Source organism: Pecten maximus, chromosome 2 (genome assembly GCF_902652985.1).
Source record: "Pecten maximus chromosome 2, xPecMax1.1, whole genome shotgun sequence".
Lineage (NCBI taxonomy): Eukaryota > Metazoa > Mollusca > Bivalvia > Pectinida > Pectinidae > Pecten > Pecten maximus.
Window position 1 is genome coordinate 49,292,908 of NC_047016.1, and position 144,179 is coordinate 49,437,086.

Genomic DNA, 144,179 nt, shown 5'->3' on the forward strand with positions numbered 1-144,179 from the left:
GCATCGGACAAAAGGGAATTAAAATCTAATATTTCAACACTAGCGCTTTTACATGCAAGTTTAACAACGCTTTTGTCGCAGCCTGTTCGACCGTTACAGATGTAAAGGTCATTACATTTACAAAAATCTATTAACCTATTACCTGAATTATTCTTTTTATCATCACAGTTTGATCTATATTTAAGAAAGGTAAAATAATTAAAAACATCAATATCCTTAGTGTCATTCAGAATTTCAGCTGAAAAGTCATAATTATTTTCTATTTCACGTGCATCAATAAAATCATTTGTATTTGAAATTCGTGCAGTAAAATCACCTAGGATACACACATAATTACAATTATTCGAAAAATGTAAATACTCACTTTCAAGTTCTGAATATGGGTCACCTATATGATACTTTGAATTTTCAGGTGGTATGTAGACTATACAGCAAATCTTCATCACAATTACAAACATTACCATTTATCTTAAACCAACTTACATACTTACTATCACTTTCTATAGTATTGATATAGTTTGCCATGCTACATGTAAAGGTAAGCGTTATTCCACCAGCCTTGACTTTTCTTATTTCAAAACGGTTTTCATGTAAATTACAAAACCAGGTAAGTTAATAACATCTAAATCATCAGTTTTTGTTTCACATAGACATGATATATCAAAATTATTTACAAAATCAAGAAAGTCTGGGTATTGCATTCTTCTCAATATACCACCTACATTTAAAACTAATATGTTTATGTCATGAACTTTACAAGAGTACACACGTGAGTCGGTATTGTCATTACTGACAAAAGAACGTGTACATGTGCGGCCATCTCGGGCTTGCCCTCCGGCGATTCCTATTGTGAACTCGAGTGTTCGCGTCTACATTTTCTGGCTTGTTTACTTCGATGTATTCGATGTTTGAATTGGGGTCACGGGGTTCACATATAACTGCCCATCAATAAATAATTTGTCTCTCAGTAAAACTGCTTTCTTCCCATCTATTTTTGCTCGTTTTTGGACCGGATACAGCCTCTTTCTGATGTCGATGTCTTCAATTTCCTTTGGATATTGTTCATTTATTCCAAATTGGGTTCCCTTAAATTTCACTGCATTGTTTTTCACATTTGACTATAATGGACGAACTTAGTTACTGATTGCCAAACTGTTTCAGAAATAGTGTAATCATCATATTTTGCTTCGATATTTGAATGATCAACATCTTGGCATACATATATGTACTTACTGAATCTTGACTTGTAACAAATTGAATCGTTGAATACTTTTGAATAATGTTTTCTGTAATTTTGTTAAATTTTGTGTGATATTGATTTAATTTGTGCTTGTTTTCAGATTTAGTGTAATTGTTTAATTTACATTCTTTTAAGTTATTTCAGTAAATTCAGCCTTGTATCATTTTTCATTGATAGTGTAAATATATATTTAATTATCAACATTTCAATTAGCATTTATTATAAATTGGCATAATAACGGAATCTTAAATTCATACTTTTTTTTTTACTGTAAAGCAATTGTATATTAGTTAGACTATATTTTTTTCATATTGATTAACTTTGTATGTTTTTTTTTGTATTTGTATAGATAATTAAGCTATCGTAGAATTGTTGTAATATTCTTTAAAAGTTGTATCTGTTTCAGGTTTAATTAGTAGTAATGTTTTTTGTTAATATTTTATCTATATCCACTACCTAAGATAATTAATTATAATAGGCCCTCGGCGAACTAATCAGCGACCGAGGGGATCGTTTTCACAGCATAACGATATTTATTGTTATTTATATCCACTAATATTTGTGTAACTGTTCCATGTTCTATGTCTATATGTGATCGTTTGTAATTTACCTGTGTCTCGATAAAGGGGACAGAATGTCTTGAAAATTCGACAATTTACTTGTCTGTACTGTCGTAATTACTACTTGACCAATATCTATTTCTAGTAATACGCATCTAACATTTGTTTGTTAGGATCAAGTACCTATATTGGATTATACCGTCGTTATATCTTATATATTGTGTATATTATTCTAAATTTGATAATGCCATTATTAATGGTCAAATATATAGTTAGGCATAGTGCCTTGAACATTGTATTTCTTATTTATTATATATATATATATATTGATATAATATTTCATTATCAATAGTAAAATAATCTGTATGATAGTGCTTTGAATTTAGAAAACCATATCTGATTGATACATGTATACCTACATGTAGCCGAGTTGACACCGTTTTTACCTGAGTTGGTATTCCATATTGAAACAGACTATAACATAACTTCAAAGAACTTCCCAAAGAAACTCATTCCTTTGCCTTAGCCAGTGGAAATCTGATCATGATCCTTAGGTAGGTGTTGGATTGGAGGCGAGGCATTGGGATAGATACAAGATACAAGAGTATTTACTTGCCGTCGCATACAATGAACGAAGACCATTTACACTGTAGTGCTATTATTGCGACATACAAGTTAAACATAAATAAAACCGCACACAGGCAGACAAATTATATAAATACAGTAAACAGAACACATATTGGTTTGTAGACCAAAACGTGCACATTTTATTCTTAGTTATGTATACCTGAACGTTTTACTTCACCTGAGCACCTGTATAAACAATGGGATGATGCGTAACCGACAGCCGGAAACTAACAAGAGGCCCATTGGGCCTGTATCGCTCACCTGGCTCTACAGCAACTTTGAAGTTGATTGAGGTCATTTCTAAAGATACTATGTTGATTACCTCTTTATTCAAATATCATTGTAAGCTAGTTTTATTCATATTGAAAATTTTCTAGTCCTTCATTCCAGCATTCTATTGGCCTAATATCAGGTCTTGGAGGCTCTTGGCTATCGCAAAATTATTGTTTATAGATTTAAGCTGATTTCACCCCTGTGACCTTGAATGTAGGTCAAGGTCATTTATTTGAACAAAATTGGTAGCCCTTCACGCCAGCATGCTACAGGCCCAATATCAAGTCCCTGGGCCTCTTGGTTATTGAGAAGAAGTCGTTTGAAGATTATAGCCTATTTGACCCATGTGACCTTGAATGAAGGTCAAGGTCATTTATTTGAACAAGCTTTGTAGCCCTTCACCCCAGCATGCTACAGGCCAAATATCAAGTCCCTGGGCCTCTTGGTTATTGAGAAGAGGTCGTTTGAAGAATATAGCCTATTTGACCCATGTGACCTTGAATGAAGGTCAAGGTCATTTATTTGAACAAACTTTGTAGCCCTTCACCCCAGCATGCTACAGGCCCAATATCAAGTCCCTGGGCGTCTTGGTTATTGAGAAGAAGTCGTTTGAAGATTATAGCCTATTTGACCCATGTGACCTTAAATGAAGGTCAAGGTCATTTATTTGAACAAACTTTGTAGCCCTTCACACCAGCATGCTACAGGCCCAATATCAAGTCCCTGGGCCTCTTGGTTATTGAGAAGAAGTCGTTTGAAGATTATAGCCTATTTGACCCATGTGACCTTAAATGAAGGTCAAAGTCATTTATTTGAACAAACTTTGTAGCCCTTCACCCCAGCATGCTACGGGCCCAATATCAAGTCCCTGGGCAACTTGGTTATTGAGAAGAAGTCGTTCGAAGATTATAGCCTATTTGACCCATGTGACCTTGAATGAAGGTCAAGGTCATTTATTTGAACAAACTTTGTAGCCCTTCACCCCAGCATGCTACGGGCCCAATATCAAGTCCCTGGGCAACTTGGTTATTGAGAAGAAGTCGTTCGAAGATTATAGCCTATTTGACCCATGTGACCTTGAATGAAGGTCAAGGTCATTTATTTGAACAAACTTTGTAGCCCTTCACCCCAGCATGCTACGGGCCCAATATCAAGTCCCTGGGCAACTTGGTTATTGAGAAGAAGTCGTTCGAAGATTATAGCCTATTTGACCCATGTGACCTTGAATGAAGGTCAAGGTCATTTATTTGAACAAACTTTGTAGCCCTTCACCCCAGCATGCTACAGGCCCAATATCAAGTCCCTGGGCCTCTTGGTTATTGAGAAGAAGTTGTTTGAATGAAAAAGTTGACGCCGGACGGCCGGACGGACGGACGACGGACGCCGCACCACGGCATAAGCTCACTTGCCCTTCGGGCAGGTGAGCTAACAATAGGCTCTGGTAACACCGTTACGGCTGATCGGTCAACTCGGTCAATCAGACGAGGTTGGTGAATTAAAAGAGATATTTAGGCTATACATTTATATTAAAATATTTCCATCTCTCTCTTCTTCAGCTTAGTAAACTCGGACTGCAAATGAAATAGCATACGCAGTGAAAAAAGGCTCAGCGGATTAATAAGCGCGGACATCGGTAACATAATTATTATGTCTATTTGTGACGTTACCGGAACGTCAACTAGACGGCGCCATTTTGAAAGGACTGATCAACGCAATTTTAGCCTTTTCTCCTGTTAATCGATGATCCCTGCATAAAAAGATAACGTCAAGTGAGTTTTTGTGTCAAAAACTAAACTGAATATTGCGGAAATGGGGGCATATTTAACTTCTCCACGAGGTAAGCTAACAACAAATTGCTGAAGCGTACAGTTCTTAGAGAACATTTGACCACGTCACTACTAAATCTGTGTCAATACAGGTTTTGCTTGACAACCAAAGTTAGGTGAGACGGAAATTTTGATTGTGAATATATCAATTAATCAAAGTACTGAAGGAGGCGTTGGTCAGATGTAAAAGGTGATATTTGATATATTGTCACTTAAGTCGAAATAATCCACACTTAAGTAGCAATAACACAATAGTAAAAAAACAACCCAACTTTTATATGTGATCTGTGATAAGAAACTTTACATAAGTATTTTTTCGTAATGTATCCTGAAACGGCCTTCCATATTCGACATCCCACAGATTGTTGCTTGTAGTTTCAACAGATTTAAAGGTCAATATTCGAAAATATCCGAATGATTATACATGTATCCATAACAAATAAGATTATTGACAAAAAAAAAAAAAAACACGTTTGATTTTTTTTCAGTTTCTGGAGACCAATAAGGAGATTGATGATTATTTTAAGGGATTTGTTCGTGACATGAATATCAACATTTTTACTCAATTCTAAAGCAAAAGATTTATTTTGAAAGTTATGAGGAATATTGATATTTGAGATAATTCTTATGTTATATAGATTTTATATCGATTGCAAATAGATATATTGATCATATTACATGAAAACAACAAAAAGTTGTATTAATGGGGTAAAAAAAGCCAGGTATACATTTTGTTAATCTACAATTACTTTGTATTGTTTAAATATGTAATACAAACATTTAACAGCTTTGTGCATATCACATAAAAAATATTTGAAAAGGTTGAATAGCTGAATATCATATACATGTAAATATGACAAAGTGGTTCAATAATAATTTTGTATTTTCATATATATTCCGAGTGCGATTAGCTACTGCAGTACATCTTATTATAAAAATCCAGATTCTGTATATTGTCTCTGTCGGGGAAGGTGCAATACAAATTACCACCACGACCAACAGATATGCCCGTTTTCTTAGTTTTAAAACATAAGCGATTGGATGGATTCCAGTATGCCATCACGCACTGATCCATCGATTTGAAACACATGTGATAGGGACTTCAGTTATCGCTAGATATTGTGATTTTGTGATCTGACAAGGCTTGAATAACTTATCGTAAACAGTTTCGACCTAAATTAACGTTTTGGTAAATGTCATTCAGTGTTTGGTACCGGCAGGTTGCGTTGGGTGTTGCTGGATCGCGTTTTGTGTTGTTTGATCCCGTTTGGTATTGTTGGATCGTGTTTGGTACAATAATGTTGGATCACGTTTGGTAATGTTGGATCACGTTTGGTAATGTTGGATCACTTTTGGTGTTGGTGGATTGTGTTTGGTAATGTTACACTCTACTGGATTGTGATAGGCCGGAACTTTTGCCGATTTATAGTGCTACCTCACTGAAGCATACTGCCGAAGACACCCAGCAGGACACCCCACCCGGTCACATTATACTGACAACGGGCGAAACAGTAACACGAACATACCGCAGCCTCCCAAAACACACATACTTTAAATGACCTTAGCTGTTAATAGGACGTTAAACAAAACAAGAGGCCCAGGGGCCTTAACGGTCATCTGACTCTAAATTAAAACCCTTATATTATTGTAGTATGCATTCTCTGTAGCAAGTATATAGTGGCACTGTTGGTCATGGTGGCCATCTTGGATTTCTGACCGACCCAATAAATAATAACACTTGGTCTGGACCATCTAAGGATAATTTCTGGTAAGTTACAGCTGAATCCCACCGGTGGAATTTGAGAAGAAGTTTGAAATAGGTGTTGTTCAGGAAAACCATGATTGCGTAATCATGTTACAAAATGGCCGCCATTGCTGCCATGTCAAAGTTTTTACAAGGCCGAAAAATTAACAACACTTTGTTGGCCCTCCTTCCTTAACATCCTCACCAATTTCCACCTCAATGGCACCAGTGGAACTGGAGAAGAAGTTTAAATGTGTTTTTCAAGATGGCGGCTATGGAGGCCATCTTGGATTTCCGACCGACCCGAAAAATAACAACACTTGGTCGGGATCATATCAGAATCATTACAGGCAAGTTTCAGCTCAATAGCATTGGTGAATTTTGAGAAGAAGTTTAAATAGAAAATCATAATTTTGAATACCGGGTATATATTACACAAGTACTATATTACTATCGATTGATTAAAGCACAATGAAAGTGAAATATACATATATTCTAATATAACAAAGCGTAAACATTTTACAAGATAAAGACTAATATAGATTAGTGTGAATTAAAAGAGATATTTAGGCTATACATTTATATTAAAATATTTACATCTCTCCCTTCTTCAGCTTAGTAAACTCGGACTGCAAATGAAATAGCATATATACGCAGTGAAAAAAGGCTCAGCGGATTAATAAGCGCGGACATCGGTAACATAATTATTATGTCTATTTCACAGGGGGCTAACTCAATGAAAATGGAATTTACCATACATATTTCGTATTTACTGGATGGACTGGTCAATATACTTAACGACCATATGATTTTTTTCCGAAAAATCGAGATTTAAAAGATTATTAAAAAATCGAGGTAATTACTAATAAAACATCTCTGTTTTATTAGTAATTACCTCGATTTTTTAATAATCTTTTAAATCTCGATTTTTCGGAAAAAAATCATATGGTCGTTAAGTATATTGACCAGTCCATCCAGTAAATACGAAATATGTATGGTAAATTCCATTTTCATTGAGTTAGCCCCCTGTGGTCTATTTGTGACGTTACCGGAACGTCAACTAGACGGCGCCATTTTGAAAGGATTGATCAACGCAATTTTAGCCTTTTCTCCTGTTAATCGATGATCCCTGCATAAAAAGATAACGTCAAGTGAGTTTTTGTGTCAAAAACTAAACTGAATATTGCGGAAATGGGGGCATCTTTAACTTCTCCACGAGGTAAGCTAACAACAAATTGCTGAAGCGTACAGTTCTTAGAGAACATTTGACCACGTCACAACTAAATCTGTGTCAATACAGGTTTTGCTTGACAACCAAAGTTATGTGAGACGGAAATTTGGATTGTGAATATATCAATTAATCAAAGTACTGAAGGGGGCGTTGGTCAGATGTAAAAGGTGATATTTGATATATTGTCACTTAAGTCGAAATAATCCACACTTAAGTAGCAATAACACAATAGTAAAAAAACAACCCAACTTTTATATGAGATCTGTGATAAGAAACTTTACATAAGTATTTTTTCGTAATTTATCCTGAAACGGCCTTCCATATTCGACATCCCACAGATTGTTGCTTGTAGTTTCAACAGATTTAAAGGTCAATATTCGAAAATATCCTAATGATTATACATGTACATGTATCCATAACAAATAAGATTATTGACAAAAAAAAAAAAAAAACACGTTTGATTTTTTTTCAGTGTCTGGAGACCAATAAGGAGATTGATGATTATTTTAAGGGATTTGTTCGTGACATGAATATCAACATTTTTACTCAATTCTAAAGCAAAAGATTTATTTTGAAAGTTATGAGGAATATTGATATTTGAGATAATTCTTATGTTATATAGATTTTATATCGATTGCAAATAGATATATTGATCATATTACATGAAAACAACAAAAAGTTGTATTAATGGGGTAAAAAAAGCCAGGTATACATTTTGTTAATCTACAATTACTTTGTATTGTTTAAATATGTAATACAAACATTTAACAGCTTTGTGTATATCACATAAAAAATATTTGAAAAGGTTGAATAGCTGAATATCATATACATGTAAATATGACAAAGTGGTTCAATAATAATTTTGTATTTTCATATATATTCCGAGTGCGATTAGCTACTGCAGTAAATATTATTATAAAAATCCAGATTCTGTATATTGTCTCTGTCGGGGAAGGTACAGTACAAATTACCACCACGACCAACAGATATGCCCGTTTTCTTAGTTTTAAAACATAAGCGATTGGATGGATTTCAGTATGCCATCACGCACTGATCCATCGATTTGAAACACATGTGATAGGACTTCAGTTATCGCTAGATATTGTGATTTTGTGATCTGACAAGGCTTGAATAACTTATCGTAAACAGTTTCGACCTAAATTAACGTTTTGGTAAATGTCATTCAGTGTTTGGTACCGGCAGGTTGCGTTGGGTGTTGCTGGATCGCGTTTTGTGTTGTTTGATCCCGTTTGGTATTGTTGGATCGTGTTTGGTACAATAATGTTGGATCACGTTTGGTAATGTTGGATCACTTTTGGTGTTGGTGGATTGTGTTTGGTAATGTTACACTCTACTGGATTGTGATAGTCCGGAACTTTTGCCGATTTATAGTGCTACCTCACTGAAGCATACTGCCGAAGACACCCAGCAGGACACCCCACCCGGTCACATTATACTGACAACGGGCGAAACAGTAACACGAACATACCGCAGCCTCCCAAAACACACATACTTTAAATGACCTTAGCTGTTAATAGGACGTTAAACAAAATAAACCAAACCAAACTACTGGATTGTATTAAAGCCCCATACTCCCAAAGTAACATTCATAAATGTTTACATTTTGACCTCTTTACAGTTTTCAGACTAAATATATACCAAATTATTGCGAACCAAAAACTGGAGAAAAACGTGTATTTAGTGGAATTCCCAAAAGTAATAACTTGGTCCGTGGACCAAGTTTCTATTCAAATTAGTCCCACAATCCAATGGGCAGGTTATCAGTCAACACAAAATGGCGGAACTAAATCGAGATATTGTCAAGTGAGAAAAGAGAAGTCTGAATGAAAGTCCTGCATGCTCCCATTCCACAAAGGAGGATACTTGTTGTTCAGCTTCTAACAGTGGGTACAATTGATCCTTTTCTCATGCTTTGACCTGTAAGGCAACTGCAGTTCATTAATTTTATGTACTGCTTTATACATACATAATTAAGCTGTCAAAATATTTTCGTTATTTTATCAGCTCTTGCAGACAGAATTTCAAATACATGTCAAAAAAGTGAATTAAAAAAAATAATACTAATAACAGAATAGAAATATATACCTTCATACAAAAAATTAGGACCATAACATATTATCTTGGCACCGACAATCTGGAAAATAGCATCTTTAAATGGTCGGCAAAAACTAATACAACATGTAGCAAATGAATTGTTAACACACAGACAAAATTGTACAGACAATGGACAAAAAGCAGTTTGAACAACTTAACATCTGTTGATAATTAGATAAAAAACTAAAACAGCAAAAAGTTTTGTTATAGTTTAATGAGACTTTCATACAAATGTAACTACAGATGTAATGTAGTACAATACTTTGAATTGGCATAGAATAACTTCATAGTCTATGTGTAATGTAAGATTATCCTTGTAAATAAAATGTTAGGTGAAATTGTTCCCCATCATTAAACGTTGTCCTCTGTATTCAGTTAATAGTACAGTGGAAGTCTGTTAAATTTAACACATTCGGTCAGGCTATCATTCCCCCATCGTAAACCTTCGTCATCTCTTTGTGGTGGAGGAGAGATGATTATTAGCTGGTACACCGAGATGATGATTGGTAAGAAAGTCAGTCTCCGTCATCCTGCCGAGTGTACGATACACGTCGCCAACTCCAACACTGTCAGCATACCTGACAATAAAGACACAATATCAACTCAATCACAAATTGTAGCCTGTTGCTTTGCTCACTTTACAAAATTGCATCTGTACTATACTTTTGATTTTTAATACATGTACTTGAGTGTTTTATTCAGTATAACATCTTACCTTCCCAAATCAACGTCCATAGAATACTCCAGTGTTTTATTCAGTATAACATCTTACCTTCCAACATAAACGTCCATAGAATACTCCAGTGTTTTATTCAGTATAACATCTTACCTTCCCACATAAACGTCCATAGAATACTCCAGTGTTTTATTCAGTATAACATCTTACCTTCCCACATAAACGTCCATAGAATACTCCAGTGTTTTATTCAGTATAACATCTTACCTTCACACATCAACGTCCATAGAATACTCCAGTGTTTTATTCAGTATAACATCTTACCTTCCCAAATCAAAGTCCATAGAATACTCCAGTGTTTTATTCAGTATAACATCTTACCTTCACACATCAACGTCCATAGACTACTCCAGTGTTTTATTCAGTATAACATCTTACCTTCCCACATCAAAGTCCATAGAATACTCCAGTGTTTTATTCAGTATAACATCTTACCTTCCCACATCAAAGTCCATAGAATACTCCAGTGTTTTATTCAGTATAACATCTTACCTTCCCTCATCAACGTCCATAGAATACTCCAGTGTTTTATTCAGTAAAACATCTTACCTTCCCATATTAACTTTCATAGAATATGTTTCTCTCAATATGTCACTCATAAAGGTCTTCATGGCCTGAAACAGGACAAAGGAAATCTACATACCAAAGTTGTGAAGGATTCATGCTGTAGATTTTGAGAAAACCAGTTTTTGTATTTATTTGTTTTAGTAAGCTTGAACATTTATCCTATCAAGTCCTAAAAAACTCTGTTCTAGTGACATGTGGTAATCCGAAAAAAAAACCCCGAGCTTTTCTAAATTGAACATAAATTGAAAAATATTTATAACATTCCCCAACTGTCAAAGTTCAAGATGGCCACCTGTTGACAACTTTGCTTTCCTGATCAGACTCAAATTGAACATGCAAACCCAGCCACAAAAGGGGAAATTAAATATATCAAATTTGAGTAACATGCCATCTGGAAATGATATAAAAATAAATCATTAAAGATATAACTGATATTAAAGATTGTTGGGTAATTTTGCTGCCCTGTAGACTAATATACTTTATACTTACCGAGTATACCATATCTTCTGCTACTGACCCATGTATCTCTTGGTCAATCTCGGACGGCTGAAATCTCACCCCGATCTGTATAAATATACCATATCTCAGTTAAATAAATCTCATATTGTATGAATTATTTAAAGAAAACCATGTATCTATACTTATCGAAAATCGCGTATCTTTATAGGGAACAACCAACCAATTGAAAAAATAGATTTTTTGAAACATCCCCTGTGTATAGAAAGTTGAGCCAAGGATAAAATGTCTGGTAGCCACTGATTGGCCAGTATATTATGAAGTATTAAGAAAATAGATATGTAGTCTGATAGGTAACTATCTATAAGAAATGTTGATATAAATTTCGTAAGTTCGTTTTTTTCCCCAAAAGTTCAGGTAATAATAATTAACAGGTAAACATTTCAGATTTTTGAAAATTTTTACTGCGAAATTCATCCATTTTCAAAATGGCTACCATGGAGAAAATTTGAGCTGAAGGACCTAACTTTTTTTTTTGATTATGTGTTATATGAGACCTTGAACAAGCATGTGTCTTTGGTATTTAACACACACAAAATTCTAATAAATAATCCAGTTTATTTACTGCAGGATGACATAATCAGATAAAACAAGCATGCTGGGTATTGCTAAAGCAAAGCATGTCCCCTACCTGCCCCCTCTAAAAATAGTAACAGTGACCTTGACCTTGATCTGAAGGTACTCATTCTGAAGTTACATACCAACCTTCATCAACATATCTTGAAGCACAGCTGAGAAGTGCAGAAAACTGAATGGACGGACTGACAGACGGATGGGAAGGAAACCTATAGTCCCCCGGTTTCACCGGTGGAACCAAAAGCTGAGACGTTATACAGCATTTATAAATCTAATGTATTTATATACTGTTTGTGAATGTTTGCAATGCTTAACAAAATCAAAGCTATGGATTTGCTTTTGGACAAAAGCAAGAGAAAAATTGACACAACAGAACAGCCAGTCATGACATGTGCTGTAACTTCCCATAGTTCTTAGGTTGTCAATTTCAAATAGAAAAAAAAAGAAAAAAAAATTATTAAAAAAGGAAATTAAAAAAAAAAGCAAAAGGCCACCACAATTTGAGGATTCATTTTGTATATATCTCTCTTTGGGGTACAGATAAAAGAAATCCTGCTGAAGTGACTGCATTTATAGCCAATAGATGGTGTACAAAAATTAGCCTTTCTGTCTCCATCAAACATAAAATATCATTAAAGTTGATGAAAATTATTTCAATGAATTTATAATGACATTTTAAAGGGGTTTTATTCAAACCATTCTCTTCTGATGGAACAAAAGTAAAGTCAGCAAACCCTCACAAATGTCACCTCTTCTTTAAAGAGTTGTCAACACCTTTGACCTCTAACCTTGACCGATGACCACAAATCTCTAAGCATGAGTAGACCATGCTGGTGCAATGTTATGGTATGACCATGAACTAAATCTGTCAAGGAGTCCTTCAGTTATATCTTGTACACAAACTTCGCAGATGCATCCACGGATGTACAGACACAGACAAACCAATTAATATATACCACTTTCTTAAGTTAGTAGGGTATAATTAAGATATTTTTTAACTATCTTGGACAGTTGCCAATTTTTTCTGCATCACTGACATCAACCAATGAGATATTTTCTGTACTGAGCAGGACTTTAATGTATCTTGCATCTCCTGACAACCATGTTGTCACCATGGCTCTTAATGTCAAGCATATTTACTTTTGTGGACAGGTCCTGGACGAAGCGAGCCTGTCGTGACGGAGGCAGCACAACGGGATCACAATACACCAGCTCTTTAATCACTTCTGTCTTTACTTTCACTTTGGGAGGTTCTGAAATGATCCAGCAAGTACAAATCATCAACTGGAGGAGTGGATTCAATCCTAATTTTCAATCCATATTTGTGGAATATCTATTAAATGAACAGCTGATACCTGTAATAGTTTCCCATGAGATGTTACAAAGCTCAGAATCTGACTTGAGAAAAACTTCTGGAAGGACCTTGTATTTAATACAGGCTTACTATACATTAAACAAAATATTTCAAATCATATTGATGTGGATATAGAGGCATCAATGCATCATTTTACTCCAAGCATCTTTCATTTTAGGAAGTGTATTTTCATAAATATACTTAAGATATTGTAACATAATTGACTGTTAATATTGACAAAAACATATTAAAGATAAACCAACATATCAATTTCCACCTTAACGATAATTCATTCTAACACTACAGCTAAAATAGAAGTTTGATTCACCTACCAACGGAGATGATATCAACGTCCTTCTCGTCTGAAACATTGGCACTAATCGCAGCATTCATATCCTGTATGTGGGACAAGATGACGTCAGAGTCTGTTGCTGAAGTGTATCGTTTACCAAGCATACTGGAGTCTGCACTGAGTTCCACCGGGGACGGATGTAGTGTTTTCTCTGTAACGATACAGGTATATGATTCACTTTACATTCTTTACCATAACCATACTGTCCTAATACTCCTATATCATTTCAGTACTAATTCTAAACAGTATCTATACTTCAGTTCTAATTCTATACTGAAAATATACTTCAGTACTAATTATATACTGTATCTATACTTCAGTACTAATTCAATACTGTATCTATACTTCAGTTTTGTTTCTACACTGTATCTATACTTCAGTACTAATTCTATACTGCATCTATACGTCAGTACTAATTCAATACTGTATCTATAATTCAGTACTAATTATATACTGTATCTATAACTCAGTACTAATTCTATACTGTATCTATACTTCAGTACTAATTCTACACTGTATATATACTTCAGTACTAATTCTATACTGCATCTATACTTCAGTACCAATGCTACACTGTATCTATACTTCAGTACTAATTCTATACTGCATCTATAATTCAGTACTAATTCTATACTGTATCTATACTTCAGTACTAATTCTATACTGCATCTATACTTCAGTACTAATTCTATACTGCATCTATACGTCAGTACTAATTCTATACTGTATCTATAATTCAGTACTAATTCTATACTGCATCTATACTTCAGTTTTATTTCTACACTGTATCTATACTTCAGTACTAATTCTATACTGCATCTATACTTCAGTACTAATTCTATACTGTATCTATACTTCAGTTCTAATTCTTTGCAGTATCTATACTTCAGTACTAATTCTACAATGTATCTATACTTCAGTACCAATGCTACACTGTATCTATACTTCAGTACTAATTCTATACTGCATCTATAATTCAGTACTAATTCTATACTGTATCTATACTTCAGTACTAATTCTATACTGCATCTATACTTCAGTACTAATTCTATACTGCATCTATACGTCAGTATTAATTCTATACTGTATCTATAATTCAGTACTAATTCTATACTGCATCTATACTTCAGTTTTATTTCTACACTGTATCTATACTTCAGTACTAATTCTATACTGCATCTATACTTCAGTACTAATTCTATACTGTATCTATACTTCAGTTCTAATTCTTTGCAGTATCTATACTTCAGTACTAATTCTACAATGTATCTATACTTCAGTACCAATGCTACACTGTATCTATACTTCAGTACTAATTCTATACTGCATCTATAATTCAGTACTAATTCTATACTGTATCTATACTTCAGTACTAATTCTATACTGCATCTATACTTCAGTACTAATTCTATACTGCATCTATACGTCAGTACTAATTCTATACTGTATCTATAATTCAGTACTAATTCTATACTGCATCTATAATTCAGTACTAATTCTACACTGTATCTATACTTCAGTACTAATTATATACTGCATCTATACTTCAGTACTAATTCTATACTGTATCTATACTTCAGTACTAATTCTATACAGTATCTATACTTCAGTATTAATTCTATACTCCATATATACTTCAGTAGTAATTCTACACTGCATCTATACTTCAGTACTAATTCTACACTGTATCTATAATTCAGTACTAATTCTATACTGTATCTATACTTCAGTACTAATTATATGCTGTATCTATACTTCAGTACTAATTATATACTGTATCTATACTTCAGTACTAATTATATACTGCATCTGTACTTCAGTACTAATTTTACACTGTATCTATATTTCAGTACTAATTATATGCTGTATCTATACTTCAGTACTAATTCTATACTGTTATACAGTATCTATACTTCAGTACTAATTCTATACTGTATCTATACTTCAGTACTAATTCTGTACAGTATCTATACTTCAGTACTAATTCTGTACAGTATCTATACTTCAGTACTAATTCTGTACAGTATCTATACTTCAGTACCAATTCTATACTGCATCTATACTTCAGTACTTATTCTATACTGCATCTATACTTCAGTACTAATTCTACACTGTATCTATAATTCAGTACTAATTCAACACTGTATCTATACTTCAGGACTAATTCTATACTCCATCTATACTTCAGTATTAATTCTGTACTGAATCTATACTTCAGTTTTAATTCTACACTGAATCTATACTTCAGTACTTATTCTACACTGAATCTATACTTCAGGACTAATTCTACACTGTATCTATACTTCAGGACTAATTCTATACTGTATCTATACTTCAGTATTAATTCTATACTCCATATATACTTCAGTAGTAATTCTACACTGCATCTATACTTCAGTACTAATTCTATACTGTATCTATACTTCAGTATTAATTCTATACTGAATCTATACTTCAGTACCAATTCTATACTGTATCTATACTTCAGTACTAATTCTATAATGTATCTATACTTCAGTACTAATTCTATACTGTATCTATACTTCGGTACTAATTCTACACTGTATACTTCAGTATTAATTCTATACTGTATCTATACTTCAGTACTAATTCTACACTGTATAGTTCAGTATTAATTCTATACTGTATCTATACTTCAGTATTAATTCTATACTGTATCTATACTTCAGTACTAATTCTTTACTGTATCTATACTTCAGTACTAATTCTAAACTGAATCTATACTTCAGTACTACCTCCATACTGTAATTACTCATTTCATACACAGTAAATGTAAATATTCTAAGATTTTAATGATAACTAAAATTTCAACATGCCGTTAGTAACATACAGCAGTATATATACTGTATCTCATCTGTTTCTTTGCTGAAGTACTGGGACCTGACCAGTTACCATGAAAAACAAATGTCTGTTAATAAAATAAAATGAAAACATACTTATTTTTCTTTATGATTGTATTGACAATTGTCGTTTGTACTAAAATTTAGACTATATATTGTTAGAGTTCAATCGCAACAAGCAACAGGATTTGAGGGTTCTTGGATATTTATTTGGTCTACCGGTTTCGCCCATACAATGGGCTTCTTCAGGACAAAGTTGTAGGCTATTACTACCCCTAAAGTACTAAAAATGTGGGACCATATGTATTGTTATCTATGACATCATTAACAAAGGTAGAAATTGTGACAGCATTAACAATAGTCAGTATTGTGACGTCATCATAATGGATAGTATTATGACGTCATAATTGAATTAAAGATTGATAACTCTATTCTAACAAGAGAGATATAGCTATAAAAGGTTATAAGTGATTGATGTTGACTTGCAAGTCATAAATAATTACTAGTCAGGTAATTAACAAAAGCTATATATATATAATATTATTAAAAATGAATGCTATAAAATATCAAAGTAGATTTAGGCTAAGGTACAATTGTTAGATGTACTATGAAGAATCAACCCAGGATGGCAGGGATCCATGCCACATGGGAAGTTATTTTAGGCCATATTAAGAGAGGACCTTTCCTTCAACAGGCCTTGGACTGAGAAAACATTGAACTTAATAGCAAGATATTTAAGCAATTGTGGCGTTCGCTCTTTTCCCGAAGAAAATTTAGACTAGTGTTAGATTAAACTCATGGATATGATTTTGTGAAATATGCAGAAAAGCAGTTGTGTAATGATAATTCATGGACACTGGTCAGTTGTGGTCAGTTAGTGTGTCCATACCTAGGAAGTGTGGACTGTACACGTGGTGTCTACACCAGACCATGATCTGTTTCGTCGTCCAGAGTGACTCCCCTTTGAAAGATGTTTCACCATTGAGATTCTTCAACAAAAACTTCCTGGCAAATGACGCTCTCTGCCACTGAAATGTCAGAATATACACCAGATTGTAAAGACATTTTGACTCTGTACAACAGAAGAGAATCACTTGTTAGGACATGGTTGTTTTACGCCCCAATTCCTGCAATGATGGAAATGGAGCTCTCAAAAACTTAGTTCAAGTCCAAAACATGTTTAAACAATGACTGGAGAGCAATGATGTTGACCAAAAAACACAAACAAGTATCTGTTTACTATCAATAAGTTACTATTATTTAAACCCTGCAAATGTTTCCCCCAATTTTATTATGGATAGAAAGAAAGACAGACAGATGATGATGAAGTTTAACATTTATAACAAATTTGTGGCAGAGGCTCATCTGCAAATCTTTCAATTTTTACTTTATTTTTGGTCACATGTATTTCAGTCTAGTCAAAAAGATCTATTCCAAACAAAAGATGACAACATTTTCATCAATTTCTGCCTTTTCCCTTTTCAATGCTGATATTCAGTAATGCATAAAACCAAATCTCGATTATTTGTTGATTAACATACATACAGCTTAGCCTTTGGTATAAATTCAGAATTCGAAATACTGATTTTGTAAAAATAACAGAATTTCTTTTACACTAAAGTTTTGGTTTAATTTATGATACATATGTTTGTAGGAATTACTTACCTATTCTTAGCGATAAACAAAATATTTATCTATAAAATTATCCTTTCACTAATTTTGAGTTAAATATGATAAAAATTCAAATATTCCATACAAATACATTTCTGTACCAATATGAATATACAGGTACACAAGTGTTTAAATTACATTCTGATCTATATATATATCAGAGTTACCTCCCTTCCGTTTACTCCGCGATAGCCTTACAGTCAATTGGGGGCTGAGAATGGTCTAATTATTGCAAAAATAAATCAATTTAACTTAAGATCCTTAACTCACAATGATTAAACTGCTAAATCACGATTGGAAGCTGGGATAGATACATAAGTCAATTAAACTCAAGATCCTTCACCCACAATAATTAAACTGTTAAATCAAGTCGTGTTGGGAAGCTGGGATACAGACGCGGACAGGAGACAAAATACCTACCTCCGAAGCTCTACGTTTACCGACATTCCAAGACAGCCACTCGTCTAGGGATCTCGCACAGTATGGATGGAGACTGCGATCTGAAAGTAACTCACAGACATTAAATCTTCAAATAAATATTACTATTTTAATTTAAAATATAACATAATTTTCTAATTTTTTTTTTTTGAGAAAACAAAGTACACTTTTTGAGAAATGTTAACATTTATAGATATATATCCTAATGAATACATGCGACATTTGTATTGGCAATCTAAATACATGTAGATAATTATTTGGGAATTAACATGAAACTGAAAATCTGTTTAAAGTGTGATTTTATAATGGGAAAATTTGATTCTAACATATATATACCTGCCATAACCTGACAAGGCCCATTTATAATGATAGAGCAAATTAGCTAAGAAATGCCATTTCCAAATCAAGTTCAGGCATGGCCAGAATCTGATTAGTGTATACCATTAGAAACTTTTGTCTGCTAATTTTTGCAATAATTTGTGTCCACAGAAGTTTAATCACAACAGCCACAAAGCTGTACAGAAAAAAATTCCTAAACAATGACGGCTTGGTTTATTTATATGGTTTGAAATAACGTACCAACGTTCTCACAAATCACCGGATGCCTCCTCACCGCTGCTTTCACCAAGGACAACAAGTCATGGAAACCTGTCACACTACAAAACAAACACTTATTACAGAGTCGTACACAAGTTATCATTATATAGTCTTACACAAGTTATCATTACAGAGTCGTACACAAGTTATCATTACAGAGTCGTACACAAGTTATCATTACAGAGTCGTACACAAGTTATCATTACAGAGTCGTACACAAGTTCTCATTACAGAGTCTTACACAAGTTATCATTACAGAGTCGTACACAAGTTATCATTACAGAGTCTTACACAAGTTATCATTACAGAGTCGTACACAAGTTATCATTACAGAGTCTTACACAAGTTATCATTACAGAGTCTTACTCAAGTTATCATTACAGAGTCGTACACAAGTTATCATTATAGAGTCTTACTCAAGTTCTCATTACAGAGTCTTACACAAGTTATCATTACAGAGTCGTACACAAGTTATCATTACAGAGTCTTACACAAGTTATCATTACAGAGTCGTACACAAGTTATCATTACAGAGTCTTACTCAAGTTATCATTACAGAGTCGTACACAAGTTATCATTACAGAGTCTTACTCAAGTTCTCATTACAGAGTCGTATACAAGTTATCATTACAGAGTCTTACTCAAGTTATCATTACAGAGTCTTACACAAGTTCTCATTACAGAGTCTTACACAAGTTATCATAAGAGAGTCGTACACAAGTTATCATTACAGAGTCTTACTCAAGTTCTCATTACAGAGTCGTACACAAGTTCTCATTACAGAGTCGTACATATGTTCTCATTACAGAGTCGTACACAAGTTATCATTACAGAGTCGTACACAAGTTATCATTACAGAGTCGTACACAAGTTCTCATTACAGAGTCTTACACAAGTTATCATTACAGAGTCGTACACAAGTTATCATTACAGAGTCGTACACAAGTTATCATTACAGAGTCTTACACAAGTTATCATTACAGAGTCTTACTCAAGTTATCATTACAGAGTCGTACACAAGTTATCATTATAGAGTCTTACTCAAGTTCTCATTACAGAGTCTTACACAAGTTATCATTACAGAGTCGTACACAAGTTATCATTACAGAGTCTTACACAAGTTATCATTACAGAGTCGTACACAAGTTATCATTACAGAGTCTTACTCAAGTTATCATTACAGAGTCGTACACAAGTTATCATTACAGAGTCTTACTCAAGTTCTCATTACAGAGTCGTACACAAGTTATCATTACAGAGTCGTATACAAGTTATCATTACAGAGTCTTACTCAAGTTATCATTACAGAGTCTTACACAAGTTCTCATTACAGAGTCTTACACAAGTTATCATAAGAGAGTCGTACACAAGTTATCATTACAGAGTCGTACACAAGTTATCATTACAGAGTCTTACACAAGTTATCATAAGAGAGTTGTACACAAGTTATCATTACAGAGTCTTACACAAGTTATCATTACAGAGTCTTACTCAAGTTATCATTACAGAGTCTTACTCAAGTTCTCATTACAGAGTCGTACACAAGTTATCATTACAGAGTCGTACACAAGTTATCATTACAGAGTCTTACTCAAGTTATCATTACAGAGTCTTACACAAGTTCTCATTACAGAGTCGTACACAAGTTCTCATTACAGAGTCTTACATAAGTTCTCATTACAGAGTCTTACTCAAGTTCTCATTACAGAGTCGTACACAAGTTCTCATTACAGAGTCGTACATATGTTCTCATTACAGAGTCGTACACAAGTTATCATTACAGAGTCGTACACAAGTTATCATTACAGAGTCGTACACAAGTTATCATTACAGAGTCTTACACAAGTTCTCATTACAGAGTCTTACTCAAGTTCTCATTACAGAGTCGTACACAAGTTCTCATTACAGAGTCGTACATATGTTCTCATTACAGAGTCGTACACAAGTTATCATTACAGAGTCGTACACAAGTTATCATTACAGAGTCGTACACAAGTTATCATTACAGAGTCTTACACAAGTTATCATTACAGAGTCTTACTCAAGTTATCATTACAGAGTCTTACACAAGTTATCATTACAGAGTCGTACACAAGTTATCATTACAGAGTCGTACACAAGTCATCATTATAGAGTCGTACACAAGTTCTCATTACAGAGTCGTACACAAGTTCACATTACAGAGTCGTACACAAGTTCACATTACAGAGTCTTACACAAGTTATCATTACAGAGTCGTACACAAGTTATCATTACAGAGTCTTACTCAAGTTATCATTACAGAGTCGTACACAAGTTATCATTACAGAGTCGTACACAAGTTATCATTACAGAGTCGTACACAAGTTATCATTACAAAGTCGTATACAAGTTATCATTACAAAGTCGTATACAAGTTATCATTACAGAGTCGTACACAAGTTATCATTACAGAGTCTTACACAAGTTATCATAAGAGAGTCGTACACAAGTTATCATTACAGAGTCGTACACAAGTTATCATAAGAGAGTCGTACACAAGTTATCATTACAGAGTCGTACACAAGTTCTCATTACAGAGTCTTACACAAGTTATCATTACAGAGTCTTACTCAAGTTATCATTACAGAGTCTTACTCAAGTTCTCATTACAGAGTCGTACACAAGTTATCATTACAGAGTCTTACTCAAGTTATCATTACAGAGTCTTACTCAAGTTATCATTACAGAGTCGTACACAAGTCATCATTACAGAGTCGTACACAAGTTCTCATTACAGAGTCTTACACAAGTTCTCATTACAGAGTCTTACTCAAGTTCTCATTACAGAGTCGTACACAAGTTATCATTACAGAGTCGTACACAAGTTATCATTACAGAGTCGTACACAAGTTATCATTACAGAGTCTTACACAAGTTCTCATTACAGAGTCTTACTCAAGTTCTCATTACAGATTCGTACACAAGTTCTCATTACAGAGTCGTACATATGTTCTCATTACAGAGTCGTACACAAGTTATCATTACAGAGTCGTACACAAGTTATCATTACAGAGTCGTACACAAGTTATCATTACAGAGTCTTACACAAGTTATCATCACAGAGTCTTACTCAAGTTATCATTACAGAGTCTTACACAAGTTATCATTACAGAGTCGTACACAAGTTATCATTACAGAGTCGTACACAAGTCATCATTATAGAGTCGTACACAAGTTCTTATTACAGAGTCTTACACAAGTTCTCATTACAGAGTCTTACACAAGTTATTATTACAGAGTCGTACACAAGTTATCATTACAGAGTCTTACACAAGTTCTCATTACAGAGTTGTACACAAGTTCTTATTACAGAGTCGTACACAAGTTCTTATTACAGAGTCGTACACAAGTTCTTATTACAGAGTCTTACACAAGTTCTTATTACAGAGTCGTACACAAGTTATCATTACAGGGTCTTGCATTTTCAAATACATTTATACATTTCATTCAAGTTTTACTTATGACCTTGCAAGGAAAAAACCACTTTAGCATCACATAGTATCAAAATAGAAAAACGTTACCTGATGGGCAGGACTTCAGCTGGTTTGAACGGTGCGGTCTCATAACATTTCTTCTTTTTTGCATTAATTATTTTCTTCTGTTGACTCGAGGACTTATCGTCACTTATGAAGTATTTGTTTTTCACTTTTCCATCAAGCCAGGGTGATGTATCAGTGACAGTCGCTTGGTGACTCTCATCTCTGACGGGATTGAGCTCCGGGACGTGTATCAAAAGTTTCTGACTCCCGATAGTGGCCATCATGGTTTTACATTGACTACCTTGAATGAAATCAGATGTCTTTCCTGAGCCACTGTTAATCATATTTTTGACCTCTTGATCCATTGATGAGGTCAAGGTCATTAAAGGTCGCTGACTGCTGGAGGTCGTTTGGCATGGTGTCACTGTTGAAATGACCCTGGAGGTTTCTCCGGAGAGCAGAGATGTTTTCCCACCTATACCTGACTCTATAGACTGTCCATTTAACAATGTCACCATTGCTTTACTGTCAGAATTTGGTAAAACATTTTTCACCTTTGATGCTGTTGACAAACTGTGTGTTGACTTGGAGAAGTTGTTCAATGTCAGCATGGTTTTACCAGTAAGTAAACTTTGAGTCTCAACCCTCTTTGTAACGGTCTCCACTTTACTTGTCTCAGTAGTTCTTTCTTTTTTATTTCCCGTTCCGTAGGAAGGTACTACTGTAGTCTGTAACAGGGTCCCCGCTGAATTTGATGTGGATATTAGAGACTGTGACCCTTGACCACTGGTCAGAGCCTTTCCTTGACCCTGTAGTAATGTGGTCATTTTCTGTGGCGTATTTGGGGGAGATTTTCCTTGATATCCTTCTACGGTCCCTTTGCTAATGATCTTTAATCCATGAGGTGTGACCTTGAGATGACCTGAGGTTGATATTGACCCCTGACCTTGTTGACCCTGAGACAATACCTTCGTAGTGCAAATTTCTGATATTTGTTCTTTCGCTGTCCTTGTTTCAGCATTAGAAGCAATGTCTGATAATTTAGGTTGTAATTTTGACGGCTTATTCGCAATTTGTGAAAACGAGGTTCCGTCTTTCTTTTCTGGGGAGGCATTTGGCGTAGAGTATTTATGATCTCGTTTTGGCTCGGCGAACAGATCTTTCACCACTTTAGATGATGTCTGGGTGGGGTCTACAACGTCTGATTTCACGTGGAACACAGTACTGGGTTTCTTGAGATCAAAAGCACACATTACACCTTGCGGCCCTTGGGAACTTCCGGTCACTAACCGCAGCTTCTGAGATTCTGATTGGTTGGAGGCATTTTGTTGTGTCACCTGTGCAGATGATTGTGCTTCCACCTTTATCAATAGTGATGAGGGTAGAGAATTGCTTTTACTTGATACTGTTGAAATTCCTGATAGTGATGAACTTTTATGTTCTGCTTTCTCCAACTGTGAAGTATGAGGTAAAAGAGATTTCTGTGGAAGGGAAGTAACTCTGGTCTCACCTGTCGGAAGACCTGGAGAAGCATTGGAAATAATAGGCATGGCAGTCGAAGAGGTATTATGTGTTGATGTTTTGGTGGCAGTCGTAGAAACCTGTTTGAGTAGATGGTGTGGCACAAGGAAGATGTTCCCTGAGTTATCTTTGCACCGCACATACAAGGTCTGAGGAGGCGTGGGTAGATTGATAGGGTTGACAGATAGCGACTCATTTGTCGAAGCTCCACCCAGCTTGGCAGCAGGTGCCGATATCTGGGCTGGAGGTCCAGTGCTGTCTGTCTGACTCGAAGTGACTATATGGAAAGCTGGTGTCTTAGTTCCAGATGCAGAGCTAGCCACAATTATATTGGTAGGTGCTGTGGAAACACCTGGTGTCGCTGTTCTACCAGCTGGTTTCACTGCGGCACTCTCTGCAACACAGGGAGCTGCTGTTCCACTGAGTGAACCCAACCCTTGTAGCACAAATGAAGAAGGGCTTTGAGTTCCTGCCAGTCGGTTACCTGTCTGTATCAAAGACGGAGAAGAAACGGACGAGGAGGTAGTTTTAACTGTAGTGTTGACCGACTTAGCATCAGAAATTTTCTTCAGCAACGATTTCCCTGTCTGTGTTTTTGTCTCTGTTGGTTTCTGCACACCTGTTATTGACCCAAAACCACCCAACACTACCTGTACTCCTGAGGTGCCGGACAACAGCAGAGTAGAACCAGTCCGTGATGGAGAGGCTTGGGGTGTGATGACGCCGGCCTGTGGCAGTGTACTTACGGGTGCCTTTCCATCCAGGGAATTCACCAACAGATTTCCAACAACTAAACTAGTGGACAATGTGTTTGTAGGATTCATGATGGGTAATCCTTTTACATTATTTATACATTTGATTTGGGATGGTCCACCAACAGGTTTCTGTAACACAGGACTTCCTGAGGATCCATTAGCACTTTTCATGAAACAGTTCTCCTTATTTGACAGACGTGCAACACCTGTCCCATTGTCAACATTTCCCTGAGGTTTATTTTGTGACAGAGTTATCTCCCCTTGTGGAAGTTTTTGGTCAGCTGTATTTCCCTTTTTTGGTGTCGTGTGTTCCTTTATCGTAAAATTTATATCTAATCCTTCCTGCTTGACATCTACATTTTCACCGGTTTCACCGTTCAGAGTTGACACAGACACCTGCTTGGAAGTTTCTTTTTTAATCCCTGATTTACATTGCTTTGTTCTTTCTGGTATGAAGTCTCGCTCCAGCTCAACATCAACAACCTGTGAAATATAAAAAACACTAGTGATGTGAATCAGTTTCATATTATAATCAATTATGAACTACATGTTCAATTATAATCAGTTTTATCGGTTAATATACAAGGAAATTCTATGCATGATGACAGCTTGAGAAAACGCAGTCTGTTCTATAGAACAAAATTTAATGTGCTGAATTAAATTATTTCTTTAAGTGCAGATCCCTGTATGACAAGCCTTGAGTCCTCCCAATGGGTAGATATTTTACTGGAATAACCCTAAAGCCCGAAGTCCTTCCATTGGGTAGATATTTTACTGGAATAACCCTAAAGCCTGGAGCCCCCCCATTGGGTAGATATTTTACTGGAATAACCCTAAAGCCTGAAGTCGTCCCATTGGGTAGATATTTTACAGGAATAACCCTAAAGCCTGGAGTCATCCCATTGGGTAGATATTTTACTGGAATAACCCTAAAGCCTGGAGTCCACCCATTGGGTAGATATTTTACTGGAATAACCCTATAGCCTGGAGTCCCCCCATTGGGTAGATATTTTACTGGAATAACCCTTTAGCCTGGAGCCCCCCCATTGGGTAGATATTTTACTGGAATAACCCTAAAGCCTGAAGTCGTCCCATTGGGTAGATATTTTATTGGAATAACCCTAAAGCCTGGAGTCATCCCATTGGGTAGATATTTTACTGGAATAACCCTAAAGCCTGGAGTCCACCCATTGGGTAGATATTTTATAGGAACATCACAAGAATATCCTAAACGTAATAGAAGCCTTTCTAGTGTTTCTGTGAGTTCCTGTATAAACCAGCTTATTTGAAGAATTTTACTTATATATCCGAGATAGAAAAGGGTCCTCAATCCTCAGGAAAGAATATCTATATATTATATTGTCACCTCTTCTTGACAAAAAAAAAAAACAAACAAACAAAAAACAAACAAACAAGAAAATAAAACAAAAATCTATAAAATGTTATTCTACTCTCTAATTATGAACTAATTTCTAAGGTTTTATTGATAGGTAAGGTTTACAATGAGGGAAGATTGGTAAGTATGTTGATAAATTGGCTTTTCACTCTTGGCATCAAATACATTATATAATTTAATTGGAATCTTTTTAAAACAAATTTTCATTACTTTTAATCCTCAGCCAATCACTACAACACATTAGTATTTTTTTGAAAATGATATTGTCATTGTATTTTTCTTAAAATGTTCAAATATTTCTGAAATTAATATCTAGTTCTTACCGTCTCAGCTCCAAGAGTCTGCAGGCCAGTATAAGTTCGGTCAAGCTGCATGAAATAAAACAATATACAATCACTTAGTGCATGTTTGGTGTGTCATGGTTTGGACAGAATTTTATACCAAAATTCAAACACTTTTCCAGCACTTTTTCTCAATTTTTCAGGTAAATTTTGGCTCAAACTTGCAGGTACGTATAATTATAATTGGGATCATTTTTTTTTTACAGATTTTTCAGGTAAATCTAATTTATTTGCTCAAAGTTGCAGGTAATTGGGGTCATTATTTTTTTATACAGCAGAACATTGCCGTTAACATTTCAGTACTTTTTATCTCAACTAACTGTTGTCTTGTGTCCCAGAACTTAAAGTGGAAATCTGCTAGCTTCAATCAAATAAATGACATGTTCAACATGATTAACTGTAATTTTATTTTATGTAAATAATTTTCTTGTGATGAATATTCGTTTTAAACAATCTGAGAACAGCAAATATTTTTCCAATACATTTCAAGTACACGTAAGCAAATTCAAACACCATTTCAGCACTGACCCCAAATTCCAGAACTTTTCATCATCTGTACGAACCATGTGTTTCTACGGATATTTTGATGGGAAAGTTTCTTGAAATAGTGTATTTTTGTTAATATGGCTATTTATACATGTATCTGACCATCCCAAACAAGATATTCTTCAGGTAGTAAAATTTTAAAACCATTAAAAACAGTAAATCAGAGTTTTTTCCTTTAAAGCAAGGCTTTGGATGGCTAGTTAATGTTAATAACTTGAACTTTTATTTGATCAAATTGACATGACAATAAAATAATTTCAATATTTTCATAAAACAAGAGGCCCATGGGGCCTGTATCGCTCACCTGGTTGGATTAGACCAAATGTCAAAATAATGTTCATATTCAATTTGTTTATTTGTAAATCTCGAACAATGCTATATATGGTTATAGTGTGGGAATCCGAACTGCTTTAAAGATTAATGAAGTCCAGACTCTCTAAGGTCTGAAAGACCTCAAGAATTGTTTTTAGAACATGCATTCATCACTTTATAACTAGTAGCGATTTAAAGGAATTAACTCTATTTCCCCTATTGGGCCCCGCCCCTTTGGGGTCAGAGTCACCATTTATTCAAAATCTGTTTCCCTTCCCCGAAGGATGTTTCTGACCAAATTGCGTTCAAATCCATTCATAACTTTATGACAAGTAGCGATTCAAAGGAATAACCTCTATTTCCCCTATTGGGCCCTGCCCCTTTAGGGTCAGAGTCACCATTTATCCAAAATCTGTTCCCCTTCCCCCAAGGATGTTTCTGACCAAATTGGGTTCAAATCCATTCATAACTTAATAACTAGTAGCGAGTTAAAGGAATTACCTCTATTTCCCCTATTGGGCCCCGCCCCTTTGGCCCCTCTGGGGTCAGTACATTTATGCAAAATCTGTTCCCCTTCCCCCAAAGATGTTTCTGACCAAATTGGGTTCAAATCCATTCATAACTTTATGACTAGTAGCGATTTAAAGGAATTGCCTCCATTTCTCCTATTGGGCCCCGCCCTTTTGGCCCCTTTGGGGTCAGAGCCACCATTTATGCAAAATCTGTTTCCCTTCCCCCAAGGATGTTTCTGACCAAATTGGGTTCAAATCCATTCATGACTTTATGACTAGTAGCAATTAAAAGGAATTACCTCTATTTCCCCTATTGGGCCCCGCCCCTTTGGCCCCTTTGGGGTCAGAGCCACCATTTACGCAAAATCTGTACCCCTTCCCCAAAGGATGTTTCTGACCAAATTGGGTTCAAATCCATTCATAATTTTATGACGAGTAGCGATTTAAAGGAATTACCTCTATTTCCCCTACTGGGCCCCGCCCCTTTGGCCCCTCGGGGGTTAGAGTTACCATTTATGCAAAATCTGTTCCTCTTCTGCCAAGGATGTTTCTGGCCAAATTTGGTCAAAATCCAATAAGTACTTTTTGACTAGTAGCGATTTGAACCAAATGTTGACGGACGATGGACGCTGCGCCATGACATAAGCTCACCGGACATTCGGTCCAGGTGAGCTAAAAACTCATGGCAATCATCTTCTTTAAACATCTTGGAATTTCTATCTTTCAATGTCAATTTTTGAACTTCATTAAAATTCAGTGAATGTCATCAAATGCAATAGCTGATAATGCTAGATAGAAAAACATTTTTACAACATGGGCCTTTTTGGCCTTGACCTTCCATGTTATATGACCTTGAACTATTGTGGGCTATCTTACCTTGAGCTGGTGGATGATGTCAAGGCGTTTGTTTCTTGGATCCTTGAAATGCAGTTGAACTCTAACAGGAAATTCCCCCCAGCCTCTCCTTGTCAAATGGAATGGAGGGTTACTAAAAAAAAAAAAAAAAAAAAAAAATTATATACAATTGCTACAGGGTATCCCCAATCTGTCCTTGTCAAGTGAAATGGAAAATAACAGCAAAAACTTTTATTGTGCCAGGCAAATTTTTCAAGTCTCTCAATGTTAAATACTGTTTTTTTCCTAAAATTAAAATAAGCCTAGCTAGGGGATCAACAAACAAACAACCAAACAAAACAGGAGTTGGCTTTATTGCAGGACACTTATATCACTTCCGCCCGCATTGTTACTGCCAGATTTGCAATTAACATTGGTGGGCTTATTCCCAGATTTAGGCTTATTTAATGTCAGTACCATTTGTAATATTTTTTTTTTTCCGTAGGAGATGTTGCAGCAGTTACCGATTAACTATTAATCTATGTTCTTGAGAGAAGAGTTTATTTACTGTATTTTTGTACATATGGCCAACATACTAAAATGATAGTGATACAATTGTACTTAAGTTGTCAGAACAGCTACACGCAGAATTAGGATGCGAGTTCAATTTTTCCTTCCATCGTTTCATCGCCAGATGCCTAAAAAAATCAGGATTATGGCCCGGCCCCCGTTTCATCAATCATCTTTGACTGAAATTTTCCTTGGAAAGCATTATATAGATTTAGGAAAAAAAATCTTAGTTAAATTAAGTATTTTATTTAATGCTTCCTATGAAAAATATAAGGTTAAATAATTCCCTAAGATAACGAATATTGATAAAATGGGCGCCAGGACGAATCTTTAATTTGTTCATCACCATCCTAGACTGATGTACCTGACTTCAACAAGGTCGTTCGGCCTGTAGCTGGGGTGCAGCAAAAACCAGACTTTCTTGACGAAGTGGTCAATGTGGGGTTCATCCTTAGGCCCTCGGACATACACCATCCATTTGTGCGTCGGCTGGTCATTCTCCTCGCGCCGGTCCACCGGTATGTACTTTGACACATTGCCAACAATGATTCTTTTCTTCACTTGAGCCCTTATGGATCGACTACTGGCCGCGACAGAATCGCTAGTGTCCATTGCCACATCCTTGACACCTTCCAATTCCTGAAAAAGGATTTATCATTGGAGTTTTACGGACATCATATACAATGCTTATAACCAAAATGGTTACTGAATAGCTGTTAAATGTCATGGGGTTAATATTTCGCATTTGTCGAAGTCGGCAATAGTTTTCAGGTATTCAATTTCATGAAACATCACCTTGTAATAGTAAACACAGTAGTAAACACTTACATTTGTTTGCCCATGTAAATATTCGCTGGGTATTTATTTTGGTGTTATATCAAATCTCCAGCAATAGAGAGAAAACAAATCTCCCACAAATATTACCAATAATACAGTATATATTTGGCTTCAAAAAACAAAACTAGTGACCAACATTATCATTTTCCTTACGTACTTATTAACAGATCTTAGTGACGAACTACATTGTCAATTTTTGAGTTATTTATCATAATTGAAATATTTTTTTCACCGAAGTCTTAACAACCAAAAACATTCAATTTGTGTGTAGAATGGATACACCTGCTTCTGTTTATATTCTATCAGAAAATACATGAAACTGGCACATTGTTAACTCAGGTGGGTTACCTCCCCTTACAGTTAGTATTCTATCATGACCAACGTTTATCTCCAACATTACGACAACATCATGATCATGGAAAACGTTTAGTTACCTCCTCCTTGCTTAGATAGGATGATGACAGGAGAGTTGAACAAACATTCTCCAGGACAGGCGTCTCGACTCCAGGCTCAGTCTTAATGTCGGCAGTATCTGTCAGAGTGGAGTAACCCTTTGGAGTCTTGCCTAGATGTTGTTTCACAGCTGGGTGAATAGAGGGCACCTGTTCTGGATCGGATGTTTTACCCTAAAACATCAGTATATAGTCTACAAGCAGTTTTCATAACTCCAATTAATGCAAGATTCAGGGCTCAAAGTGGCACCTATTGGCCATGGCGCCTTAAATTCACCATTGGTGACCAGTTATTGACCTATGAGGCACATGCATGGCCACTAAAAAAATTGTGCACATTTGCGATTTAGTTCATCTTTCAAATGTTGCAGTAAATGCTAAAATGATGTTCACAATCAAAAAGTTACAGAGGGATGTAAAGAATTAAAAATTTTGTTGTTGTTTTTTCTTTCTTAAGTCTAAGACAACTAGGCCAGGCAACTAACTTTTCCAATTGGCGCCTAGATTTTATGACTGGGTAGACAAATAGGCCACCTGGTAAAAATATTCACTTTGAGTCCTGAAGATTTCTTGTGCATTTAATTGTACATGTCATTGTCCATATCTGGAATTCAATAAGGAACAATCTAGATTAAACTCAATCGTGTTTTATGAGAAACGATGAAAAACTTATTAGTTGTGTAAAAAATTTTGAAGCAACAGATGGGTTTCTGCATAGCTGCTGATTAAAACTAATTGTTTTGATGTCCCCTTACCTGCCATGGTTTGGTCTGACCCGCAGAACCGTAGTAATTTGCAACGATGCAAGCTCTTAATCTGTCCATGATAAGCCTGGTTTGGTTTAACCTCTGTGAAAATACGTAATCAGGTCAAGTAAAACATAGCAGCCATGTAGAATTATACCGTAAAGCCTGATTTATATACAGTAAAACCTCAATATCTTATGGTCCCAGATTAACATACAGTAAAACTTCAATATATTATGGCCCCCGATTTATACACAGTAAAACCTGAATATATTATGGCCCCTGATTTATACACAGTAAAACCTCAATATCTTATCACCCCAGATTTACATACAGTAAAACCTCAATATATTATGGCCCCTGATTTATACACAGTAAAACCTCAATATATTATGGCCCCTGATTTATACACAGTAAAACCTCAATATATTATGGCCCCTGATTTATATACAGTAAAACCTCAATATCTTATGGCCCCTGATTTATATACAGTAAAACCTCAATATGTTATGGCCCCTGATTTATATACAATAAAACCTCAATATCTTATGGTCCTTGATTTATATGGAGTAAAACCTCAATATCTTATGGTCCCTGATTTATATGGAGTAAAACCTCAATATCTTATGGCCCTGATTTATATACAGTAAAACCTCAATATATTATGGCCCCTGATTTATATACAGTAAAACCTCAATATCTTATGGCCCCTGATTTATATACAGTAAAACCTCAATATCTTATGGCCCTGATTTATATACAGTAAAACCTCAATATATTATGGCCCCTGATTTATATGGAGTAAAACCTCAATATCTTATGGCCCCAGATTTATACACAGTAAAACCTCAATATATTATGGCCCCTGATTTATATACAGTAAAACCTCAATATCTTATGGCCCCTGATTTATATACAGTAAAACCTCAATATCTTATGGCCCTGATTTATATACAGTAAAACCTCAATATATTATGACCCCTGATTTATATACAACTAACAAGAGGCCCATTGGCCTTAACGATCATCTGACTAAAAGCTTAAGACTTAACAGTAGAGAAAATGATAACTTCTATACTCATATCACCTTCAGTAAAATCTCACTAAGAATGAGTTTTCAATTACAAAAGTTTAAGTTAGTAATGGGTAATATGACTACTTATCAGTTAAGCCATCGATCAAAATCATTTAAAGCCATGCAAATTTGAGACAATTTCGCTATTTTTGTCCCTATTTTTGTGCCTCCTCTTTGTCCCTACGGGTGAATTGAACCTTAATTATTTCAGAAGTCATTGCCCCTTTTTCAATTTCGTTGAAAGAGCTAATTAAGTAATTTCTCCTTGAGATACCAGCTCTCTGTCCTCAGGTGTCAAACAAGCTTGATTTAAATAAATCATGATTGCCCTTCCCCAGTGATGTTTCTGGCCAATTTGGTTGTAATCCACCCAGGCATTAAGGAGGAGTAGTGTTTTAAAGCACCATACCTCTGTCTCTGGGCATCAATTCAACTACATTTATATGAATTATGATTGTCCCTCCTCCCCTCCGATGTTTCTGACAAAATTTGGTTGTAATCCACTAAGCCATTAAGGAGGAGTAGTGTTTCAAAGCAAACTTTTCTGAAAGTTTCTCTTTTGGGCCCTGCCTCTCTGTGTCCAAGGGTTCGAACCAGCTACCTTTATATAAATTTGCTTTGGCGTTAAGTCAGAAGAGTATCATTCTGAAAGTAATAGTTTACGCAGACCACACAAGAGAGTGAACAACGATGGACAAAGCACAGCAGCTATAGGTCATACTTGATCCTTTGGCTATATTCAGTAGACTCAAAAACGTCAAACGAAATTCAGGTGAACTGTAGAACAATGACATAGAATTTATTGGAATTCTTGCTAAAAAAAAAAAAAATATGTGTGGGCTTTATATTACTTATATACTTATAAATACAGTAGATATTGCAACAAGTCTTCATGCATATCATCTTACAATCAACATGTTACTGAATCCATTTGTAACAGGAGAGGAGAAAATGTAGTGGCCTGACCGGGGTTTCGAACCCGGGACCTCTGAACACTAGCCGGATGCTCTACCAATTGAGCTACCCAGTCACTGATGATCGACCCAGTCCAGGCCCGCTATACACCTCCCTTCTTTTTTCCAAGTCTTCGCCCTCGAAGACACACGAGACCCTTTTACCACCACCGTGGGTGTTTTGGTTGGGCGCCAATTTTGTAACAGGAGAGGAGAAAATGTAGCGGCCAGACCGGGGTTCGAACCCGGGATCTCCGAACACTAGCCGGATGCTCTACCAATTGAGCTACCTGGTCACCGATTATCGACCCAGTCCAGTCCCGCTACACATTTATTAGAAGGTTGCAGGTAAAAGTCAGGTAGCATGTTTTTACTTTACCTGATCAATTAAATCAATCTCCATCTCTCTGCTGTGTATTTCACCGGCAAATTCTTTCTTTATGATATCCTCTATCTTCAGACGAGTGGCAACTTTTGCTAAAAAAATATACAAACTTTAAAAATGTATTTTCAAAATATGTAAAAATAAAACAAGAGCGAATAAACAGCACATCTACGTATCAAAGTTATTTTTAGGCTTATGTGAAACATTCAATTCAAATCATGAAACATTATACAATAATAGCCTTTTGATAAGGTTGATATATGGTTTCACTGACCTGAAAAAAAATGACCGATTAATATGCGAGTATTAGTTGTATCAATTTAAACCTCCTTTTTTGAGAAGATTCACTATACAGTGATAAATTCTCAGCTAGCTAGGCCAGCTGGTACTAGTACTTGAGTTCATGATTTTGAGGCTTGGAGGCTGGAGATGGCTCCAGTCAAAAAACTGTTTTTCCCCAGACTCCCTAATCTGCTAATCATTTGTATTCCTGTGTCATACGTATGACAAAACTACCTATTCTCACTTCAAACTCATTTTTCTAACAAATCTGTCGGTTTTAAATAGCTGAACTGTTGATGAAACTACACCAGGATTTTTGAAATATTAAATTTCAGTTACCACTAAATTTTAGTATTTACCATCTTGTTCTAAAACTCGCTGTCTTTTATTTTGCTGTTCCGTTACATCTTGGTAGTCTGGGTCCACTTCGATCCTAGACCTCTTGGCAGCCATTTTGATATCACATGATGCTACAATGAAGTAAACAGACCATAAGTTTACTGTTTCAGTCACATATACTATAAATCACTTACATTTTATGTGGGATTTATTTTTGCGTTTATATGTGAGGAGAGTCAATCACGAATTCAAATACTTTGCGATTATTTGTACGAAAATAACACTTTAGGATGGCAACCAATCTATTGATTACCGATAAAGGAATCTTGCAGAGTCTGTGGCTCTGTAGCCCATCATTCACAAATTAAGTGACTTCTAGATCAGCCTTCGCCAAATCATTTATTTACAATTTATGTCTGAAGAGGTAAGCTCGCGAAATAAAGTATTCGCAAAATCTAAGTGATTTACAGTATGTACTTTGAGCTAAAGCCTAAAGGAAATAATATCGTCCCAATGCAGTGTTAATACATCAAAGAACTTTAGGAGGTTTTAGGTTCTTTCCATCTGTGCTATTTTGATATTCACAGGCGTCATGGTTATGAGTTACTTCTGGAATATTCAAGGACAAGTCTATGTGACGCTAGTCAGACACTAGCTGCTTTCTACTGACTCAGCTAGGAAGTATATATCACGCTGATCAGATACTATCAGGCTCCTAACAACTTGGCTAAGAGTCGAGTCGACCTAGTCAGATACTGCCAAGTTCCTACTAATTTGGCTAGGGAGTATATATCACGCGGCGCCTGTCAAATACCGGATCAGTACATGCTTTCTACTGATCAGATACTATCAGGCTCCTAACAACTTGGCTAAGAGTAGAGTCGACATTGTCAGATACTGCCAAGTTCCTACTAACTTGGCTAGGAAGAATGTTTCTTTAAACGAAAGTAGGTCAATCCTTAATCAGTAGAGTATCTCTACAGACTATATACTTAGCCAAAGGGCCTGGGTTCAATAGCTACATGAGTGGAGACAATGCGGCATTAAACAATACAATAATAATATGAATGACCTATGTCACATTTTATAAGCTCAATAGCTCAAGGGCGAGTGCACCTAAAACTGGTGTGTGCACCCTAAATTTTCCTGGACTGCCCCATATAAACCCCATTATAAATAAGGTACAAAATTCTGAAAATGATACACTAGCTAGTCCCATATCTCATTGGCAATGTTGGAACACTTTTAGCAAGCCTTGATTTTTAGCAAGCTATATTTGTAACAAAAGAGGAGAAATGTAACGAACAGACGGTCCCAGAACCCAGGACTTCTGAACTCTAAATGGACGCTCTAGTCAGTTGAGCTACCTGGCCACCAGTGTCCAGCTCAGTCCAAATCTACATCCAAAGTCCTTCAACAAAGTCTTTTTCTCCTTGAAGACACATATGAGAGCCTATACTACATGTGCGAGTATTATTGAGGGCAAAATTTAACCAGATAGGAAAAATGGAAAAAACTAGACTGGGACTTGAACCCAGGACCTCTGGACAGATGCTCTTATAATTTGAGCTATCTGGCGACCAGTATTCAGTCCAATCCAGTTCTGCTACACAATGAGCATTAGCAAGGAAATATATGCTAAAAACCATTTGGATGTTCCAGCGAGCTTTTCCATCAGCTTAGATCAAATTATATATCATGTATTTTGTATTGAACACATTCAACAGCAGCTCCACATGTATGTTACTATGAAAGCACAAGCACCATTGCAAATTCAAAGATATGACTTATGGAACGCGGATTCATCACCAAATCAACTCGAAAAGGTACCTGATCATTTGAATTAATGTTAAAACTGTTGTTTCATGTAATCAATTATTTGAAAGCTAACAAAACACACACAGAAAATAGACACACGTACAGCCCCTGGTCATGCATGGAATAGATTCAATGCTTCGCCCAGGATATCATGTCATTTGCATTTATAACAGAAAAATAACGGTTTGACAATCGTAAAATAAAGCATGTGCAATGAGTGGTTCTATAATACATTATTCCACTTCCAATCGAAACAAGCATGAATACATACGGACACCCTCTCAGTAATGAATTTCCCGGGTTTTCGAAATGCTACAGTCGCAATCTATCCGAACGATTTCCATTCTTTGACGGATATTTTGTGGCAATTAACATTTCTAAACAGAAATAACACCTAATGGATTTCAAAAGAACATTTACAGATACCCTCCCGTGTGGCTTGCTGCAGCGGCTGCAATAAACAAAATCAGTTTTTCTCACATTATTGCATGGGCGCAGCCATATTGTCACCGACCTAGTTCATTCGGAACTCCTTGGATTTTATTCATAAACCATTCATCCCGCTACTGGAGCACTGTGATTGGCTGGATAATTAAATTCCTCGACAAGACCACGTCTTTTCACTTTTTCCTTTTCAACTTAGATCATAACATTAGATTAAAAAAGAGAATTTAACAACTTAGATCTTCTATTTATCAATATTTGAATAGCATAACTAATTGATTCATTTACTAGGATTTTACGATACTAGAATCTATATAAAACATAGTTTTTGGTTACTTTTTTGATTTCTAAAATCAGGCACTTTAGAAATTGACTCGTATCTTTCACTTACATAAGACTCAACAGATAATGCACTAGGCCTATATGTCTTAAAATGTATTAAATAACGCTCATTTACTTCATTTTTCTACATCGACCAATACAGGTACACTATCAATACATGTATATCAGTGTTTATTCCACGTGTATCGGTATTGGAAGTTGTAAAAAGAACAAAGAAAGAGCACATAGTATTTACGTTATTTCATTTTTGTTTGCTATGTTTTTTTAATGAGAAGGAAGATTATATTTATTCTTCAAAAATGTTCCTATCATAATTTATCACTGCAAGATAGTTTATATAATTTCATTCCTGATATTTATTTATTTATTTATTTATTCATCTATTTTTGCAAATAAATCAAATGCCTCCCAAATAAAATCATTACTTGCAGGTAAAGTTTCTCTTCTAAAAACTATAGGAGTATTCCTTTAACACTACACATTTATAGATAATAATTTATATTCTCATCCTTATTTCGACATGTTTTAATTTGAATTCCCCCCAAAATGTCTAGATTTTGAGAAAATTAGCATGGAAAGGCATAATAATTTTTTTGCAACAAGGAAAATGTTTAATACACTTATTCACAACAAACATATCTTTTACGAGTTCAGGTTCACCCATCTGGAGTCAAAATTGAGGCCACCATACCCACCAGGTATCAAAATTGAGGCCACCACACCCACCCGGGGTCAAAATTGAGGCCACCATACTCACCTGGTATCAAAATTGAGGCCACCATTATCTCTTGTGAGGGTTTAGGTTTCATCCAACTAGGGTCAAAGTTGTGACTAATGTTGCTAAACTGTAAACAGATTTTCGATATCCTTGCTCCACCGCCTTCACGAATGCTCAGAGTTTCGGAACTCCATACACTTACTATAACGCCCATAATCCTTTGGGGAACTTCTTGTTGAATCTCCTGGGGTCAAAATTGAGGTCACGAGCTGCTAGTCTGCTACTCTCAAAAGATGTTTGACATCCTCACTCTACTTACTTCATTAATAATATCTGATTATCCTAAAACGTGATACATTTACTCAAAACTATTATCTCTTGAATAGATTTGCATTTCAATCTCCTGGGATCCAAATTGAGGTCACTCTTACTATAAATAGATTTTCATCGCTCTCATCCTACCGATCTAGTTAATTATCATATATATGTAAACAGTTCTGGTACTTCAAACTCTTACTTACAACTATTATCTCTTGCTGTGATATTAAGTAGTGTTTTTCTGAGCATTCTTACCATCGTCCCTACATATTGGTCTATGTTGAATAGCGATGGGTTCGCATTGTTTAAGATACAAATGTAGCTTGTTTAGTTTATGATTCGGCCAATCATATTACGAAGAAAGAAAAATCAGTTTGTAAATATTTCATTTCAACTGAGTTAAAGTTTGGTTCTTTAATTACGCAATTAGTTAATTAGGTAAATGGTCATCAATTGACTATTAGTAAAAGGTCTGGCCGAAGGCGTGAACTCTGACAATAAAAAAAAAGGAAAAATTTAATCGGCCGACCCCTCTTAGGAATTGACAAAGCTGAAAAACCTCATTTCGTTTTTATTTTAATCTTGAATCAACTATGAATCTGAAACGGGTTACGCAAAGATGCCCTTTACAAGCTGTCTAAAGGAATATACCCATGGGGATGTCGATGTACCGGTGGAAGGAAATTCAGGTTGAACAACCCTAACAGGTATGAATGTACTGGTATATAGAAATAAAAATCCTCTGAGACGAAATCGATACCCTTAGGAAACTATCAATATTTAATAGCTGAAAGTGCGATGTTTCCAGCTGAAACGCATTGAGGGAAGTTTGGTGTGACGATCAACAGACCGGAACGTTTAAGTCTTTGGAGAATAAATCTAAAAAAAAATGCTTATTAGTTTCAAGTTCTGAAATATCAAAGGTAACATAAACTACGTGTAATGCAATGCGTGACTTAGTCTTTGGATCAGCTGCTTAGGAGAAATGACGTCCACCGTATATGGGATATCTACTAGCATAATGATTGCCAGAAAATTGGGTATGATAGCAGTGCTTATGCTTCTACTGTCACGTAAGTAGACCATTTCTTCCAGGTTTTCATTTTCTTTTTGTTTGATTTGTTTACCATTTTTGTATTTTATTTGTTTTAATTCTAAATTGGCTAAATAATTTTTTTCACCACATTCCCCTTGCTTAGGATTGCTGATATTGAATTTGACCAAAGTTGATATTTAAGTACAGTACATTTTTTTGTATATAAGTTAATTTTTTTTCTTTTCTTTTTACTGGATATGTGTTTTTAAAATGAAGTAAGCAATATGCCGAACATCTCGATAATTGTCTTACAAGCAAAACTAATAAATCATTGATGAAAATTTCGTATGTATACAGGCATACATTAAACTTGATATTCTAACCGAAATTAGTATTTGCATAACGACACTGTTTCCTTGAATAGTTTGCTACAATACATATCGAAACAATATTTTGTTCAATTTTCCCTTTTTTTTATTTGCTAATGTTGATCACTAGAGTGCACAAATGCACACAGTAGACTAGTCTGTATTTTCTGAATGTGTTGTCAGTCCAAACAGATCATTCTACGGTAGACTATTTCTAAATTTAAATCCTTTTTGATAGATGCTACCGCTCGACTGTTATAGATCGTACATTTTGTAAGCAAGATATTCTTATTAATAAAACAAAATTATTAAAGAATATTGTATACATTAAAATAAATAAAAGAAATAGATAAATAAATAAATAATCAAATAAATAAAATTGATCATTAAATAAATGAATACATTTAAAATACAGATAAAAGGTAAAATTAACCGATTTTATCAAGAATCATTAAGACATAACAGAATAAGAACATTCTCTCTCGTGTGCTTGTCACCAATTAAGTTTATACAAGTGTCACATACAATTACACTATCCTTAATGATTACAAATCGACAATGTAATATTTACTGACACAAAATCAATAGAGGCACGGGATTTAAATTAATCAAATCTTGATGAAGCAGACTACGTTTTTCCTTTCCGAAATATCTAGTCCGATCATCCTTGTACAATGACCATTGCAAGAATCGTGGTGTAGATTTTGCTCTCATCTGTTTCCACTTTTATAAATAAAAGACATGATGATAATGACAAAAAAAAACCCGCTAAAATTGTGTTCTTCCACCAACAGGATAAATATATTGCATGTCGCAGACGTAGTTCCTCATACGTTGTTTCGATTTTTTTCACAGAATGAAACACATAGGTTATTTGTGCAGTTTCAGAAACCATGCAGTAACATCGCGGTAGGTCAATATTCTCATTGGAAACCGATATTGTGGCGGGTTCGTTATCAAATGCGAGTCTAAAATCAGTTATCAGCTTATGGATAACCTTACAACTAAGATGTATGATTAGCGTGATGATTTCAATTTCCCAATTGTAAACTTTCCATTTCTAGATAGTAACATTCCCACTTTCCCTACTTACGGTGTTCACTTGTCCCAGTTGACTCGATACCCAAAGTCTTATCACCAGCATCCTGCTTTCCTTGTCAGATGTCAACTACTGAAGGAACCATAACAACATATGGTTTCAAGAGGTGCAGATTGATGAAGATGAATGGAAAGTTAAATGGTTGACGTCATGCTCTCACCCAGAAATATTCTATTTACTTGTGTTATATGAAGTCAGATGCTCAGTGCCTATTGATGTGCCTAGAAGGCCTGTTGCTTCCGCCCTGGCTCTTATTTTGAGAATGTGACTTATCCCGGATTTGTCCTAGAGTTGCATTCTCTTCTTTGTACTGTAGGGTCTTCATGTATATATTTTGTGTTTATATTTTTTCTCCGTTTTATAGATTTTAAGTTAGAATAACAGTACAGTTATGTCAATGTTCTCTTTTGAATTTGCGAAACCTGTTTTAAAGATACTGACATGCATGTGTAAGTCATGATTAGTTTTCAATTAGTAAAAGAAATATACATACATGTATGTGGCATTTTACACTGCTTAGACAGTGTGAAGGCAGGCATAATTGTTCCGCGTGGTGCACCGTTAATTTTATCACTTTCATGGCCAAATACAGCAGACAAACCCAGTAGCTTTCCTGAGTCCATATAGAATAACTATTTTCTAAAACACTTTCCAGATTAACGTTACATGTATCTTTGAAATCCAGTGGTTTCACGTTATTTTTAAATAGACAGCGACTGAAAACATCCCTTGGAATTTGGATGACCGAACTGCTACTAATACCAATGATGTTCTATTCTCTTTTTTAGGTGTTGTCGATATGAAGGTTTTGGAGAGACAATACATACAAAGGGCTGACCTAATGCGTCATTTTGTAACAAAAGTTCCTTGGATATTAGACCACTCTTTGGGCATTTTAGAATGCGTGAGCACGTGCAGCAAACATACTGGTTGTGTATTTGTGGCTTTCAATAATAAATCACTCGAATGTCACGTGTTCAGGGAGGACAATAGCACATGGTCCACTGAAGAAAGAATTGGTCATGGATGGCTGTATTACGAAGAGGATTATATGAATATCCCATTTATTTTCGGAGGTGTAGGTAAGTTTTCGGTAGTTTGAATTCCCTTTTCTTGTTAGTAGCCTTCCAGTCTACCACGTCACATGTCATAGTTGATTCTATTATTCAACTCTTTCGTGTATTATGATTAATGTTGAAATTATGATATTTTACATAATTATATATATAAAGTATGAAAGTTATTTTTTACCAGAGCATTTTCTATCTATGCTTATAGCATACATGTAGCAGGTATTTTCCTTGACAAGATGTAGAATATTAGTTTATATTTTTGTGTTACTCTGCGTTGAAAATACTCTAGCTTCGTCGAGTTTATTCAATACTAGTTTGCTTACTTGGTTTTAATGTAATAAGATAAATAGCAGGTGAAAATGTTAATAATAGCAAAAGGCTTCCGAAGTAGATGCTGGGCCAAAGGATCTCGCTAAAGGTACATCTGAGAAATAATTACATTAAATGTTTTATTCTTGTCTTCGTCAACTTACATCAATCTCCACAATAACAGAATAAACACGTTTGAAATAAATCGTAGTTTTAATTTGAAACAAATAAAACGAGAAAATACTCGCCCAGGTGTTCCGGAAGAGTAAACATCTACTTCATCGACGAAATCTGCCATCCAAATCTAGGTCAAATACGGGTGATTTTATGTTATTTCAAGGATATACAAATAGTAATCTACTAATTTCTTAATCTAATTATATCAAGACCTCAATACCATCTTAAGTTCATTCATGTCCACATTTTTTCTATCTCCTTCTTGCTGCGGTTCTCTTTATTAGGCGTCCAATTAATTTGTTACAGTGAAACCTGACTTTACCGACACTGGGACTGTGTCAATGTGTCAGATATGACAGTGTATCGGTTAAGACAGTGTCGGCAATGACAGTGAGTGGAGCATGTCGTGGTTATGTTGAATATGGTGAGATGTTACAGGATGTCGTTAAAGTCAGGGGTCGATAAAGTGAGGTGTCAGTAAAGTCAGTGTCGGTAATGCGAGTAGAGTTTGTCGTCGTTCTGTTGGATATGGTCAGATGCTACAGTATGTCGTTAAAGTGAGGTGTCAGTAAAGTCAGTGTCGGTAATGTGAGTAGAGTTTGTCGTGGTTCTGTTGGATATGATCAGATGTTACAGGATGTCGTTAAAGTCAGGGGTCAGTAAAGTCAGGGGTCAATAAAGTCAGGTTTCACTGTATTTTTCTGATATTTGAAGTGATACTCAGCTTTCTGTCTGTTGTACAATCGTCCTAGATATCTTATAACGCTAGTGTGGTGGATGGCAGTATAAATCTTTAACTAAACAATATCATGAATGTGAAGAATAATTTATCAATGCAGAATATTTTCATTTCATTGAATGAAATCTTATAAAATGTTATGGAAAAATACACCGGATCAACCAAACTCTTACATATACAGATACAAAATTGAGAATGAAAATAGAAAAAACCGAAAATCGTCATTTCGTGGTATCAATATTGGCCATAACTTTTCAAGATACACAAGCGACCTTGTGAAGTTATGGCCAATATTGATACTACGAAATAGCCTTTATGTACTAGAAAGACGGTAGACGGTTTGACTGTGGCATCATGAAAAACATGACTAAAAATCAAGTGAACGAAAAGATGTAGAAAAGATTAACATTCAATTCTAACGATTCAATGAAACTTATTATCAGGGGTAAGTATATTTAGATGTTCGGGGATATATACATGTACGAATTGACAAGTATCCAAAAGAATGATCAGTCAATGTTATACCTGGTCCCAGAGTACAATTCATCATTCTATTGATTTCAGACATTAAACTTTGAGGTCTGCTGACTTTTTATTAACTGTATATAACTTGTGTATCTTTAATGGCAGATAGATATGAACTTCTTTTAAATTAAAGATATCGACATCTCGGGAGAGGCTCTAGGGGAAAGTTTCATTATTCCCAAACAGCTGCCGTCGGCATCGGCCTGGAGAACGTTTGTTTACAAAAAAGTTGATCAAGCGGAACTCTTGAACTCTAAAAGAAGAGTTATAATACATATAAAAAATTAGATATTCGGTGCCCTTTGCTTAAAAGCTATTTTATTGGCATGAAGAGTACTAGGAATCGAAAACGCCATATTGACTTATTCCTATTTCAGGAAGCTATGACTATTGGTAAGCTTTTGATTTACCAGCTGTTCTTCTGATATTTCATATGTTATATCTACATTTCAGAAGACAAGTCTTTATTTACATGTACCTTAATTATATGCTTCTGTTGTTGCGAAATCGATATTGCGCTAGCCATTTACATAGACTTGTTAATGTTTATCATTTTATGCTGTAAACACAATTTTGAAAGATAAAGTTCGAGCTTAATTCGGAGATTTCTGCTTACAGCGTCATAAGCGGAAATTGATACCAAAACTGTTCGTCTTAGGGAAGTTTTACTGTATATTAAAAGGAAAACATTTCAGATTACTAAATGTACTGTTGTGATTGTTTTTTTAATGTAAATAATTAATTTTCCATTGTTTGTACGCAGAATGCGGCTTTCTGATTGGTTAAGATTTTTTTTTCATTTAAGCATTGATGTCATTTTTTTTTAGTTTCATCGGGGTATGAAACAAATTTTGTTTGCAAACTGTATGAATCCGCGTAGCGGATTCTTACAGAAGTTTGAAACAAAATTTGTTTCATACCCCGATGAAACTAAAAAAAATTGACATCAACGCTTATAATTAATTTTTGAAAATGATTTTCTAATTTAAAACATGTTTTATGTACAATTTTACTGGTTTTAAATGGGATTCTTTTTCTCAAATCAATACGCAACGTAAATTGTCGTATTGTGACGTCACATTTTTCGCGCCATTCTCGGAATTTCTTTCATAGAAGAATGAAAAGAATTTTTCGACCAATCACATTTGAGTATTTACCATGAAAACAAAGAAAAAATGATTATAAATACATAAAAAAAATCCGAGAATGGCGCGAAAAATGTGACGTCACAATACGATAATTGACGTTGCGTATTGATTTGAGAAAAAGAATCCCATATAAAAATGACATCAATGCTTAATTATATTGTGTATTTCCTGCAGTTTGTGATACGGATGGATACGTGACGATGGAAAACCATTGTTTTAAGGTCCACGAAGATAATAAAACGTTCGATGACGCAAAAGCTACATGTGTCATTGAAGGAGGGAGAATGGCCGTCCTTGATGACCTGGATACGTTTCTAGCCTTAAACGACTACATCAGAGCAAATCGTAAGTTTGCTTATAAAAGTAGTACTCTTGTTCAAATAGCATTGCGATCCCTATACACAATTAATGTGACACGTGTAAGTTTGTATGTCATTGTCAACCCATTTTTAAAAACGTACATACGATATATTTAATAAATCATCTTTTCAGTTGTATAAGCAACATACAAGAGGAAATATGTAAAACATTATCGGTAAGAGTAAACCAAAAGACGTAATCACATCACTGTCCCGTACCGGTAAGGGAATGATCTTTTTAAGGGTGGCGAACTAAGAGTATCGCTGAAGGTAAACTTATACACTATTAAGTTACCAACACTTATTCATCATTAAACGGTTACCCTAACAAGTCTTACGCAGAAATATTTGAAATTTATATTAAGGCGTTTTTCTGGTGCTGTTTAATACATAAACTGAATCCTTCGCAAAGTTTGGCGAATTGTTCAATTCGTCATTTCGGCATCGATTTGTCGTGAATTTTGTTTTTTGTTTTTGCTCAAATCTAAACCGTCTAGTGATTATCTTTATACTTACGAGCTGGGCCCAGTTGTTCAAAAGGTGATTAGGCTAATCACATTTTAACAACATTTTTCAAATCCTGATATAATAATTTCTGGTCGAACTAGCTTGACAAAAATTCTGTAATTCTTAATTCTCTTCCAACTGGCATAATTTGAAGATGATATACTCACGGGTTTTCCAACAAATGGGAAATAAATTCTCACTAATCAAGTGATTAAGCTAATCACCTTTTGAACAACTTCCCAAAATTTGTAGCAGCTTTGACAGAAAATGTTAGTTCCAGAAAGTGATTATTTTGGTTTCAAATTGATCTAAAATAATGATCGGACACTTAATTTAGATTCATTTTCATGGGAAAAAGAAGGCATTCCTGATGCAGGTATTATTTGAGACCAATCTGTAACCAGTACGGATCACTTCTTGGACTTTAGAACCAATTCATAACATTATGTGTCTATGCTAAAAATTTGTGAAGACCAGTCTGTAACGTAAACACAATTGTTTACCTTCGTTTTTCGAAAGATTATAGGGCTGTGATCATAATGCTTTTCAAAGTCACTCAAGTTCAAGTTCTTTATTCCTTGAGCCTTACGGCTCATCGGTTCAACAAATATATACATGTACAGAAATGATACAATACAAAACCACACACTCGCATACACACACACAACCGGACTAACACATACATTGTACAACAGGTAGAGTGTAGAAGGACATTTTTTATACTAATAAAAAATCTGTTCTTTGTTTATTACTGTATTTAATATATTTTGCTAAATTTGAAAGATCTTTTTTGTTAACTGTTTCTAGAAGTTGAATAAATTTGTACATACTAGGTTTATTATAATAATATTTCTTAATAAAACGTTTTCTTAGGTCTAAATGAAATTCACATTTAATAATAAAATGAAATTCATCTTCAATGTCTCCACTATTACAATAGGAACAAATTCTTTGATTTCTTTCTAAGTTATTAAATCTACCAATTTCAATATTTAATTTATGTGATGACAATCTAATTCTAGCTATTTCTTTTAAATTAGAAGTACCTATTGGTTTTGATAAATATGGCTGTAAGTAGAACTTTTCACTAATAAACTTGTACAGTGAACACTTGGAAGATGAATTGATTTTTTCTTTACATTCTTGTATAAATATATCACATAGTCTACATTTAACAATATTCATAATATAATCAGCTGTATAAATATCCCCATTTTGCCATATATACCCAACACCCATTCTATACAGTTCTTTTTTTACTTCATTCAACCATTCATTCCCGTTTTCTAACATATCTTGATAACAAGCATTTAACACACAGTTATCGGTTTGTTTTAATTTCAACCAATTTTTAAAAATTCTAAATTTTCTCACTATTACAAAAGGTAATTTCCCTAATTCTTGGTAAATCATACAATTAGAAGTACTTTTCTTAACCCCCAATAATCTTTTTAAAAACTGTAAGTGGATTTTCTCTATATCCGGTACTTTATGAAAACCCCAAATTTCAGCCCCAAAGTTAAATATACTACCGACGTATGTATCAAAAACATGTAGTTGGGTTTCAACGTTAAACAAATTTTTCTTTGATACTCCAGAAATTGAAAATAATGCTTTTCTTCCTTGTTCAGCTGTTTTTTGTTGAGTTTTCTTAAATTTACCATTAAAATTCATTTGTATCCCCAGATAATTAAATTCATCTACGGTTTCTAATACACATCCGCCATATGACCACTTTTCTTCTTTTCTTAATTTACCACCGTTTCGGAAAACCATTACTTTAGTTTTGGTAGTGTTTACAGTAAGGTTCCATTTCTTTGTGTAAAGTAATAAAGTATCTAACATTTTTTGCAGTCCCTCGGGAGTTTCTGCCAGTAAAACCATATCATCAGCATACATAATTAAAAACAAGTTAATAGTATATAACTCAATAGATGGACATCCTTCTGTTAGGAAATTCATTTCACAGTCGTTGACATACATGGAAAACAATAATGGTGACATTATTTCACCTTGGAATAACCCATTTTGACATTTTAAAAAAAATGGACATATTATTATTATATTTGACACATTTCACATTTTTATAAAGTGCTCTTATAATATTCAACATTTTCCCTTCAACACCTTCTTTAATAAGTTTGTACCACAAATTTTGTCTATTTATAAAATCAAAAGCTTTCTTGTAATCAATGAAACAGCAATATAGTCTTTTCCTTTTTTTGTTAAATTTTACTTATTAAGGTTTGTAAAACAAAAATGGCGTCTACAGTAGATAAGTTTTTCTTAAAGCCAAACTGAGCGTAACTTAATTTAGAATAATCACTATCAAATTTCATTAGGCGCTCATTTAAGATTGATGTAAAAATTTTACCTAAACAACTAACTAGTGTGATGCCCCTGTAATTATTGGTATCATTTTTATCACCTTTCTTGAAGATAGGTATAATATTGCCTAATGACCATGATGAAGGATAAAAACCAGATTTAAAGATATTATTGAACAATTTGACTAAGCAAGGCAAAAGTACCTCTTTTCCTTTAATAAAATACTCATTTAATAGTAAGTCTGGTCCACAAGCCTTAGAATTATTCAAGTTTCTGATAGCTTTAAGAACTTCACTATCAGATATCTGATTATCTAATTCATGAAACATATTATTTGGTACATTTATGTCATAATCATTTAAAAAATCATTGACCATTGGATTATCCACAGGTTCTGTTGTTGATAATTCACTAAAATAATTGTAAAAATCTTGTTCGTTAAGATTACCATGAACAATATTTTTCTTTTTCCTGAATTTACTGTAAAAAGCTTTAGGATTACTTTTCCTCAGAAAATCCATCATATTTCCCTGTTGAGCTAGACAGCCTTTCTGACAATGCAGATAAGCACTTGGCTGTTTTGATAATTCAATATGAGCAAATCAAAACACACGGCCAATTAAGCCTCGATGCCGAGTTAAATAGACCGCCAAACTTTGAGAATGAGTCACAGTTCTTTATGAACTTCAATGGCAGATAAACGCTGTTTTATAAATTCCAAGTATTTCCGAGTTATACTCAATGCTACTCACGGTCTATGTGTACTCAAGAATAAATGTTTCTTCTTTGACATCACTGGTCCGCCATCTTGAAAAGACCATTCCCTAACGGATACAGGATAGAGGTGTTATGAGCGTATGTACATTTCATTTTAAGAAAGTGAATTGTAATCAACATCAATAACTGGCATACCAGCGGATACCTTACTTCTGATCCCACGCTCGTGTTGCATATTATGCAGTTTCTTGGGCGAATTTTGAAATGTAGTACTATAAGTAATTCACGCATGTTTTAGATGCAGAGATGGTTGGGTACCTGCTGGGTCTCACGGATAGGGTTGTGGAAGGAGAGTGGCGTTGGGAAGATGGGAACTTGTTTGGAGATGTTCCTGAGTTTAACCGAAACCAACCCAACGATAACGATAGAAGATACAACGGCCTGGGGGCAAACTGCGGCTATGCATCAGTAGTGTGGCACAACCTACACAAAGCAGTCGACAAGTTATATGATGACAACTGTGAGCATCCGGCCACCTTTGTCTGTGAGAGGGTGACCGTCTAGTAAGGTCACGAGTCATGAAATGTAAACGTTTGTTTTTTTTAAAAACTAAAGGATGTTGAGAATTGTGCCACGGACAACCTTTAAAATTTGATCGTTGATTCAATTAACTGGAGTTAAGGATGTATCAAAGACTACGTCGATTGGTGTCCTTTTTGTGCCAATTTGTTTTTTGACCCATTGTAATCAGCGTTTCGACGTATTATATTACTATATTAAACAATTCATTTAAATTTCGTCGTCTTTTCACCTTAAATCAGGATTCAAATTCAACAAAAGTAAATGTATGGGCATAGTCAACGAAAATGCATTACATGTTTTCGCACCTTCATTCTGTCTTTTTGTAATAACTGTAATTGTCTGAACGTTTATTAGTCAATATTTAATATTTTTATTGTGCTATTACACTGTACGGTTCTATAGTGAATTTTCCCGTTAAGCCACTGCTTTCTGTACATTCAACATTCAAGGGTTTGTTTCCAATATCACGATTGTACATGTACTTATATTATATCGCCTGCTGAAAAAAAAAAAACAACAGATAGGGTAACGAACGATGTTTCGTGGTCAACATCATGATATCGTAGGGACGAATTCTTTTTCCTAGTAATGCATAAAGTTTGATGTTAGTTGGCATGTCTGGCGGTTCTATGGTCACACGGTTATGATTGTGATAAGGTATGATATACGGTTAAAATTACAATAGCTATGATAAAAGACATCTAATTTCGTTCAGTGAACTTAACTCAAACGCCCTGTCGAAAGTACATAACTAAGCGAAGTAGTTATAAAGATAAATACATGTAACACTGTTATATCAAGAATATCAATCATTACTATCATTATGAAACTGGAAATTAGTGAACATAAAATGATGTTAAATTTCGTTTTCCACAGAAAAAAAAAAGAAAAAAAAAGAATGAATATATTGTTGGAACACCGCCTTTTCGAAGTAATAGGAAGAGAAACCTAAACGAAAAGATGATGTAGAAAAAGGCTGTTTTTGTTTTTGACTTTATAGTCTCTCTTAAAGGTAGGAATGTACGATTTGAGCGAACTATTCAAATTGCAAATAAAGAAATAATTCGAACTGAAGTTTCCGGAATATTGATTGATATCGGGCTATAATGAATTCATCGCTGATTTCTGCTTTCCTGACGCCAGCACTTTCCAGATAAAAAACTGTTTTGACTGGGGGAATTAAAATGATAATCACGTTGCAATCAACGTAATTAAAAACATCTTGTACTTTAATGACAGTAGCGTGGCAAATCCGCTCCGAGAGGACAGCTATTGTGTCAGACACAATATCCAATTCCTATCTTGATTATGACAGTAATCCTCTATGAAACACAAAATAAAAACATAATGAAAAGAAACATCGACCACGATTTTTATGGAAAATTTATAAGGTTTCATATTTATAGAATGATCATATAAGCAATCGACTTTCTTATACAGATATACTGCCTCATCAATATAACCGTTTACAATATTAATGAATTTAACGTTCCAATTGTTTTGATAACATTATTGCAGATAATACCGCAAAAGTATGTCAGTCAGATTGTCAGATATACCTTTTACTTATTTTTGTTGTTAACATTTTCTATTATATATATATTTTCATATACAGTCAAATCACTTTCACAAGTTTGGAAAATCAAGAGAAAACTAGTAACTTATTCTACATATATGTATATTAATCTATCTTCTCTTGGGAAAACTATTTGTACCGTTAAATAGAAAACAAGAACAGTTACAAAGTAATAAATATATACATACATTGTATATAGTATGTATTATATAATGATATCAATCCTAATCGATCCGCAAAGCACCGAAAATTTAATTCTGAATCGTTTGGACGAAATAATCAGAAATTGATTTAAGCCATATGAAGAAGAAGAAGAAGAAGATCTCGTATTCATAAAGAATTTTAAATTTGACGTAGTTAATCATCTGGTTTATGAAGATAATATTCACGTGCTGTCAGTGTCTGTATTGTTTTGTAACGGTTATTGATACATCAATAACAATCTACCAGTATAATATATATATACAAAATGTATACACATACCTTAACCTGCTACCTAATAAATATGAAAACGGCGGTGAAAATTATTAATACATTTTTACGTGTATCAATATCATGTATATTCTATATACACAGAATAATTAATGTTAGCTGTTGATTTCGAGATATCCATTGCATATATTTACGTCATTTACGTAAGATGAATTTAATTTATTCATAATCGACGCTGGAACAGCTATTTTGACGTTGGAGTGTCACCGTTTCCATGGGCACAATTCTGACGTCATCAATACGCGCTCCTGATGTCTTTCATAGTTGTTTAAAGTACATTACTTTTTTGTTTATATCGTGTTTTTCCAAGAAAACTTTTTTTTCCTTTTCCATCGAAAAATGATTAATTGAAGATTTGTCACTAAATTGTCACGATTAATGATCCTAAGAAAAACAAGTGTATAGCTAAGGTCGATGAAATAAATATTTCATAAAACAGTTATTTGAAAATGGATAAGTTGACACTTATTTGCTTGTTGTTTGATACCTTTATTCACTGTAGGTGTAGCATAATCATACAAGTTACATAGGACTAGATTGATTATTTACAGAGGCTGAAGTGTATCTACTGTAAAAGTACTGAGGGATAACTTATGTCACAATAAACATATTGGGTAGAAAGAAAATAGAAAACAACAAAATTAACACCAATCAAACCCTCTTTTCCCACCCCTACACCCAATAATAGATAGATAGATATATACATAAATAAATAATAAGAAAACGAACATTGAAATGTTAGTCATCACGACTGTTGCAACGTTAAGATTTTACTAGTTTTAATATTTTGACTTGATCCTAAATTCCTAATTTATGTCTATTTATGTAATATCGCCCCCAGTTTTCTCTGTAAAAATACATATAATGAGTTGTAGCCGAAAACTAATGTAAGCGTTTGTATGGAAATATTTTCGTTGGTGCAGTGGAAGCACACTCGCCTTTCACCAAGATGGCCGGGGTTCAGTTAGGATGATCGATATAAGTTGATATAGATTATATATATAATTATTTTACAGCTGTTGTGGAATAAAAAATACATTCGCTTCATAAATGTGTAAAGATTTCAACGATCTATCTTTATTTTTTTGTTTGTCATTTGTGTCAGGAAACTGAGTGTCTTGGTGTCATAAAGCTGTACATGTCTTTGTCTTCATTGTCCTCGCATTTGTTGGAGACATCGTCCCCCATATACACATATTCTTCATCTGTTTCCGTGATAGTGTCTCGCTGTTTGGCCAGCGATCCCCCCATATCTAGATACGACCTTTTACTATCTTCACCATCGATGTCTTCCACTTTATAGTCAAAAGTCGGGTGTGCGTATATGTCATCAGTAGTTGCGTTCTCCCCTTCAGCGTCATCAGTTTGGTCGGACTTATGCTCTATTTCGTCATAGCTGTGATGATCCTCTTGGTGATCAGGTTTGTTGATGAATGATGAGTCATATGATTGGTTGCAGACAGCTTGACCAATACTCAAAGTTTGGAAACACCAAATTTTTCTACAAGGGATGAAAATTGACCACTGTCAGCACGGTATATACCTCAATATATATTCACTTTTTGCATACATTATACCGAATGCATACAAATATGAGGACATTTGAAAAAATAAGCAAAAAGAACAAAACGCAGAAATTGTTTTCAGTATTTAGATATCTACAGTTTACAGTTACAGTCTTTATACCGAATTATTACTATAATCTTATTAACATAATATCTTACATAGATTCATTAAGCATTTATCGCGATAATTCAGTTGATGAAGATTACAAGATTTCACATCTAAGAGATGAGAATGTATATATGTTAGAATTACCTTCTCCGCAGGTACAGGATACCAACCAATGCACAGGCAGTAAGGACAGGACCTATCACGATCGCTACAACAGCACCTTCAACATCAAACAGAATAATTTGATGACATACACGTTTAATAATCTAGGCAAGTGCATCATCACAATGTACTAAGTCTAACTTCCATTCGGAACTCCGCAAATGTGAATTACACCAGTGTGTTAAGCAAAAAGAGGCTTTCCGATTGGACTAGCTGGTGCCTGCCATCTATGACAAGTGAGCTGCGAATGTAAAAGTTCAAAGAGGTCGCTTTTTAAGGGCGATTTGTAACTTGACGTAGACCAGAACGACAATGGTGATCAATTATCATATATAAGTGGAGTCTTGCACACAATTACATAATACAACTTTATGCAAGAGGGATAAATAACCCTGCATCACATATCTGATTTATGACTGGGTGCTAGAAATGTCGAGATGACTCAAATCTAGACATTTTGTATTGATGTTTATCAGATCATTAGAAAATAGAGCTAAGAGGTAAAGCAATATATATATTGATCCCCAATTCCATGTTTTAACAAAATTTATTACGAACTTAATCAACAGAATCAATCCACTGTAAAAACAGACATCTGCATGCATATACAGTCTAGCAACTATGTTAAAATATGCTGTACAGTATCAGGTTCAATTTCTGTATAGACATTTTCTTGTAAAAAAGTCAAATATCGATTGGTATTAAACATACATTTTTTAATACCTGTGCATTGACATTTACTGTATTTTAGTTATAACATGAAAAAGAGATATTCTTAAAGATGCTTCTTTAACCAAACAACTTACTTCAACTAAAAAAATACAAACAAATGTATGGGAAATGTCGCAAAATGGTTCCAATTGGGACAACCACGAAATATTAGACTGTTTAAATCTAACAAATATTACATTACCTGGATAATAAATCAAAGCTAACATTCACAGCTCATATTCACATCTAGACTTCCATTTAATATATAATACTAGATACTTTATGTAGACTTATAATATATACTTTTATCATTGAAATACTCACCCGTAATGCATCAAAATGGATGATTGTTAACTTAAATGATACTCGGCTTCTTTCCGGCCGACAAGGTCGATACACAACTTCTATTTATCTATAGTGCATTTCATAATTGACTATTTTCGAAGATTTAATTAGTATCATATTTTGTGTATTGACAAAGGAGTAATTTACTGTTATCAATAATTTACTTTACAATTTCTATTGATATTATGTTATTGATCAGATATGTCAACATAGTAGCACGAATGCTATTCATTTGTACCTAAGGATGAACAGATCCTGCTGTTAAGGCTTCTTTGATAGGCTTGATAAGGAGAATATTATACTTCATTGAAAATCGTTGACGCATTCATAACCTTACACATATATACATGATTATATATAATTACACAGGAAAATATATTTGTATACCATTCTATCAGTGATAACGACGAAAATATGATCTGCACCAAGCATGAATCCACTGACACGTGACCCACATTATGTCACGCAGAATATCTTTCATACTAAACACACGTGTATCCTGGTTTAAGATTCAGTTGCACAGAATTGATGCAAAATTTATGCTTATAATGAATAATTTAGACATATTCGTTAGAGGGTGACTCTGGCTGTGATGTTTTCCGGTCACGCTCAACATCCGATGAGAGGCAACTTTAGGCACTACAACTTTGCAATGGATTTATTTATATTACAATAGGAAAAAAAAATTAACTAGTTTTAAAGTGCATAGCAAGCTTCGTATTCCAGCTTAATGAAGCGATACAAATAAAAAAAATCATTTGATATAAACATGATAAACCTACAGGCTTAATTCAATGTCAGACATTCTGACTCAGCCAAGCACAAAGATTACAATACGTCTTTGAACAGTCAACATTTCGCTCCGATATCCAATTAGTATTTGATTGTTGGGTCATTGCTAATTTTCTTTCTGACATGTTGGATGCTCGTTGATATGAAAGACTCTTCCGTTGTTACAGAATAAAACACTGGTAGTTGTTTTGAGGATGTGACACCAAGATTTGACCTAGCTTGGCATAGTGGGTGTAATCGACGAAGCTGTAGATGCGCTCCCTTTTGAAACGCCTTTGTTTTTCCTTTTTGTACTTTATAAAATCTATTTTTAGTTAATATCTTGTTTTATGGATGTTGAAGTGGAATTACTGTTTTGTCAATACATCGATATGGCTCCCTATGTCGCATCTTTAAACGTGAATTGGTAAACCAGTAACGCGTCACCATTAATTTTTCAAAACTAGTTTTTCTAAATTTTGATGAATATTATATCATGTTAAAATAAAATCATCTCACCTTCACTGATCGGCGAATCCTTATTTACTGCAGATTTGATTGGGGTTCTTGAGGAATTGACTGTTTCCTCTGTCTGTTAGAAATTAATAAGACACATGTATAGCATATTTTATATATAATTATATTTAGATGAAATGTAGCTGAATTAGTGTTGCTTATAACATCAGTAATATAAAATAGTAAATATTGGAAAAGTGGTTGTAACCCCGGTTACTAGTGGATTTAAAATCTTTATTAGAATGGATTTACATCTTAGGAAACCGTGTCGATAACAAAATGGTATTGTTGAACGCACAAGAAACAGAAGAAACTGTACAATAGATTCAAAAGGAAGAGTATTAGAAAATTTAAATGGCGAATAAAAACTGCATCATACGGCCGTGTCGTCCTTCTAGGGCTAGCGATACTAGGGACCAAAAGTGAGGAAATCAAGACGGGAAGGCAGATAAATAGGAAACGGGCCTTAACATACCTCAACTTCATATTCTAATCAATGTAATATATGTTTGTAAATTAGATAATTTGGAAAAGAAAATATCATACTTGTGTACGTTCCGAACTGGTAACACTTTCATAAGATTTGAACGTATACTCACTGAATTTATAAGGCTAAGTTGTGTGGAAATGGATATTCTGTTAAAAAGGGTTGTTCCCGTGGTGTCAACAGTTGATATCGTGTCCGTTTCTTTATACAACAACAAAATACAAAATATGTTCTGTCGAAAAAACTGATTTTGTCATTGGCTAGGAGGAAATTACAAAATCTATTAATGATAAATATTCAAAATGCATACTAATATTAATATCTCAGACATATTAAATGATTTCAACATTATTTTGTTCATTGAATTAAATTTTACCTGGATGTTGATAAATAAATAAATAAATAAATAAATAAATAAATAAAAAAAAAATAAAGCAACGAAGTGCTAATTTCTACACTAAGACGTTTGCTCAGTATGATGTTCAACATGCCCTATGCTTGTGAGTAAACATGTTGGATGATTTTATTGAAATCAATTTAATGAAAATTTACATAGCGCATGTTTGCAAGTTTCACTTTATACATCACTCTGCCTACTCTCTCGGTATTTACTTACCATAGTCATTAAGTTTACATATGTAGGGTCGTAGTTCAGTCTCACACCCGACCGAGTTACGTAAGGGAGTCGTTTCGTTATGGGTAGTTGTTTCAATGTGAAGCAGTGAACATCCGACGATATGTACATTTGGCAAATCGGAGCCTAGAAAATAAAACCTGTATCTATATCATATTCAAAATCGACATTACCCCCCCCCCCCCCCCCCCCCCCCCCCTAAACAATATGCTTTTTTCAGGAATGACGTCAGAGTGACATTTCGACATACGATCAACTGTTTGACGTATGATCAACTGTTTTTGGTGAAATCAATATGTTGTGTATTTTACAAATTATATGAGATTTATCTTTGCAATAAATTTGAGATTTCAAATACGGATATGAAGCAATAAGGATACATGTACTTATTTCAAAATATATATCTGGATAGCTGAACATATTAGGATTTGAAGAAATGAACGTGCTTTTTGTATCCATAAGGCTTTCAGGAAATATACTTATTTTACAATATACTAATATATAACTATATATATATATAAATGAAGAACTAGGCATGCCTATGATTTTAAATTACGGATATCATTACATTTATGTAAACATGTACAGAACAATGCAAATATCGAATTTCTGTCTTAAGATTGCATTCATTTTCCTATGATTTCTGTATCTAACATGTTAGCTAAGAATCGCATAGCAAGTGAAGGTAAAGAAAACTATGGAATTAACTGATGGCCTCAAAAACATTTTTCAATTTGTAAAACATTTTGCCCCTGGCATCATTGCTGAGTTCTGGCATGACAAAAGAGTTGTGCGACGGTCATTCAATACATTCTGCCCCTATCAACGTAATTTTCAGCCCTAGGTTATCATAATTGAAAAAATAACAATATACCTCAATTGATTCATGACAGAACTTTCAGTTTAAGGTACATTTTATTCGGGTAAACATCTGGAATCGTGCAAACAAAAGATTATATAAAAACAATTATTTAGTATTTATTCATATGATTTATTGAATAGCCTTAGTGAGTAGAATTTGTATATGATGTATTGGTTTTTCCTAGTTAGAAAGAGTTTTTTTATTTGATGAATTACCTAGTAAGACGTTTTCTAAAGACGTATTGAATGGTTATAATGAGCAGAGTTGTATCATGTATGATTTATTGAATAGTCATAGTAAGCAGAGTTTTTATATGTGTTTTATTGATTTATTGACCCTAGTGAGAAGAATTTTGTTCAATACTTGGTCATATACCCTATCACTTATTTCATATTTTATACTCTATTACCGTTTAAGTGTTTAATAGTATACGTCACCTTGGTGTTGTGCCACACCCCGGAACTGTCCTGTCCAAAATTTCTTCCAGCCGTAATGATGCATTGACCAGCATATCCCCGCCACGTTGGTAACTAGGTAAGACCCATATGTCGATACACATGACTTCAATGACGAACTCCAGTCGGAGGTGTTACGTAGTTGATCGCCGTTACTACCTGTCCAAAAAAAAAAAAAAAAAAAATTCTCCGAGTTATTTTTTATTTCTTTAGGTTATAAGCTATTTATGTTTCCCGACCGTCATATGACTTCGGATTTAAGCTTCTTGTTTTTTTTTTCCGGTCTCCCAACCATGATGTTCATGTACGAAAGAGAGCTCGGTAATGTATCAAACATGAATATCGCTCTTCTATAAAATTCGAAAGTTCTCAAAGACCTAAGTTCTATAGATCGTTTACGGGGATGGAAATGAGGACAGCTAATTTGGACAATTAAAGAATCTTTATATTTCAAACAAACAAACAAACATCTAATAGAAAGAAACAGACACTATATAAGCAATGAACAGTGGTTTCAATGTTGTTATTGTCGATATGGCAGCAAGATGTATGGTGGGCAAATGGCATGGGAACCCGTTAGGTTAGGGTTTCCCATGCTACATTTGCCCACCATACATCTTGCTGCCATATCGACTATAACAACATTAAAACCACTGTTCAATACTTATATTTACATTGTATTACCATTTCCGTCAACTTTGAAATGACAATGACAATGACAATATTTTATTCTCATAAACATATAAAGTGTAGAGAATTATATACATACAAAATTTGTACAGGACATATGATATAATACATCGATACATTTGTTAAGCAAGAGATTATCTTAAATATTGTTGAGTCGTATACTTATTTCTTTAATTAATTTCACAAGTGATTTCAATTCATCGTCTACTACAAAATTAAAAAGTGTATTAAATTTGAATGTACTTGGTCTTTCATAATAGTATCTAGATATATTTTTTTTCTGTTTAATGCTATTTGATGATCGCTACAATTAAATAGATAATGGAATTCGTCTCCTATTTCATTCAGGTTACACAGACTACAGATTCTATTTTCTCTTGGGATGTTATTCCATCTTCCGTATTCAAAGAACTGAACCAATAAAAAACAACCGCCTTTTTAATGTCACATGACCCACTGGGTGTTATAGCCTGAGGCACTGTGTGTTATAGGCGTATGGTGGCAACTGCCTCTTAGCATTGTGTCAATTGGGAAATGCGGATCAAATGTAAATATATACTTGTAATATATCAAAGCAAGCTGATTTTTATATGGATATCATTGTTAGGATCGTATACTTACAAACACCATGGAAAGACGCAGTGCAGTTCGATCCATGTAAAGTCATGCCGTGTTCGCCATTACACAAGCCTGCTATACAGTGGTCTGAAAAAGCTGTCGTGTCCTGACCGAACGTCACTGTAAGAATATCATATTTATTGTATTATGAGAATAATCTTTTCTTCAAAATAATCTAGATTTTTATATGTATCAGCGTAGGACAATCATCTATAATGATTAAAAACACGCGAGACGAGTTCGATCTTCAAGGTTTGAATTTCCTCTTTCTTGATATTAACACGAATGAACTTGCTTTCCCGAGTTGGCATGTCACAGTGGGTGCGATACAGCTACGCCCTCACGGACAAGTGAATATATTATCATTCTCGAAATCAGATTATATGCTGTAGTTCATTTCTACTCTAGTTATAAATGCAATGGAATTTCCCATTTCTTTTCAATACTTTGGAAGCAGTTTGGAGAGACTTGGAAAATACTATTTCTACTATTTTCGTCATCTCTATATATCATTGTACCATTGCAACACATACCAGATTAAACAAAGAAAGCATGCTTAGACAAATAATTCTTGATGGATATGGGCTTGTTATCATTATCCCGAAAATATTTTTGAGAACATTTGTAGGATTCTACCTTTGTTTACATGACAGATTTCGGTGTATATATCTTTCACCAAATTCTCCCAAATCAAAAAAAGCATATTTAAAAATGGTTTCGCTTGAAGAAATATCTGGATATACTTAATATTCATTGATAAACACAAGAAAAGGTTACCTGTGACTCTCGTTATTCAAAATGAAAATATCATTGCATAATATTGAGGAAACTATAAGATACTTCTCAATGCATATGAGTGCACCTCTGGTGTAAAGACTCCAGTTGTTTAGTGTAATACTGCCACATGGCTCGGACAAATGGGACCCATCACATGTAAAGTTACATCCAGCGTTAGGTGTCCTGAGGATTACGTCACTAGATCCAACGCATGCGCATCGCTTACCCTGAATGCAAAATAATATAAATTGTCTTGACTACGGGATAATGCAGAATGACCGTAAAATACTAAATATATAGCTCTATATTTTAAAACAATGTTTTAACTGGTTTACACAGGATTTTTACACGAGTGTCTTCAAAAACAATTCTTGAATAATAATAAACATTATACTCAATACATGCCATTGTTTTAACGTTTTTCCAAATTTTCTTGATTTAGAAAAGAAAAAAAAAAAAATAAATAAACAAATAGAAACAAGAAAATGTCTTTAAAAAAAAGATAAACGGCATAGTTTTAATGCTGGTGGTTATAATGTAAAACTGCTGGTGAAATAAATTAACGAACTAGTGCGTTTCAGCACGGATAAAAAAATGATAAAAATTATATCAGTTTGAATCATTTTTGGTGATAATAAATCAGGAATATAATTGTATTAATTTGTCATTTGAAAAGATACATCCACCTATTCAGCTTGCATTCAATCTTAACTTTGTTTCGATTTTAACTGCATATATGCATTTTGCATTTACCGCTACATTGACCAATCACATACATCATCTTGACCAGTAACGCCCCTGTCGCGTCATATCCGGGGCCAAAATAATATTATACGGCTATGCCGAAAAAGAAAGAAAGAATAAAATAAAATCTTTTATATATTGGCATTCCATGACTTACCTGTAAAGCAAAATATTTATTGTTGTATCTATTACAGTGGATTGCACAAGCGGCTGCCGACGTGTTGGCTAGGAACACCAAAGACCTGTTAGGATCTGGATGTGGGTAATATTTGTGACATCCTGTAACACCAAACCAAGTACAGAGGTGGACAGGTAAAAATAATATAGGTATCTCAGTTATTGATTAAAGAGGTATATACCAATACCTTGATATTTCTGTTTAAATAATCTGAAGCTGGAAATCATAAAAGTACGCTGAAATAAATAGCATATTTAAAAAAAAAAATTATGAATCAAATGATAGATATGAACATAATGCATTAATAAAACTATGCCATACAACTGTTTTGTCTTTCTAGAACTCTTCCATTACGTCATACGGGGGGGGGGGGGGGGGGGGGTAAATCTTAAACGTATATACTCTTATAAAAATGTCAATTCATTCACAAAACGCACATGTAAAAATGTACAAGGAAATATATACATAATAATTAAGAAATTTTGGATTAAAAAAAAATCAGATAAGTGATCTTATTTGTGTGATATGGAATACAAGCGTATGAAGGTAACACTCAGAACTGTCTGGTTAATTAGTTAAACCTCAAACATAAAACATGTAATCGTACACTTACCGACAAATTTAATCCAAGATGAGAGCAATCGGAATGTACCAGTCCAAATACTGATATTTACTGGAGAGTTCCAATTCTGTATAACGCTTTTGAGATCGTCCCCATATGTCACCAGTCTGCCATTTCTGCTATGGCAAGAAGAGTATGCATTTCGCAGAGAAGAAGGCGTTCCTATGTATTTATACGTAGACTTTACACCCGAGACTGCAATGAAAGGAAACCATTTTCTTTTTTTAAGAATGTGGATGTGGCGCAGTGGTATAAGTTGCAAGTTCAATATGTATATCCGGCTAGGCGTTAAGGTGCCGTAGATCGTGATTTTGGGTAATATAATTGTCTTCCGTAGACTCGCACAACTTCATATCTCAGCTATGTTTCATTAATAGTGCCTCCATCGTCTCTATCATTCATTTGAAGTCCAAATATATTTCAATAATTTAGACAACCCCCTGTCACCATTTACACTTATTCATTTAATTATTAATATATTTTGTTATTTATTTGATTTTGTAGAAACTTTAAACTACATACCATATTCCGTATGGAGTAAACCTTTTTGATACTTATTTTAAATAGATGGCATGATACTTATGCGTCACATGTGTTTGATACAAATCAGTACAATTTTCATCTTGACACCTTTTATCTATACATTTCTTTAATTTGCCTTAATGTGATATCAGTGTTTGTATATATGCTGCTCTAATTTTACGTGTTGTAAATATTGTACATGAAAATGTCGACCACTTGGAAGAAGAGTCTTGTGACTCAAAGTGTCATCGACCCTAAATAAAGTCTTTTATCATTATATTATTATCTACCTCATGGCTAAAAGATGATAGTAGATGATGAGTACAAGAAAAAGAATAGGATTAAAATCCAGTTAAATTCAATTTTCTCAAACAAATACAAACATATTTCACATATTTCAAATAGGGCAAAGGGAGGTAACACTATATCATTTTGTGTCAGCTTTGCTAGTGACCTGGACTTTGACCTATTTCGCGATCATGTAACTTTGCAGATAAACCTCAGAACAGCCCCTCTTTGTATATCCAATTTTTAATGTTTCAAGATAAAAACTCAGAAACCAACTTATTACGCGGTTTTCATCATTATGAAGAAATAAATTCATATTTATTACAATGAAAATCGAATTCATCACTGAAACTGAAATACATGTTTAATGTATAGGAGAACGTAACACAATATTGACTGTTTAAATGTTTTGTTGTAATAAATATCATATCAGGATTGTGGAAATGGCTTACATAGGCTTTGCCTGATATCAAGTTCAAGTTCTTCAAGTTCTTTATTAACTTCGAGTCTTTCCGACTCGTCAGTATCATACACATGCATTATTATATGCATTTACATAACATTGACAATATAAAAAAAAAAAAAAAATACTTGTAAGATTTGGTTTGGTTTGTTTTTGTTTAACGTCCTATTAACAGCCAGGGTCATTTAAGGACGTGCCAGGTTTTGGAGGTGGAGGAAAGCCGAAGTACCCGGAGAAAAACCACCGGCCTACAGGTCAGTACCTGGCAACTGCCCCACGTAGGTTTCGAACTCGCAACCAAGAGGTGGAGGGACTAGTGATAAAGTGCCGGGACACCTTAACCACTCGGCCACCGCGGTCCTTTTGTAAGAGACAATATACTCGGAGAGAATAATTAAGTTAATGAAATATCAGACCATTTCCTTCTAACGCAATAAATTTTGTTGAAATGGAATCTTTGCCATTTAATTATTTAGGAAATAGCGCAATTTGAATTGTTGTCTACAAAGCGGTGCACTTTTGAACGAATAAATGTCAAATCAAATCGATCCTATACTTATATATTTCCTTTGATATACCGAATCCCCTAAAACGTTTGTTTTTTTATCGGATTTGTAATAACATTATAAATAGATTGACAGCCATTTTGACGCTATGACGTCGTCAATGTCACATGATAATGTATTGTTTAAGAAATCACGCGCCAATGTGTGGCAGGTTTATTTATTTCAGAACCATAGCGACACATATAAATGTCAACCTTTTACGCATATCTTGTATAGTATATCACTGAATTTGGTTGACGAATATATAAATAAATAGTTTATAGTGCTCACATACAGACAATAGAATCATACGTTACCCAGCAGAATGATACTCATAAGAATCCTGAACTTCATGTCTGAAATGTTGTCCTATGACAGAAATTACCACATCAAAACGCGAACAATGGAAAGGCTAGGACAGCAGTGATACACTATTGTTATCACCAATGCTATTGTTATCACCAAATACTTTTATCTCTTTGTTTATCAGGATAAATATACAATTGTCGTTTATACTCGTCAATTGTGATGTGGACGGTTCGCTCAGCACATTAATAATCAATAATTTGTGTATAAATTTCTAAAGCTTAAATGGATGAAAAATAAAATGAAGTCAACGGAACTTCGTAACAGTGAACGTGTTTAGTTTGTTTTTGTTTTGTTACACGTCCTATCAATAGCTATGGTCATTTAAAGACAGCCTCCTCTGTGTCCGAGATGCATGTATGAGGTGTATGGGTGTTTATTTAGGAAGGCTGATGTATGTTTATGTTCGTCTCCTTGTGATAGCACGGAACTGCTGCTGACTTTATAGTGTTACCTCACTGAAGCATACTGCCGAAAACACCCAGCAGGACACCCCACCCGGTCACATTATACAAACAACGGGCAAACCAGTCGTCCCAATCCCAAAATGCTTCAAGCTGAGCTGGGGGGTTAGAGCAGATACAATCCTTAAATGTTTAGGTTTTAAAATATAAACTAACCTTGACAGCGCTTCCAAAACGAATCATCCCTATGGGTTAAATTTTTTTATTTTCTTTTAAGAATCATATTTCTTCGTCTCAATGATTTAGACTAAGACTTATTTAATGTTAATATTGCCTAATTGTTAACCATGCTGTCTAGAAAGTGTCATAAGATAATTAAATACGATGCGGAACAGGAAGGTTCTTTAAAGCTACAACCGAATATCATAAAGCTATGTTTGTTAAGATTAATTAGTTTCATACAAACTAAAAAGTGGCTTATAATAAATGAATGCTATTCCGATTCGATAGTATCTTAGAAAAATTGAATATCTTTTGACAAAACAGTATCTTAAGATAAATAAATGTCTTTGGGCCAGACGGTATCTTAAGATAAATAAATGTCTTTTGACAAAACAGTACCTTAAGATAAATAAATGCCTTTGAACCAGACGGTATCTTAAGATAAATAAATGTCTTTTGACAAAACAGTACCTTAAGATAAATAAATATCTTTGGACCAGACAGTATATTAAGATAAATAAATGTCCTTTGACCAGACGGTATCTTAAGATAAATAAATGTCTTTTGACAAAACAGTATCTTAAGATAGATAAATGTCTTTGGATCAGGCAGTATCTTAAGATAAATAAAGTCTTTGGGCCAGACAGTATTTGCAGATAAATAAATGTCTTTGGACTAGACAGTGTCTTAAGATAAGTAAATGTCTTTTGATCAGACAGTATTTTTTAAGATAAATAAAGGTTTTTTGGAGCAGACAGTATTTTTAGATAAATAAAGGTCTTAGACCAGACAGTATCTTAAGATAAATAAAATTCTTTGGACCAGACAGTATTTTGAGATAAATAAATGTCTTTAGACCAGACAGTATTTTGAGATAAATAAATGTTTTTGGACCAGACAGTATTTTTAGAAAATAAGATACTGTCTGGTCCAAAGACATTTAAGATGTATTAATGTCTTTGGACCAGACAGTATCTTAAGATGAATTAATGTCTTTTGACCAGACATTATTTTGGAGATAAATAAATGTCTTTGGACCAGACAGTATCTTAAGATGTATTAATGTCTTTGGACCAGACAGTATTTTTAGAAAAATAAATGTCTTTGGACCAGACAGTATCTTAAGATGTATTAATGTCTTTGGACCAGACAGTATCTTTAGATGAATAAATGTCCTTGGACCCGACAGTATTTTAAGATAATGATTGTTTTAAGACTAGGCACGTTCTTAAAACTTTGTATGAATGAATGCTTTAACAATAATGTATCTGTTGGTCTCGTCGTTCTCATTCTATACCGGACCAAATTAACATATCATTATGATGAATATTTAATAAAATTGAAAAACATGATAGAGGCTATACGAGAAGAATTAACGAACATCCTTTGCAATGAAGATATAAAAAAAAATAGTAACAGGATACTTTTTCACATTACACCACATTGAACTATAAATAGTAACAGTGTACTTTTCACATTACACCACATTGAACTATAAATAGTAACAGTGTACTTTTCACATTACACCACATTAAACTATAAATAGTAACAGTGTACTTTCCACATTGCACCACACTGATCTATAAATAGTAACAGAATACTTTCCGCATTACACCACACTGAACTATAAATAGTAACAGAATACTTTCCACATAACACCACACTGACCTATAAATAGTAACAGAATACTTTCCACATTACACCACACTGACCTATAAATAGTAACAGAATACTTTCCACATTACACCACACTGAACTATAAACAGTAACAGAATACTTTCAACATAACACCACACTGAACTATAAATAGTAACAGAATACTTTCCACATTACACCACACTGAACTATAAATAGTAACAGAATACTTTCCACATTACACCACACTGACTTATAAATAGTAACAGTGTACATTCCGCATTACACCACACTGACTTATAAATAGTAAAAGGATACTTTCCACATTACACCACACTGAACTATAAATAGTAACAGAATACTTTCCACATCACACCCCATTGACCTATAAATAGTAACAGGATACTTTCCGCATTACACCCCATTGACTTATAAATAGTAACAGAATACTTTCCGCATTACACCACACTGAACTATAAAAATAGTAACAGGGTACTTTCCACATCACACCCCATTGACCTATAAATAGTAACAGGATACTTTCCACATTACACCCCATTGACCTATAAATAGTAACATGATACTTTCCACATTACACCACACTGAACTATAAATAGTAACAGAATACTTTCCACATTACACCACACTGAACTATAAATAGTAACATGATACTTTCCACATTACACCCCATTGACCTATAAATAGTAACAGGGCACTTTCCACATTACACCACACTGACTTATAAATAGTAACAGGATACTTTCCACATTCCACCACACTGAACTATAAATAGTAACTGGTTACTTTCCACATTCCACTACACTGAACTATAAATAGTAACAGGGTACTTTCCACATTACACCCCATTGACCTATAAATAGTAACAGGACACTTTCCACATTACACCACACTGAACTATAAATAGTAACAGGGTACTTTCCACATTCCACCACACTGACTTATAAATAGTAACAGAATACTTTCCACATTACACCGCACTGAACTATAAATAGTAACAGGATACTTTCCACATTCCACCACACTGAACTATAAATAGTAACAGGATACTTTCCGCATTACACCCCATTGACTTATAAATAGTAACAGAATACTTTCCGCATTACACCACACTGAAGTATAAAAATTGTAACAGGATACTTTCCACATTACACCACACTGAACTATAAATAGTAACAGGTCACTTTCCACATTCCACCACACTGAACTATAAATAGTAACAGGGTACTTTCCACATTACACCCCATTGACCTATAAATAGTAACAGGACACTTTCCACATTACACCACACTGAACTATAAATAGTAACAGGGTACTTTCCACATTCCATCACACTGACTTATAAATAGTAACAGAATACTTTCCACATTACACCGCACTGAACTATAAATAGTAACAGGATACTTTCCACATTCCACCACACTGAACTATAAATAGTAACAGGATACTTTGCGCATTACACCCCATTGACTTATAAATAGTAACAGAATACTTTCTGCATTACACCACACTGAAGTATAAAAATTGTAACAGGGTACTTTCCACATTACACCCCATTGACCTATAAATAGTAACAGGGCACTTTCCACTTTACACCACACTGACTTATAAATAGTAACAGGATACTTTCCACATTCCACCACACTGAACTATAAATAGTAACTGGTTACTTTCCACATTCCACCACACTGAACTATAAATAGTAACAGGGTACTTTCCACATTACACCCCATTGACCTATAAATAGTAACAGGACACTTTCCACATTACACCACACTGAACTATAAATAGTAACAGGGTACTTTCCACATTCTACCACACTGACTTATAAATAGTAACAGGACACTTTCCACATTACACCCCATTGACCTATAAATAGTAACAGGACACTTTCCACATTCCACCACACTGAACTATAAATAGTAACAGGTTACTTTCCATATTACCATACAAAAGTGACAGAAGCACAGCACGTAACACAATAATCTTAAACTATCCAATTATTTGAATTGTATTGAACATATGTATAAATGTTCCAGTTAAACTGTTGGAACTACATATATTGACTAAAACGCGTTAAGACATGTGCATTTAAACCTAATCCTGAAATATTTTTTACAAGTTTCATCTTAAGCTAATGACGATTAAAACTGCACGCGTTACTTTTCTATATCCTTCCATGATATTAGGTCAGACATGTTTAACACTTGTTTCGTTATCATCACTATATCTCTGATATTACCCTATAAGGGGGGTGCCGTCAATGAAGCAGAAGACGCTAAATCTTCCGTAACATCTGGGTTTTTATCTCCCTTCTTCGTGCAATGACCTCATTGACCTACAATGACCTGCATATACTCATCTGTCGATAAGGAATTGATCGGCAGATTGTGAGTTCAAATTGATTTTTACGCATTATTTTTCAAACCCCAATATCAACCGAACGAAATGAGGTAAATCTGGGACGTTCTGTATGCAATTGTGGTTTATGTCTGGTTTGGTCTTCTGTAAAGATACACCGATGTTGATGGTGCCGATATGTACGCTGTATAACAGACTTGTTATAAATGTACTTCAATTTCAGAAACAAATAATGTTCCATTATCTGGTGTGAAGTACGTTAACACGAGGTGATGGAGTCGACACATAACTGATTCAACCATAGACACCAACGCCATCGAAGGTTCCACTACATGTTACTTCCCCCTTTTTTTATTCACAACTGCGCATGTCAGGTTACATTCAAGAACACGAATGATTCACGCACTTCGTTACCAACCTTATGAATAATTACGCTAATCATTATTGGTTATATCAGAGACCTATATACTAAAACAGTTTTTATTTATAACTACATAATGAATTAAAACAAAAATGAGTTTCCTTTATTTATATTTTATTGTTTGAACTCTTTTTCCACAGTTTATTAGTTACAGATAATTTATATTAATAGTATGTTACCTACATATAAATAAACAAATAATAATGACACAATTCCATTAATATCATAGCCTGGTTAATACGACGACCTGTCATTTCTGAACGGGAAAAAGGTCCCATTGGAGTTTCGATCCATGATTGTCTGCTGGCCCTTCAAACACCATCGCATTCACAATCTTAAAACTCTAATCAAATAAAAATGATATAACACCGTTTCCATTTTTAGTATAAACATTACATTTCTTTGATTTTAGACAATGCCACAATTCTATACATAGTATAAACATATTGTCTCAAATAACACTTTGGTTTGTTTGGTTTGTTTTTGTTTAGCGTCCTATTAACAGCCAGGATCATTTAAGGACGTGCCAGCTTTTGGAGGTGGAGGAAAGCCGGAGTACCCGGAGAAAAACCACCGGCCTACGGCCAGTACCTGGCAACTGCCCCACGTAGGTTTCGAACTCGCAACCCAGAGGTGGAGGGCTAGTGATAAAGTGTCGGGACACCTTAACCACTCGGCCCAAAATAACACAATTGTCTTTTAAATATACACTCGGAGTTTTGTTTCTGAGACGAAATCATCATTGTCTACTACATACATGTAATATAATCACCACTGTTTATATAACAAAAATCAGATCTGAACAGGAGAAGTCAGTCTATACAAACTATCCATCAAAGTTATACAAAATATCCCTCAGAAAGATAATTTCTTGCACGGAAACGGCATGCATTACAGCAGATGCAGTTCAAAAATATTACTCATTACTAGGATTTTGTAGTCCTAGGAAGAGCTGATCGTCTCCAAGGACAACACATTTCGATGACGTCATAACCAGGACTTGGCATATCTGTTGCGCTCCGATGTAATGTACATTTCATGTCTGTTGAGACTCAGGTTTTCCTCTTCTTTCTGTTTTCTAAGCTCAGACCTGAAACAGATTACGTATGTGCTGTATATTGTAACTCCGGTTTCTATAGAGCATTTACACTTAATCCTGTCTACAAGGATCAGACATGGAAGTATGTCGTTATAAACAATTACAGGTGACATACAGTTTGGAAAAAAATAAGATATATTCAGGTGATATGTATAGACAAAACTCGGTAGATATAGACAGTTGGTCGACAGGTGGAATATACGTCAGAAGCTTAAAGGTACATGTATATATCTTGATTGATATATGTATGTCTAAATAGATCTGAAACGGATTTTATTTTGGTCGTGACTCAAGGAACACTTAAAACAGTTAAAATATAGTTTGCATAAGTTTATCTCATTATAAATACGTAAAAACAAAACGACGTTTAGCTTTGATGTCAGGAATTATAAAGAATATTAAAAAAATAAATTGTTAATTATATATTTGACACGGGTAAAAGTAATATACAATATGTATAAACAAACAACAGCAAAATATATAAATCAACACAGATATTAACAAAAGTTACGAACTTTCGTGAGGTATATATATTTGCCTATTGTTTATAACCGCTATCAGTAATAGATACGTCAGAGGTATTTCGGGCATCGTGATGAGCTATTTAGTTAAGACATTAGTCGGACAAAGATTACTAACACGAACATTTCACGTGAACACCATTGTTGTTACTTTCCCCGACATACTACACACACTGATGTCATTTACTCTGTTATTGACATTAAATGAGGTTGATATGGAGTTATTAAGGTCAGGTACAGATAACATTGTATTAACCGAATTTTGATGAAACAGCAGCGTGTTATGCATATAAACATGTAGCGTTTTTTTCTAAATTTATATAACATGAGTTCTTGTATCGCATTATTAGGTTATTGATTAAAATTAAGAAATCATGAAAATCGAAAATATACAACACCGTATGCTTGAACATATTTACCAGTCAAAGTCAATGTCTGTTCAACACAATGATATAGGAAAGATGACACATTTTTATGAACTTTTATGGTTATGATTATGTATGATTATAATTATGTATGATTTTAATTATATATGATTATGATTATATTTATGTATAATTATATATGTTTATAATTATGTATCTTTATAATTATGTACAAGTATGAATGATTATAATTATGTATAATTATGTATGATTATAATTACGTATAGTTATGATTATGTACGATTGAAATTATGCATGGTTATGGATGATTATGATTATGAATAATTATATATATCTATAACTATGATTATGTATCAAAATGTATGATCATAATTATATAGGACTATATATACATGTATGTGTGATTGTAATTATGTATGATTATATATATATGATTTAATATAAATATGTATGATTATAACTATGTATAACTAGAACACTGACACGTCAGAAAGGGCCCCGCTATGTGTCTGACCCTTCAGGGTAAATGTAATAATTATTGTCAGTGTTTTTCCTGCCTATATAACTGGGTGCGCCAAACGACCCCATTCTCAATGCGTTTTAGCCTGATTTTTTCCCAAAATTAACTCGAAAATTCCAAATAACATTTGTATGACGACTTTTCACAATCAATGAAAAAATTCCCAGTTTCGTTTTTAGGAATACACTGTGCACTGTAAAATTGGTTAGCATAGAAAATTCAATGTGTGTGTTTGGGTGTAATTTACAGTTTGCGCTCAAATTTTCCCAATTTGGCATATTGAAGTTTTCCCAAAATACCCAGGAAAAACACTGATTGTAATATATTGACATGAAACTATTAGATATATGTTTTTGATTAACCTTTGCTATTGTTTCATTAATGTTAGCATTAATAGGGCCACTGACAATACTGCTTATTATTATTGTATGGAAAAGCTAGCTAAAAGAATTCTACAAGCATTACACTTTTCAAATTTGTTTCAAATCTAATATCAAGGAGCACACAAACTGATATAAACTCAATGCAGTTATTCTAATAAGGTAAACTTGAGAGGGTTTTCTGAAAAACAAAACATACCAATGTGAAGAAAAGGGGAGAAAAAAAGGATTTTTTAAAATATTTTAATAATGTCCTTTTTTTGTCATTTGAGGTATAAGAAATCCAAACCAGTACTTTTTTCACCTTTTTTTGTTTTAAAACTTTTTATATTTAGACCCAATCAACTTCAAAATTTGGTCGCTTGACACCAACTTACCTTCATAATGTCATAACAAAATCTTTAATACCATTTAAAAAATGTCAATCCGACCTTAACATATGACCCATTGACTTTGAACTTTGGTCAGTTGATACCTTGTTTGATTGTGACCAACTTAAGATTTACCATTTAAAAAATGTCAATCCGACCTTAACATATGACCCATTGACTTTGAACTTTGGTCAGTTGATATCTTGTTTGATTGTGACCAACTTTGCATAAGTCATAAATTATGCTAATGGAAGACTGTAATAGTATTGTATATGTAATTTCTACCAATCAGAAGCCTCTGTTTCATTCCCATGACAACACAGGTTTTGGAAAGGTGAACCATTGTTCCCTCAAAACCCCTATATACCAATTCTCTCACCAAAATCGAACAATAACTAAATTTTGACCAATCAGAAACCTCCATTTGTTACCATGGCAACAGACGGTTTCGTAAGTGGTACCATTGTGTTTGGCTTCCCTAAATACCACTATGTACCAATTTTCACCGAAATCGAACAATATCGAAATTTCAACCAATCAGAAACCTCCATTTGTTACCATGGTAACAGACGGTTTCATAAGTGGTACCATTGTGTTTGGCTTCCCTAAATACCACTATGTACCAATTTTCACCGAAATCGAACAATATCAAAATTTCAACCAATCAGAAACCTCCATTTGTTACCATGGCAACAGACAATTTTGTAAGTGGTACCATTGTGTTTGGCTTCCCTAAATACCACTATGTACCAATTTTCACCGAAATCCTCCAACTCTTGTCAATAATTTGGCGCAAAAGAAAAAAACGGACAGACGGACAGACAGACGGACAGACGGACAACCTGATTACTATAGGGCACCGCATCTTTGATGCGGGGCCCTAATAAACAATTCTGCAATCTGCTATAACTAATGTTTCAAATTTATATAAAAGCATATCAAAAACAAGATCATTCATTGATAAGAAAATGTCAAAATTGTTTTGACTGCTAAAATCCAAAAGGGTCGATTACCTGGTATTTTGAAGCCGACCCAGGATGACCTTGACCGTTGACCTTTGAACTTGTGACCTTGAACTATGAGTTTGATCATTCTGTCAGTTAACTCTTGGTTTATTTCTTGACAACTTTGCATAATCGAATAGTGAACAGTTAAAAACAACAAAGATCCAGTATTTTCATGTTAATGTTAAAATCCAATATGGCCGCCTAACAGCCATTTTGAATCCGATTTGCATGAAATACTACACATCTGACCTAGGATGCATGAGGAATCATCAGTTCCAATTTGATACAAATCCTTCATCTCCTTCAATCATTTTTGTGCAGAAGAAAAAAAACGGACAGACGGACGGACAGACGGACAGACGGACAACCTGATTACTATAGGGCACCCGCATCTCTCGATGCGGGGCCCTAATTATGTATGATTATAACTATGTATGCTTATAAGCATGTATGATTATAAGTATATATAAGTATGTATGATTATAATTATGTATGTATAATAATGTATGATTATAAGTATGTATGATTATAATTATGTATACTTATAATTATGTATGATTATGTAGGATTATAATTATGTATAATTATGTATGATTATGTAGGATTATAAGTATGCATTGTACCTTTTGTATATGATTTTGACGATGATGATAAACAATAAGATGGCTGCCCCTAGAGACGTAGCTCCAACGACAAGGACTGTAAAAAAGAAAACACCAAATTAAAATACGAACATTACTGATACTGATAGGCCAGTACAACACAATTGGGCGTTATTTAATTATCGATTAAACATTTATTATTTAAATATGCTACATCTCCGACAATCGATTAAAAGCAAAAATGAGAAGTATATTTTGAATTACCCTAGGTAACATACATTATCCTAGGTGACATACATTATCCTAGGTGACATACATTACCCTAGGTGACATACATTACCCTAGGTGACATACATTACCCTAGGTAACATACATTACCCTAGGTGACATACATTACCCTAGGTGACATACACTACCCTAGGTGACATAGATTACCCTAGGTGACATACATTACCCTAGGTAACATACATTACCCTAGGTGACATACATTACCCTAGGTGACATACACTACCCAAGGTGACATAGATTACCCTAGATAACATACATTACTCTAGGTGACATACATTATCATAGGTGACATACATTATCCTTGGTAACATACATTACCCTAGGTGACATACATTATCCTAGGTGACATACATTATCCTTGGTAACATACATTACCCTAGGTGACATACATTATCCTTGGTAACATACATTACCCTAGGTGACATACATTACTCTAGGTGACATACATTATCCTAGGTGACATAGATTACCCTAGGTGACATAGATTACCCTAGATAACATACATTACCCTAGGTAACATACATTATCCTAGGTAACATACATTACCCTAGGTGATATACATTACCCTTGGTAAAAATCATTACCCTAGGTGACATACATTACCCTAGATGACATACATTACCCTAGGTAACATACATTACCCTAGGTAACATAGATTACCCTAGGTGACATAGATTACCCTAGATAACATACATTACCCAAGGTGATATACATTACCCTAGGTAACATACATTACCCTAGGTAACATACATTATCCTAGGTAACATACATTACCCTAGGTGATATACATTACCCTTGGTAACAATCATTACCCAAGGTAACATACATCACCCTAGGTAACATACATTACCCTAGGTAACATACATTACCTTGGGTGATATACATTACCCTTGGTAACATACATTAACCTAGGTAACATATATTACCAAAGGTAACATACAATACCCTAGGTGACATACATTACCCAAAGTAACATACATTACCCTAGGTAACATACATTACCCTGGGTAACATACATTACCCTAGGTAACATACATTACCCAAGGTAACATACATTACCCTAGGTAACATACATTACCCTAGATAAGATACATTACCTAGATAACATGCATTACTCTAGGTGACATACATTACCCCAGGTGACATACATTACCCCAGGTGACATACATTACCCTAGGTAACATACATTACCTAGATAACATACATTACCCTAGGTGACATACATTACCCTAAGTGACATACATTACTTTAAGTGATGTATACTATATAATTATCATTATCACAAGTAATCTTTTGATGTTTAATATTCTACGGCTAAATACTGCCGTTTATACATATAACTAGTCAATGATTGGCATTTTTTCTGGTATGGTTTCTCCGAAGTGTTTTTTTTTATTAATATCTAAACATTGAAATAACAACATTTTTACCTAGACGACTTGCTGAGTTTAATGAAGACATGTGACGATCCCTCCCATTGACACTGTTATACGAGCCATCCCCAGACAGATTGTCCGCTGGAGACGTAATCACGTGGTTACTGTCTGGCTGAGAAACTGTTTTAAGTTGAGTAACTGTTGATGATACTGTTTTAAGTTGAGTAGCTGGCGATGATACTGGTTTAGCTGGTGATGATACTGTTTTAAGTTGAGTAACTGGTGATGATACTGGTTTAAGTTGAGTAACTGGTGTTGATACTGTTTTAAGTTGAATACCTGACAAATATTGGACGGATTCGTATGTTTCAGTTCTAGGTACCTTGGGAGCTGATGTTAAGTTCTCTTTCTCCTGTAATGTTGTTTCCTGTTGTGGTTGAGGTGACGTCACTTGTTGTGATATAGTTTCCAGTTGAGTCGTTGTTTGATGTTGTTTTGATGTTTCCATTTGAGTGGTCGATTCTTTATGAGTTGTCTTCTGTTGAGTTGACAGTACGGAATAAATTGTCGATATCCTTGGAGTTTTTGTTTCCTGTTCAATTGATCCCCCTTGATATGATATTATTTCTTGTTGAGTGGATGTGCTAAGTTGAGTCGATGTTTCTTGTTGAGTTGTTGTCTCTTGTTGAATAGTGGTGTCTTGTTGAGTTGTGGTCTCTTGTGGAGTAGTGGTATCTTGCTGAGTTGTGGTGTCTTGTTGAGTTGTGGTCTCTTGTTGAGTAGTGGTGTCTTGTTGAGTTGTGGTCTCTTGTGGAGTAGTGGTATCTTGTTGAGTAGTGGTGTCTTGTTGAGTTGTGGTGTCTTGTTGAGTAGTGGTGTCTTGCCGAGTTGGGATGTCTTGTTGAGTAGTGGTGTCTTGTTGAGTTGTGGTCTCTTGTGGAGTAGTGATATCTTGTTGAGTTGTGGTGTCTTGTTGAGTAGTGGTGTCTTGTTGAGTTGTGGTGTCTTGTGGAGTTGTGGTTTCTTGTTGAGCAGTAGTGTATTGTTGAGTAGTGGTGTCTTGTTGAGTAGTGGTGTCTTGTTGAGTAGTGGTGTCTTGTTGAGTAGTGGTGTCTTGTTGAGTGGTGGTCTCTTGTTGAGTTGTGGTGTCTTGTTGAGTTGTTGTTTCTTCTTGAGTTGTGGTCTCTTGTTGAGTTGTGGTGTCTTGTTGAGTGGTGGTGTCTTGTTGAGTAGTGGTATCTTGTTGAGTTGTGGTCTCTTGTTGAGTTGTGGTGTCTTGTTGAGTTGTGGTGTCTTGTTGAGTAGTGGTTTCTTGTTGAGTAGGAGTATCTTGTTTATCTGTTGTCTCTTGTTGAGTAGTGGTGTCTTGTTGAGTAGTGGTAACTTGTTGAGTAGTGGTGTCTTGTTGAGTAGTGGTGTCTTGTTGAGTAGTGGTGTCTTGTTGAGTGGTGGTCTCTTGTGGAGTAGTGGTGTCTTGTTGAGTTGTGGTCTCTTGTTGAGTAGTGGTGTCTTGTTGAGTAGTGGTGTCTTGTTGAGTAGTGGTGTCTTGTTGAGTAGTGGTGTCTTGTTGAGTAGTGGTGTCTTGTTGAGTGGTGGTCTCTTGTTGAGTAGTGGTGTCTTGTTGAGTTGTGGTGTCTTGTTGAGTAGTGGTGTCTTGTTGAGTAGTGGTGTCTTGTTGAGTGGTGGTCTCTTGTTGAGTTGTGGTGTCTTGTTGAGTGGTGGTGTCTTGTTGAGTAGTGGTATCTTGTTGTGTTGTGGTGTCTTTTTGAGTTGTGGTGTCTTGTTGAGTTGTGGTGTCTTGTTGAGTAGTGGTTTCTTGTTGAGTAGGAGTATCTTGTTGAGCAGTAGTGTCTTGTTGAGTAGTGGTGTCTTGTTGAGTAGTGGTGTCTTGTTGAGTAGTGGTGTCTTGTTGAGTGGTGGTCTCTTGTTCAGTTGTGGTGTCTTGTTGAGTTGTTGTTTCTTCTTGAGTTGTGGTCTCTTGTTGAGTTGTGGTGTCTTGTTGAGTGGTGGTGTCTTGTTGAGTAGTGGTATCTTGTTGAGTTGTGGTCTCTTGTTGAGTTGTGGTGTCTTGTTGAGTTGTGGTGTCTTGTTGAGTAGTGGTTTCTTGTTGAGTAGGAGTATCTTGTTTAGCTGTTGTCTCTTGTTGAGTAGTGGTGTCTTGTTGAGTAGTGGTAACTTGTTGAGTAGTGGTGTCTTGTTGAGTAGTGGTGTCTTGTTGAGTAGTGGTGTCTTGTTGAGTGGTGGTCTCTTGTGGAGTAGTGGTGTCTTGTTGAGTTGTGGTCTCTTGTTGAGTAGTGGTGTCTTGCTGAGTAGTGGTGTCTTGTTGAGTAGTGGTGTCTTGTTGAGTAGTGGTGTCTTGTTGAGTAGTGGTGTCTTGTTGAGTTGTTTTGTCTTGTTTAGCTATTGTCTCTTGTGGAGTTGTGGTTTCTTGTTGAGTAGTGATGTCTTGTTGAGTAGTGGTGTCTTGTTGAGTAGTCGTCTCTTGTTGAGTTGTGGTCTCTTGTTGAGTTGTGGTGTCTTGTTGAGTAGTGGTGTCTTGTTGAGTTGTGGTGTCTTGTTGAGTTGTGGTGTCTTGTTGAGTTGTGGTGTCTTGTTGAGTAGTGGTGTCTTGTTGAGTTGTGGTTTCTTGTTGAGTAGTGGTGTCTTGTTGAGTAGTGGTATCTTGTTGAGTAGTGGTGTCTTGTTGAGTAGTGGTGTCTTGTTGAGTAGTGGTGTCTTGTTGAGTAGTGGTGTCCTGTTGAGTTGTGGTGTCTTGTTGAGTAGTGGTAACTTGTTGAGTAGTGGTGTCTTGTTGAGTAGTGATGTCTTGTTGAGTAGTGGTGTCTTGTTGAGTTGTTTTGTCTTGTTTAGCTATTGTCTCTTGTGGAGTTGTGGTTTCTTGTTGAGTAGTGGTGTCTTGTTGAGTAGTGGTGTCTTGTTGAGTAGTGGTGTCTTGTTGAGTTGTGGTCTCTTGTTGAGTAGTAGTGTCTTGTTGAGTTGTGGTGTCTTTTTGAGTTGTGGTGTTTTGTTGAGTAGTAGTGTCTTGTTGAGTTGTTTTGTCTTGTTTAGCTGTTGTCTCTTGTTGAGTTGTGGTTTCTTGTTGAGTAGTGGTGTCTTGTTGAGGTGTGGTGTCTTTTTGAGTGGTGGTCTCTTGTCGAGTTGTGGTGTCTTGTTGAGTTGTTGTTTCTTGTTGAGTAGTGGTGTCTTGTTGAGTGGTGGTGTCTTGTTGAGTAGTGGTCTCTTGTTGAGTTGTGGTCAATTGTTGAGTTGTGGTGTCTTGTTGAGTTGTGGTATATTGTTGAGTTGTGGTGTCATGTTGAGTTGTTGTTTCTTGTTGAGTAGTGGTGTCTTGTTGAGTAGTGGTGTCTTGTTGTGTGGTGGTCTCTTGTTGAGTTGTGGTGTCTTGTTGAGTTGTGGTGTCCTGTTGAGTTGTTGTCTCTTGTTGAGTTGTGGTGTCTTGTTGAGTTATGGTGTCTTGTTGAGTAGTAGTGTCTTGTTGAGTTGTGGTGTCTTGTTGAGTAGTGGTATATTGTTGAGTTGTGATGTCTTGTTGAGTAGTGGTTTCTTGTTGAGTAGTAGTGTCTTGTTGAGTTGTGGCGTCTTGTTGAGTAGTGGTGTCTTGTTGAGTAGTGATGTCTTGTTGAGTAGTGGTGTCTTGTTGAGTTGTTTTGTCTTGTTTAGCAATTGTCTCTTGTGGAGTTGTGGTTTCTTGTTGAGTAGTGGTGTCTTGTTGAGTAGTGGTGTCTTGTTGAGTAGTGGTCTCTTGTGGAGTTGTGGTGTCTTGTTTAGCTATTGTCTCTTGTTGAGTAGTGGTGTCTTGTTGATGTGTGGTGTCTTGTTGAGTAGTGGTGTCTTGTTGAGTTGTTGTTTCTTGTTGAGTAGTGGTGTCTTGTTGAGTGGTGGTCTCTTGTTGAGTTGTTGTTTCTTGTTGAGTAGTGGTGTCTTGTTGAGTTGTAGTTTCTTGTTGAGTTTTGGTGTTTTGTTGAGTGGTGTTTTCTTGTTGAGTAGTGGTGTCTTGTTGAGTGGTGGTGTTTTGTTGTGTAGTGGTGTATTGTTGAGTAGTGGTGTCTTGTTGAGTGGTGGTTTCTTGTTGTGTAGTGGTGTCTTGTTGAGTGGTGGTTTCTTGTTGTGTAGTAGTGTCTTGTTGAGTTGTGGTCTCTTGTTGAGTTGTGGTGTCTTGTTGAGTAGTGGTGTCTTGTTGAGTAGTGGTGTCTTGTTGAGTTGTGGTGTCTTGTTGAGTAGTGGTGTCTTGTTGAGTAGTGGTGTCTTGTTGTGTAGTGGTGTCTTGTTGAGTGGTGGTTTCTTGTTGTGTAGTAGTGTCTTGTTGAGTTGTGGTCTCTTGTTGAGTTGTGGTGTCTTGTTGAGTAGTGGTGTCTTGTTGAGTAGTGGTGTCTTGTTGAGTAGTGGTCTCTTGTTGAGTGGTGGTTTCTTGTTGTGTAGTGGTGTCTTGTTGAGTGGTGGTTTCTTGTTGTGTAGTAGTGTCTTGTTGAGTTGTGGTGTCTTGTTGAGTAGTGGTGTCTTGTTGAGTAGTGGTGTCTTGTTGAGTAGTGGTGTCTTGTTGAGTTGTGGTGTCTTGTTGAGTAGTGGTGTCTTGTTGAGTAGTGGTGTCTTGTTGAGCTGTTGTAGTTTGTTGTCTTGTTTCAGTTTGAGTTGTTCCTTCCGTTTTAGTTGTGGTTTCTTGCGTTGTCATATGAGATTCGATTTTGATTATATTTTGATCCTGGATTTGGAGGTTCACTTATGAAATGAGAAAAAATCAATAGGTATTATTAAAGTTTAACCAAATCTGACTTGTATTATTGTATTCTTACTCGCAAAATGTCGTTATTTAAAGAGAAAATTAAATATAGAAGGGCGTCATCGTGTTATAATAAACGTATGTGACGAAATGAAACTATTGGCCAACGACATGATATAATATATATATATATATATAATTTAGTATTATTTCCAAGTTCTGATGACATCTGTACTTATGTTTTGTTATTTCGGTTAATACCTGGACGAATTTGGATGTTTTATCACATACTTGCTTTAGTTTCACAGACAAAAGGCTGTTTTACACTTGAGCATAATCCGGTGTAGGTTATGTTGATGAAGCCATTGGAGTCAAACCGTAGAAGAGGACATTCCTTGATACGGTCTGTGTAATTGAATATACAATTATATTACCGTAGAGTGAAAATACAGATGATATGACATAATACAGTCTTATAGTTCGTTGTGCTAATCAATGTGATATTCAATGTACTCGTTGGATTATACAATTTAATGGTGTTTAAAATGTAATAGTCATTTTCCGAAGTTTTTCTGGTTATCAAATGTATAATTTGCGTAAATTTTCAAAAAGCAATTTTCATCAAATCAATTTAAGATTGATATTCGTTATTTATGCACAACTTGAACTTAAGCTTCAATAAACAATAATAGAATTTTAAACAATGAAATAAGTTAACAATGTTAAAACTAATGGCTTACAAAAAATAATTAATTTTTTTTTTTTTTAAATGATTGCTGAACAATATTTGCTCTTAGCACAATAACCTGTTAATCCATGTATGAGTGAAGAACATAACCTACTAGCAAAGGTTGAGTACTTTAAAATGTAGTATACTTCTTACATTGATAGCCATGCAGCGAAACATTTAGAATCGCTGAGAATCCTGAAAATCATTAAATTATTTATAACGTATAAGACGTCAAATTTCCAAGAAAAACGTCGCTAGTGAAAAGCTGGTATTGCTACAGTGTTCAAGATTAGGTGTCACGTGACCTAATGTTTGTTATTACGTCTATCTGAACTATTGCGGCTCGTCTGATAGTTTAACGATGGTATATCTAATAGCTGTTCTATTGGTTTGTAAATATACATTGATTTGATACATAACTGTAAACGTGTTTTTTTTCGGGGGGGGGGGGGGGGGGGGGGGTCAATTTCGCGATTTCGATATGTAAACTATATGCGTCAGGGTAATTTTCGCGATCGATCTACCTATCTTTAGTTCGAGATTACGCAATTTGATATCCAAATTATACGCGTGGGGGGAATTTTCGCGATCACAAGGAATCCGCGTAATTAGCGTAAATTTGCTCCTCGCGTAAATTTTCACGTTTACAGTAATCTTATTTATTTTTTTGATGGATGATGTAATGGTGAATGGAGAGTGTGACGCATCATTGGAAAAATGGCGGGAAAAGAAAAAAGAAATAGATTAAATAGAGAAAGAAATAAAGAAAGAAAGAAACTCCTGGGCATTCGCATATACATGGAAGACCAACCTACATTCAAAATACAATCAAACTGTCTATGGAAAATTATGATTGGACAATTAGATAAATCCTTTTCAATGGATCAATGAATAAACTTGAATTAAATTTTCCAGAATTTATACATGTAATGAAGCATAGTGTTTTCTCTTAACGATTTGCTGAGAGTACATGTATTTGTTTTGATGTTTTGTCTACACAATATATATAAAACACGCACACTAATTAATACTGTTGTATTTACATGAGCTGAGAGGCATTCCGTTGAAAGTATTTCGAAACGTTTTTGTCCAAGCCGGATCTGCAGAGTGGCGGCAAACAAATTGTCTGTAGGCTTCTTTGGAATATGTGTTTTCTGCAGAAACCATCCGGCAGTGACTCATAGAGTTCTTCCATGTGGCTGTATATTCTGTACCTGAAAGTCAGGAGGCAAAGTTGCAATAAGTATACTCTAATCATTAATTGCTAAATATGCATCTGACACTTAAACAGAAATCAGAATAAAGACAAACAAAATTGTATATAATTTGCTCCTCTGATAGTTTATGAGTTTTATTGAAACATTAATAATCAAAGAGCGACACATCAGAGAATACCGATATAATTACTTAACATTAATTCTAACTAACAATCAATAAATTGGGCAAAATCCTAGCCAAAATATAATTTAGTAGAAGAAGTAGTGTTCCGGCAGGCTGAGCGTCTTTTGGTGCAACGACGTTTTTATATCTATTTATAGCAGTAATAGCTCGAGCTCGAGACAAACTTACCTTGATGAGGATTTAAATTGTTACCTGTAAAAAGAATTTACAAAAAAAAAGTTATTTGATGTAACGTAACACGAAAGTATATTTTGCTTGATGAAGAAAAAATATCTTATCTCACTTAATGAAGAATATGATATTGCTGTAATCTGTAGATAGACAGGTATGATAAAGTGTGATCGTTCAATATCAGTACATGATATAAGCTTTCGGTAATTTATTTCCCTATTATCATATTTATGCTTGATTTAGAAAAATAAAATCCAACAAATAAAAAATCATCTACACAAATCTAATTTTTTTATTAGAATATATACTTACATAAATATCTCAAGGACTTCTCACATGATTGTGGTTGAAATACTACGTCAGTTTTCCCAAGTTCTTTACATTTGGCACTCATACAATGGGCCGTAGAGGATCTAAACGGACCATCAATATGGGTTGTTTCTACAGCAAAATTAGACGGAAAAAACGTATACATTCAAAAAAATGTGCCTGTGATTATACAGATTTAATATACAAAATTTTTGTTCTCAATCGCTTTAAATGATTTGAGCTAAGGAAATTAGAGATGTTGCAATTTCTTGAAATGTTCCTGACCTGCCAGTCCTTAAAACAAATAAATAAACAACAACAACAAAATAAATAAAAAAAAAAATAAAAAATAAATAATAAAAAAATATACAAAAGAAAAAAACCCGAAAAAACAAAACTTTGAAAATAAGAAAGAAAGAAAAAAAGCATAAAAAACAACATAAAACCTGTAATTTAGAGTCCTATAATAATGAATACTGTGAAATTACTCATGTAAACGCACATAACTATAAATACATAATACAATGTATATCAAGTTTATAAATAGTAGGTAAATAAAGTTAACTAATATAATTAGATAAGATAAACATATAGATAAAAACTGCATATATGTATAAAATGATATCTTACTGTCTATTTTGTAGACACTGGCTGTACTTCGGCCTCCACAAGTCTTCCCAAGGTCATCGTTGTGACAGGTATTCGGGCATGCTGAATCTCTTGTCGGATTAACTGGTGATACGGTCCCCATACAGTAGCAGTTGACACCCTGTGTAGCAGAAATAAGAAAAATAATATAAAATACAATAGCAAACTACAAAATATCGAGAAAATACGGCTTCAAATGTTGTAGTGAATTTTTTTATCGATAAAATTCATCAAAGTATATGCTTCTCCTTCACGGTTTCCATACATTTTGTCGCAGAAACAGCTGCATGATGCAATTTTGTATTCCAACAGTCGGACGTCGGACAGTAATATTTGTATGCATACCTGTACGACTATGTAGTCGGACGTCGGACAGTAATATTTATATATATACCTGTACGACTATGTAGTCGGACGTCGGACAGTAATATTTGTATATATACATGTACGACTATGTAGTCGGACGTCGGACAGTAATATTTGTATATATACATGTACGACTATGTAGTCGGACGTCGGACAGTAATATTTGTATATATACCTGTACGGCTATGTAGGGACGTCGGACAGTAATATTTGTATATATACCTGTACGGCTATGTAGTCGGACGTCGGACAGTAATATTTGTATATATACCTGTACGGCTATGTAGTCGGACAGTAATGTTTGTATACATACATGTACGGCTATGTAGTCGGACGTCGGACAGTAATATTTGTATATATACCTGTACGGCTATGTAGTCGGACAGTAATGTTTGTATACATACATGTACGGCTATGTAGTCGGACGTCGGACAGTAATATTTGTATATATACCTGTACGGCTATGTAGTCGGACAGTAATGTTTGTATACATACATGTACGGCTATGTAGTCGGACGTCGGACAGAAATATTTATATGTATACCTGTACGACTATGTAGCCGGACGTCGGACAGTAATATTTGTATATATACCTGTACGACTATGTAGTCGGACGTCGGACAATAATATTTGTATATATACCTGTAAGGCTATGTAGCCGGACGTAGGACAGTAATATTTGTATACCTACCTGTACGACTATGTAGTCGGACGTCGGACAGTAATATTTGTATGCATACCTTTATGGCTACATGGTCGGACGTTGGGCAGTAAATTTGACAGAACGCTGGGTTGTTGTATGGTGAACGGAACGTTGCTCTGGCACCATGAAGCGGGTAGCATCCTTAGAAAAATAAAAAGTTGTTTTCGTTATCTAAAATGTGATCAAACAAAGTATTGAAATAATCACTCGGTATACATTTATAATGCATCAATCCCGATAATAAGACTTAAAGACCCACTGATTTGTTAAAAATAATATACATAAGATGTGAAGAAAAAAATTCAAATATATTTGAATGACCTTAATTCAATCTATGTGAAGGTCTGACCCTTTTATACTACTTAATCTATACATTTTAATACTGCATACCTACATATGACATCCATTTTGAGAGTGCTTGAGTCCAAAACATTGCGACTCTACTATCGGGATAGTTGTTATATAATATTGACGTCACTTCCGGTAAATATCGGAACAGTTCTCCATGCATATTATTGACGCAATATATTTGGGCATCAGTCCAATTTTTTTTTATGTTTATGAAGTAGTAATTCATGTCCAGTTTCAATGGTTTATTCTCATGCAATTGAGTTGTCATTACAGTCGTTTTTTTGACAGGCGTTGTTGTTTCCGGTTGAACTGTTGTGTCTATTTCAGTTGTCCGCTCGTTAGCCCCTGTTGTTGTTTCTTGTTGTGGTTCAGTTGTTGTCATTGTTGTAGTTGTTGACTCGTATGTAAGTGGCTTAATTTCGATAATGGTAGAATTCGTGATGGCAGATGAGGCTTTAAATACAAATACAATAAGTCATTATTTCGCTGTACATAAGAGCTTTTAATCCGGCAACACTCTTTTGAGAATAGTCACATATTGTTTAAGAATTATCTAAACCGTCTGTTTAATGATTTTTGTGATAATTGTTATTTCTCATAATAAATGGCAAAGTAAAGAAAAAGCAAGTAAACAATAAATTAAAAAAACAACTAATATACCTTGAAAAGAATTAATTTATCCAAGTTTTAATTAAAATGTTTTAGCTATAGGATTATTGTCTTTAAACATATGTTATTCAAAACAATGATTATTAAGCATTGATGTCATTTTTTTTAGTTTCATCGGGGTATGAAACAAATTTTGTTTGCAAACTGTATGAATCCGCGTAGCGGATTCTTACAGAAGTTTGCAAACAAAATTTGTTTCATACCCCGATGAAACTAAAAAATAATTGACATCAACGCTTATAATTAATTTTTGAAAATGATTTTCTAATTTAAAACATGTTTTATGTACAAGTTTACTGGTTTTAAATGGGATTCTTTTCCTCAAATCAATACGCAACGTCAATTGTCGTATTGTGACGTCACATTTTTTGCGCCATTCTTGGAATTTCTTTCATAGAAGAATGAAAAGAATTTTTCGACCAATCACATTTGAGTATTTACCATGAAAACAAAGAAAAATTAATTATATGACGGTAAACTGTATTTATTCTGAATGCTTCACGTTGAGCACTCTCTTTTTCAAAATTGACCTGAGTATATCATAAAATATGGTAATACATACGTTTTGTAAATTCTTAGAAATATATTTATTGTCTTCCTTGAGCTAATATTTTGCTTCTGAATTGAATGTCATTCTATACTTTATAATGTTTCCATCAAAAATCAATCAAGATCTCCATCTATACAATTTGGATTTTATATGAAAACAACGTCTGTCTTATTTGGATTTAAAGTAACAAGCCAAGTATTATCCCACCTGTTTAAAGCTACTAGGTCCCTAGTAAAACCTGTTTTACTAAACAATAAGAAGAAGACATTTTTAAAGACGTATCATTTGCAATGAGACATATTGTAGATTATAGTAATTCGGCGATATCATTTTTATATAAATTAAGAAAAACAGTGGCACAAGAATTGAACCCTGTGGAACTCCAGCACTTAACAAGTCAGCATCATATTCATAAACACTTTCGATCCGAAAAGAAAGGGAAATTCCCTTCGATACCGGCTTCTTTTATTGTTTATGTAATGATACCATATCTTATGCATCGTGATTCTAACGGTTTTTACCTTATATCAAACTAATATAAAAATCTTCTGATCTAATTAATCAATAACGTGTTACCTGTTTCACACACGAACGAATGTTCATTTGCACATTGTCTCGGGTTCACATTGGTGATAGAATTGTAACGCATAGACCGGCAGTTCATCCCCTGGAGATATGCTGTATTGAACAAATACACAACCGAACGAAATGACCATTGTGAAAAATCTTCTAACATCGCAGACACATCTTATGGACAATGATATTACACAATATATAAAGACAAATTATTTATTTCATTTTATTAGTTACCACTTTTACATAGATCGTCAATAAGACGTTATTAACCCCACTAGAAAACCCGAAGACTGAGTCATATTAATATCCCAAGAAAGTCATTTTCTCGACGCTGGATATTTATGTGTCTAAATGTAAAGTTCATTCTTATAGTGGAAAGGACACAATATGTTACACGTGGAAAATGCTCTTATCGAAAATCGAAAAAAAGATTGCAAAATTTACTATAATCATTTCATTTCCCGAAATTTTGGCCCCCAGACCCCTCGCCAAAAAAAATTCTCTGAATAATTTACCTGAATTCGTCGACCCAGAGAAGTAATTCCGGAAAGTATTAGTCCAGGATCGGCCTGTAGTTTGTGTACATATGTATTGTTTAAAGCTTGGATGAGTACTGACAGCCTCTGCCGATATCATCAAACAATTGGACGCAGCGTTCTTCCAGATGCCAGATGTGTCTATACCTGCCATCGGAATAAAATTATAAGATGAGTTCTGATTTAAGTCTAGATTAAATTATAACTACAATCACACACGACATTTCTTTTATAATCACATTGCTTCGTTAATTCGCTATTGGTTATATCTGATGATGCCATTTTGTTTCTTCCCTTCCTGGATTTACCCATTTTAGCCCGTAGTATTACGGACAAGTCCGAGAAGGACCAAACAGCTGTATGGTACAATTTCATATTCATTGTCCGACGGTCCACCGGGCTAATTTTGAACACTGGGTTGTGAAGTGTTCGAGATCATAAACAAATCGACATGTCCTTTCGGTCACGCCATCAACGCTGAGCGTGCAAAACTTTGATAAAATCGACAGGTCTTTTCGGCTACATTATGTAAACTTAGTTATGAAGTGTACATGTAAGATCGTAATCAAATTGACAGGCCATTTCGGCCACACTATGTACACTGATTTGTTTAGTGTACAAGATCGTAATGAAGTTAACAGGTCTTTTCGGCTGCGCTATATACACTAATGTGTAAAGTGTACGAGATCGTAATCAAATCGACAAGTCATATCGGTCACACTATGTACACTGATGTGTTTAGTGTTCAAGATCGTAATCAAATAGACAGGTCATTTCGGTCACCCAAGTACACTGATGTGTTTTGTGTACGAGATCGTAATCAAATCGACAGGTCATTTCGGCCACACTATATACACTGATGTATTTAGTGTACGAGATCGTAATCAAATCGACAGGTCATTTCGGCCACACTATATACACTGATGTATTTAGTGTACGAGATCGTAATCAAATTAACAGGTCATTTCGGCCACACTATATACACTGATTTGTTGAGTGTTCAAGATCGTAATCAAATCGACAGGTCATTTCGGCCACACTATATACACTGATGTATTTAGTGTACGAGACCGTAATCAAATCGACAGGTCATTTCGGCCACACTATATACACTGATGTATTAAGTGTACGAGATCGTAATCAAATAGACAGGTCATTTCGGTCACACAAGTACACTGATGTATTTAGTGTACGAGATCGTAATCAAATCGACAGGTCATTTCGGCCACACTATATACACTGATGTATTAAGTGTACGAGATCGTAATCAAATAGACAGGTCATTTCGGTCACACAAGTACACTGATGTGTTTTGTGTACAAGATCTTAATCAAATTAACAGATCATTTCGGCCACACTATATCCACTGATTTGTTGAGTGTACGAGATCGTAATCAAATAGACAGGTCATTTCGGCTACACTATGTAAACCGACATGTCTCATTGTAGAAAGTTTATTTAGTCATTATTATTTATTAACTGTTCATATTAGGGCTAATACACTTGTTATTTTGAGCATTTTCCCCCCAAGATTTGTGTTAATTATAATTCATATCAAAGATTATGTTCTTTATATAGTATACAATTGATATACTTTTAACTCTAAAAATTATAAAGGACGCACCAAGAAAAGATACAAATGTAATTACAGTACGGTACAAGTATATGAAGTATGGACATTACCTATACCACATATAACAGGACTTTAAATACATGTAGTATCAGACATTTAACAATATAATCTTCCTGAAATGACATACACTACTTACTGTTAAAAATATATGCTTTGTCACCTGCAATTAAGAAAAAAAACAAATGAATTCAGAAAAAAACATAGAATCAAAAATGGATTCATCAGGATAATCAAATTCAAGTCAAGGATAGTTTTCTGCATGCCACGGATAGGGTGTCTTCGGCAGTATGCTTCAGTGAGGTAGCACTATAAATCGGCAAAAGTTCCGGCCTATCACAAGGAGACTTAACACGAACATACCGCAGCCTTCCAAAACACACATACGCACTCGCCACACGCATGCATGTCGCACGCACGGGAGGCCGTCCTTAAATGACCTTAGCTGTTAATAGGACGTTAAACAAAATAAACCAAACCAAACCAAACCAAAGCCACGGATAGTTTCATGTTCATACTGACACCGGGTAATAACATAATTGTAGACACGTGTTATTTCAATATTGTCCCATATCATAATTGTACCGAATTTACACCCCTCGATTAAGTCTATAGACACAATGGTTACACCGAGAAGCTCCATGTACTTTTTATTCGCTTCCTTTGTCTTTGATACCACTGTCTAATCTGAACCACAATGCCCCGTGATATGAATACCAAACTTTCCAGAAATGGGTGCTATGTTAGTTATAATGTTAATACTATTCACCACTAGTCTACCAAAGTTAACACCCCAACATTCTTTTTGATATACTTCTGTAACCTTGATGATCGAACCCACACTAGGCATTTATTCCAATTTACAAAAGGTAAAACATTAGTCATTATTTGGTATTGCAAACTTTCAAATTACGAGCAAACTATTAGAATACGGACCTGGGTCATTTATATGCGGTGTTTAAAACCAATTTCCATTGTAAGCAGTGCTTGTTTTCCATGCAAAACAGCTTTTCATTGATGTATATGCATTTAATAAATTGCTGTTTAAAATAGCATGTTGGTACATTTGATAATAAACACACATGGTCATTTTCTTCTTTATATTGTGACGTCAATGAACAGTTTCTTTCTTGCAATCTCGCTGTTATTTTGATATTAGCGAGATTGAAATACAATACAAATTAACCATAAAGAGTTATTTCTACATTGTCAGATCTGTTGAACTTTAAATGTTCTTGAATAACGTATTATTGAGTTGCCAGTTGGTACCTACATAGATATTTCAATGGTCTTGAACAGTTTGTAGCTTCAAAGACAACATTGTTCCTTCTTCGAGACGCATTACACTGTGTGCTCATACATTGACCGTTTGGGTTTGAAGCACCGTAGGTGGCTGCTGAATCTGAAAGGATAAAAAATATTTAAAAAAAAATCAAAAGATTGAGGATTCACAGTTAGCAAAAGGTCGTCTCTAAAACATTTAATTTCGTTGGAAAAAGCCAATGTTATCAACCATGCAGCAGTGAATTCCCTCATACTTACTGTCTATTTTGTAGACACTAGCTACACTAGGTCCACCACATTTCTCACCACGGTCAGATCCAGGACAATTTATGGTACAAAGTCTATCGTAACGTATTCCAGTAGGAGGACCAATTGGTTTCATGCAAACACAAATACGATTCTGAAATGAAGTAGTATATTACTACATTATATGACAGCAATATAAAATAGCAAAAATGCAAATAACAGATTTATCTTATATCCTTCTGGTGACAAAGCGACGGTAAAAAGAAGGGCTATTTTATATATAAACAATACAAAAAAAAGTATAAGATAACAAGGCAAAATAAAACATACCACATATTAAATTATTCAAATTGCAGGATGTTGATATCTAATAACTTGCTAATTATATATCAAATGAAAAGAAAACAATTTGTTGAGCCATATTTATTTCCATATTTTCTATTTTAAATAGGATAAATCATATTTGCATCATGATCTAACATCAATGTTTACAATATATTTATATATTTCATTTATCTTTCGAAAGGGCGTCACAATGTTTCTGACGTAGGCTAATCCACGTCATATGAAAAGGTGTTTCTAAAAATGGAAAAAAGGTCAATATCTCAAAAAAAAAATTCCTGCATGTGGCCATGTTATAGCCTGAGAGGAATCGGACTATATCGAATATGCACAGATAACCGGCTACATTGTATACTAGTCATTGTCTAAATATTTTACTCTGCTCTTAAAAGATATTATTATAAATGCATAACAATTGTTACCTGTACAGCAAAATACGTGGAGGACCTGCAGTAAAACTGACAAAGGCCAGGGCTGTTCGTAGGGAGGAGAGTTTTTCCTGTCAATGTTCCTGAAGGATAGCAGCCTGTTTAAGATGAATATATAATTAAGATTTAAGTATAGTTTGCCTGTGACACAAATACTATTAAAGTTGTAGAGAGAGAAAAAATGCTGTGTTAATTTTGATTTTGAATTTTTAATAAAAATTGATGGAATACATTTTTGATATGCCTCCACAATGGCAAGAGTTAAACATTATTTACAAATCTGTACCGTATATTAAAGATACAAACGAAGATGATGACGCTGACTTTGTAAAGACGTCTCCTTACCACTATAGGTGATCCACGCGGAAAGAGTCTGTGTCCAAATAACAGTGTCCCTGTTAAGGAACTGGCTGTATAATAATGACGTCACCTCAGGGTTAGGTCGAAACAATCCCCCGTTGAGGTTGAAGAGGCAATAGTTCTGTGCATCCTTCCATGTTTTAGGTGTTCGGATGTAATAATACTTCAGATCACCACCTGGTAACGGTTTATATCGAAACATTTAATAAAATAGAAACAGCAATTCTGCGCATCTTTTTTTATCGTGTTAAAATGTAGTAGTACATCGTGAACATGATAAATATTTACATAAATATGAATTTATAAATACAGTCGAATTTCGTTATTTCAAATGCTTATAACTCGAGGACTGCTTATTGCGAAGTAAAAAATCAACTCAGTCAGTAAAAACAAGATTTTAAATTTAAATTTACTCGGTTTCCCTGATTACTCAAGATACGTTTTCCCAATCGACTAGTAAACGAGTTTGAACTGCACACATGATATATTTTTTGAGAAAAAATGAACATAACAATAACTGAGTTCGGAAAATTCAAAAAACCTTATCTGAGACTGTAGATTTTGAAATAATTGCATACTCGTAGAAAGATTGATAAAACTAGTCTTGAAGAATGACAGTATGATGGTATTTTTACTTATTAATGATATACAAAACCATAGCAATGGATATACCATGAGCAAAATATTTCTTAATTAAAGGATAATGCGAAAAACTGTCTTGTATGGGTGGCTCACTCAAGTAACATTCAAAGATAAAATTCGAACATATACTAAAAAGTTAAAAATGATTCACACCTAATCAATATCATAGATTATAATGATTGCCCCGGTTCCTGTGGCGAAACGAGATTAAAGATTTTGGCTTATTAAAAATATCCAAAATATTTGTAATCGATCCAAATAACAATATAGATATTCGTAAATCTAATTTTATTGCATTTTGAATTAAAATACCGTACCTGATGTTGTAGACAGGCCGAAAGAACAGAATAAAAACAACAATAACATATATTCCATTGTCCTGCTGTTTTAGAGTATTTGTTCACATTGTTGTCACATTATTTTCACATTGTTGTCAGATTGTATTCACATTGTTGTCACATTATTTTCATTTTGTTGACAAACTGTTTCCATATGCTTGTAATATTTCCAAATACGCGTGCCTGCCTTCCATCATCACAACATAATTGCATAATACAAAACAATGCTTACGAATTTCTAAACTGTCACCCAATAAACAGGTCGTTTTAGTTTTACAAGTAAGTCATCAAATATATAGGTCAGTCGTTATCAGAGGCAGCCGATGGTGAACAATACCTGGGCCAACCTATTGTTCTATAGATATATACACACATATTGTTGTCTTGACACTACTGAACACTATTGATATAGAAGGTGTTATGTTTATCACCACCGACACAGTTTACGCTGGGACTCTGAGTTTATATCTTATTTGTAGGAACGAACTCGATATTTGTGTGATTTACTGTATTTTAAGTTTGTTTTGAATAAACCTTCTAATTATATCTGCATGTAACATTTAAATTATATTGATTTTTGTTTGTTTTTATAGAGTAATAAAGTATTACGGCTGTAACATATTGATTATTGATTGTGAATTTTTAACAATGCTATTTGTTCAGATCAGCCTAATCAAATCCATCAAGTTTCGGTATGATAAATGTGAGCTAAAAGAGATGATGATAAGAAAAACAACAACAAAACCGCTTATGCAATTATAACTCGGATAGATTTAAGATTTAAAATAAACCATAACATATAAAAAGAAACAAACATACCACCATCTAGTAAGACGGGGTATGTTTTGACATACATCTATTATACAAGTTGATCTATTATAGCCCCTTAGCGGATAACCGAGAGTTTATAGACAGTTTGATATACTACATTGAACAATACAGTGTCGATAAAAATAGCTATACAATTACCATGTCTATTGTTCACAGAAGTATGTTAATTGTAAATTAGTTTTTTTTAATTGGTGTGTTATTATCTGAGATATCCAGTGTTGCCCTTGGTATTCTGGTCATTTGATAAATTGACAATCACTTTTAATTTTGATGTTTGTTATGTATGTATTCCTGCAATATCTCAGGGGAAAATGAGCTTCAATAGCAGTCAATGTATTTGGCATCTGTTTGGGCGTTGTATAGTCAACATAAAAGTAAATATGCATATCTGTATGTGTGTGCGCGCGCGCGTGTGTATATATATATATTGTTAACGTAATAGTAAACAAATATGTAATGTAAGTTTTCAAGATATTAATCAGTTGTTCTACGTGCTACATGTATTATTATTATTATTTTTACTTGTTTAAATGTCTACGGTTGTACAAAATTTTAGTATTTTTCGCGGAAATATGAAACTCATCACATTTTTTTTTATTGGTATTATTTTGAAGTATCTCTATTGCAATATTTCTCTATCCCGAAAATAGCGAGTTTTAAAACTCATTCAAAATGATATAATATCATGGATATACATATAACACACGTCATCAAACACTCACACATATCTTCAATAAGTATGGACTGGATGATCAGTTATATCCCTTATACATATATGTAGGAACGTAACATATAACTGGGTACAAATCAAAAACAATGGTTGACCTCTTAATCAGATATATATCTATATATAGAACAATACACTTGCTCGTAATGTAAATCACAGCTATTAATATTTTATGCTAACTTTAGAAGACAACATTATTATGAGAATATGATTTGAGAAATCTGCGTAATGGATTATGGGCGATGTGTGATATGGTTATTTTATTCTATTGGTATATCCGTAATTACAGGTATCGTACCATAGCTTTTAATTACAAACTAAGCAGGTGTTCATTTATCGTATTGTGTTTATTAAATGATAATGCTTAATTAATTAAAACTATTCCTGAATAAGGGAATAATGAAATGCTGACTAAGCTCCTATATTTTATATATAAATTGTACTGAACAAAAATAATGATTTGTAGGGGAATATATTTCTGGTTTATATTGAGCAATGTATATTTTATTGATATGTGGGACACTTTTGTTCGATAAAGCAATTATTTCAGGTAATTTACAATCATTATATTATTTTTTAATCAATTCACAGCTATCATGAACAAAACTAATAAAATTATCATTTCTTTTTTTTATTAGACATATTAGCGCCATGGTATCTGTATTTCGATGTTAATCGTTACCAGGTGGTGAACTTAAATACTACTACATCAGAACACCGAAAACATGGAAGGATGCGCAGAACTATTGCCTCTTCAACCTCAAAGGGGGATTGTTTCGACCTACCCCCGAGGTGACGTCATTATTATACAGCCAATATCTTCCTAGAAACTCTGTAGTTTGGACACAGACTCTTTCTGCGTGGATAGCCTATAGTGGTAAGGCGTTGTTGTCATAGCAACCACGTCACCGTATCATACTGTCATCATATACAATGTACCTATCTGTTGTAGCTATACATTTAATGTCTTTGTTACTGTATGTACATGTATAATACATAACTGTGTAATACATATATATACAATTTTGATCTATTGAACATTTTCGCTTGCGCAATTCTGATATTATGATGATTTGAATTTTTTTTCCAAAAGTTTATTTTCCCTTTCTGGATAGCAGCATCCCTGCGTCCTTTTTTAGAGTGTTTACATGTCCGAATTGATTCGATATTAAAGGGTTTGTCCCGACTGTCACGATTTCCATAACAGATCTCGACGGCTGACTTAGAAATCAACAACACAAGGTTTCCATGGTTACGGGTTTGTGGTCGACACCATGATCTCATTTGAAAATAAACTATTTCCTTGTGCGGTATAAAATATTTCCTTGTGCGTTAAAGATATTTCCTTGTGCGGTATAAGATATTTCCTTGTGCGGTGTAAAATATTTCCCTGTGCGGTATAAAATATTTCCTTGTGCGTTATAAAATATTTCCTTGTGCGGTATAAAATATTTCCTTGTGCGGTATAAAATATTTCCTTGTGCGGTAAAAGATATTTCCTTGTGCGGTGTAAAATATTTCCTTGTGGTAAAAGATATTTCCTTGTGGTAGAAGATATTTCCTTGTGCGGTATAAAATATTTCCTTGTGCGGTATAAAATATTTCCTTGTGCGGTAGAAGATATTTCCTTGTGCAGTATAAAATATTTCCTTGTACGGTAAAAGATATTTCCTTGTGCGGTATAAAATTTGTCCTTGTGCGGTATAAAATATTTCCTTGTGTGGCAAAAGATATTTCCTTGTGCGGTAAAAGATATTTCCTTATGCGGTATAAAATATTTCCTTGTGCGGTATAAATATTTCCTTGTGCGGTATAAAATATTTCCTTGTGCGGTATAAAATATTTCCTTGTGCGGTATAAAATATTTCCTTGTGCAGTATAAAATATTTCCTTGTGCGGCATAAACTTAGACGTGTTTGCTGCTTGTTGATAGACCCAGTGTTCCCTGGTTCCGTTGTCACCACTATAACTCTCATTTGAGATTGCAACTTAACCCTGATTGACCTAGATGTGTATGGCAGATGCCGTCGATGAAACAGATGAAGCCTTTTCCAGCGCACCTGGTTTATTTTGTCAGTATAGTAGTCCCTGTTCTTTTTGAGATCATGACATAACCTGGATTTCACCTAGATTTACATGACGAGTATCGAAAATGTGGCAGAAGACGTTTACCCTTTTGGAAAGTTCAATAATCTACACATAACTCATTATCTATATTTGTATAAATTTTACCTTCATTTTAAAAGGATTTTGAGCTGGTATTATGATTTCGTTTGTATGTCTTCTGTTCTTTTGTTTACGCAGAACCGCCATTATCATACCTAAATAAACTGTTGTTTACTGAAGGTAGAATTTTGTCTCCAGCCAGTGCCCGATTGAGCAAAAGCAGATAATGGCTCAGTGGGAAAATACCATACTGAACTCAAGTTACTTGCATGTTGTCATTGAAAGGTTTGGAGGGACAGGAGTACTTTATTTCTGATATTTATTCATTTTAAACCGGCTGCTATCGTTCAGGAACATTGACAGGAAAAACTCTTCCCACGAACAACCCTGGCCTTTGTCAGTTTCACTGCAGTTCGTCCTCGTACTTCGCTATACAGGTAACTAAAGAGACCTACGTTGTAAATTAACACTGAAATGTAAAAACAGAATATTTCTGAAATATATAACATTTACAATGCTAACCTTCCACAGTTTACAAACCTGGCATGTCGTGATCAACGTCTTTGTGAGACGCAGATTGATGAAGACCACGGAGGAAGTTTGTGGTCGACAGAATGATCTCATTTTAGAATATCTTATTTCCTTATATGCAATATGAAGTCAGACGTATTCGATACATGTTGATATGCCTAATGGTTATCTTGTCACTACCCTAGTTCTTATTTTGAGAATGTTACAGCTTTGAAATACATTTGTAAGGCAGGTGTCGTCGATGAAGCAGTGGACGTTTTCTCTTCCGGAACACCTGGTCGTATCCTCATTGTAATATTTCTAGGGTCTTCATGTAAATCATTATATTTGTTCATATTTCATATCTATATATTTTACCTTCGTTTTGTCGATTTTGTGCTTCAATTACGTTTTTATAAAAATGTCCTACTTTCTTACGAAAGGTGTCACTGAATGAATTCTCTTATTTAACAATTTATTTCTTAATTTTATTTCGTAAATGTTAAATACCAGAAACTGGCAAAATTGGTTAAATTTTAGGTAACTGGATACCTTCGATTATATAGTTTGATCAGACCGGATCCTTTTGGATTTTTCATCATAGCATCACCATGACACCCTTGCTTGAAGGTCAAAATATTCATATGGTGCATTATTGTTAATTAAATGGTATATACTATGTCAATATCCATATCTAGGTTTGTATTTATATAAAATTATGAATTGTATTCATTGCTGCGCCAGAGTGACATACGTTACAGCAAGATTTTCCTCATCGAATCGAGTAACACTTATTCTCGGTTTGCATTAAACATTCAAATGATTATGATTTAAACATTAATGCAACAGAGAAAAGATTTTGCAGATAAAAGTCACCGAAATATTTTATAGCTAAACACTTGTTAGGGCACTATCAATAATTATCTGTCACCAAGATTGAAGTTATATTGACAATAAATACAATCTTACAAGGGGTTAATTGTTATATCTACACTTGCATATGTTAAATCTGCCTTTCTTAAATCAATAAGCTCTGTATTTTCAACCATTTCCCTGTATTTGCATATGAAAGAATAACATTTTAAAATCTTTGCAAACGCAATTGTTCTCAGTCATTATCCTCGTTGCGTATGCTTCATTCGTAGCGCATAGCGAAGCATTTCCATGACTTTGATCAAAAAGACGTAACAATCTGTCATGTGATCATGACTGCATCTATCCTCTTATAGATGCAACCCGGATTAATATATTGAGGCAATTGCAGACTGCGGCGCCAAATGTAAATATTTTCATGTAATCGCTTAAATGCAAATACTACAACTGGTCGGTTATCAGAATATATTTTATATGATTAAATGTCATTTTAGTGATAGAAATAAATTCGTGACGTCCTTCCAAACGAACGTATTATGTCTATCTGTGATTCAAATTACATTCATATTGATAACATTTCAATTGCTAGTATCATTGGTACTACCGTTCATAATCAGTATGCGGACACATACAATTTTGGAATTTGGAAGTTTTACATTGATCATTTTAACGTTCTTAGTGCCTTCAGGGGTTTACGATATTTTAATGAATGTATATGATATTTATTCAAGTTACGTTTGCTTGCAAAGTCCTGTCATTTATAGAAACATACATACACTTACTTTAGTATGTATATCCTCTAAAACACTAGCTGGCTTATAGAAATTATTACCGTCGTCACGGCTACAATACAATTATGACGTCATAACGAGCAAACGCTATATGGTATTTAATCTTAAAACACTTCCTAGTCCATGTCGTAGAATCAGCATCGAAATACATTTAACAAAATATTTGCTATCATTTAAGCATTTAATGTTGCTTTGGTCGATTTCATGGGGGGATGAATTGAGTTGTCCCTGAAGCAAATTTAATGAATGTGGAGTTCATGTTGAATATGTCTCAACTCACTGTGCAACTCACTTCATCACCCCATGAAATCGACATGAAAAGCAACATTAAATCCTTATATTTCAGTGGACACGTATTTTCCCCAATTTTTATGAAGAAGAAAAAATCTTTAGTGACTACAACTTGTGCAAGTCTAATGGGTTGTGCTAAAAGAAATAGTTCGTCATATTAGATGATGACCAAACTGTATTATCAAGACACAATTGCGATTATGCAACACATTTACATTAAAACAATATTGAAAATAGCATGGTTTAATCGAAATACTGTAAACGTACTTATTTTAGCGCAATCAAATTTTAGCGCATTTGCAGATTTTAGCCAGTTAGCGCAATGATGAATTAGCGCATTCACATAGCTTTCTATAGAAATAGAACGTACAAAAAGTAATTAGCGCAATCATTATTTAGCGCACGGCTTCTAGCGCGAAAAGCGCTAAAATAAAATTACCGCTAAAATATGTACGTTTACAGTATTAATTTTTATCGTTGAACTAAAAAAATAACGTAAAAACGCTCCGCCAGCTGCGCGGAAAAATAAAGACTAAAATGTGTCTCCGGATGTCTCCAGCTTTGACTCGAATTGAACAGCAATCTTTACGAAATATGTTAGGGCGATCGTTGTGACCTTGATATGAGGCCTGACACACAGAGTCTTAACACGAATGCTTGATTCCCAGTTCACTGCTCACACTGACAATTTACATGATAGGGACAGGGACAGAATCAGACTGTTTAAGTTATGGTAATCATTATGTACAAAAATGACAACTCGCTTAATTCGAACACTCGGATAACTCGAAGTTTCCCTGTGGTCCCGTCGAGTTCGAGTTAACGAAGTTCCACTGTATATATTGTGATTATGATTCGCCATATCTAAAATACTATGAGCTTATTACACAAAATCAGGCATCACTCTGTGTCGGGCATAAGAATTTTTTTTCTCAGAATGTTATGCCCCTTATGTATATGAGGCCTATTATGTAGATCTAACAAAACAGTCCCATTCTAATCCTCCAAAGCCCTTACAATTCAACATGTTTGTTATTGGGACTATTGATATTTCACACACATAACTTAGGCCTAATGTACGTATAGGTTAGGCCTAGGCCTACAGGATCGGCGGTACTGGGAGGCATGTGCATTATAGCCTATTTTAAGCCTATATTTGCATGCACGTACATGTAGATTGATGTTAATCTCGTCAAATTCGCAGACAAATGAAACAGATTACATTTGGTCCTTTAGCTGAGTCATATTTGAGCAGAAATTGAGATAGTGTCATATGGTTTTGTTACTGTACATGTGTATGTGTATGTGCAACTTTATTTTCAAAATCGCCTTTGCAACATACTAACATATCTGTTAGACTATCATAATATCATTTCAGAATCGTATTTGTGTTTGCATGAAACATATTGGTCCTACTGGAATACGTAACGATAGACTATGCACCATAAATTGTCCTGGATCTGACCGTGGTGAGAAGTGTGGTGGACCTGGTGTAGCTAGTGTCTACAAAAAAGACAGTAAGTATTTCTGGAATTTAAATATTACATGGTTTAAGGCGTTTATCGTTTCTACTGTAATACATGTTGAGGAAAGGGCACTATGTTTTAGACATATGGTCACAATATAAACAACCGCCGTGCGATGCAAGGGAAGCGAACGAAATGGGAAGTAAACGAAAGCGAATGAATGCACGCGGAATACATTTCTGAGATCAGTATTTGATGTGCTAACATCAATATCATCCACTCTATTTGCCCTACCTTAGTGTATTTTGTCCTTTCAGATTCTGTCGCCACGGGCACCTACACTGCTTCAAACCCAAAAAACGGCCAATGCATGAGTACACAGTGTACAGCGTCTCGAAGAAGGAACAATGTTGTCTTTGAAGCTACAAACTGTTCAAGACAATTGAGATATTTATGTAGGTACCAACTGGCAAATCAGGAGTACTTTAAAATCATATTGTAGGCATAGTTAAAAGTTCAATAGATCTGGCGAAATATTTTTGTCGTAGTTTTATTTGAAGGCTTTCTCAAAACATCAGCGAGAAGGAAATATTTCTTTCGATATGGCGTTGCAGTATCAAGCAAAATATTTTTTTGTTTTGTTTCTTTTTTTGTTTTACTATCAGTTAGTTTTTCCGAATAACCATTGAGTCTTAAAACTTCTTCGAGGGGTTAGGACAACTGATTTACTTATTGGATAAATCTGATAACAATGTAAACATCACAATGGTGTATGTTCTGAACCAGTGCCGGTCTTAAATAAGTTATTCGAGGCATGTAGAAAAAATCGTGGACTTTATTTTCATTTTCCTGATGAATCCCTTTCTATTTATATGTACAGTCAAACCTGCTCTAACGGCCACCTTGAATAAGCGGCTACCTCCGTTAAGAGGCCAGTATGTGGTCCGCCCGATGGAAAACACTACATAATGAACCTTAAATAAGCGGCCACCTGTCTAACGCGGCCAACGGCCACAAAATCTGGCCCGAGTCGTTGTATCGTCCTGTGTTAAGCGGTCATTTTGTCCGAAAGTAGACATCCGCGATAATCATATGACCGGGTATTTTGATCAAATTCATCAACACTTTGATCTTTGTTGGTTTTCATTTCAAAATACACTGTGCATGGTATATTGTTATCAATATCAATAAGTGCATTATCATATGATAAATTCAATAAACAATTGAAAAAAGAATTGGGCAACAGGCCGTTTCTGGCCAACCTGGTTTAAGCAGCCAATATATGTCGGTTAATACAGGTTTGACTGTATTCTGAATATATTATTTCTACATTACAGGTGATAAAGAAGATATGTATAACAGTAAGTAATGTATGTCATTTCAGAAAGATTATATTGTTAAATGTCTATTTAAAGTCCTGTTATATGTGGTATAGGTAATGTCCATGCTTCATATCCTTGTACCCTACATTTATTACATTAGAATCTTTATATATTGACCCTGCTTAATCTTCAGAGTTTAGTATATAACGAATTAAATTCCTTTTTACATCAAGAGAGTTGTTTTAATTTTGATTCAGAGTTAGGTATCAACAAAAAAATTTGGGAAAAAATATGAAAATATATATTTTTTTTGTATGCCAATATTATGAACCTAAGCGAACCCTAGTACATTCGCAATTAATAATTACAATTGAAATCAGCTTCTTTATTTCTGCTATGACTCAACTTAGTGGACCATGATGAGACGAAAGGCTCTGTCGATTTGATTACGATCTCGTACACTTAATATATTTGCTTACATAGTGCAGCCGAAAAGTCCTATCGATTTTGTCACAATCTCGTACATTTCACACATTTTCGGATTTCATTGTTATTGATGTCAAAATGTACAAAAGTACATAACCGTGAATAGTGTCTTTTAAAACTGAATTTAGGGATCAATACAGTATCTGCCTATAATGAATATAAAACATTATGATACAGCTAATTCGTCAATTAAGAACTAATCCGTGATACTATGTGCAAAAAATGTTAAATACAGGAGATGAAGAAGAAAAATGGCGTCATCAGTGATAACCAATAGCTAAACAACTATGTCATATAAGAAATGTCGTGTGTGACTTTAATTAGAATCAAATATAAACATTAATAAAAACTTATCTAAGAATTTCATTTTGATGGCATATAGATATTCACACATCTGGCATCTGGAAGAACGCTGCGTCCAATTGTTTGATGATATCGGCAGAGGCTGTCAGTACTCATCCAAGCTTTAAACAATACATATGTACACAAACTACAGGCCGATCCTGGACTAATACTTTCCGGAATTACTTCTCTGGGCCGACAAACTCAGGTAAACTCAGGTTTTGAGATTTAAAGGATTTTTGAGTCACCTATTCTGTGTGTTATAATACCGTTATCAAGTTCACTATTTGTAATATTTGTTCTTTGCTCCTTCGGCAACAATTTTTTACGGGAAAAAAGGTACGAGAAGCAATATCAGGGTTCACTTCTTCGGTAGTAAACGTAGCGGCGCCAAAGAAGGCTCTCTTGTATAACAACATATCCAACACAATAGTGTTTTGTATTAGATGTACAAGGATACTCATACAAAAAACTAGTCTTTCTATTAATCAGGCTAGGGAGTGAGGATCTACAACATGCATCATTGATATGCTGATTTGTAAATTTATCTTTTTATGTTATGCTATATCGTTGTTGTGATTCGTGGTATGTTGTGATTATCAAAATTAAGATGAATTGAAACCGTAAAAAAAAAATAACAATAATTGAAAAAGAAAACAATAAAAAATTCGATTGTATGATTAAATATAAATGTAAATAAATATAAACTTATTTGAAAATCTAGCAATGGTTATTTCCTTTATGTTTGTTTGTTCATTACAGAATATCTGGAGGGGATGAATTGCCGGTTGATGCATTACAATTCTACCACCCCTGTTAACACTGGACAATGTTCTCAGAAACACCCGTTCGTGTGTGAAACAGGTAACACGTGATCAGATGAAATTTCATTCGCTACAGTTACCACTGCATATTATATGTCCCCAATGTAATGGTACAAACACATGAAACAAATTTCACCTTTTTGTAAAAATCCACTATCACTATCTACCACAGTTTCCATACGCTAGCTTAAACAACTCTGAAAACGCTTCACGGACTTGCGCATTTGTCGTCGGTGTCATACTTACAAATATAAAAAAATGGCGGCGCCAATGCAAATAATTGTTAAAAGGAGTAAATTTATTTTGCTGGAAGCTTAAAACATTTCATGGAATATCTGAGAATAACTTCCAGGGGTTGGTGACCGATAACAGCACTATTAAGTCATAAGCTGATGTTATTTAGGAAGGGGGTGTCGAGCCTATTTCTTAGTCAGATAAATAAATCATATCCCTTCTGAAATCACAACATGCAATGCAAACAAATTGATATGTCGTCTGACCTTAAATGCCATTGGGATTATCTAATTCTATAAACACCATGTACGAAAGGAAGTGGACATTTATAAACACTGCGGCCATACGTAATGGTTGAATCACAAATCTTCTTGAAGCTTATCGGTCACATTGAAAGTTTGTTATTTAAAATGATAATGTGTTGCAAGAACGTTTTCCAATAGTCAATCTTGTAATGGTACGAGGATGTATACTTATTCCTAGAGAGAATGGCTCTTCCTGTATTGCAAACAAAAATACCATGGTACTCTTGATATTATTGGGCACATTGCAAATTCATTTTATTTGTTTAATAAAATAGCCTTCACAGATAACTGATAAGTATACTAGATAATAAAAGACCATCTGAATTTGGTTTAAATTATTTCAAAATTCTTCCCTGTGTTTTTCTGGTTTTGTTACCTCTCGATTCTGTTTGTTTTAAAGCGTTTTGTGACTCCTTTTTGTTTCTAAATTACACTGGACTTTACTCATTGTGTATTATGGCAAGCCAAGTTGTTATTTATACGTGGAGCAATGTTGATCCAGTATTTTACCAAATTATATAAAATATCTTATATGATATATAAGAAATATCATGTTTATGAGATATCTTAAGAAATCTAATCAAGAAAGTTTATGAGATACCTAATAAAGAACGAGACAGCTTATTAATATGACAATTTTAAATATGTATCTTTGCATGCCGTTTTAGCTTCTGCCATGCGTTCCGATGAGATTTTTTCGGCTCCGTCATCGAGTGGAGTGGGGTTCATTAGATATCTTATCAACGAATAATATAAAATATCTTATATATATTTTTTATATAGATATAATATAATATATAAGATATCTTATAAGATATATAAGATATTTCATTTAATTTTGTTTATACGATATCCTATATCTTATATAATTTGGAAAATTCCTCGATCAACGTTGCTACGTGAATAGATTTTATTTTTAATTAATGTTAGACTGATGTTTTTACACATTAATAACTCTTGATTATGAGTAACAATAAGCATCACTTAAATGACTAAACATGGGACTCAAATCTCAAACAATATATACCCATGCCCCAAAAGGCGTTGGCGGATGAAATGGTGTAATGTACAACGCAATACATGTCATATTGTATTTATATTTAAAGCCTCACCTTCCAAAACGAATTCAACCATTATTGAAATTAAGCCACTTACATACGAGTCATCAACTATAACAATGACAACAACTGAACCACAACAAGATACAACAACAGGGACTAACGAGCGGACAACTGGAATAGACACAACAGTTCAACCGAAAACAACAACGCCTGTCAAAAAAACAACTGTAGTGACAACTCAATTGCATGAGAATAAACCATTGAAACTGGACATGAATTACTACTTCATAAACATCAAAAAAAGTTGGACTGATGCCCAAAAATATTGCGTCAATAATCTGCATGGAGAACTGTTCAAGTTTTTACCGGAAGTGACGTCAACATTATATAACAACTATCCCCAAAGTAGAACCGCGATGTTTTGGACTCAAGCACTCTCAAAATGGATGTCATATCTAGGTATGTATGCTAAAATGTATTCAAGTTATTTAAATCCGTCAATATCAGGTTAAACACATACCGGTAGGTTTATCTAAACATAGAGAAGACGTTACTATGTAAATAGTAGATTTGCTCTAACTGTCTTAGATTATTTATATTTTATGTTTTATATGTTCTAACTTTCGATTGTTGCAATATGATTACCAACTGAAAAAAGCCAATCGAACTTCAGTACTATAGACAGTATGTTTACCATTGTGTGTGAAAAAGTTAGTTCTAAATATTTTCTCTTAAAATGGTGCAGTAAATAATCTTAATACAATCTTCTTTAAGTAAAATTTAAAATGATATAACTAGTTACATGTAATCAAATTAAAATTAATTATTTAGGATGCTACTCACTCCATAATGCCAGAGCAACTTTCAATTCACCATACAACAACCCAGCGTTCTGTCAAATTTACTGTCCAATGTCCGACCATGTAGCCGTACAGGTATGTATACAAACATTACTGCCAAACGTCCGACTAAACAGCTGTAAAACGTATGTATACAAATATTCTGTCCGACGTCCGACTATGTAGCCATACAGGTATATATACACACATTACTGTCAAACGTCCGACTGAACAGCCGTAAAGGGATATATACAAACATTACTATGCATCGTCCGGCTACATAGTCGCAAAGGTATGTATACAAATATTACTGTCCGACGTCCGACTACAAAGTCGTACAGGTATGTATACAAATATTACTGTCCGACGTCCGACTACAAAGTCGTACAGGTATGTATACAAATATTACTGTCCGACGTCCGACTACAAAGTCGTACAGGTATGCATACAAATATTACTGCCCGACGTCCGTCTACATATCCGTACAGGTATATATGCAAATATTACTGTCCAACGTCCGGCTAAACAGTCGTACAAGTATGTATACAGATGTTACTGTCCGACGTCCGACTACATAGTCGTACAGGTATAAATACAAATATTACTGTCCGACGTCCGACTACATAGCCGTACATGTATGTTTACTAAATGCACATAGGTTTGATTGTGACGTCACGCCATATTAACATGCGTATATTTTGGAAGCCCCATAGCGAACTGAACATACTTATCAGAGTTCATGTCTAGAGGATTGGTTTTTTTTTTTTTTTTTTTTTTAACGTCCTATTAACAGCCATGGTCATTTAAGGACGTGCCAGGTTTTAGAGGTGGAGGAAAGCCGGAGTACCCGGAGAAAAACCACCGGCCTACGGTCAGTACCTGGCAACTGCCCCACGTAGGTTTCGAACTCGCAATCCAGTGGTGGAGGGCTAGTGTTAAAGTGTCGGTACACTTTAACCACTCGGCCACCTCGGCCCCAAAGAGAGGATAAATGTTGTACTGAAATCATATGATGTTAGACACAGTCACCGTTCTCTGGAACAGGCGTGGATGTGTAAAAGCATGAGACATTAAGACATACCAATAGATGACAATAGGTACGAATGGGCGTAGTCCTATCGATGCCTTTAATTGGGGAGAATCAGTCGGACGTACAACAAAATATCCAATTGAATGACATGTATTAGGATACTAGAGCTTATAGGATTTTGAAGATCAATAAAACAATTGGATTTTAACCGTTGCCATGGACACGTCTGTGTCAAATGTCTTAACAGGAAGGACCAGAAAGACAATGCCCAGTTCTGACATCACGTGGTTCCATTGTCTGTGTAGGGTAGACGTGGACAAGAGTATTCTGACCGACATAAAGATAGCAGAGAGATGAATGAAAGAATACCAAGCGCCCAATGCCGAACTGGAGGCTACATCACTGATCTATCCGTGGACTATTGTTGTTTTATTATGGCATGTTATTGTATGCATATGCTTAAGGGACTGTGTTTAGACTTGGTGATTGAATACACATAGACTTATTGATTATATGTTATTACTGAAATATAAAACAATAAATTCTATCAGATGTTATGATGAAATTAAGTAAGTAACAATGTGGTCTCTGACTAGAACTTTTTTTCATTTGACATATCATATACAAAACACACGCAAGTAACGAACGCATTTGAAGCTGATCAAACAGCTGCTTCGTCCTTCTGAAGATTCATTTCAGAATTTATCAAACTTATAAAAGTAATGAAAATATTTCTGTAATACATTAGTTATATAGTTGACCGTGACGTTTGGTATTTTATGTCAGTATTCGTGACATTGGTTATATAAGTCATTGACCCTGTAGTTACTATAAATAAACGCTGCACTCTGCATATAGCTGTCATCGCCGATAGAGACTAGACCTAGAATCGATAGGCGACTGGTTCGAGTCAATTTTAAGGCCAGTAGGCCGGGATGATCGACATATCTTATCATGTATTACAGCTATTTTTATATATGTGGACCCTACAGAGTGTATTTTATTGATAGCTGTAAAAAGACATGAAGAATAAGAACAAGAAACCAGAACATCTTCCATTCACAGACCTAGACCCCACAAGATAAGAAAAGAAGGAATACCGATGATTATTGCACTCTTCTAGGCCGCATGCGGTATATAAAGCACACCGACACCGCTTACATCATCGGAAAGGTCATGGTCTCGTGCTTTGATTGGCGTTCTATTTTTGTCGTCTGCTAGCATGGTTTTTGTTTACAAATAGAAGAAGCGAGATGGAGCCAAATTCGAGATACGCGAGTGAAGGCCAGAAACAAAGTGTGGTAGCTATGGTTCAGAAAGGCGTATCTTTCCAAAAAGTTGGTGAGCTACTGAATATGCCTAAAACTACAGTACATAGAATTTATAGAAATTTCTGTGAACGTGGAAGTGTGAAAAACGGCGAAAAAACGGGCCGACCAAAAAGTTTAACTGCGCGTGACGGAAGGAAAATTTTACGAGAATTGAAAGCCGACAGACGGATGTCTTTGGACAATATTTGTAACAATTTCAACACTAATGAAAACAAAAATGTTTCTTCTAAAACTGTATGGAGGTTTTTAAAATCAAATGGATATAGTAGATGTGTTTGCTAGAAACAAATTAGGATTTCTCCTGTCAATAGGGTGAAACGGGTATAATGGTGTAATGAAAAGCGCCTGTACACGGAGTAGAACTGGAGAAAAGTTATATTTTCAGATGAAAGTTAGATTGTGATTGGCAAGAACAATCGAGTGTGTATTTGGAGAAAATCTGACGAAGCTTATCGTCCTGAGTGTATTTCTCCCCGAGTAAAAGATAAAAAACTGAGCCTTATGATCTGGGGTTGCATCACTTATCACGGTGTAGGAACACTCACTCGTGTTGACGGGAACACAAATTCTGACAAATACATTGAAATTTTAGACCAAAACTTGTGGCCAGTAATTGCTAGGCATTTTCCAGATAATAATTATGTATTTCAGGATGATAATGCTCCTGTCCACCGTTCCAGAGTCACAAAAGCATATATGGAAACAAGCCAAATAAACACAATGATCTGGCCGGCACAGAGCCCCGACCTTAACATTATAGAAAATTTGTGGTTGATAATTAAGAGGGCAATTGAACAGTCAGTTGAAAGAATAGAATCTTCTGAACAACTTTATCAGAAAATAGTTTCTGTTTGGACCAGTTTTGAGGTCGAAACAATCCGAAATCTTTACCGGTCAATTCCAAAAAGAATCTCTGCTGTAAGAAGAGCCCGTGGATACATCACAAAATATTAGGTAAATAATTCAACATACTATTTTTAATTAATACGTAATATTGCTTCGATCTTCTTCTTTGCAGTGGTATATTTTGTTTTGTTGTAGGTGTATGCAAACTGCCAATATCGCCATTGAAACAAAGCACCAGCTACAATTTTTTAACGATGCAACGTCACAATCGTTCCACTACTTTTGTCCATAGACTGTATGCTTCAATGGAAACTTCAAAGGAACAGAAGTGTTTTGTTCTCTTTGTTCAGTCATGTGCTATTTTTTTATACCAATTTTCTCATTTCTGCTACACAGGGTGACAACTGCTATTGTATGGGGACCGTATCACCTGTAAATCCTATACTAGATTCAGCATGCCCGCATACATGTCACAACGGTGACCTTGGGGAAACATGTGGAGGCCGAAGTACAGCCAGTGTCTACAAAATAAACAGTAAGATATGATTTTATCATAAATGTTTGTTTGTATATAGGTTCGCGACGGCCGAGTGGTTAATTTATCACGACACTTTATCACTACTACCCCCCAACCCCCTCCCCCCACATCTTGGTCGCGAATTCGAAACCCATATGGGGCAGCTGCCTGGTACTGTCCGTAGAAAATATTCACCTTTTCTAATGTCATCAATATTCAATAAAATTTATAAATCCTTTCAATACCTACACAAGTAATCGCATACACATAAACTCCGTCCTCCTAAATCTCATTGTTGTGATTCTGGCGATGGTGATTTTTATAACGATTGAAAAACCAAGACTTTTAAACATATGTCCCCTTCTTGTCCATCCCAGTATTCAAAAACAGGTGAGATATTTTTTAAAGTATTTGCAATTGTCACAGATGGATAAAGAACAATTTAACCGATGGTAATATTTTCTTTTTTTCTTACGTAGTAATTAAATGAATTAGAAATAATATATCAAGGATTTGAGGTTCATTGTTTGAATTAATACCTATAGATAAATTGATTTTCTTAAAAATTCGCATTGCACGTTTCATTTTATAAATTTTAGTAACGACAGTATTAAGTATAAATTAAGAAGAAAACACCGTCGCACTTCTTTTACGGTACATGTATTCGTCTTTTTCTGGACAAATTACGGCTGGGGAAAGGATGTCAAAATATCAGGTGAATTGTCTACTAGTGAATGAAATTTAGAGAAAATACATTATAAAACATTTTAAAAACTCACTAAATTTTTTAAAATATGTTTTATATAAATTCTTTTTCAAGACTCTATACATGGATATTTTATAATCTTTAGCATATTCTGAAAATATCAACTTCGTGATTTGTCTTATTTTCCTTCAGAAACAACCCATATTGATGGTGCATTTAGATCCTCTATGGCCCGCTGTATGAGTGCAAAATGCAAAGAATTGGGAAAAACTGATATTGTATTTCAACCACAATCGTGTGAGCAGTCCTTGAGATATTTATGTAAGTATATATACTAATGATATTTATGACATAATGCGTTTGTTTTTCTTTCACTATACGCAATAAATATGTATTGAAATTTTGAAAGTTTCTCGCCTGTTAACCGGTTAATATTTTTTTTTACTGTTGACTGGCGAGGAACATCCGCACACGCCCTAACGCCCAAATGATTACGATGAAGCGTCTTTCTGAGCGTGATTTGTAAACAGTATCTCTAGCAACGCCAAGATTCGAAGTCAGAAATAAATCTCCAATTAGGGTTCATTATATCTAAATAAAAAACAGGGATTCAGCTCCCACATATAAATGTCATAAAAGTGTCATTATAAATTCTTACAGCGTACTGTGATGCAAAGGGAACGTCAACTTTGGAGTTCAAAAATGCACGAAAGCCAAAAAATCAAACATGATGAATATCTAAACACATAATGAATTATGAATCATTCCGTTCAAAATCAGAAAGAAACCGACATAACAAAACTATAATTCAACTGAAAATATATTAAACGAGGGCAGAATATAAACAAAAATAAAGATTTGTATAGAGATTCGTAAAAAAGGGGCAAAAACAGAATAAGACCAGGTGTTCCGGAAGAGTAAACGTCTTCTTTTTCATCGATGACACTCGCCATACCAATTCATTTCGAAAATGGAATATTTCCAATTGCAACCATGATGTTGACCCACTTTACCGTGGTCTTCAATCCCATGCATTCCTTGAAGCTAGATGACACCGTAGGTAGGTGATGCAGGAATGTTGCTATTTAGAAATGGAAAATTTACATTCGGGAAATTTAAATCATCACGCATATCATACAGCCTTTTTTGTAAGTTTTCCCTGTTCGTTACGTTGTAAGTAAGCTGATGATGTTAAAGAGAATGTAGTGTCCTTGATGTCAAGTTCTGCGTGGTATACACGATCGACGTGGTCAATAATGCTTTTGTTATTTGAGGGTAAAACATTACTATTATGCCAGTAGTTGAACACGAATGACTTTGTAAGTTCTTTGTTACCGGTTTCAGAACAAATCATACACTAGAGGGGCACGGTTCAGTAGATAAATTTGTGTTTAATATGTCCTGTTTTGCATATAAAAAGCTTCTTTTCTAATTGGCAAAGATGTTAGTTTCTGGGTAGATGATTTTAATATATCTCGAAAGGGATACTTTAAATAAACAGTGGATTACACTATTTAAACATGATATTGAATTTGAAAAAAGGAATCATTGATTTCTTTAATATATTCTTCAATCATGATTTTATCATACCCGTTCATCATACACTGGAATTTTAACCGGATACTGATATAACGATATCACACTTTTTATATTTCAGGTTTTAGATCGGGTTTTTCTAAGTCAAACCAAACATGCGCCTGCTTTTTATCACATGCATTTTCTTGTCAATGTTTGTCTCGTAATTTGTGTTTTACAGGTAACAATTCTGATCCTCATCAAGGTACGTATATGGTATTTACTGAGATTAAAAGCGATGTCTTGGTGGCACATTGGTAACACACTTGCCTTTCACCTAGGCGGCAGGGGTTCGATTCCCCGATCGGACGAGAAAATTGTTGCAAAATAGATGAAGTTAACATATAATCAGTCGTGAAATTTATGATATGAACATGTTCTTATTCAATTATACATTATATAATAAATTATGAAACTTTCGGGGGAACGTATTATCTACAAATAAAGTTTGCTTACTCGTGCCTCGAATTTCGTTCTGTGCTATTAATAATTTCAAATAACAAATCGATATTCATTTGATAAACTTTCTCTGACTTTCAGAAACAGAGAATAGAGACACATGGAAGAACTCTATGAATCATTGCCGGATGGTTTCTTCAGAAAACGCTCCTTCCAGAGAACCATACGGAAAATTTGTATGCCGCCATTTTTCGCGTCATTGCACATCCATACAGATATTCAATAGTTCAGCCAATGGGAAAACGTCAATATATAAAATGATAAAGTTTTACATTTTACACAGTGTAAGGAATCAAACTGGCATATTACTTTCAATTCAAAAAAGGTCATACCCCCTGATGATACGGGAAATGATATTCTTCAACCAGCATCGTAATATGATATGAAGATATCGCTGTGTTTGTACTGTACTATCATTGGAACATAATTATGTTGTCAATTCCACAGAAAGTATGGGAGAATGTCCTCTTCTACGGTTTGACACCAATGGTGGTGTCAACACAACCTACACCAGGTGTTCTAGTGTAACTCATTCTTTTGTCTGTGAAACTCATGCAGGTATGTTATTTACAGGTATCTGTTTTGTCAATGAGAATAAATATGACAAGTTAAAAGAACAACTATATTGTTCCATTTGAAGCATTTAATGTACACAAGACATATTCTATTAAGGACAGGGGCTGCGGTGGCCGAGTTGTTAAGGTGTCCCGACACTTTATCCATTAGCCCTCCACCTCTGGGTTGCGAATTCAAAACCTACGTGGGGCAGTTGCCAGGTACTGACCGTAGGCCGGTCGGTGTTTCTCCGAGTACTCCTGCTTTCCTCCATCTCTAAAACCTGGCACGTCCTTAAATGACCATGGCTGTTAATGGGACATTTAACAAAAACAAACAATTATCTATTGATGAACATTACGATTTGTTCAGTAAACATTACAGCGACGGATCATCAAGCATTTAAAATAGAACCTCGATCGATGCGGTCAACGACAGTTAAATATATGACAAATATATATTCACAACAGCATTCCACAACGAAAGAACCAACAACATCAACAACTACACAGCAACACACTACAACACAACACAAGAACTACCAACAACAACAACAACAACAACAACTACACGACAGGACATTACAACACAAGAACTTTCAACATATACACAACATACAATAGCACAAGAACCAGCAACAGCTACAGTAACTCAGAAACATACAACATTGGACTTAATGTCGAATCCAACAGCAGTAGCCTGCTACCAAACCACATCAATTCAACAAGAAAAAGCAGATGCTACAACAACTTTGCCAGACGAAAACAAGTCCGTAACGAAGATCGAATCAAAGAGGCCACCGGATCATATATCAGTGACAACTCCTCAAAAATTAAGTACGTCATCCTTCCCACCTCCTGCTACTTCCTCCAACCGTCCGCCATTGTACAGTATGTTGTTGTCATCGTCTACCGCGCGTCTTAACACTATCATCACAGCCACCAAGGTGGAGGTCACCACACAGACCAGTCATAATATTGTCAACATTGCTGTCAATGTAAACACTTTTCCGATGGGTAAGACAATTTGATATTAATATTGCTTTCTTTTTTTCGACAGTGATGTAAACTGTTTCATTATGATTGATGATAAAACATTGGCGACACTTATTTAAGAACATTTCTATGTGGTTCTACCTGGATGCTTTAACGATATATTGATGATTTGGTATTAACACGTGTTCTAGTAAGTGATTGGTTGTTATATAAGAATGAAAAATGATAAAAGATTCTTACTTTATGTCTTCTGTGTTGTTAAGAGAAAACAATAGATAATTGTGTTAAGTGCCTAACATAGTATTAATTATTTTCTGTAGCGGCCGTAGGAGGAATTGTGGGTACCTTGGCTGTTTTAGTGGTGGTCGTTGTGATCTTTTTTATGGTGAAGAAAACAAGGTGTGTACCATCATATAATGCTTTATAATAATGGGCAGAAATGGACAAATGTAGGTCTTCTGGAGTATCATTGTTGTCTGTTCCAAAAGTGTCATCTTTCATGTTACCTCTGATAACCACACTTGAATATATCGTGTTGTATCCAGTTATAACATGTGAGACTCGTTATGGTATTTACGGTAACCCCTTGTGGCACCTTGTCCAGTAATAACATGTGCGACTCGTTATGGTATTTACGGTAACCCCTTGTGGCACCTTGTCCAGTAATAACATGTGCGACTCGTTATGGTATTTACGGTAATCCCTTGTGGCACCTTGTCACGTAACCACATGTAAGACTCTTTATGATATTTACGGTAACCCCTTGTGGCACCTTGTCCAGTAATAACATGTGCGACTCGTTATGGTATTTACGGTAATCCCTTGTGGCACCTTGTCAAGTAACCACATGTAAGACTCTTTATGATATTTACGGTAACCCCTTGTGGTAACTGTCCAGTAATAACATGTAAGACTCGTTATGGTTATTTACGGTAATCCGTTGTGGCACCTTGTCCAGTAACCACATGTAAGACTCGTTGTGATATTTACGGTAATCCCTTGTGGCACCTTGTCCAGTAACCACATGTAAGACTCGTTATGATATTTACGGTAACCCCTTGTGGCACCTTGTCCAGTAACCACATGTAAGACTCGTTATGATATTTACGGTAACCCCTTGTGGCACCTTGTCCAGTAATAACATGTGCGACTCGTTATGATATTTACGGTAATCCCTTGTGGTACCTATCCTGTTGCTGCCGTAACCACATCTTACAATATCAATTTGTCTCTAGTAACCTCAAACATCATTCGTTATGTTATTTCCGGTAGAATAAGCAACGCATATAGTTTGTAATCAAACTAGGACAACGGAGAATCATCTCAGGCAGGAAAAATGGAAAAGTAGGTCATTGATTTAGCTTCATCGATTCTATACTCAAAACAATAATTTAAATAATTAAAATCGATATTTTGATATAGATATTTAGCTTAATTTTCCCTCCCTAGTGTATATACAGATTAGAATGAATACAATATTAATAGTTTATATTTAGTTTGGATGCGTGAACTCGTTCGAGAATGAAATTTACAATAATGTATGTTGATTTATTAAAAACACCATGATGCTTAAAAGTATACTTTATAAGGCATGGTAATACTGTATAGTTGCTTTTATTCACGGGGGATTTAATTTCGCTATATTCGCGGTCAAGGTAATGTCCGCGAAATTAAATACCCGTGAATATTTTTCACCTTGTGATAAGTGACAACTATGACAATGAATAATAAACAATCTTTATTTAAAGCATATTGTTAAGCAGAACATGTACATCGTAAGTATACATGTAGTTTCTACTGTTTCACGATATCATATTAGAGTCGCATAAAATGTGTACATCGTCAGTATGATTTCTACTATTTCCCTATATGGTATTAAAAGTCACATAAAATATTAAAATGCGCGAAATTTTCTCCCCGCGAAATAGTCCTGAACAGAAAAACGCGAAATTTTCACCCCGCGAAATTAAACAACTATACAGTATCAGAGAGTAATTTCATAACAGGTAGTCTATTATCTACGTTATACATTTACCTTGTCAGACAATGCATTTTGTTTTAATGAAACATTCAACTTGTTAGACATTGTATTTAGTATTTATGATACATTTATTTTGTCAGACATTGTATTTAGTATTTATGATACATTTACTTTGTTAGACATAGCAGTTAGTATTTATGATACAATTACTTTGGTAGACAATACATTTAGTTTTTATGATACAATTACTTTGTCAGACATTGTATTTAGTATATATGATATATTTACTTTGTCAGGCATTGCATTCAGTATTTATGAAACATTTACTTTGTGAGAAAATTCATTTACGGTTATATTATTTATGTGTACATTTGTTTTCATGTTGGTTTGTATTTGTTTGAGCTTTGATTTGGTTTCATTTTCATTTATTTTCAACTTCCCGATCTATAAACAGGAATATCAACAGAGAAAATGGACCAAATATTCAAGCCGCATCTAATACTGGAGATGTTCCCCAAAACCATTCAGAGAATAACAGTGAAGCAGGGGCCATGTTCCGGAATCCGACATTTACTGCAGGAGAAGGTTTTGTGTCTTCAGATGGTTATGATACTTTTGAAATGCTATCTGGTGATGGTTACGAAGTTTTGGAAATGCGAACTGGTGATGACATGTCACCAACATCATATCTTACATGTGGAAAATATGTTTATCAACAACAATCTCCAGTTTGAGCTATAACAACAACGGTTTCACAAACGTCATACATATTCACGATATCTATAAAGACTAGCCTTTAACCTGATATATAACGGAAGTGACGTAAAACAAACGTTACCATGATAGGTAATCATGGCATCGATAAAGACTAGCCTTTAACCTGATATATAACGGAAGTGACGTAAAACAAACGTTACCATGATAGGTAACCATGGCGTCGATAAAGACGCATTAACACAACATTTACGATAACGAACATCGCATCAATATATATGAACCTTAGCTATAACGGAAGTGACGTATCAGAATGGCCATACATTACGTGCCAGCAATAATTTGTTAAGAAGAAATATCTATCAGATAACCATTCGCTTTAGTCATTTTTTTCTCTCTCTCTCTCTCTCTCTCTCTCATTTTTAAGCGCCAAGTCTAAGTTTAACCATTCATCAACGTCAATCTTTGGCTTAATACACATGGCTTGCGTTATATCAATTATAATCACTTGGGATGTAAAAACATATAAATTATATATACATTTTGTAATATCATACAAGTATAAATAATGTAATAAACAGTAGTAAAACACTTTAACATTTTACCAATGTCACTATTTACGCCATAGTAACTACAATGGGACATCTGAGTCAAACACATACAAAAACAATGTACATCTGCTGCAATAAAAATTATAAAAAAAATATACTTAGATATGCTGTTTCGTTTTAATTGAAACTGAACCCAAATACAGTTGTGTGATCGCACAACGTTCCAAAAACATCGTGTGCACAAATGTGCTATGTGCGATACAAACCGCACAAAAAATAATTTCGATAACTTATTTAATTATACATCGGTATTTAGTTTCCTTCCTAATAATTATTGCATATGTTTCAACAAAAATATGGTAATTAGCTGTCTCGTAAAATGTTAATCGTTATATATCTTTTATAATCGTTCCACACGTTTAAAAAATTAGATGATGCATTCCTCATTTTATATCTACCACGATACCTATCGCACATTTACCGTCCCAATCGCCCATCGTGCGCACATTTTCCTGCACGATCCGTATCGCACATATCGCACATCGTGCAGACTTCGTGCGCACATCGTGCATACATCGTGCGCACATCGTGGAACGTTGTGCGATCACACAACTGTATAACGCACCACTCTCTTATTTTCCTTAATGGATTAGCATCTGCATTGGAATATTATTTCTTACATTCGAAATCGAAGGAATACTACTGAACCCATAGCGACCACAAAAACATAAGAAAATTCACCAGGACAGAGGAGACAACAAAAAAACAACAACTACAAACTAAAGAAAAAAAATGAAGTGACAGACATTTCTATTTTATCTGCTTACATTCAACGGATGATATTCTAACCTGACGATAATGAAAAAAATATCTGTGGACAGACAAGATTTTCAAACAAGCAGACAGTTATTCATGTTTGTATTGAAGAACCTTTTGTGCGTTATAAACACACTTCTGCATTATAAAGAACTAAATCTTCAATGAATATATAGAGGATATTGAATGGTTTTCCGATGAATATAACATATATTTCACGAGTAGGATGGTATATCTATCAGTATATTCTGTCATTTGAGTGAAATTTATGTTATGTTTAATGGAAGGCCATTCTTTTTTTTTTCATTTTATAACACGAAAAAAAGAGAAACAAGTTTATGTGTGGAAAAAGCGCGGGAATGAGTAGCATACTCTTTGATGTCGTATCTTTATGACGTTACATTTGATAAGACAGCGCCATTTTGAATGGGATGCTCGACGCAATCTCAGTGTTTTCTACTCTTACCTGGTAAGTTTTACTTACATTACTGTTGTCAAATAAGTATTCTATTAAAACCTGCAATGTTTATTGCAGAAACGCTGAAAATATTCTCGTATTCTACCATCGCTTCATTCAGACCTGAACCCATTGAATGAGCAAGTTTGAATGCGGTGAATAGAAAGCGCCGTTCTGATTGGCTAAAAACAAACTATATATAATCATAGTGATGATCTAAGCAGTGATGATATAAGTTTTTATCAATTTGATAATTTACGATATTTCACTTATAGAAATGAAATAAAAGCAAATAACATAATTTGGTTTGTTTTTGTTTAACGTCCTATTAACATATACAACACCAAAGAACATGATAGATCGTATACATACACGCACGATATTGGTATCTGTCAATAACAACTGGAAATTGGACATAATATAGAGCTAAAATGAAGTAAACTGAATCATTAAGTTGTTCGTCGTTCTGGGACTCATTAGTGATACAAGCGGCCTAAGTGTTCGAACCCAGGAGGCGAAACAGATCACTCAAATATTTTAAAAGTAATGAAGACTTTAGATGGGGCGGTGCCATAGCCCTGTACTTCTATAGAATTCTTAGGATTTAATATTGCATTTCAAAAGAACGTCAAGTACGTGTGTATATTCGGAAGAGTGTCACTAGTCAATTGAATGTAGACGTTGTGTGAAGGTTACGGCAAGCTTTCGGAGCTAGAATCAACCGACAGTATCCAGCAAGGACAAGGGTATTTCTTCATCAGTAGGTAATGTGTGGAAGTGTTCACATTGTATTGTATCTGGCCCGGTTTTACTGGGGTTTACGTGACAAATATTCCAGAAAAGAAAATGGGGGAGGGGAACAACAGAAACAACAGCGTGGACGTATAGGATGACGCACAAACTGACTGAAGAAGCAATTTCTGTGTTTGACAACCTTCACAACCTTCAACAACGTCAAATATTTATATTGTAAATGTTAACACCGCGTCTTTTTTTAAAAATCAAACGAAGGCAGACGGCAGGTAGGCAAAGCAAGAGAAGCTGGATATTAATAATACCGACGCAATTTACCAATGAAAACATGAACATTTGACAGGTAAACGCTGTAAATTCCCAGATTAAAAGTTCTTAATTTGTCATCAAACAACACGAAAATAACGATGTGGACATTTTATTTTATTCAAACTAACATAAAATGAGATGTAATAGATACAAATGAATTAAGTAGTAAAAAATGTTGAACAAGTGGAGATGAAGTTATTTATTTATTTATTTTTTTTTTTTTTTCATATGTAAAAACTTTGATCTGATTGGCAGATTCGTTTCCTTGGAGATAATATCTTTGAGACAATATGATCGAGTTAATAATGTTTTACATGAAATCATATCGAAAACCTGGACTATTATATCTTTTCTGCGGAATTGTTCTAAGCGGGATGTCAAAAACATTCTGTCACAAACCCTGACGTAATTTATAAATCACAAAATGCCAAGAATATTATTTTCATTATTTATTATTATATATCTGTTTATTTTTGTTATCCTTGTGCATTATTAAAGTGTTACTTGTGTGTTATGCTATAGAATGATATTTGTAAGTATCTGGATAACAAGTCATATATTGACTCTCTGGTTCGGTAGCTTGCAGTTCATCATCATCGTAATTGTCTTTAGATACGAAACTATCGGCTGTAAATGTTGGATTAGTAAACGCTGCTACACCGCCCGCAGTTTCGTACAGAGGATTGCTGTGAGTCACAGTATCATTGTTATTTTCAGATGGAATATTCGTTCCGGTAAAACGGGTTCCGTTTGATTGGTTCCTCTTCCGATTCCTAAAAATATTAAACCGTAACATAAAAAACATGTTTATATTCGAACAGGAGAATACATAAGAATTAATAATAATATTTCGAAACAGTGCTAAAATAAATGAATTATACAAGTAACATAAAAAGTTTTGTACTGTAATTAACGAAATGGCATTTGTTTCTCACTGTTTAAATCATGATCGCGATGGGAGATATACTATTTCTTTGTGCGACATGAACTCAGACGTGATTGACTCTTGTTGATACACCTAGCGGTTCCGTCATGACCATCCTAATTATCATTTTAAGGTTATATTTGTATGATTGGTGTTGTCGTGACCTAGATTTGCATCACGGGTGTCGTGGTGACCTAGATTTGTATGATTGGTGTCATGGTGACTTAGATTTGTATGATTGGTGTCGTGATGACTTAGATTTGTATGATTGGTGTCGTGGTGACCTAGTTTTGTATGATTTGTGTCGTGGTGACCTAGATTTGTACATGATTGATGTCGTGGTGACCTAGATTTGTATGATTGGTGTCGTGGCGGCCTAGATTTTAATGATTGGTGTCTTGGTGACCTAGATTTGTATGATTAGTGTCGTGGTGACCTAGATTTGCATGGTTGGTGTCGTGATGACTTAGATTTGTATGATTGGTGTCGTGGTGACCTAGATTTGTATGATTGATGTCGTGGTGACCTAGATTTGTATGATTGGTGTCGTGGTGGCCTAGATTTCAATGATTGGTGTCTTGTTGACCTAGATTTGTATGATTGGTGTCGTGGTGACCTGGATGTGTATGATTGGTGTCGTGGTGACCTAGATTTTTATGATTGGTGTTGTCGTGACCTAGATTTGTATCACAGGTGTCGTCGTGACCTAGATTTGTATCACAGGTGTCGTCGTGACCTAGATTTGTATGAATGGTGTCGTGGTGACCTGGATGTGTATGATTGGTGTCGTGGTGACCTGGATTTGTATCACAGGTGTCGTGGTGACCTAAATTTGTATGATTGGTGTCGTGGTGACCTAGATTTGTATTATTGATGTCGTAGTGACCTAGATTTGTTTTTGAGTCGTCGATAATGCAGAAGTCGCCTGTGTTTTTTTACACATACCTGGATTTTTTCACCACAACAAAGATGATACCAGCTGCTACCAACACCGCCAGAGTACCTACTCCACCTCCCACTGCCGCTGTCAGAATTAAATATCAAATATAATAAACTTCCAAAAACAATTCTCTCGATTTAAACATATTGTATAACAAGATTGGGCACTAGTTCTACAAATCAAAATCAAAGCCTATCAGGGGTATACATGAAATGCCATCAGTTTCCTGGCACACTCGTCATGATAATGGTTTGATAGGTATTGTCCATATTCCTCGTTATAATTTGAAACCATCGGTGATTTCCACACGCTTGTCAGATATAATTTTAAGTACATGCACGTGCACTTTTGTATATAAGAAGCTAAAAGAAAATACTCGATTTTACTGGCATTTATTAAAGTGTTTATGAAGACAAAACATGATGATGGCCCTGTATTTGGTAAACCAAATGGTCTTGGAAAATGTGAAAACAACATTTTATATTGCATGAAGTAACAAAGTTCTGTTCGACGTTTTTACTGTCTTTCTGTGACATATTAGTCTCGTTACACAGTATCTCGCCTGGTTTTGTTCTTTTAGCAAATATAGGTAACGGAAATGAATACTTATCATTAGGAAAACAACGTGAAGTATAAATACAATAGATTATGCTAATCTGGCTGACTCACACATAGGAAAATTGCTGACATTGGCACTGGCCATACCAGACGCTTGTGTGGCTGTTGTGGTGGCGATGAGTCTACTAGTCGTTGATGTTATACTTGTATGTCTTGGGATTGGTGTGGTTGCAGGAGTAGTGGTCGTAGGTGTAGTGGTTGTTCTAGTGGACGGTTCGGTTGTTGGCGTGGTTGTAGGTGTGGTAGTCGGTGTTGTTGTAGGTGTTGTTGTCGGTGTAGTTATCGGTGTGGTTGTTGGTGTGGTTGTAGGTGTGGTTGTTGGTGTGGTTGTCGGTGTAGTTGTTGGTGTGGTAGTCGGTGTTGTTGTCGGTGTAGTTATCTGTGTGGTTGTTGGTGTGGTTGTAGGTGTGGTTGTTGGTGTTGTTGTCGGTGTAGTTGTAGGTGTGGTAGTCGGCGTGGTTGTTGGTGTGGTAGTCGGTGTAGTTGTCGGTGTTGTTGTAGGTGTGGTTGTAGGTGTAGTTGTAGGTGCCGTGGTGGGTGTTGTTGGAGGCGTCGTTGTTGGTGTTGTTGTTGGTGTTGTTGTAGGTGTCGTGGTGGGTGTTGTTGTCGGTGTCGTGGTGGGTGTTGTTGTAGGTGTGGTTGTAGGTGTTGTTGTAGGTGTCGTGGTGGGTGTTGTTGTGGTGTCGTGGTGGGTGTTGTTGTTGGTGGTGTGTTTGTAGGTGTCGTGGTGGGTGTTGTTGTAGGTGTCGTGGTGGGTGTTGTTGTAGGTGTGGTTGTAGGTGTTGTTGTAGGTGTCGTGGTGGGTGTTGTTTGAGGCGTCGTTGTTGGTGTTGTTGTAGGTGTCGTGGTGGGTGTTGTTGTAGGTGTCGTGGTGGGTGTTGTTGTTGGTGTTGTTGTAGGTGTCGTGGTGGGTGTTGTTGTAGGTGTCGTGGTGGGTGTTGTTGTTGGTGTTGTTGTAGGTGTCGTGGTGGGTGTTGTTGGAGGCGTCGTTGTTGGTGTTGTTGTAGGTGTCGTGGTGGGTGTTGTTGTAGGTGTCGTGGTGGGTGTTGTTGTAGGTGTGGTTGTAGGTGTTGTTGTAGGTGTCGTGGTGGGTGTTGTTGTCGGTGTCGTTGTTGGTGTTGTTGTAGGTGTCGTGGTGGGTGTTGTTGGAGGCGTCGTTGTTGGTGTTGTTGTAGGTGTCGTGGTGGGTGTTGTTGTAGGTGTCGTGGTGGGTGTTGTTGTAGGTGTGGTTGTAGGTGTTGTTGTAGGTGTCGTGGTGGGTGTTGTTGTCGTCGGTGTCGTTGTTGGTGTTGTTGTAGGTGTCGTGGTGGGTGTTGTTGGAGGCGTCGTAGATATGATGTTTAGCCTGAACGGGTTCTTGTTCCCAAAAAAGACATCTGAAATTTAAAGCGAAAAATTAAACTGCACAATTCTGTTTTAAACCATAATTAAGTTCAATTGATTTAACGATATAAATCACCAGTAATTTATCGAATTAATCCTAATTCCATTTTCAATTTTAAACCCAGTGCAATATAAGACGGTCGAGTTCGAGATAATTTTTTAATAAAAGTATACTCAATGTGACAATATGATTTTATTAACAAGAAATAAGTGATTAATAAACATGTGCTCATATGATTCAAATCAATTTTGATAAGTTTTGATAAGACTTTGTACAAAATGATGACACATACTGCAAACGGTCGCATTTAGGTGGAAATCTAATTTTAACATTTTTCACACTGGATGCATTCCACTAAATCATGATTATGCAAATGGCAGTTTCTATGTAGTATTTTTCTTTGATAGGTACTGTTGGGGCACCAATTTATAATCAACCGGTTTTAATTAATTTATGCGCTAAAATAATTGTTCACCATATAAATACGCTTTACGAGCTAAATTAACTATTATGTTGGATTTAACGTATTTATCTGCTGTCATAAATAAATTATGCTGAACGGAACCATAATTATCATTCAATAATTGTATATTATTTACGATTCAAATGTATAAGAATAAATTATTCATCAGAATGATTTAATTTGATTTGTTGAAAATACAGTTTTTAAAAACTGAAAACGGATAGCATTACTATTGTATCATATTGTTATTTGTTTGATATTATTGCGTCACCTCAAGACTGCGCATGCGTGTAGCATTAAAAAACTGTGTGAGAGCGACACGTGTGAAATTATTGACATTAATCCTGAGAAATAGATAAAAAAAAAAGTTCTACTGCACTCACTTAAGTCGTCTAAAAATAATACTTTATCTTCATAACAGAGATGAAAATGGACTAAGGGCAAAAAGGCTGAAAATTAGATTACTCAATCTTTTCAATGGGAAAAATTACAAGTTTACATTACACTGATATTCTCAAAAAGGCTGAAATGAGCCAATCGGCTGAACATTTTCATCTCTTTCATAATTCTGCATTTTAATCTTAGAGTTCTTTAAAGTGTTTAATGAAGTATTTTTGCACCAGATAACCAGTACCTGAATAACAGATGAAAGGTTTTTTCGACAAGCAGTTTGGTTCATTAAATCCAGACAGGGCATCATCTTGACGAATGTAGACACTGCGACACCAGATGGCACTGCCAAGCCCATCCAATGACCCTGTTGTACATTGAGAAAAGACATCCACATTAGCAAAAGTTTATGATTAAGTTGTTGAAGCGATGTACACAAGACAGTTTATATACAGTCGAACCTTGTCTCAAATTCAGTGAAGTCATATGTAACAAGAAATATCTTTAAAAAAAGATAAACGGCATAGTTTTAATGCTGCTGGTTATAATGAAAATTTGCTGGTGAAATAAATTAACGAACTAATGCGTTTCAGCGCGGATAACAAAATTATATCAGTTTGAATCATTTTTGGTGATAATAAGACTGCATTTGAATCAGGAATATAATTCTATTAATGTGTCACTAGAAATGACACATATACTTATTCAGCTTGCATTCATTCTTAACTTTGTTTCGTTTTTAATTGCATATCTGCATTTTGCATTTACCGCTATATTGACCAATCACATACTTCATCTTGACCAGTAACGCCACCTGTCGCGTCATATCCGGGTGCAAAAGAATATTATACGGCTATGCCGAAAAACTTGAGATATCTGGAGTATCTGAGATAACCAAGTTTCTTTTATGCTGAAATTTCAATGTTGCGACTGATTTTTCACTTCGATTTAAACAGTCTTAAGTTAACAGATTTCGAGAAAGCGAAGTTTGACTATATCTCACAAATGTATTATCGTGTATAAAATGAATATTTGTACTGAAATTTAAATCATCACGGATGCTTATTAAGTATTAAATCTTGAACAAAGCATGTGGACATTTGGATCCTGAAATATATGCAATATAACCTGCTCTAGCCGAATAAAGATATCTTCACAAACACTCGATATGACTTTTGCTATTGATGAAAAATGTTACTTTTTTTCTTTACTTTTTAAGTGATCTTCATGTAAATATTTCAAATGTTGTTGTTTTATTTTGTTTGCCGAGTTTTTTTCTTATTTTCTTCTTGAAATTATAAAATATCCTTATGCAATCATCATTAAACTTAATCTTCTCGACTATGCGACCTTTTGTTAACAAAATTGTTAATTTTGTGATGAAGTACAACATATACCAACTCTTGTATGTTGTAGCGAGCATGGCCTCTCACCTAGCTACATACAAAATATGTTCCTACCGACAATTGTATAGGAAATCTGAATTACGTACCTGATATGAATTCCTTATATTGCTCTCTGAATACACCTATCCAGAATCTCTTCTGAGACAACTCACTGTAACCATAGTTACAATCTTTTCTAAGGGTCGAAGCAAGATACGTGTGGCTATAGTTTCGGCAGCTGGAAACGGCGTTCACCCACGTGGTTGGTCGGTTCAGGACAACGAGATTGTCAGCTAAATGATATAATACATACTCCAATGAATATTCGTCATAGCAGGAAATATTCAGTATGCGATACATCAGTATTCTAGAGATTCAATTAAAAATCACGAAATTTGAAAAGGACTCAGTTACAATGTACAGTGGAACTTCGTTAACTCTAACTCGGAAAACTCGAATACTTTATATTTTTTTCTAACATTGAGAGTTCTTCATGGTCTAGTTTCAGGATATCAAGCAATACACTCTGTCAACAATAAGGTGTTGTTTGGTGATATATTTCACAGGAAATAAATATGAATCAGATTTACTTACCTGTTCTGTTGTATCTACCTAAAATTACAAAAAAAAAAAAAAAAAAAGTTATGTATGAATATTGGGTTATAAGTAAACATGGAATCGTGAATCTAATGAAGATGTTTACATATTTGTTGATTTGTTTATGTTATTGTTATACCTATCACCTAAGACATTATAGTGGCTAAGGGCCAAACACCCCAGCGATGATTTACCAACATCTCTTCAATATCAACCCAGTGGTACATGCAAAACGGGCATATTCGACTCGATACATGAACACATTTTCCGATGAAGCTGGATGGTCATATGAGGAAGGGTATCTAGTGAGACACCAACAGCTAGGGTCATATGAGGAAGGGTATCTAGTGAGACACCAACAGTCAGGGTCATATGAGGAAGGGTATCTAGTGAGACACCAACAGTCAGGGTCATATGAGGAAGGGTATCTAGTGAGACACCAACAGCTAGGGTCATATGAGGACGGGTGTCTAGTGAGACACCAACAGTCAGGGTCATATGAGGAAGGGTATCTAGTGAGACACCAACAGTCAGGGTCATATGAGGAAGGGTATCTAGTGAGACACCAACAGTCAGGGTCATATGAGGACGGGTGTCTAGTGAGACACCAACAGTCAGGGTCATATGAGGACGGGTGTCTAGTGAGACACCAACAGTCAGGGTCATATGAGGACGGGTGTCTAGTGAGACACCAACAGTCAGGGTCATATGAGGACGGGTGTCTAGTGAGACACTAACAGCCAGGGTCATATGAGGACGGGTGTCTAGTGAGACACCAACAGCCAGGGTTATATGAGGACGGGTGTCTGGGGAGACAACAGCCAGGGTCATATGAGGACGGGTATCTAGTGAGACACCAACAGCCAGGGTCATATGAGGACGGGTGTTTAGGATCACCAACATTTAGGACATAGGCTCTTATGCAGATGGGTGTCTACTAGGACATGAATAGACACGGCTAGATGGGTGTCTACTAGGACATGAATAGACAATACTAGATGGGTGTCTACTAGGACATGAATAGACACGGTAAGATGGGTGTCTAGAGGACATGAATAGACACGGCTAGATGGGTGTCTAGAGGACACCAACTGAGAAAGAAAAAAACTCAAAATGACAGTAAAACAAGAAACATAATAAAGAATTTGTTAAGTGACATTACCACCACGCATTCCATTCAGAAAAAAGGGCAATTTTAAGCATGACAGAAAAAAAACTTACAAAGGGGAGTGCGTAGTTCTGAGCAGGTATCAACGAAATATTGAAGGCTTTCATCTGGAACACGAGGCTGTAGGTCGCACGAGATGGAAATACACCTTTGTAAGGTTGATGTGGAATGGTTCTGGTATATCGATTCTGAGACAAACAAGATAAACAACTTTTATTGTGATATCCTGACGTTTGAAGTCCGGAAACAGATCACACTATTTATTTTTATTCTACAAAACAAACATGCTATATCTTAACACTACATCATTCATGTTCCTTTAATACAACACTGATTTCGCTTTCGCTTGTAATTTAAAAAAAAAATGTTAAAGGGTCATAAGAAATACGGATCACATTTGGAATGAGGTTTTTTTTCTTGCTGTTTTGCAATTCTTTGATGTTCTACAAGCGATTGTACTTTTGGGAAATCCATTTAAGAATTCCGATCTCGTTGTTCATATTTTTCTTTTTCAGAGAGTATCGGTATTAATCGAAAATAACAATTCCCAGGCAGTAACATTTTCACCGTCGCTTTAAAAAAAATCAACTATTATAAGCTGCAAAGATATGCAAAAGTTTCAATATCTACATTATATATAAACGCATAAGAAAAATAAAAAACAAGATTTACTGCAAGATTTACCGCAGTAAATCTTTTTTTTTTATCCTTCGCACTTACATTATCATTTAATTTCAATATATAGATATATTTACATATATCCACCAGAGCGAATTATATAGACAACTTACTTGCGTACACATTGTAGACTTGTGATCCTCCACAGGGCTCCTGGGAAGTCGAGTTAACACACTGTGTACTACACAAATCGTCCGACACGGAAACAGATCGTGGAGGGAAAGTATCCAAACAGTCACATCTATTGTTCTAGGTTTAACATATAAATATATACAAAACAATTACAAGAATTTTCCGCTTATTTTTGATATTTTAAATCGTTGGGAACGATCAACACATTATCTGATGATTCAAGTGAAGCTATCAAAACCCTGTTAATAAACCGAGGAAACCATGAACGACTAGCCAACTGTTGGGGGGGGGGGGGGGGGGGGGGGGGGGGGGGGGGGGTTAGTTCCATAGGAAAGGGGGGTGGGGCATTTTCAATGGAGGTAGGCACCCCGGCAGTGACAAAGTAAGTATTTATCCAGATATTCAACATATATCATTGATTTAACCAGCGCACGGACCGCAGCAGGGAAAGCACTTTCACCGGAACCGGAAGTTACATCCCACAGCGCTTACCTTTAATGCAAAGTACTGGTAGTCCCTACATTTAGACTGACAATAAGCTGCGTTGTATATCGGGAGTATAGCCGACTTATTACTTCTGTCCGTCACAGTGTCTGCGGGAAAACAACCTGAAAAATTGACATTATGTCATTTCAACTTACACTAAATCTGTATTGAAAGATGCCAATATCTTGTGTGACGTTTGCACAATGTTCTGAAATATGGAGACGTAAAAAATAGAAGGAAAGAAGAGGCCCAATGGGCCTACATCTCTCAACTAGTATTCACTTTTTTACGATTCTGTGCCTTTCAGTTAATCAATAGAACCCGATTCTAGGCCTTTTAACAATCAGAAGAAGTGTTTTTAATGTTTGGATTTTTTAAAAACTGACCACTGACCTGGTCATTCCATTATGCAAACTTTGTTGGGCGTCATCCTAGAAACCTAGCCAAACATCTTGATTCAAGATTTTTCTGTTAATCACAGGATGTTATTTGTGGGTTGACCTGTATGACCTTGAATATAGATTCAAGGTCTTTTATTTTCGCAAACTTTGTTGCGTGTCATCAAATGAGCCTTCCATCCAACTATCGATGATTATAGGCCCTTTTGCTTGTAAGAAGAAGCCGTTTAAAGGTTTTAACAAATTTGGCCGCTGTGATCTTGAATATGGGTAATGGTAATTTCTTTGCATAACTTTTGTCAGGCCTCATTCAAGGAACCTATTAGCTAAATATCTTGTGACTCTTGGCTAATGAGAAGAAACCATTTAAATGGAAAAGCCCGACACCGAGTGGACGATGGACGCCGCACCGTGGCATATGCTTCCCTAGCCCTTCGGCCCAGGTGAGCTAAAAATGTTTTTTGTTTGTTATATGTTAAATAGTTAAATTTCATGGACATTCTATTTACAAAATAAATCTAAATAACCTATACTGAATATATAAGAACATTTTCTACCTTGGTTAGCTATCCATTCAGACACCCCGGAATAATAGCCTGTCCAGAACGGGCTCGCGCGCGGCACGTGTTGACTGAGGTGGGACAGATAAGTATTGCTGTAGTCCAGTAGGTTTCCACGTAAAGTGGTCTGGCAGTATTTCTGTGCTTCCGGCCAGGTCCGGGGATCCGTGACGTAATAGAAGTATCTCTCACATGACACGCCCCCTGTAACAGTACAGTTAAAATGTAAACTTTATTTATTTTACCACAATTGCGAAACAAGTTATATCAACTTATATTAATCATGATTGTTGGTCTGGATTGAAGCGCGTGAGGGGTCTTGCTGGGGGAGGAAACCGGAGAACTCGAGATATTGAGGATAAGGTTTTTCTCTGGTTAGGATTACCTCCCCTGTGGGCGAGCTACATGGGTGGTGAATGCACAGTGTTATGTGATGCCGAAATATATTCGTACCAAAACCGACTATATTTTAGGGACTCAGACATTTTTTGACCAGGGTTTGGAAGCCAAACATTCCATAACAGGGCTCTACTAAAGGTCAAAAGTGAGCTCGAGGTAGTGCCAAGGGACACATTAGAAGAAAAAAGTTATTAGAAAGATTAAAAAAAAAATAAGATCCCAAATTTAGTCCCCATACCAATTGCGAACCAAGAACCAGCCATGCTTGCTGGACCTGATGGATGAACACAAAAGGTCTTATTGTGGAAGGAACCCGGGAACATGACCCCCTACCTTTTAAGGATGTTTGTTCGCCCGGTCGGGGAATCGAACCCTGGATGTCTAGGGGAGCGGAGAGTGTGTCACAAATACGACATCCGACCACTCCTTGATATTTACATTTGTCTGGCATTGTCACTATATAGTCTGTTTGAGAGCTCTGGCATTGATGTACGTTTAAATGCCATCCATCACGCGCTACACTTATCAGCGTATCAATACACAACAAACCGGAACTACAATATCCAAAAAAAAACAACAACATTGTTTATAACTACAATCCTTTCCTTCAGGTCAGGAGATAATCTTACTGTTCTGATGGCCTGAGGCTAACACACACTGCTTTGCACAGCTTCATCATCTGAAGCTATACAACGACAAATATCAACATAGGTATTTCTGTGAACCCAGGACAGTACCTGTAGCTGGCTCCTAAAACTCACCTGGCACAGTTCTCAGGTGTGTCAGGCCAGAGTCAGTCATGCATGACCAATAATAATAGCAATTATAACAGATACTGTCATTCATTAGGGGTAGTACAGAACTACATACTTGTCTGTACATTATGTCAGAACATTAATTTAACCAGGTAATGCTCGTAAATATGTACAGTTGTAAATGTGTATTTTTCTAATGATACATTTAAATATATAACCTATATAAACTAAATTGATTATGTTTATTTTATAATTACTTGCCTGAACTGAGTACATATCTGTAGTTATATTTTCCTTTCATGGAGAGAATGTCTTATTAAAAAACCACATAATTCATTAAATACTGTAAACTTTCTATATTTTGAATAATCAATAACATATATCATCTTCGCTAGCCAAGGCCTCTGATTACGTTACACTCCACGAACCCTTGGCAGATATAGGCGTCAGTTCTGGCCCTCTAGCGGAGATTCAAAATTACCACTCTTTACGCATGAAATTTTCGACCAATCAAAACGAGCGTTACCGATTTACTTCATCTGTGATGTTAACAAACACACATGGAGGCTTGTGTCATTTCGATGAGATATGTGATCAATGACTTAAATAGATTTATCAAACACTGCGAATGTTCCCCTAAAGATTGTATGTCTCTGTATATAGGTAAAATGCAATGACATAGTCGACATTGTAGCTCTGTACTGGGTGCCGCAATTTTTGTTTACTGCGAAACCAAGCCCGAGTGTAAAACGCGATTTCATTGGGTGCCCTGGGATTCCAGGGCGCGACGGTTTGAACACGACTATATCCGCCAAGGGTTCGTGTAGTGTAACGTAATCAGAAGCCTTGGCTAGCGAAGATGACATATATATACATTATCTAAACTTCCTTTAAAGTCATGATATGTGTACAGAAATAAATATTCGAATTGAAATAATTTTCTCTTCCTTAATAAATTGAAATACAATTTAATTACATTTTAATAAAATATGAAATAATAAGCAATTAATTTTCATAAAAACCTGATTATAGCATAAATTATTTAACTGTATTTTATGGATCTTAATAAATATAAATTTAACATGTAGGCATTATTACCATGTATTAACAATAAAATAAATATTCCTAGTAGACTAAACAAATGTTAATAGTAATATTAACAGAACAAAAGTAATTTGTAAAATCTATTTATTTATATAAAAATTATATTGAAAGCATTAAAGTATTAATATATATATATATAGATTTCTATATAGTCTGATTATAGACCCGGGGCAGACATGGTGTCTTATAGGACTCCAGATAGACTCGAAGTCCACTTGGAGTGCACTCCAAGTTTATCTGGAGTCCAAACGGAGTGCACTCCAAGTCCAAATGGAGTGCACTCGGAGTGCACTTGGGTGTAACCTTTAGTCTACACTCAACTGTAAGTTTAACGACTAATTATTTTGTCTACATTATTTGTTATAAAAAATATGCCATTTGCGCATTACGTTGATAATAAAATGATTAACAAAATTGAGTTTTTATTTTTTTTATTTTCCATGTACTATTTTGTTTGCCAAAAAGTACGCGACCATGTTCCGGCTGTTCCAAAGAATGACACAAAATCTGTTGACTATCGGTAAGGCGGGAATTATGAATTTTAGATATGAATTATAGCATCTAAAAAGATATATATAAAAAAAAATAAAAGGAATATAAATATAAGCGTTGAACTGTTTTTGTATGGTATTTATGATCTATTTGAATACCAGAGCTTTGCAAGCAAAAAAATCATGATGTTGTTTGCTTGCAAAGCTCTGGTATTCACATTATGTTGTTTGCTTGCAAAGACCTGGCATTCGAATAGATCATAAATACCATACAAAAACAGTTCGATGCTTAAGTATTACACTGGGATATTCCGTCGTTATTGTGAAAAATATTTTCAAGCTAAGTTTGTTAAGGTGACAGCTAAATTGACCTATATTATTTGACTTGTATAAATATAGACGCTGATTTGTGTACTTTTGTACTTCGTTTCAATGTTACAGAGACCATCAACCTTGGTGTTAAGATGTTATCAGGTGTAGTATCTAGTTTATCGGAAAGTGGGTGCTTCAGAGCCGAGTGCTTACAGAAAGTGATACCATCTGATAACACCCGATAACACATATGATAACAACTGATAACATCACAATGACATGACGACATCATCGCGATTGTCCAGGCTACGAGGCTAAAAACTGCATACATATATACCTCAGGACATCTGAACGTGAAACTCCCTACTTTTCAAATAACTTAAATTCTAAGACGAGCTTAAATGATTTAAAATAATAAATAAAACACATTAAAATTTAGTTTTCAATTGATTTCTATGTGATTTAAGTCCAGTTTTTGGAAATTGTTTATCAGAAATTTAAATATTAATCAAGAATTAAGGATTTACAATATAAAATAAAATATTAAAAAATATGAAACAAGAAATATCTTTAAAAAAAGATAAACGGCATAGTTTTAATGCTGGTTGTTATAATGTGAAAAACTGCTGGTGAAATAAATTAAAGAACTAATTAATAAATGCCCAGTTTCAGCACGGATAACAAAATTATATCAGTTTGAATAATTTTTGGTGATAATAAGACTGCATTTGAATCAGGAATATGATTTTATTAATGTATCATTTGAATAGATACATCCACGTATTCAGCTCTCATTCAATCTTAATTTTGTTTCGTCTTTAACTGCATATCTGCATTTTGCATTTACCGCTACATTGACCAATCACATACTTCATCTTGACCAGTAACGCCACCTTTCGCGTCATATCCGGGGTCAAAAGAAAATTATACGGCTATGCCGAAAAAACAGCAACACTATCATTTTATGTCGTCATATGGCATTTATTGTCAATATGAATGCAGTGTCGGTACATTTTATTACAATCCAGCACATCATTGATTTGATGTGGAAATACAACAAAGAAGCCAGCCTTCTTTATCTTGAAATCTGATAATACGAAAATCCGGCGAAAGTCGAGAATAAATCAGTTTCGGCAATAAAAGTAATTTATGTAAAATAAATTCGGTTACCTCAGGATACATAGAAGTGTTTTCATAAACTCATTAACTTGGAGGTAACGAGGTTCGACTATTAATAGAAATGTACATTTTTTGCATGCAGGAATAAATTCATTTGGTCGTCATTAAATAAAATCGTTATATACAACATGGTCTTATTGCGACGTCATCAATTGTGTTGTTGTTGTCGAGATTACACCGCATTCATATTGACAATAAATGCCATATGACGACATTCAATGATAGTGTTGCTTCTTTTCTAATATTTTTTTAATATTTTATTTTATTTTGTAAATCCTTAATTCTTGATTAATATTTAAATTTCTGATAAACAATTTCCAAAAACTGGACTGTTGTGATCAGCAATACTTACAATTGCATTACGTCATCAGTTGTGTTATTATTTACAATAATTGTAGCATCATCAGTTTTGTTGGATTTACAAATACTCATGACATCATTTTTTTTTTAATATTTATAACAAAGCTTATGACACTTGACATCTGCTATACAAAAATACTTATTGCTTAAATTTTCTTTTAATCAAACGCTGGAAATGACTAAAATTTATTCAAAAATGAAAGTAAGAAGAAAATTAATAAAATCCAAAATTTCAGACTAATTAAACATCAATTTGAATAATAAATCGTGATCTGCTTGTATTTACTAAAAAAGTTTTGTTACATTATTAGTTTGAATATAATGGTAATATTGCTTGTCTCCAAGAAAAAATACAATTTCTACTGAGCTGACAATATTCTACCAAGCTGAAAATATTCTAATAAGATGACAATATTCTAATAAGCTGACAACATTAAACCAAGCTGACAACATTCTATTAAGCTGACAACATTCTACCAAGGTGACAATATTCTACCAAGGTGACAACATTCTACCAAGGTGACAATATTCTACTAAGGTGACAACATTCTACTAAGCTGACAACATTCTACTAAGCTGACAACATTCTACCAAGCTGACAACATTCTACTAAGGTGACAATATTCTACTAAGGTGACAACATTCTGATAAGGTGACAACATTCTACTAAGGTGACAATATTAAATTTAACTGACAACATTCTACTAAGCTGACAATATTCTACTAAGGTGACAACATTCTACCAAGCTGACAACATTCTACTAAGGTGACAACATTCTACTAAGGTGACAATATCATCACACACAAAAAACAATAACAATAACATTCTGAAAAAAAACCTTATTCGCCCTATCCTCTGTTATAAACTCTTTCAACATCACGACTGACCATTCAAAAATTGACATTATGAAACCACAAATTGGACTAAAAACATGTATATGAAATTAAATATTTTCGAAAAATAACATTACTTATACTTATATATATATAATTAATATACTTACCTGTCCAGGTCATACACAGCCCCAAGAGAAGGACACATCCGAACCTCATCCCGAACATTGTCTGTATCATTGGATATAGCACAGAGAGGAAATGAAATGGTCATCAGAGTTTTCATTGTCAAAAAAACATATTATGTTCGTTGACAATGAACAATGGTATTACACATCTCTAATTTTAGTAAAAAAAAACTGCGCCGTTCTGAAATGTCAATAATAATATTTTGGCCATCCTACTCTAGCCAATAGTATCCACAATTGAGCGTAACCTTTAACCTTTTATTGTCTCGCGTCATATTATCGGATAAGCGTGCGGTGAGATTTAACAACCACGGGTTTGTTTATTTGAGTCTGAACAATTCAGTCCGTATTTCATATTGAGTTTATTTAGATAATGATTTTAAAATCTACCCACCAGAGACTGGAATGATGGAAATTATCAAACCAATCAAATGTGGAAGAACATATTCCTGCCGAGTGCCGTGACATGAATCAAAACCGGAACTCCGGCGTGATAAGCCATGATGCCCCGTCAGTTGAGTGACAGAGACAGTATCAAGCCACACCGACCCGTTCCCTTTTCACAAACAAAGAAGGTTATATTTGCATATGTTAATTATCGTAGCACAATAAAGAAATGTGATTAATTTCCAACGAGACAAGAGAAATATACATACATATGGTTGGACACAGACACTAGTTTAAGTAATTTTCTTCAATTCAAAATTTCTCAACTAAAAGCATGATAGAATTTACGGGAAATCTCCGATAATGCTTCCGCGAGGACAAAAGTTTCGGTCAGATTGCTTTATGTAAAGCATAAACATGCATAAAAAAAAACATAAAAAAATCGTCTGGTTTACAATATTGAACGTTGAAGTATATGATATATTGGAATATAACTTTTTGGCATTTTTTTAACAAGCTGTTTACGATCTAATGTGTTATAATCATGAAATAATTAACTGACAACTGGATCATGATATATTTATCTACAGACCATTTTCTGGTTTTAGAGACAAAACTGCAAGAGTTACTCCCCTTTGACTGTTTTTTTCTGCTACAAAACACATACTTCTAAGTGTCGATTCGAGATCAGACTGCATCTGTTGGCCCCGAAAATATTAAATATCTTAAGGATTTATTGTGGTGTGTGACTGTGGTGGATTTAAAAAAAAAAAAAAACAAGAAATATCTTTAAATAAATATTAAAGATATCTTTAATTTTCGACAGAATTGAGCAACCACACATTCGTGGTTAATCAATTATAAGCTATGGTGTTTCATTAAGTCTAAAATGAAATTTATTTCTAACATAAAAACAAAGTACAATCGGTTTGACCATATAAACAATTTCTGACCAATCATAAAACTTACTACATTTACTTCTATACTGTATGACGTTGATTTTGCAAACCGATCTTGTCCATCTCCAGTAACTCTTAATAAAGAAGTACAATGAAAATAACCAGCAGAATGCTTTTAGTCAAGGTTTTTACGTGAGTTGATGAAATATCGTCAAATGAATGTCCCCGCTGCCACTTGACAACCCGAAACACGGTTTAGTGAGGACCGCATCAGCAGTTCCTGATATTAGCTAGTTCGCATCGGGATTCGATTGGACCGGGACGGGACGGACATGTTTAATACTATATGCACCCCCTTCCTATGTCTTTGCGGGGCATAAAAAGATGTTACAGTATATGGTGTAGTTATAGTGTAAATAAAAAAATATAGGGACGGATCAATACGAAATTTGACGAGAGTTACTAAATATACATTTGTACATAGCCAAAATTTCCACCGATGACAGAGTGGCTCTCTATCTTTAAAATACACTATTATTCCTTTCTACAAAACAATATCACCCATCCCTTTCCCGTTCATTCTACCTTTCAGTATATATATTGGTCTTTCTGCGTATCTGTACGTTCTCGTGATAGTCGATTTGTGTTTATAACTATAGTTGGTGTGGTGTGGTATTTTTTCGGCATAGCCGTATAATTTTCTTTTGGCCTCGGATATGACGCGACTGGTGGCGTTCCTGGTCAAGATGAAGTACATGCATGTGATTGGTCAATGTAGCGGTCAATGCAAAATGCAGATATGCAGTTAAAAACGAAACAAAGATAAGATTGAATGCAAGCTGAATAAGTAGATTATCTTTTTAAATGACACATTAATAAAATCATATTCCTGATTCAAATGCAGTCTTATTATTACCAAAAATGATTCAAACTGATATAAGATTGTTATTCGTGCTAAAACGCTTTAGTTCGTTTATTTATTTCATCATCAGTTTTACATTATAACCACCAGCATTAAAACTATGCCGTTTATCTTTTTTAAAGATATTTCTTGTTTAATCATTATTTTACTTTAAAAAAATTACAGTTCAGTCCTCAGAGTTATGTTGTACTTACACGAATAATCAAGTTAGATTTTTATTGAGATTTAATAAGATTCAGTTTATTTGAAATTATTTGAAAATAATTTTCCGTTACGGTTTATACTCATGCGGGATTTCTATTTCTATCGCGTTACAGATTAAAAGATATGGGCCAAAAAAGATATACCAGTTACAACAATTGATTGACACGATAAACAAAGACGTCAATAAAAATAATCAAATACACTAATCTATTTAAATATTTAGAACAGTCCGCCTTTTACACATATTTGCTTGGTTTTTTTTTTAATAATAACAAATTCCTCTGTCCTCTCGGGATTTTATGACCTCCAATAGTGTTTGGACATGCCGGTAAATTCTAACGGGTGCCGCAAGTGGCACAGGAAACATTTGCCCCGTGAAGCACCAACTATCATTCCAATCTAATTGAAGAATCCCGCGATTCACTTGGCAATGCCTAGGATGTTTGGTCTCAGGTTTGGGTGTCCGTCTAGTCAAGGAAAATTATGGGATTTGTTCCCAGACCGAAGCGAAATAAATTGGTTTTTATTGTCTCTCTTCTCGTTCGGGTTTTTAAACGTGTAAGCGACAAGGAGCTGTTAGCTGCATGTCTGTATGCGCTGTCTTATGTGACCGGATGGTGTGTCATTCTGCATTTGTAGCCTCGTTAGCAGTGGACACCATGTTGAATATTCGTATATACATTCATTTTTCCTTTTGTTTTACTTTCTGGGGGCCGCGGTGGCCGAGTGGTTAAGGTGTCCCGACACGTTAACACTAGCCCTACACCTCTGGGTTGTGAGTTCGAAACCTACGTGGGGCAGTTGCCAGGTACTGACTGTAGGCTGGTGGTTTTTATCCGGGTACTCCGGCTTTCCTCCACCTCCAAAACCTGGCACGTCCTTAAATGACCCTGGCTGTTAATAGGACGTTAAACAAACCAAACAAACCAAATTTTACTTTCTGTCAACAATATTTATTTTACAACACTTGCGAAACAAGTTATCAACTTATATAAACAACACAGACACTTAGCCCTTGACATGATTGACATGACAGGCTACCAGGAAACTGAATATGTGTGTGTTTGTATATTCTGTGTCGGTGTATGAGGATGTGTGTATGTTCTGTATGTTTGTCATTATATTCATGATTATGAGTATCTATGATGGAGATGATGATCTGTTGATGGATGATGATATATGATTGTTATTGCTGAGTATGATGATGATGATGTTTGTTTGAAAACAATGATGAAAATGTTTGTTGAAAATGATTATGATGATTGTGATTATTGATGATGATGATGATGATGATGACGATGATGATGATGATGATGATGATGATGGTTCATGGACGATGATGAAGATACTATGATGATTAGTTTGATAATGTGATGATGATTGTGATGTTTTGTTGAAGACGATGATGATGAAAAAATGATGAGATTATGATGAGATTTTGATGATTGCATTATGATGATTACTATGATGATAATTATGATGATTTGAATGATGATGACCATGATGATGATGACAATGATGATGATTGCATGATGATGATTACAATGGTGATAATTATGATGATTTGAATGATGATGATATTATGATAAGATTATGATGATAAGATTGTGATGATTAGTATGATGATGAGAATATGATGTTGATGAATATACTATGATAATGAGATGATTATGATATTATGATTATAATGTTGATTGTGATGATGATGAGATCATGATGATAATTAATGGGATGATGATGCTATGAAGATTAGTTTGATGATAAGATGATGGTTATGATTAGTTTGATAATGTAATGATGATATGATAATATTATGAAGAGATGATGATGATGATGATGATGATGATGATGATGATGATGATGAAAGACATAGTTTGTGATGATTGTGAAAATGATAGTGTGAAAAACATACCGATTGGAATCGATGTATGTATGTGTGTGTGATTATTAATGTATTTATGTATTAAAAATGCCTTAAAAATTAAAAAATTAAAAAAAAACTTATATAAATCAGGCTTGTTGGCCCGGATGGAGGCGCGCGATGGGTCTTACTGTGGGAGGAAACCAGAGTACCCGGGGAAAACCCACGTGGTCAGGCAGGTAGACCCAGTACCTTTTCACGTCTGATTGGGGAATCGAACCCCGGCCTCCTTGATGAAAGGCGTGTACTATACAGTTCCATGACATCTTCCGTCTTTATACGACTTTGAGCCATTGCAAGGACACACAACCCCGGACAACCAAATCAAGGAACCCCGAAAGAGTCATTAAACCGTTTATGGGTGAAAATTGTGTTAACTGATTAGTACCAAGTTAAACACGAAAAAGCGAAAAAGCGTAAAATGCAGATGAAAAAGCGCAAAAATTCACCTCATGTTTCGGCACCATTACGTATTATTTTGAAGCTTTTTTCCCCTTTTCAACAGCGAATAAACGAAAAAACGAGAACAACACTAATCATGCTTTATAGGAAACTGATTAAGACACAGCCGAATGTCCTCTCCCATTCAATTCTCATCCGTTTGGTTCTGGTGTCTCTGAGGCTCCGTACGGCGGATTCGATTTCTGAATCTGTCCTAGCTTGTTATCGTTGTAGGAGAGTTTCTATTTCATTCCATACAACCTTTAAGGCGTAGAAATCTAGACAAATGACAAAGAGCCCACAAAAGAATTGTTCAGAAATTACAAATTTACTCCGAGCCCTATACCCCGTCTGGGATAAATTATACAAATGCAAAAAAACTGCTCTATTTATGCACCACAGCCTTAACAAATTTACTTGCATTGTGGAAAATATTCTTCAATATGTAAATGCCATTTGAGAGTCATTTTCAGCAAAATCAGGCCCTATTGGTTTACACAAGGTTTACTCTGAATATCCTAAAGTCATGTTGGCGACGGTTGCTGCATCCAAAGTGGAGTTCTCGAAGCCGTTTTCGTAATGTCGTTATAAGAGAGACGCTCTAGAGATCTCCGAAGGGAGATTGGGGCAATGTAATCGGTAAGGCGGGAGATGATGACCAGAACCCCATCATAGAATAAATAGCTCCCTAAGGCTTCCCTAAATGTCTGATGTTGCCGGAAGACAAGTTGATCATGAAGCAGAAATCACATTTCCTGTGACAGGGAGTAAATCTTTACTGGAATAGTGCTGTCTAAGATGATTTTGTTGAAAGCATTGGCATATAGTGATTATAGTGGTGTATATAGTTATTGAGAAAAGTCGAGTAGGCGTCGGAGATGATGACAATTAGGAAACGACTTCATAAACAGCTACATGTAGATATTAGCCGAGGAAATATTATTTGGATAAAGGGCTGCATAACTTCTAGATTTATTTATTCATTTTTCCCCATCCTCACTATTTAAATATGGACAACGTCCACTAAATATTGACCATTGCGGCCAACTACCAATCTATATAAAAAACGGAGGACTTTGACAATACATGGCAATAAAAAGTATTTTTTAATTCCTAAAATACTAACAATCCATATATACACTACATATTTTGGTCTCAGCTTGACATGTCATATTTTCACCAAAAAAAAGTAACCAAACAATTTAAAGTAGTAAATTCAATACGCACTGAAAGTTTTGTCACAATAACATTTTTCTAGTATCTTATTTCAAAATATAGTTTTTTTTTTCAGTGACTGTCAACGATATCAAAAAGAAGTGCCCCGCGTCTCTATAGGTTCCTAAACTAGAGAACGGGATACACCATGACGGGTACCACGTGATGTTACGGGATACACTATGACGGGTACCACCTGATGTTACGGAATACACTATGACGGGTACCACCTGATGTTACGGGATACACTATGACGGGTACCACCTGATGTTACGGAATACACTATGACGGGTACCACCTGATGTTACGGAATACACCATGACGGGTACCACCTGATGTTACGGGATACACTATGACGGGTACCACGTGATGTTACGGGATACATCATGACGGGTACCACCTGATGTTACGGGATACAACATGACGGGTACCACCTGATGTTACGGAATACACCATGACGGGTACCACCTGATGTTACGGGATACACTATGACGGGTACCACGTGATGTTACGGGATACACCATGACGGGTACCACCTGATGTTACGGGATACAACATGACGGGTACCACCTGATGTTACGGGATACATCATGACGGGTACCACCTGATGTTACGGGATACACCATGACGGGTACCACCTGATGTTACGGGATACAACATGACGGGTACCACCTGATGTTACGGGATACAACATGACGGGTACCACGTGATGTTACGGGATACAACATGACGGGTACCACCTGATGTTACGGGATACAACATGACGGGTACCACCTGATGTTACGGAATACAACATGACGGGTACCACCTGATGTTACGGAATACACCATGACGGGTACCACCTGATGTTACGGGATACACCATGACGGGTACCACCTGATGTTACGGGATACATCATGACGGGTACCACCTGATGTTACGGGATACATCATGACGGGTACCACCTGATGTTACGGGATACACCATGACGGGTACCACCTGATGTTACGGGATACACCATGACGGGTACCACGTGATGTTACGGGATACACCATGACGGGTACCACCTGATGTTACGGGATACATCATGACGGGTACCACGTGATGTTACGGGATACATCATAACGGGTACCACCTGATGTTACGAGATACACCATGACGGGTACCACGTGATGTTACGGAATACACCATGACGGGTACCACGTGATGTTACGGATACATCATGACGGGTACCACCTGATGTTACGGAATACACCATGACGGGTACCACGTGATGTTACGGAATACACCATGACGGGTACCACCTGATGTTACGGGATACACCATGACGGGTACCACCTGATGTTACCGGATACATCATGACAGGTACCACCTGATGTTACGGGATACACCATGACGTATACCACCTGATGTTACGGGATACACCGTGACGGGTACCACGTGATGTTACGGAATACACCATGACAGGTACCACCTGATGTTACGGAATACACCGTGACGGGTACCACGTGATGTTACGGGATACATCATGACGGGTACCACCTGATGTTACGGGATACACCATGACGGGTACCACCTGATGTTACGGGATACACCATGACGGGTACCACGTGATGTTACGGGATACATCATGACGGGTACCACGTGATGTTACCGGATACACCATGACGGGTACCACCTGATGTTACGGAATACACCGTGACGGGTGCTACATGATCTTACGGATACACCATGACGGGTACCACCTGATGTTACGGGATACACCATGACGGGTGCTACATGATGTTACGGGATACACCATGACGGGTACCACCTGATGTTACGGGATACACCATGACGGGTGCTACATGATGTTACGGATACACCATGACGGGTACCACCTGATGTTACGGGATACACCATGACGGGTACCACCTGATGTTACGGGATACAACATGACGGGTACCACCTGATGTTACGGGATACAACATGACGGGTACCACCTGATGTTACGGGATACACCATAACGGGTACCACGTGATGTTACGGGATACACCATGACATGTACCACGTGATGTTACGGGATACACCGTGACGGGTACCACCTGATGTTACGGGATACACCATGACGGGTACCACCTGATGTTACGGAATACACCATGACGGGTACCGCGTGATGTTACGGGATACACCATGACGGGTACCACCTGATGTTACGGGATACACCATGACGGGTACCATGTGATGTTACGGGATACACCATGACGGGTACCACCTGATGTTACGGAATACAACATGACGGGTACCGCGTGATGTTATGGAATACACCATGACGGGTACCACGTGATGTTACGGAATACACCATGACGGGTACCACGTGATGTTACGGAATACACCATGACGGGTACCACGTGATGTTATGGAATACACCATGACGGGTACCACGTGATGTTACGGAATACACCATGACGGGTACCGCGTGATGTTATGGAATACACCATGACGGGTACCACCTGATGTTACGGAATACACCATGACGGGTACCGCGTGATGTCATGGAATACACCATGACGGGTACCACCTGATGTTACCGGATACATCATGACGGGTACCACCTGATGTTACGGAATACACCATGACGGGTACCACCTGATGTTACGGGATACATCATGACGGGTACCACGTGATGTTATGGAATACACCATGACGGGTACCACCTGATGTTACGGGATACACCATGACGGGTACCACCTGATGTTACGGGATACACCATGACGGGTACCACGTGATGTTACGGATACACCATGACGGGTACCACCTGATGTTACCGGATACACCATGACGGGTACCATGTGATGTTACGGGATACACCATGACGGGTACCACGTGATGTTATGGAATACACCATGACGGGTACCACCTGATGTTACGGGATACACCATGACGGGTACCACGTGATGTTACGGATACACCATGACGGGTACCACCTGATGTTACCGGATACACCATGACAGGTACCACGTGATGTTACGGGATACACCATGACAGGTACCACCTGATGTTACGGGATACACCATGACGGGTACCACGTGATGTTACGGAATACACCATGACAGGTACCACCTGATGTTACGGGATACATCATGACGGGTACCACGTGATGTTACGGGATACACCATGACGGGTACCACGTGATGTTACGGGATACACCATGACGGGTACCACCTGATGTTACGGGATACACTATGACGGGTACCACGTGATGTTACGGGATACACCATGACGGGTACCACCTGATGTTACGGGATACAACATGACGGGTACCACCTGATGTTACGGGATACATCATGACGGGTACCACCTGATGTTACGGGATACACCATGACGGGTACCACCTGATGTTACGGAATACACCATGACGGGTACCACCTGATGTTACGGGATACACCATGACGGGTACCACCTGATGT

General features: G+C 35.3%; 6 protein-coding genes across 8 annotated transcripts; 2 read left to right on the forward strand and 4 right to left on the reverse strand.

Moving 5' to 3' along the window:
* Positions 1–9,812: 9,812 nt before the first annotated feature.
* LOC117322352 (YEATS domain-containing protein 2-like) lies at positions 9,813–36,983 on the reverse strand. Of its 3 annotated transcripts, none has more exons than XM_033877213.1 (17): positions 36,939–36,983; positions 34,661–34,771; positions 34,014–34,111; positions 31,616–31,708; positions 30,843–31,034; positions 29,936–30,210; positions 29,044–29,155; positions 26,780–26,824; positions 22,827–25,543; positions 19,267–19,343; positions 18,670–18,749; positions 17,468–17,606; positions 13,698–13,868; positions 13,152–13,264; positions 11,409–11,483; positions 10,902–10,966; positions 9,813–10,194 (listed from the first exon to the last, which is right to left on the reverse strand). In XM_033877213.1, the coding sequence occupies exons 2-17, from the start codon at positions 34,752–34,754 to the stop codon at positions 10,065–10,067; spliced, it is 4,476 nt and encodes a 1,491-aa protein (XP_033733104.1). In that variant the 5' UTR covers positions 34,755–34,771; positions 36,939–36,983; the 3' UTR covers positions 9,813–10,064. The 3 variants fall into 3 exon arrangements, with proteins under 3 accessions (XP_033733104.1, XP_033733105.1, XP_033733106.1); XM_033877214.1 differs by having other exon boundaries at positions 36,879–36,966; XM_033877215.1 differs by lacking the exon at positions 36,939–36,983 and adding an exon at positions 36,730–36,852.
* A 7,954-nt stretch (positions 36,984–44,937) lies between these two features.
* On the forward strand, positions 44,938–49,317 carry LOC117341536 (perlucin-like protein). The gene is made up of 2 exons (XM_033903410.1): positions 44,938–45,099; positions 48,964–49,317. The coding sequence occupies exons 1-2, from the start codon at positions 44,955–44,957 to the stop codon at positions 49,227–49,229; spliced, it is 411 nt and encodes a 136-aa protein (XP_033759301.1). The 5' UTR covers positions 44,938–44,954; the 3' UTR covers positions 49,230–49,317.
* Positions 49,318–51,794: 2,477 nt separating this feature from the next.
* On the reverse strand, positions 51,795–63,808 carry LOC117322353. The gene is made up of 11 exons (XM_033877216.1): positions 63,697–63,808; positions 61,553–61,756; positions 60,919–61,040; positions 60,103–60,244; positions 59,244–59,360; positions 57,915–58,091; positions 56,598–56,741; positions 56,094–56,182; positions 55,498–55,570; positions 53,134–53,209; positions 51,795–52,816 (listed from the first exon to the last, which is right to left on the reverse strand). The coding sequence occupies exons 1-11, from the start codon at positions 63,731–63,733 to the stop codon at positions 52,417–52,419; spliced, it is 1,581 nt and encodes a 526-aa protein (XP_033733107.1). The 5' UTR covers positions 63,734–63,808; the 3' UTR covers positions 51,795–52,416.
* Positions 63,809–110,844: 47,036 nt separating this feature from the next.
* Positions 110,845–116,150, forward strand: LOC117343537. The gene is made up of 6 exons (XM_033905926.1): positions 110,845–110,911; positions 111,608–111,631; positions 112,333–112,443; positions 112,911–113,456; positions 113,756–113,834; positions 115,871–116,150. The coding sequence occupies exons 1-6, from the start codon at positions 110,845–110,847 to the stop codon at positions 116,148–116,150; spliced, it is 1,107 nt and encodes a 368-aa protein (XP_033761817.1).
* A 2,964-nt stretch (positions 116,151–119,114) lies between these two features.
* On the reverse strand, positions 119,115–121,809 carry LOC117341547. Its single transcript, XM_033903416.1, has 3 exons — positions 121,551–121,809; positions 120,887–120,965; positions 119,115–119,789 (listed from the first exon to the last, which is right to left on the reverse strand). Exons 1-3 carry the CDS (start codon positions 121,582–121,584, stop codon positions 119,528–119,530), a joined length of 375 nt encoding a protein of 124 aa, XP_033759307.1. The 5' UTR covers positions 121,585–121,809; the 3' UTR covers positions 119,115–119,527.
* Positions 121,810–121,874: 65 nt separating this feature from the next.
* On the reverse strand, positions 121,875–134,979 carry LOC117343544 (mucin-2-like). Its single transcript, XM_033905940.1, has 9 exons — positions 134,745–134,979; positions 129,138–129,344; positions 128,189–128,304; positions 127,678–127,813; positions 126,940–127,074; positions 125,716–125,733; positions 125,229–125,414; positions 123,981–124,103; positions 121,875–122,875 (listed from the first exon to the last, which is right to left on the reverse strand). Exons 1-9 carry the CDS (start codon positions 134,812–134,814, stop codon positions 121,875–121,877), a joined length of 1,992 nt encoding a protein of 663 aa, XP_033761831.1. The 5' UTR covers positions 134,815–134,979.
* Between the last annotated feature and the right edge of the window lie 9,200 nt (positions 134,980–144,179).

Bases quoted from the DNA above. Each gene is read 5' to 3' on its own strand.
- LOC117322352 (XM_033877213.1), bottom strand. From the start codon at position 34,754: ATGGCTGCCAAGAGGTCTAGGATCGAAGTGGACCCAGACTACCAAGAT. The intron at 26,825-29,043 runs GTAAGATAGCCC...TATTTCATGCAG, and splicing joins ACATCATCCACCAGCTCAAG to CTTGACCGAACTTATACTGG. The intron at 13,869-17,467 runs GTATGGACACAC...GTATCGTTACAG, and splicing joins GTACAGTCCACACTTCCTAG to AGAAAACACTACATCCGTCC.
- LOC117341536 (XM_033903410.1), top strand. From the start codon at position 44,955: ATGGAAAACCATTGTTTTAAGGTCCACGAAGATAATAAAACGTTCGAT. The intron at 45,100-48,963 runs GTAAGTTTGCTT...CGCATGTTTTAG, and splicing joins CGACTACATCAGAGCAAATC to ATGCAGAGATGGTTGGGTAC.
- LOC117322353 (XM_033877216.1), bottom strand. From the start codon at position 63,733: ATGAAGTTCAGGATTCTTATGAGTATCATTCTGCTGG. The intron at 56,183-56,597 runs GTAAGTAAATAC...TGTTGTATAAAG, and splicing joins ATGTAAACTTAATGACTATG to AAACGGACACGATATCAACT. The intron at 55,571-56,093 runs GTGAGTATACGT...AATTTCTAACAG, and splicing joins AACTTAGCCTTATAAATTCA to ACAGAGGAAACAGTCAATTC.
- LOC117343537 (XM_033905926.1), top strand. From the start codon at position 110,845: ATGATGTTGACCCACTTTACCGTGGTCTTCAATCCCATGCATTCCTTG. The intron at 111,632-112,332 runs GTACGTATATGG...TCAATTCCACAG, and splicing joins CAATTCTGATCCTCATCAAG to AAAGTATGGGAGAATGTCCT. The intron at 113,457-113,755 runs GTAAGACAATTT...TATTTTCTGTAG, and splicing joins TGTAAACACTTTTCCGATGG to CGGCCGTAGGAGGAATTGTG.
- LOC117341547 (XM_033903416.1), bottom strand. From the start codon at position 121,584: ATGGCCAGTGCCAATGTCAGCAATTTTCCTATGT. The intron at 120,966-121,550 runs GTGAGTCAGCCA...TAATTCTGACAG, and splicing joins TGTCAGCAATTTTCCTATGT to CGGCAGTGGGAGGTGGAGTA. The intron at 119,790-120,886 runs GTATGTGTAAAA...TAATATTTTTAG, and splicing joins GTTGTGGTGAAAAAATCCAG to GAATCGGAAGAGGAACCAAT.
- LOC117343544 (XM_033905940.1), bottom strand. From the start codon at position 134,814: ATGATACAGACAATGTTCGGGATGAGGTTCGGATGTGTCCTTCTCTTG. The intron at 127,814-128,188 runs GTAAGCGCTGTG...TGTTAAACCTAG, and splicing joins ACCAGTACTTTGCATTAAAG to AACAATAGATGTGACTGTTT. The intron at 122,876-123,980 runs GTACTGGTTATC...TTTAAATTTCAG, and splicing joins ACCTTTCATCTGTTATTCAG to ATGTCTTTTTTGGGAACAAG.